The sequence below is a fragment of the Palaemon carinicauda genome, chromosome 20, assembly GCF_036898095.1.
Source record: "Palaemon carinicauda isolate YSFRI2023 chromosome 20, ASM3689809v2, whole genome shotgun sequence".
NCBI classification, from domain to species: Eukaryota; Metazoa; Arthropoda; class Malacostraca; order Decapoda; family Palaemonidae; genus Palaemon; species Palaemon carinicauda.
In genome coordinates, this window is record NC_090744.1 from 25,037,850 (window position 1) to 25,162,446 (window position 124,597).

Below are 124,597 nucleotides of genomic sequence, written 5' to 3' on the forward strand. Positions count from 1 at the left end.
CCACCCACCCACACACACACACACACACATAATCATCATCAGCATCAGCCGTTACTAGTCCACTGCAGAACAAAGGCCTCAGACATGTCGTTCCCCCACCCACCCATCCACACACACACACACACACACACATAATCATCATCAGCATCAGCCGTTACTAGTCCACTGCAGAACAAAGGCCTCAGACATGTCGTTCCCCCACCCACCCACACACACACACACACACACACACATAATCATCATCAGCATCAGCCGTTACTAGTCCACTGCAGAACAAAGGCCTCAGACATGTCGTTCCCCCACCCACCCATCCACACACACACACACACACACACATAATCATCATCAGCATCAGCCGTTACTAGTCCACTGCAGAACAAAGGCCTCAGACATGTCGTTCCCCCACCCACCCATCCACACACACACACACACACACACATAATCATCATCAGCATCAGCCGTTACTAGTCCACTGCAGAACAAAGGCCTCAGACATGTCGTTCCCCCACCCACCCATCCACACACACACACACACACACACATAATCATCATCAGCATCAGCCGTTACTAGTCCACTGCAGAACAAAGGCCTCAGACATGTCGTGCCCCCCACCCACCCACACACACACACACACACACACACACATAATCATCATCAGCATCAGCCGTTACTAGTCCACTGCAGAACAAAGGCCTCAGACATGTCGTTCCCCCACCCACCCATCCACACACACACACACACACACACATAATCATCATCAGCATCAGCCGTTACTAGTCCACTGCAGAACAAAGGCCTCAGACATGTCGTTCCCCCACCCACCCACACACACACACACACACACACACATAATCATCATCAGCATCAGCCGTTACTAGTCCACTGCAGAACAAAGGCCTCAGACATGTCGTTCCCCCACCCACCCATCCACACACACACACACACACACATAATCATCATCAGCATCAGCCGTTACTAGTCCACTGCAGAACAAAGGCCTCAGACATGTCGTTCCCCCACCCACCCACCCACACACACACACACACACACACATAATCATCATCAGCATCAGCCGTTACTAGTCCACTGCAGAACAAAGGCCTCATACATGTTCTTTCATCCCCCCCACACATTATATATATATATATATATATATATATATATATATATATATATATATATATATATATATATATATATATATATATATAGAGAGAGAGAGAGAGAGAGAGAGAGAGAGAGAGAGAGAGAGAGAGAGAGAGAGAGAGAGAGAGAGAGAGAGAGAACAATCTTTCTAAAGAAGATTTAGATATTTTCATAGGAGTTTTTATGATAACAAATCTAACGGTATTTTAGGGATAAATTTATTCATTGTATTATCTATAGGCCTATAGGAAATTTATCCTTATATTGAGTACAGCAAAAATATAATTTTCATGGAAATTGTAAAAGGCATACTACTCCTTTTTAGCCAAACTTTCCTTTTCAATGAAATAGATAATAATTTTGGTTAATGCGTTATTTTATCGAAGTGCAACATTATTTTTTTTCTTTTTTTTTTTTTTTTTTTTACCAACCCAACATACTCCCCGCAATTTGAGAAGGAATTGATTGCAGTATAATTTTGAAATTTTTCTTAATTGACCAGAACTCAAATGGCAATTTTCTTTTCAAATACTGTATATCTTTATTCGTTAATTTCTATTCATTAGGATTCAAATTATTAGGCTTTTTGTTGAGTTTTGTAGACACGAGTGTTTTGAACAAGACCTACAGATATGTCTGGGTTGAAATTATTGCATACGTTAGCTTTCGTATTTGTAATCACGAGAAAGGTCTACAGATCTATTATATAGACATCGATCACAAGCGAAAGCTTCACAATGCGAAGAAAAACAGATTTCTTGTGGTAGATTAGACATAATAATTTTAAATCACAATTTCCATATTTTACTAAAATAGCTTCAGTGGATACCGAATACACCAAGTAGGCCTATGGGATGCATACACATACACACCCAGATTGCCCAGACTTTGTTACCGGACAGGGGAAACAGTCCGGGCAATCTGCGTGCGCGTGTGTGCATTCCATAGGCCTACTTGGGGATCTTTGAGATGGATACGCGGGTATATTTGTCATATAATATTAACTAGTTTATGAATGTCCACCGTGGCTTGATTTTTTTTTCACCCTCTATAAAGTTGAAGCAGTCTAAGGGTAGGCCTATTTACCTACAATGTATGCACATTACTTTACTTTATCCTTTATAAGACAGTGCAGAACCATTCTTGAGATGGCCATGATCCACGTTGAAAACAATGAAATCTTAAAATCTAAAGAAAACTGAATAAAACAGCAGAGGCAGATGGCAACAGATAAACGGTGTATCATGAAGGAAGCAAAGGCAAAAAATTCGTCTTCCTTTATGGTGTGTTATGAAATATGGCTTAAACCTGTGTCCACGTTTCTTTTACTTAACAAATTATTGCTTTTTAGGTAATTGGGGGTTTAAAAAGCATTGGCGAATTGTGCCTTTTTACAAGAACTTAATTGTCAAGTGCTTGATGATATAATGAACTTTGAGATCTAAGCTACAATTCGGACATTGCTTATGAATATCTTATCTCCTTATAAATAATAAGGAGCAAGAGAGCGAATGAAGGATGCAAAGTGTTAGGGAAAGTGAAGGGAGTGGTAAATAATATGGGGTTAGAGATGAATGTAGAGTTCTGTATGAGCACGTGGTTGTACCAAATGTGATGTTATGAATCGGAGTTAAGGGGAATGAAAGTGACGGAAAGAAATTGAATGTGTTCGAGATGAAGTGACCAAGGAGTATGATCTGAGGTATCTCGATTGAATTGGGATAGGAACGAAGTAGTAAGGGTGATAACAAGTGTGAGAAATTAATTAGCAGCAACATTGGATATGAATGTGTTGATGGAGTTTGGCCATGCTGAAAAGATGGAATATGGTCGTCTGCTGAAGTTGATGAATGGAAGAGCTGATTGGAGAAGTGCAAGAGGAAGGCCTTAGGTTTATGTGAATGGATTGAGCGAAGAGAGCCAAAGCCCTAGGTAACAGGAGGATAGAAGTCAGAGAGATAAAAGAGTGTTAGGAATAGGAATGAAGGACGAGCGATTGTGACACAGTTCCGATAGGCCCTGGTTGCAGCATAGGGGAGTCAACATACTTTACTTTACTTACTTGTTTTGGGTTTAAATCCAACCCTCCACTGAAGTCGAGTGAACTACTTCTCGGGCGGGTTCATATTAATCATCTAACGAAACATTTTCATTATAACTTATACAATTCTTTGATTGTAGCATCTTCCAAATCATATGATCTTGTGAAAAGTAATGTCTTTAGTTTCTTCTTAAATTCAGTTGCTCCCTTTAGGTCCTTCATTTCAGTTGGCAGTTTATTATAATGTCTAGGCGCACAGTAGCTAAAAGCCCTTTCACCAAATTTACTATTTGTTCTTGGTTCAGATAGCCTATGTTTGTCACTCATACAAGCTTCATTGTTGTGGATACTACCTCTAAAGAGTTATTGAGTCCTTTGACTGGCCAGGCAGTGCTACATTCGATCCTTCTCTCTGGTTACGGCACATTTTCCCTTTATCTACACATACATAGAATATGGCCCATGCTTCACATATTCTCCTCTGCCCTCATACACATGACAACACTGAGCTTACCAAGCAATTCTTCTTTGCCCAAGGGGTTGACTACTGCACTAATTGTTCAGTGGCTAGTTTCCTCTTGGTTAAGGTAGAAGAGGCTCTGTAGCTATGGTAAGTAGCTCTTCCAGGAGAAGGACGCTCCAAAATCAAACCATTGTTCTCTAGCCTTGGGTAGTGCCATAGCCTCTGTACCAGGGTTTTCAACTACAACAAGTTTTTACAGTGTATATATGAAAGATTTATTTCAATGTTGTTAATGGTCTTAGCATACTTTATTTGAATTGTTAGTTACTTCTCTTATAGATTATTTATTTCATTATTTCTTTTCCTCACTTGGCTATTTTCCTGGTTGGACCCCTTGTGCTTATAGCTATGGCTTTAGCTTAGCAAATAATAATAGTAATAATAATAATAATAATAATAATAAGGGGGAGGGTGGGCATGGCACCCTAGCAGCACCAACCAAACTCGGCTGAGTCCCTTGTTAGGCAAAGAGGAACGATGAGGGAAAAAAAAACCCTATCTGTTTAATTTGGAATGATGTCGACTATCTCCAAAATTGAGGAAGTGCCATGGTAGATACACAAATGATATATAGATTATTGTTAAGCAAGTCAGTAAAAGTAGATAGGCAAACGATAACCATGTTTAGAACGATTCCTTCATTTGGAACATAATTAAACCAAAATGTAAACATGTTTATGGTAAAACAGCAAGATGGTTCTTTTATCACCTCCCTTTTTTATATCAGCGATAATACATATGGGAAAAAAAAGTATAGAATTAAATGTTTTTCCAAACTTGAATAGATTTGTTAATTCTAAATAATATACGGATTATTTTCAAGCAAGTCGGTAAAAGTAGATAGGCAAATGATAACCATGTTTAGAACGATTCCTTCATATGGAACAGAATTGAACCAAAACGTAAATATGTTTATGGTGAATAGGTGAGGATGGTTCTTTTATCACCTCTCTTTTTATATCACCAATGTTTCATATTGAAAAAGGAATACAAAATTGAATACTTCCTAAGCTTGACTAGATTTTTTAATGCTAATAATAAAAATTACAGCCTCATGCGTTATAGTAAATAAAACGCGCCTGTTTTAACTTCGTAGGATAAAATGCGCCTATGGCAATGTATTGCAAGTGGGAGTGACAAATGACAAGTGTCCTATAAAAGAATAGTTGACTAATGGAATTCTATGTAAACATTTGGTAGTTTAGGCCATTAGGCCTAGACTAGATATAATTTATATTGTGGGACAGAAAATGTTATTTTGATAACTTTTATTTATTACGGAACATTATAACAAGTAAGTCAAGGTAATTTCTGTTTCTTGTTTGCTGGTTTTACTTGATAGTAGTGCACTGTTAGTTTTCTTTTAAATTCACCCATATTTCTTCAAAGAATCTTATTTTAAACCCCATATTCTATACCAAGACTCTATTTTAAACCCCATATTCTATAATTGGTGATTACATTAGTTCTTGAAGAAATAACGAGTGGTATTACTCCCCCCCTCCCTAGTAATGCCAGTACCTCAAGTTAAGATTCGGCGTCAATGAAAAACCTGAAGACTTATCTCTTTGGAAAGTGTTATAATAGTGATCTGAAAACTATTAAGCCTGAATACAAATGCTAGCGAATAACTGAAAAGATACAGGGCAAAATATTAACTGGAAAGAAATTATTTTTACGCACCAAGGCCTGCCTGAACAGACTCTTAGTGTCTGATGGAGGGCGAGAAATAAACCCCTAAAAGTAATGACCTTCGATGTCAGCATGCCAAAGAACTACAATTAATCAATCAATCAAGTTATGACATATCCCTTTGATGGGATGTATGTATGTATGATGACGGCCATGGCTCCTAACTCCTGTATTTTCAGCCCTATTGCTAAGAATAGGGCAGTCTATGGGGTCCACGGGCGATAACCCATCCCCCAACTTTAAATAAGTAGTTTAGGATATGTCTTGTAGGTTATGTTAGGGGGAGAAGTTTAAAGGTCCTTCTTTGATTAAGTATATATGATGATGGCCAGGGCCCATAACTCCCTTATTTTCAACACTATCGCTAAGAATACGGCAGTCTTAGGGCTAACCCCCCCCCCCCCCTTAGGTAAGTAGGTAAGGACATGGCTTGCAGGTTAGGTTAGGTGGTGTTCTATACCTGCAGGAGGTACTGTCCGTCATTATACAAAGGCTCCCATTTTTCTATAGGCCGAGACTAAGAATAAAATGGATCTGTAATTTAGTTAAGATTCTGTTTAAACTTTGTTAGACTCCCACCCACCACTTTTATTACCAATGAATCTGTTTGTCATTTCCATTCTCCTTCCAATTGGGTCATCAGTGGCTTTTTCACTGTCATAAGTTTTATTTTCAATATTAATCTTACCCAATGATCATGTAGCTGTCAACTCCGTTGCCCGACAGAAATCTAAGGTCGGGATACGCCAGCGATCGCTATACAGGTGGGGGTGTACACAACAGCGCCATCTGTGAGCAGGTACTCAAGTACTTCTTGTCAACAAGAACTCAATTTTTCCTCTGTCGTGCCACCGGCAAGACCTACTTGGATACGCTGTTGATTCTGGAGTTGTTTTTCACGATTTTGGTGATGTATTCGCTCTAGATTTTAGCCTTCGCTATTCAGGAATCTTTATCATTAGCTTAGCAAGCTTTTTGATTTAATTTGGATTAATTGTTAACGAACTTTGCTAGATTTTGGAATTCCCCCTTGACTATTTCTACAATTCAAGATGTCTGACCAGTCTCAAGTCCCGAAGTACAGGCAGTGTAGTGTTAGGGCTTGTACTAGGCGTCTTCCGAAGGCCTCCATAGATCCTCACACCGTTTGTTCCAATTGTAGGGGTAAATCCTGTCAATTGGAAGATCGATGTGAGGAATGCGCTGGGCTTTCTGAATTCGATTTTAACGAATTCCTTAAAAATGCACGTAGGCTAGAGAAGGATAGGATCAGGAGGAGTTCTTCTCGCTCTTTTGATTTTTCCTCTCCCCATGCCCCTCAACCTATTCCTTCCCCTGTAGTGGTGACTCCCGACCCTGCTACTAGTGCTCAGCCCTCCATGGCGGATATGATGCGTGCCATTCAGGCTCTTGGTGACAGAGTGGAGTCATTGGCTAATGACCGTAATCAGCTTTTGGCAGATGTCAAAGAGCTGAAAGCGCAAAGTGCAGTGGGAAGTGTTGTGAGTGCAAGTGAAGTGAAAAGTGTCAGTGTCAGTGTAGCGCATGAGGGTACATCTGTTCGTGCCAGTCGTCCTCCCAGTCCGGGACCTCTTGCAAGCTCCCAAGCCCAGGGGAGAAGCAATGTCGAAGGACCAAAGGGTTCGACAGGCCTTGATCAGCGTACGGATGTACCCTCAGTGGTTGCGGACGTATCTGTCAGAGATCGTCCCATCCACAAACAGACGAATGAGCCCTATCATTCCTCGTCTGTGGAAGAAGTTTCGAGGAAGAAACGTTGGACCAAGGTCTCACGACCTCTCAAGCGTAAGGTCCCTTCCGAGCGAGTCCAACGGCCCAGGTGTAGCCACTGGGTCAGTTCGGACTCGCCGCAGTCTTCCGAAGACTGCACACCTCCCAAGAGAGGTAGAGTGGTTCCGCAGCAGGCAACTACTCCGTCTGTTGCCGCACCAACCACGGTAGATCCTAAGTGGTCCATGCTGCAGACTATGCAGTCTCAGCTTGCTTCCTTTATGCAGGAGTATCGTGCTGAGAAGGTTGACACGGCACCAGTTAACCTACAACCTGCCACGGTTGTGCGCTCAGCAGATACTGCGGCTGCCTGCTCCCACACTCCACCTGTGAGAGCTCCACCTCCGATGCGCAGTCCACCCTGCCAGACGCATGTTCATGCTGCACCCTCCGTTGACATGCGTGAGCTACCGCATCAGCAGTGGGAAGGTGCTGTAGAGCTGCCGTGTTTTGACACAATGCGGCATGCTCCGCATCCCATGCGGCATGCTCCGCAACCCACGGCAGTCCCTCCCACGCACCAGCACTCTGCTTTTGTTGTTGCCAGCTCGCAGACTGACCAGCAGCGGCATGATGTTGGATCCGCAGCAGCTACGCATGCACCCGTGCTGCCGGATTCAGCCGTTCAGCTTTCTGCTCCACCTTTGCCACTTCCTACTCAGCTTTCGGATGATGGAGTATCGGATGACGAAGCTGCACATTTGGACGAACCGCACTCCGACTTAGAAGGACCCAAGTCTACGCCTCCCTCCTTAGACTTTCGGAAAGTCCTTGCCTTGTTCAGGGACTTGTATCCGGAACAGTTTGTGTCTGCAACCCCTCGCTCTCCTCCCTCCGAGTTTGCTCTGGGCATGCAGTCAGCAGCTCCTGCCTTCACCAAACTTGTCCTCGCACGCTCATCCAAGAGAGCTTTGAGGGTTATGGGAGAGTGGTTGCAGTCCAAGAAGCAACTGGGAAAGACTGCTTTCATCTTTCCGCCTACCAAGCTTGCTTCCAAATCTAGCGTCTGGTATGCCACGGGAGAGGAACCCGGCTTGGGAGTTCCTGCCTCTGCCCAGGGCGACTTCTCAAGTCTGGTTGACTCTCCCCGCAGGCTGGCTATGAGACGATCTAAGATTTGCTGGTCCTTTTCTGACATGGATCATCTGTTGAAGGGAGTCTTTCGTGCTTTTGAGATCTTCAACTTCCTCGATTGGTGTTTGGGAGCGTTAAGCAGAAAGACTTCCCCTTCGGATAAGGACTCTGCCATGCTTATCATGTCTAGCATGGACAAAGCCATTCGGGATGGGTCTGGTGAGCTTGCGGCTTCGTACGTGTCGGGAGTGCTTAAGAAGAGAGAACATCTTTGCTCCTTCTTGTCGTCTGGGATCACTCCTTGCCAGAAGTCGGAGTTGTTGTTTGCTCCTCTCTCCAAGTGTCTCTTTCCGGAGGAGCTGATCAAGGGGATGGCTGCCTCGTTGATCCAGAAGGATACCCATGACCTGATGGCTTCTTCCGCACGTAAGGCTAAAGCTTTACCTTCCGTGCCTAGACCTTTCCGTTCTGCAGCAGTGGACACTCCAGCAACTAGGTTCATCCCGCCCTTTCGTGGCAGAACCTCCAGCAGAGGAGGTACCCGTGCCGACAGTCACCGTGGCAAATCGAAGAAGGGTTCCAAGTCCGCAAAAGGCAGAATCTGACTGCCTTCCTCTCCAGACAGCAGTGGGAGCCAGGCTCAAGAACTTCTGGCAAGCTTGGGAGAGCAGAGGTGCAGACGCTCAGTCTGTAAAGTTGCTAAGGGAGGGGTACAGAATTCCGTTCTGCCGCAGTCCCCCTCTAGCAACGTCTCCCATCAACCTCTCTCCCAACTACAAGGAGAAGGACAAGAGGCTAGCGTTGCAACAAGAGGTGTCGCTCTTGCTACAAAAGGGAGCGGTAGTCATAGTCCGGGACCATCAATCCCCGGGCTTCTACAACCGTCTCTTCCTGGTAGCGAAGAAGACAGGAGGTTGGAGACCGGTGCTGGACGTCAGTGCTCTCAATGCTTTTGTCACCAAGCAGACGTTCACGATGGAGACGACGAAGTCGGTCCTAGCAGCGGTCAGGAAGGAAGACTGGATGGTCTCGTTAGACCTGAAAGACGCGTACTTTCATGTCCCCATCCATCCAGACTCCCAACCTTTCCTAAGGTTTGTCTTTGGAAAGGTCGTGTACCAGTTCCAAGCCCTGTGCTTTGGCCTAAGCACGGCACCTCTTGTGTTTACCAAACTGATGAGGAATATTGCCAAATTCCTTCACTTGGCAGACATCAGAGCCTCCCTCTATTTGGACGACTGGCTTTTAAGAGCTCCGTCAAGTCGTCGCTGTCTGGAGAATCTCAGATGGACTATGGATCTGACCAAGGAATTGGGCCTCCTGGTCAATTTAGAGAAGTCCCAACTCGTCCCATCCCAAACCATTGTCTATCTAGGTATGGAGATTCAGAGTCGAGCTTTTCGGGCTTTTCCGTCGGCCCCAAGGATCAGTCAAGCCCTAGAATGCATCCAGAGCATGCTGAAAAGGAACCGATGTTCAGTCAGGCAGTGGATGAGTCTAACAGGGACACTTTCATCGCTGGCCCAGTTCATCGAGTTAGGGAGACTCCACCTCCGCCCCCTTCAGTATCATCTAGCTGCTCACTGGAGAAAGGACATGACGCTAGAGGCGGTCTCAGTGCCTATTTCCGAAGAGATGAGGTCTACACTGACGTGGTGGAAGAACAGCATTCTTCTCAAGGAAGGTCTACCATTGGCTGTTCAGACCCCCGACCACCGTCTCTTCTCGGACGCATCGGACACGGGCTGGGGTGCGACACTGGACGGACAGGAATGCTCGGGCACGTGGAATCAGGAGCAAAGGACACTTCACATCAACTGCAAGGAGCTTTTGGCAGTTCATCTGGCCTTGATAAACTTCAAGTCCCTCCAGCTAAGCAAGGTGGTGGAGGTGAACTCCGACAACACCACAGCCTTGGCGTACATCTCCAAGCAAGGAGGGACTCATTCGAGGAAGTTGTTCGAGATCGCAAGGGACCTCCTCATTTGGTCAAAAGATCGAACGATTTCGCTGGTAACGAGGTTCATTCAGGGTGACATGAATGTCATGGCAGATCGCCTCAGCCGGAAGGGTCAGGTCATCCCCACAGAGTGGACCCTTCACAAGAATGTTTGCAGCAGACTATGGGCCCTGTGGGGTCAGCCCACCATAGATCTATTCGCTACCTCGATGACCAAGAGGCTCCCGATGTATTGTTCTCCGATTCCAGACCCAGCAGCAGTTCACGTGGATGCCTTTCTGCTGGATTGGTCCCATCTAGACCTGTATGCGTTCCCTCCGTTCAAGATTGTCAACAGGGTACTTCAGAAGTTCGCCGCTCACGAAGGGACACGGTTGACGTTGGTTGCTCCCCTCTGGCCCGCGAGAGAATGGTTCACCGAGGTACTGCAATGGCTAGTGGACGTTCCCAGGACTCTTCCTCTAAGAGTGAACCTTCTGCGTCAGCCACACGTAAAGAAGGTACACCCAAGCCTCCACGCTCTTCGTCTGACTGCCTTCAGACTATCGAAAGACTCTCAAGAGCTAGAGGCTTTTCGAAGGAGGCAGCCAGAGCGATTGCCAGAGCAAGGAGGACATCCACTCTCAGAGTCTATCAGTCAAAATGGGAGGTCTTCCGAAGCTGGTGCAAGGCGAATGCAGTTTCCTCAACCAGTACCTCTGTAACGCAGATAGCTGACTTCCTGTTACATCTAAGGAATGTAAGATCCCTATCAGCTCCTACGATCAAGGGTTACAGAAGCATGTTGGCAGCGGTCTTCCGCCACAGAGGCTTGGATCTTTCCACCAACAAAGATCTACAGGACCTCCTTAGGTCTTTTGAGACCTTAAAGGAACGTCGGTTGTCCACACCAGGCTGGAACCTAGACGTGGTTTTAAGGTTCCTGATGTCAGCAAGATTCGAACCGCTTCAATCAGCCTCTTTTAAGGATCTCACATTAAAGACTCTTTTCCTCGTTTGCTTAGCAACAGCTAAAAGAGTCAGTGAGATCCACGCCTTCAGCAGGAACATAGGTTTTACATCTGAAACGGCTACGTGTTCCTTGCAGCTCGGTTTTTTGGCTAAAAACGAGCTTCCTTCTCGTCCTTGGCCCAAGTCGTTCGAGATCCCAAGCCTGTCCAACTTGGTGGGGAACGAACTAGAGAGAGTACTTTGCCCAGTAAGAGCTCTTAAGTACTATTTAAGACGTACAAAGCCATTACGAGGACAATCAGAAGCTTTATGGTGTTCTATCAAGAAACCTGCTTTACCGATGTCTAAGAACGCAGTTTCTTACTACATCAGGCTTTTGATTAGAGAGGCCCATTCTCATCTGAAGGAAGAAGACCTTGCTTTGCTGAAGGTAAGGACACATGAAGTTAGGGCTGTCGCTACTTCAGTGGCTTTCAAACAGAACCGTTCTCTGCAGAGTGTTATGGATGCAACATATTGGAGAAGCAAGTCAGTGTTCGCATCATTTTACCTCAAAGATGTCCAGTCTCTTTACGAGAACTGCTACACCCTGGGACCATTCGTAGCAGCGAGTGCAGTAGTAGGTGAGGGCTCAGCCACTACATTCCCATAATCCCATAACCTTTTTTAATCTATCTCTTGAAATGCTTTTTATTGTTGTTTTTGGGTTGTACGGAAGGCTAAGAAGCCTTCCGCATCCTGGTTGATTTGGCGGGTGGTCAAATTCTTTCTTGAGAAGCGCCTAGATTAGAGGTTGTGATGAGGTCCTTTAGTATGGGTTGCAGCCCTTCATACTTCAGCACCTAGGAGTCGCTCAGCATCCTAAGAGGATCGCTAGGCTCAGTAAGGAAGACGTACTTAAAAAAGGCAGAGTAATGGTTCAAGTCGACTTCCTTACCAGGTACTTATTTATTTTGTTTGTTATTTTGAATAACTGCTAAAATGAAATACGGGATACTTAGCTTCTAATGTTAACATGTATGCTGGTCTCCACCCACCACCCTGGGTGTGAATCAGCTACATGATCATCGGGTAAGATTAATATTGAAAAATGTTATTTTCCTTAGTAAAATAAATTTTTGAATATACTTACCCGATGATCATGAATTTAAGGACCCTCCCTTCCTCCCCATAGAGAACCAGTGGACCGAGGAGAAAATTGAGTTCTTGTTGACAAGAAGTACTTGAGTACCTGCTCACAGATGGCGCTGTTGTGTACACCCCCACCTGTATAGCGATCGCTGGCGTATCCCGACCTTAGATTTCTGTCGGGCAACGGAGTTGACAGCTACATGATCATCGGGTAAGTATATTCAAAAATTTATTTTACTAAGGAAAATAACATTTTTTGAGAAAACCATTCTTCCTAGTATCCCCGTTAATGAGGATGTTCTTATGGGGATTAGCCAAATTTATGGCCTTTTCCCCCGTGTGTGTTTGGGGTAGCTTGAGCGTCTTTGATGAGGTAATTGTTGGAAAGTCCAAACCTTTGTAGATCTAATCCTGAGTAAAACTAGGAGATACGATAACATCTGAAAAAACCCTATTTCCAAAAGGAATCCGGTCGGGAGACCAGAAGAGGGATATGGTTTACTTTTGGGTAAGGCAAGGACATGAATTCCTCGGGTGGGCCATAGTGGTCATAACCCCTCTCCCCAGGTAGCTATGGACTGGAGTCTCCTGTTAGGTTAGGTGGAAACCCTAGGTTAGCCGATATCTTTCTGATAGTAGTTTCCCTTTTGAAATAGTTTTTTCAGTCTTAACTTCTTGTAATTCAAACATCATTATTACTTGAAAAATATGAGTTTCTCTCTGACATTGTCTCCAGAATTGTCCAAATTACCTGTAGATATACTATAGTGTGTTTCATCCTAGCTGGTAACTGGATCCGAACTACTGTTTGAAAGCTCGTTGCTGATTGGCTGTTGGTTCAGGCTTTCTCCCCTCCCGCTGACCGACGACGAAGCAAAACATTGCATTAGTCTTTGGTACATGATGTTCATTTTTGCTTTATACTTCAATTAGTTTGCCTAATATTTACCTGGTTCTTTGGTCACATACAGATTAAAGGTAGATGATGAGTATTACGTTGAAAAAAATATCCATATCTTGAAAAATTATACAAAAAAATATGAGTTAAAGTGAAACGAGTGCTGAAAAAACTTTGTGCAACTTTTTTTCATATGCTGTTTTTTACCTACAGATGTTATGTAAACGTAAATAAAATTAGGTGGATTTTGTAGAAAAAATCCTCTTGAATGTCATGAACTTAAAAGAAATAATGCCTGGAAGTAATTAATGGTGAAATAAGTTAGCTATGAAGGAAAAAATAAAAACTTGTGATGAGCAACAGAATATTTTGATGACGATGGGTGATCTTGTGCGGGTAGGATGCATCGACAAAATTTCGCCAAAATTTGTAATGATATTACGGTACGAAGCCAAATATGTAATTGACAAGATCATAAAATATGTGAATAAAGTGCATGTTCTATATTCACCAAAGAATTTAGCAATAATTTTGAGGAGGTTATGGAGGCCGATAGAAGTTGTTTGAAACATCTAATGTTGCCCTATGCATTCTATGAGGAAAAAGGCTATGATTATAATTATTTTGACCATTGATGCCATTTGATTAGGAGATTTAAGGAATTATTTTTCATGCCTTAAATCTCTCTATCTATATACCAAGGCACTTCCCCCAATTTTGGGGGGTAGCCGACACCAACAATGAAACAAAACAAAAGGGGACCTCTACTCTCTATGTTCCTTCAGCCTAATCAGGGACCCAACCGAGTTCAGCTGGTACTGCTAGGGTGCCACAGCCCAACCTCCCACATTTCCACCACAGATGAAGCTTCATAATGCTGACTCCCCTACTGCTGCTACCTCCGCGGTCATCTAAGGCCCTGGAGGAAGCAGCAGGGCCTACTGGAACTGCGTCACAATCGCTCGCCATTCATTCCTATTTCTAGCACGCTCTCTTGCCTCTCTCACATCTATCCTCCTATCACCCAGAGCTTTCTTCACACCATCCATCCACCCAAACCTTGGCCTTCCTCTTGTACTTCTCCCATCAACTCTTGCATTCATCACCTTCTTTAGCAGACAACCATTTTCCATTCTCTCAACATGGCCAAACCACATCAACACATTCATATCCACTCTAGCCGCTAACTCATTTCTTACACCCGTTCTCTCCCTCACCACTTCGTTCCTAACCCTATCTACTCGAGATACACCAGCCATACTCCTCAGACACTTCATCTCAAACACATTCAATTTCTGTCTCTCCATCACTTTCATTCCCCACGACTCCGATCCATACATCACAGTTGGTACAATCACTTTCTCATATAGAACTCTCTTTACATTCATGCCCAACCCTCTATTTTTTACTACTCCCTTAACTGCCCCCAACACTTTGCAACCTTCATTCACTCTCTGACGTACATCTGCTTCCACTCCACCATTTGCTGCAACAATAGACCCCAAGTACTTAAACTGATCCACCTCCTCAAGTAACTCTCCATTCAACATGACATTCAACCTTGCACCACCTTCCCTTCTCGTACATCTCATAACCTTACTCTTACCCACATTAACTCTCAACTTCCTTCTCTCACACACCCTTCCAAATTCTGTCACTAGTCGGTCAAGCTTCTCTTCTGTGTCTGCTACCAGTACAGTATCATCCGCAAACAACAACTGATTTACCTCCCATTCATGGTCATTCTCGCCTACCAGTTTTAATCCTCGTCCAAGCACTCGAGCATTCACCTCTCTCACCACTCCATCAACATACAAGTTAAACAACCACGGCGACATCACACATCCCTGTCTCAGCCCCACTCTCACCGGAAACCAATCACTCACTTCATTTCCTATTCTAACACATGCTTTACTACCTTTGTATAAACTTTTCACTGCTTGCAACAACCTTCCACCAACTCCATATAACCTCATCACATCCCACATTGCTTCCCTATCAACTCTATCATATGCTTTCTCCAGATCCATAAACGCAACATACACCTCCTTACCTTTTGCTAAATATTTCTCGCATATCTGCCTAACTGTAAAAATCTGATTCATACAACCCCTACCTCTTCTAAAACCACCCTGTACTTCCAAGATTGCATTCTCTGTTTTATCCTTAATCCTATTAATCAGTACTCTACCATACACTTTTCCAACTACACTCAACAAACTAATACCTCTTGAATTACAACACTCATGCACATCTCCCTTACCCTTATATAGTGGTACAATACATGCACAAACCCAATCTACTGGTACCATTGACAACACAAAACACATATTAAACAATCTCACCAACCATTCAAGTACAGTCACACCCCCTTCCTTCAACATCTCAGCTTTCACACCGTCCATACCAGATGCTTTTCCTACTCTCGTTTCATCTAGTGCTCTCCTCACTTCCTCTATTGTTATCTCTCTCTCATTCTCACCTCCCATCACTGGCACCTCAACACCTGGAACAGCAATTATATCTGCCTCCCTATTATCCTCAACATTCAGCAAACTTTCAAAATATTCCGCCCACCTTTTCCTTGCCTCCTCTCCTTTTAACAACCTTCCATTTCCATCTTTCACTGTCTCTTCAATTCTTGCGCCAGCCTTCCTTACTCTCTTCACTTCTTTCCAAAACTTCTTCTTATTCTCTTCATATGACTGACCCAATCCCTGACCCCACCTCAGGTCAGCTGCCCTCTTTGCCTCACGTACCTTGCGCTTTACTTCCACCTTTTTCTCTCTATATTTTTCATACTTCTCTATACTATTACTCTGCAGCCATTCTTCAAAAGCCCTCTTTTTCTCTTCCACTTTCACCTTCACTCCTTCATTCCACCATTCACTGCCCTTCCTCATGCTGCCTCCAACAACCTTCTTGCCACATACATCACTTGCAATCCCAACAAAATTTTCTTTTACTAACTTCCATTCCTCCTCTAAATTACCAGTTTCTCTTACTCTCACCTCATCATATGCCATTTTCAACCTTTCCTGATATTTACTTTTTACCCCCGGTTTTATTAGCTCTTCAATCCTCACTACCTCCCTTTTACATCCACCTACTCTATTCCCCCACTCTTTTGCTACAACTAATTTTCCTTCCACCAAAAAATGATCAGACATACCGTTAGCCATACCCCTAAACACGTGCACGTCTTTCAATCTTCCAAACATTCTTTTAGTTACCAACACATAATCCATTAATGCCCTTTCTACTACTCTTCCATTTGCCACTCTTACCCACGTATACTTATTCTTATCTTTCTTTTTAAAGAAGCTAGCACCTATTACCATCTCTTGTTCAACACACATGTCTACCAGTCTCTCACCACTCTCATTTTCACCTGGTACGCCATACTTACCAATGACACCTTCTACCTCTCCAGCGCCCACTCTAGCATTTAAGTCACCCATAACAACTACATAATTCCTTCTACCCAGTCCTTCTACACACCTAGTTAAATCATTCCAGAACTCATTCCGATCTTCTTCACTTTTCTCACTACCTGGCCCATACGCACTGACAAACGCCCAACATTCCCTACCCAACCTAACCCTTACCCACATTAACCTAGATGATATCTCCTTCCATTCCACTACTTTACCTGTCATCCATTCACTCAGCAATAACGCCACACCCTCTCTCGCTCTTCCCCTTTCAATCCCAGACACTCTACCAGACATTTCACCAAACATCACTTCACCCTTTCCTTTCATCTTTGTCTCACACAAGGCCAATACATCCATCCTTCTACTTCTAAACATACTTCCAATCTCACATCTTTTACTCTCTATCGTACTACATCCACGCACATTTAAACACCCCAAAACTAGAGTGCGGGGAGCAGTCACTCTCCCCCCAGCTCCATCTCCTTGTCGATGTCTCGCCTTAAATAAATCACATTTATATCTTACTGGGCCATGCCAAAATTGATACAACATAGGTGTTAAGTGTTTACTGTTTCTTTGGTACCCCATTTTCATTTTTTCCCCTGATAACTCGACCGGGATTGGACATACTCTATAGGCTTTGCTTTATTTCTTGGTATGGACTATATCTTGTCATCTTTGAATAAGGATTTTTTATCAGGTTTGGACTGATTAAGCTACCTAGCAAGAAGAGAACACTCTAATTTGAACTCAGGTTTTGGCAATCAAGCTCCTGGTGAAGAAATAGCTACTAACATGGAGATAATATTCAGTTTTAAAAAAGTAATGAGGCGATACATGTTAGTATTTTGGCTCACAATGTTTGTATTCACCTTTACTTTGGTTGTTAACCACTTGTGCTGATGTTAAGATCTACAGTAGTTTTGTATACAAGGTTATTGAATAAACGTGTGTCGCTACCTAGAAATCCCAAACAGAAAAATATAATACTCAATTTGGGAGCATGGCTCTCCAAAACGTTTGACATCTTCAAAACCACGAAATAACACAGAGCTACGAAAAACACGTCCGAACGTTCACGGGTGCTAACAAGGAATGATGGGAGAAGGTTAGGTAGTGGTGGTGGTGGTGGGGGCAGTAGCTGTAGTGAACGACACATCGTAGTAACGGGGGATTTTGAGGAGGGAGAAGTCTAATTGGAAAGGGATCTCTGGTCGTGGTATCACTTGCCCCAGTTTTAATACCGACACCCTTTAGGGGTGAGCGAGCTGGATATATTCCTAGCATTCCATGCAACTTTTTTCTCTGGTATATTTAGCAGTAATTATACCTTTGAAATGGTGCTTTAAGGAGCATTTCACTGGGCGACACAGGTTTCTCGCCCAGAAATAGATTTTTCCTTCGTCAAAATCCCTTTGATTTTACTCTACAGTTAATATTCTAGTGCAGTAATATAGAGAGTCTGGTGATGTGATTAGACTGTATTTTATAATAAAGTTTTATAGTACAGTATAGATAAATGCATTGAAATTGTTTTATCACATACGATTCCTAAGATTACTCTTGTTAATTATTTTTCTAGCCTCCCAATAAAAATGGATGTTGGCGAAGCAGAATCCGAGGCAGTCACCCGTGCAACACTGCTGGTTGCAAATATGCTCCAGCGACCTGATCAGTTGCAGAAAGTTGATCAGTACAGAAGAAGAGTTCAGCGCAAGAAGGTAATGAATTGCTGTAATTTCAGATCTTGAAATATTTGTGACCTGTTTGCATAAATGCAGATAAATATTAATTCAAATCACATGAGGTAGTTATTTGAGCTCGTGTATTTATATTTATTTAGAACATAAGAAAATAAAGATAATCAAGAATATTATTAATTTCTTGTTGTGACTTAGCATCTTATAATTTTTTTAGATGAAAATGATTGACATTCCATATGTTATAGTATTTCAGAGTACTGTACTGTATATGCAGTACAATGCTCTGGCTGTAGATTGATTACAAGCAATACACATTGTGTGCTCTGGGACAGTAACAAAACTAATTGATATACTTTTATGAATAGTTTTCCATGAGAAGTTTAAAGTTTTATTTTGTAAAAATATGCTCGGTACATTAATTAATACAGAATAACCTTGTTACAGTGAACCCTCGCTACTTCGCGGTTCGGCCATCGCGGATTCACCACTTCGCGGATTTTTTTCATAACCCATATATATATACATATTGGTAATAACAAAATCAACATACTGTACTGAATAATCAATATAATCGATGCAAAAACTAACCTATACATAGATGTGTACAGTAAATGCGTTTGTTTCTTCATTATGATCAGAGAAACATAAACAAAACATTGGTTGCCATTTTTTATCGTGCTTTTTGGCGTGTTTAGGAAACGCATGATATAAAATCGCCTTTAATATTTGTGCCTGTTTTAGTTTAGGGTACTGTAGTACATGCATTAAGTGTTCTGTACATTAAAGGGTAGTTTGTTAACAGTACTACGTACAAGGGAAGGTTTTAAAAGTCTGAATATACATGTTAAATAAATAGGTAAATATGGTGTCACTACTTCGCGGATTTTCACCTATCGCGGCCGGGTCTGGAACCTGTCTACCGCGATAAACGAGGGTTCACTGTATACAGTATCAAAGTGGTTCTTGTAAGGATTTTTATTTGAAATTTTCTTGTAACTTTAATTGAGTAGCTGCAATAGTAATTGATCAAATGAACTGAATACAGTCTGCTATAATGTCAATAGGCATCAGTAGAAGCCATGCTCAAGACTGCCATGCAGAGTCAGCTCGACGGCGTCCGCACCGGTTTAAGTCAACTTCAGGCAGCGCTAGTAGATCTGAAGGAGATCAAATCAGGGTGAGTTAAGCACAACAATCTTCCATTGATGCTTTGTGTAGCTTTCTCTTTAATTTATTCCCAACGATAGTCCTGTAAGCACACTTTACCAAGAAGGATACTGTACCTGATTTGATCATATAGAAATTTGGCATTTTTCACTTTTCCTCTGCTTGGAGTAAATGAGAGCATCACTGTAAGAGAAAGCATGTATGTTCTTATACATTATATAGTTATACCTGTATCAGTGGCCTTGCAATATACAGTACAGATGCTATACATTAGTTTAATTTATAAATGTGTTTATGGCATCCCTTTCTTACATGCTGTGTTCAATACATTTCATGTGATCTATTTGAGATGTTATTGTTTCGTTATGTAACATCTTGAATGTTTACTCACAATAAGAAAATAATTCTTGAATATCCCCCTGGTGACAATTTATAAATCTGATGCCAGCGGCTTGGTTAAGCTGTACTATTGTATAATGTTTATAATGGGTTTGATTATTTGCTCCAAATGTCACTTAAACATTGATATAAAAAAAAACTAGAAAGGTTGTAATTATCAAAACTATTAATAGCAAGAAAGCTCAGGAATGTTTGCTCTTAATTTAAATATACATATGCTGACAGTTAAAATCTTTATTTTGTATACATAATTGATTTTATTTCTTTCACGGGGATATACTTTTGGGTGTACATGCTCTTGTAAGGTGTTAGATTCCCTCTGTATAGTACAGTATTCCTTATTCATTACAGTCCATACATTTTACTGTTGAGTGATTCAGTTAACTAAAAAGATCTATTTTGGATCAGGTAGTATCTGCAAAATTTCAGAAGGTAATTAATTACCTTGTTTGCTATTGGTGAAAACGTCTGAGACTGACTCATATTAAAAGACCCAGGTTTTTGTATCTAGGAAAAATACAAATTACTATAAAAAGTTGTTGTGTTTTACATAGATACGAACTAGCATTTTGGATATTTATTCTCTGGATTTAATTGTTTTTTTGGAATACACTACGCAAGTCTCCTGCCAAGGAAGGCCTACTGTACACAAGTCTTGGAAATACTATTATTATTAGTATTATTACTTACTTACTTACTTACTTACTAAGCTACAACCCTAGTTGGAAAAGCAGGATACTATAAGCCCAAAGGGCTCAGTGAGGAAAGGAAATAAGGAAATATACTACTGTACAAGAGAAGTTTAAGAACAATAACAAAAAAAATAAATCTTTTACACATAAATTATAAAAACCCAAAAATAACAAGAGGAAGAGAAATAAGATAGAATAATGTGCCCGAGTATACCTTAAAGCAAGAGAACTCTGCCCCAAGACAGTGGAAAACCATGGTACAGAGGCTATGGCACTACCCAAGACTAGAGCTCACCGGTTTGATTATGGAGCTTACAACAGCTAAAGAGTCTCTTCCACCCTTACCAAGAAGAAAATAGCCTCTGAACAGGGCAGTAGTTAACCTCTTGAACAAAGAAAAATAGTTCGGTAATCTCAGTGTTGTCAGGTGTACAAGGACAGAGGAGAGTGTGGAAAGAATAGGTGAGACTGTAAAGTAAATGCGTAGGCAAAGGAAAAATAAGCCGTAACCATAGAGTAAAAACTACGCAGTATTTACTTTTAAGAGAACTCAAACCCTAATAGTGTTTATTATTGTAACAGTAAACTTTGTGTACAATATTATAATTTAATAAGACTTAAAACTGTTGCAGATTGGAATTAAGTTTATTTAGAGTATTTCTTAGAATGAAAGGAAAGTTATTTTGAATGCCACTAATTTTTTATTCCTCTGCATCATTCAGCTTAACAGAGATGGAGACGAGCCTAGTGAGAGTCCCAGAATTAAGTGAGCAGCTGTATGAGTGCCGGGAGGAGTATGTTCGTCATTCCCAATATGCTGCTGCAATGGAAAATTTAAAGCATATTTTTACGGTTCCAGAGTCTGTTGATAAGACACATAAATGGATTGCAGAGGGAAAATTGTTATATGCTCATCAGGTACTGTAGGGGTATTTTGTTTGTTTTAGCCGTTTTCAATTTTGGGTTTTTGTAATATTTTTGTTAATAAGTAATGTAAGTTACTGTTATTGTGCCCAGAGAGTTTTAAACTATTTGTTTCTGTGCAAATTTTAAATATTTAACTTAGCCGGTGAATATATAATAGCTGCTGCTCAGCGGCTCGACAGAAAACACACTAAAAAACTCGCGAGCGATCGCTATGAAGGTTGCGGGTGTGCCCACCAGCGCCAACTATCGGCCAGATACCACTCCTGCATGTAAACAAACCCTTCAATTCTTCTCTGTCGACCTTGACGACAAGACGTATCAATACTCGCTGTATAACCTGGAGTTTTCTCAACATATTTGGTGAAGTACTTCATTTTGGATTGAGCTTTCGCAGTGCAGGTGTTTTTCCTCAACTTAAACTCTTGAACTCTTTATTGGACAGATTTAATTGTTGATGACTTGGATTGTTTTTTTGGACTTTCTTTGACTAATTCAAAATGGCTGACCCTTCACAAGTACCTAGATTTCGTAAGTGTAATGCTAGGGACTGTAATAGGCGTCTTCCAAAGACATCTCTCGACCCACATACTGTGTGTTCCAATTGTCGGGGTAAAACCTGTCAATTGGGAGATCGGTGTGAGGAATGCGTGGGCCTTTCGGAATTCGATTGGCTCGAATACGATAAGTATGCACGTAGGCTAGAGAGAGATAGGGTAAGGAGGAGTTCCTCTAGGTCAGTAGATTTTTCCTCTCCACATGCCCCTGAACCTAATCCTTCCCCTGTAGTGGTTGTACCTAACCCCCCTTCTGGCACTCAGGAACCATCTATGCAAGACATGTTACGTGCTATTCATGCCTTGGGGGAAAGAGTTGAAGCGTTAGCAACTGATCGTAATCAACTCATGGCTGACGTTAAAGAGCTTAAGTGTCAGAGTGCCACAGCGGAAAATAGTGGGAAAGTGATTAGTGCGCAAAGTGTTGTAAACAGTGTTGCGACCGAGGGTTCGTCTGTTCGTGCCTGTCGTTCACCTAGTCCGAGACCTCTTGCAAGCTCCCAAGCCCAGGGGAGAAGTAATGTCGTACGACTTATGGGTTCGAGAGGCCTTGATCAGCGAACAGACGTTCCCTCTATGGTGTCAGGCGTATCTCACCAAGATCGCCCCTACCATAAGACGAGAGAGCCCATTTTCTCCTCGTCTTCCGAAGGCTTTTCGCATAAGAAACCGTGGAGCAAGGTTTCTAGGCCCCTTAAGCGAAAGTCGGTCCCTTCAGGACAGGTCCAGCGTCCTGGATGTAGTCATTGGGACAGTTCTGACCCGTTGCAGTCATCGGATGACTGCTCGCCGCCTAAGCAGCAACGTTACACAGGCTCAGAAAGTCTTGGTGTAGGCAAGGTTGTGCCGTCTCAGACGTTAACCCCGTCGTTTACCGCACCCATTCCCGTGGACCCTAATTGGGTTATACTGCAGGACATGCAGACTAAGCTCGCCTCCCTTATGGAAGACTATTCTGCCGATAAGGTTCACGTTGAGCCTAGCCGTTTATCTCATCGAGATCCTGGCCTTCAGCCGCCCAAACGAACCTTTGTGCGTCCTGTTGACGTTGGCGTAGCTAAGTCACGTCAGTCACGATATGTAGAGCCTCACTCGATGCGGTCTCGTGTTGATTTTCAGCCGCATTTGGACGTTAGGCCACTTACTAATGCTCCTGTTGACGTTCAGGACGTTCGCCAACCATCGGAGTTGACTTGTTTTGACGCTGAGCGTCAACCACCGCAGTCTAGAGTTGTTTTGACTGCTCAGACTAGGCAGTCAAAACAGTCTCGAGTGGACGCTGAGCGTCCTCACGCACCTGTTGTTGTTGACAGTTCACAGACTGTTAAGCAGTTACATGACGTTGCGTCCTGGTCCGCTTCTAATGCACCAGTGCGTGTGGACGCTGCGTGTCAAGCATTGCCAACCCCTTTGCTTGTTTCTCAGCAGTTGTCAGATGAGGATCCTTCAGATGAGGACGTTGCTGACCCTCAGCATGATGATCATCCTTCGGATGTAGACGAACCCAGAACAGTTCCTCCATCAATGGACTTTAAGAAAGTCATGTTAATTTTTAAGGAGTTGTTTCCCGATCACTTCGTCGCTGTTGCTCCTCGTTCGCCGCCGTCTGAGTTTGTTCTAGGCGTACCTGCTAACATGCCAGCCTTTACAAAACTTGTGCTCTCTCGCTCTTCCAAGAGAGCTTTACGGCTTTTAGGCGACTGGTTGGAAACCAAGAGGAGTTTGGGGAAGACGGCCTTTGCCTTCCCTCCGTCTAAACTCTCGTCTAGATCGAGCGTCTGGTATGCCACGGGAGAAGTTCTCGGCTTGGGAGTCCCTGCCTCTGCCCAGGGCGACTTCTCAAGCCTTGTAGACTCTCCCCGCCGCCTAGCCATGAGACGCTCGAAGATTAGTTGGTCCTCCTCGGACCTTGACCATCTGCTGAAAGGCATTTACAGAGCCTTTGAAGTTTTCAACTTCCTTGACTGGTGTTTGGGAGCCTTAAGTAGGAAAATCTCATCGGCTGATAGAGATGTCTCCTTACTGATTATGTCCTGTATGGATAAAGCCATCCGCGATGGTTCCAATGAGCTCTCCTCCTCTTTTACGTCGGGAGTCCTAAAGAAGCGAGAGTCCCTTTGCTCTTTTCTGTCGGCAGGAGTTACTCCCTGTCAGAGATCTGAACTGCTCTTTGCTCCCTTATCAAAGTTTTTGTTCCCGCAACAATTGGTTAAGGACATAGCTTCTTCACTCGTGCAGAAGGACACCCATGACTTGGTTGCGTCCTCTGCTCGCAAAGGGACTCCTTCGACATCCTTTTCTGCAAGACCTAGGATAGACACTCCGGCGTCCAGATTTATTCCGCCCTTTCGTGGCAGAGCTCCCAGCAGGGGAAGTACTCGTACCGAGGGAAAGAGAGGAAAGAAGAGAGGAGCCAAGTCCTCACGTGGCAGAGTCTGACTGCCCGCAGCCTCAGACAGCAGTAGGAGCCAGACTGAAGAACTTCTGGCAAGCCTGGGAGAAGAGGGGCGCAGACCAACAATCTGTGAGGTTGCTCAGAGAGGGGTACAAAATTCCATTTGTACGCAAACCTCCTCTAGCGACTTTCCCCATCGACCTCTCTCCCAGGTACCGAGAGGAGTCAAAGAGACAAGCCCTGAACCTAGAAGTGTCTCTTTTGCTAGAGAAGGGAGCGGTGGTGAAAGTCTCGGACCTTCAATCACCGGGGTTTTACAACCGTCTCTTCCTAGTACCGAAGAAGACAGGAGGTTGGAGACCGGTGCTAGACGTCAGTGCACTCAACGTCTTTGTTACGAAGACAAAGTTCACCATGGAGACCACGAAATCAGTCTTAGCAGCGGTCAGAAAGGGAGACTGGATGGTCTCTCTCGACCTAAGAGACGCATACTTCCACATCCCCATACACCCAGATTCCCAACCTTTTCTGAGGTTTGTTTTCAACAATGTGGTATACCAGTTTCGGGCCCTGTGCTTTGGCCTAAGTCCTGCTCCTCTCGTGTTTACGAGGCTTATGAGGAATGTAGCAAAATTCCTCCATTTATCGGGAATCCGAGCCTCCCTGTACTTGGACGACTGGCTTCTCAGAGCCTCGTCCAGTCATCGCTGTCTGCAGGATCTTCATTGGACATTGGATCTGACCAAGGAATTGGGACTTTTGGTCAACCTAGAAAAGTCCCAGCTGATTCCATCCCAAACTATACTGTATTTAGGGATGGAGATTCGCAGTCCAGTTTTTCGGGCTTTTCCGTCTGCCCCCCGAATAGAGCAAGCCCTGCTCAAAGTCCAACTGATGTTGAAGAGAGAACGATGCTCAGTCAGGAATTGGATGAGTCTAGTAGGAACTCTATCATCCCTGGAGCAGTTTGTCTCGCTAGGAAGGCTACACCTTCGACCTCTCCAGTTCCATCTAGCTTTTCACTGGAAAAAGGACAAGACGTTAGAGACGGTCTCAATCCCGATCTCCGAACCAGTAAAGGCATGCCTGAATTGGTGGAACGACAATATCAGTCTGAGAGAGGGACTTTCCCTAGCAGTTCAGAACCCAAACCACGTACTATTCTCAGACGCGTCGGATTTGGGTTGGGGTGCGACCCTGGACGGTCGGGAATGCTCAGGTCTGTGGACCTCAAGTCAGAGGAGCATGCACATCAACGGCAAGGAGCTTTTGGCAGTCCACCTGGCCTTGATGAACTTCGAGAGTCTCCTTCGAAACAAAGTGGTAGAGATCAACTCCGACAATACCACAGCCTTGGCATACATTTCCAAGCAAGGAGGCACCCACTCCCTGACGCTGTACGAGATCGCAAGGGACCTGCTCATTTGGTCAAGAGATCGAGGCATCTCCCTGTTAACGAGGTTTATCCAGGGCGACTTGAACGTCTTAGCAGACTGCCTCAGTCGGAGGGGTCAGGTAATTCCTACGGAATGGACCCTCCACAAGGACGTGTGCAAGAGTCTTTGGGCGACTTGGGGTCAACCCACCATAGACCTCTTTGCAACCTCGATGACCAAGAGACTTCCAATCTATTGCTCTCCAGTCCCAGACCCAGCAGCAATACTCATAGACGCATTTCTTCTAGATTGGTCTCATCTGGACCTATATGCATTCCCACCATTCAAGATTGTCAACAAGGTACTGCAGAAGTTCGCCTCTCACGAAGGGACAAAGTTGACGTTAGTTGCTCCCCTCTGGCCCGCGAGAGAATGGTTCACCGAGGTACTTCGATGGCTGGTAGACTTTCCAAGAAGTCTTCCTCTAAGAGTAGATCTGTTACGTCAACCCCACGTAAAGAATGTACACCAAAGCCTCCCCGCTCTTCGTCTGACTGCCTTCAGACTATCGAAAGACTCTCTAGAGCTCGAGGCTTTTCGAAGGAGGCAGCCAGTGCGATTGCAAGAGCGAGGAGAGCTTCTACCATTAGAGTATACCAGTCGAAGTGGGAAGTCTTCCGAGACTGGTGCAAGTCAGCATCTGTATCCTCGTCCAGTACCTCTGTAGCCCAAATCGCTGATTTTCTCTTACACCTGAGAAAAGTTCGCTCCCTTTCAGCTACCACGATCAAGGGCTACAGGAGCATGTTGGCTTCGGTCTTCCGGCATAGAGGCTTAGATCTTTCCAACAATAAAGATCTACAAGATCTCCTTAAGTCTTTTGAAACCTCTAAGGAACGTCGTTTGGCTACTCCTGGATGGAACTTAGACGTGGTCCTAAGGTTCCTCATGTCAGACAGGTTTGAGCCATTACATTCAGCCTCCCTGAAGGATCTCACTCTTAAGACTCTTTTCCTGGTGTGCTTGGCCTCGGCTAAAAGAGTCAGTGAACTTCATGCCTTCAGTAAGAACATCGGCTTTTCTACAGAAAAAGCCACTTGTTCTCTTCAACTTGGTTTCCTGGCCAAAAATGAACTGCCTTCTCGTCCTTGGCCTAAATCTTTTGATATTCCTTGCTTATCAGAGATCGTAGGCAACGAACTGGAAAGAGTGTTATGTCCCGTTAGAGCTCTTAAGTTCTATTTAGCTCGTACTAAGCCATTACGAGGTAAATCTGAAGCGTTATGGTGTTCGGTTAAGAAACCATCCTTACCTATGTCAAAGAATGCTTTGTCATATTTTATCAGATTTTTAATACGAGAAGCTCATTCCCACTTGAATGAGGAAGACCAATCTTTGCTTAAGGTTAAGACGCACGAAATTAGAGCTATAGCAACCTCCGTGGCCTTCAAGCAAAATAGATCTCTGCAAAGTATCATGGACGCGACTTTTTGGAGAAGCACGTCAGTGTTCGCGTCATTTTACTTGAAAGATGTCCAGACTCTTTACGAGGACTGCTACACACTGGGTCCATTCGTTGCAGCGAGTGCAGTAGTGGGTGAGGGTTCTACCACTACACTTCCCTAATTCCAATATCCTTTTTAATCTGTCTCTTGAAATGTTTTTAATATTGTTTTTTATGGGTTGTACGGAAGGCTAAGAAGCCTTTCGCATCCTGGTTGATTTGGCGGGTGGTCAAAGTCATTTCTTGAGAGCGCCCAGATTAAGGGTTTGATGAGGTCCTGTTAGTATGGGTTGCAACCCTTCATACTTCAGCTCCTGGGAGTCTTTCAGCATCCTAAGAGGATCGCTGGGCTTCGTGAGGAAGACAGACTTACAAGGCAGAGTAATCGTCTAAGTCAACTTCCTTACCAGGTACCTATATATTTTGGTTTTGTTATATTGATAACTGTCAAAAACTCTTAGCATATACGCTGTAAACTTAATTAACTCTGGTCTCTACCCACCGCCTTGGGTGTGAATCAGCTATTATATATTCACCGGCTAAGTTAAATATTTAAAAATGATATTTTAATTATAAAATAAATTTTTGAATATACTTACCCGGTGAATATATAAATTAAAGGCCCTCCCTTCCTCCCCAATAGAGACGCAGCGGGACGAGAAGAATTGAAGGGTTTGTTTACATGCAGCAGTGGTATCTGGCCGATAGTTGGCGCTGGTGGGCACACCCGCAACCTTCATAGCGATCGCTCGCGAGTTTTTGAGTGTGTTTTCTGTCGAGCCGCTGAGCAGCAGCTATTATATATTCACCGGGTAAGTATATTCAAAAATTTATTTTATAATTAAAATATCATTTTTAACCTTCATCCTTTAGGGAGATATGATTCAGAATGCGCAGTAGATTTGTCATAGGAACTTAACTAGCTAGTAAGCAAAAGGTTGGTGAGTGAGGGGCTTCACTCACCTATCTATTAATCAAGCAATTTTTTTTTTTTTGTCACCTGCCATAGCAAACAGATATACTGTAATGCTTTGTACTTTTGATCCAATTATCTTGACTAATGTTGAAGCCATTTTGTTTTTTGGATCTTGCTTGAATATTTTTTATATGGGTGTTTTGTCTGTTTTCATATATTCATGTTGCTATTGTGTGTTTTTTTTTATAGTGGGCATATCTGTTTATAGGTTGCTCATGAGTGGTAAAAGTAAAGGACAGAACAATGTCATAATGAATGACTATATATACTTTGCCCAAGCCCAATCACCAACTAAGCCAGAAAAAAGATGGGCTAAGCATTGGTTGTGATGAGTTAGCAGGTAAACCTTTAGGCTTCCCCAACCCCATCATTCTTATCTCACAAGGATAGTGAGGTTGCTATCGATACTTCAAACTATCATGCTTGAGCTCTTTACCGATGGAGTGTAGATTATGGTCTTTGCAGTGAGACAAGTATTAGAGGAAGAAGTGGGCCAGGAAGCCTTCTCCAGCATCTTGGGGTTCCTCTGTTAATTTTGAAGAGTCTTTTCAGCCCTTTCCTTCCTAATGGGATCCCAGTTTACTGGCCCTCCTAGCTTAGGTCCCGAGAGAGATGAACCCTCGTCTCACTCTTCTTCATCCTCCTTATCTGCAGAGGTACCAGGTTTCTGTGGAGATGCTTGCCCTTCATTTATGGAGATCATTCAGCATCTCCTCTGAGTGAGAGGCTCTTTTTGCAGGAATTGGGCTAGTAAATTTCCTCCTTTTAAAAATAATAATCTTCTTGCAGGCTTTCATAGATGTCCGAGTATCCAAAGAGTTGTTCAATGGTACCATGAAAAGTGGGGTCAGGTAGTAGCAATTCTGTAGCAGGTCACAGACTTTTTTTGTATTCCTTCATTGAGAGAAGCTCCTAGATCAATACGTCAAAAGGCTATTGGTCGTTCTTGAGCCTAGTCTTCAGACTTAAGGTGTGCACTTCTCAGTTTTGGCAGTTGTCCATGGTTGTAAGAAGTTTGAAAAAATCCTACCCATCACAGTAACTCAAGCTCCTGGAATGGGATGTGACTGGTTCACAGTTTTTTGGTTTGAATATTGTTCAAGCCCTTGAGAGAGTCATTGGAATAGGATCTAACCCTAGGATACTTTTTCTGTTTGCCCTAGGAACAGGAATCTTTGTAGACTTATTCATCAGATATTCACCCTTAGGGCTGGGGTCCTGTCTCTTATGACTTTCTCATAATTTGTAGCAAAGATACATGGAGGTTTTCTTGATTAATTCCCTGCAAGAATTTATGTGCAGAGCTCAGCAGGAATCTGAGGAGGACTTGTCTTGTCACAGCAAGTTTTAACAACTTTTCTTTATTATTGGCAGTAACAAGAAGGTAGCATTTATTTCTGGCTTTGTGAGATGAGCCAGCAAATGTATGATTTCTTTGTCAAAGGAGAGGAGTGTGCACCTTATGGAAAAAACTCATAATCTTACAGTTACCTGGTAATTATTAGACATTTACTGCAAATCCTTGGATACTTACTCCATGGGACATATGCTGGCTGCCTATTAAGCTATGTAGTTATAACAGCTCTATCTCAGAAGAGAAAAGCTTGGTGTCTAAGGTATTAAATTAGCGTAAGCCTATTGGAAAAGAGGTAGAGCAATTGTTTCTACTATCTACTTTCTTCTTTCTTGCCCCTCTCTTGGTATTCAGCAGCCAGGGCATGTATAAGCTTGACCAAGCAAGTTTGCTGGTAAACTGTAATGAAGTGTCTTTTCTTACTGACTTGATCTGATAAGAAGCTACCATCCATTCCTTTATAAAACAGGGAAAGAGGGCGAGCAAATAACCTACTTTTCACAGTTGCCTTTGGAGAAAATTCACTCCCCCTTGGTATAATCTTCCTGTTCATAAAAAGATATGGTTGTTCTTAGCTGGCCTAGTACAAGTTGTATTGGCTCAGGCCTTAACAACTTCTCTTATGTGATGTTTGTTAGGAGTTTGCAGAAGTCCTCTTTCCTTGCACCTTCTCTGACCAGCAAAGTGATATTTCCATGGAGGGATGAAGATTCACCAGTTGGATCAAGCAGACTACCTCCCACCAACCTTCTTATGGTTGAAGGACAAGAGTGCCTTGGCTACACCAGATGGGGTTAGGACCGTCACTTGGCTGTCATTCACCAACATCATTGTTGAGTTTCGATGGCCCTTCCAGGACATGCACTTAATCATCTCCCATTTAAAGGACTTGGGTTTGTATGGCTAAGAAAATACAGATTATCTTAAAAGATGGATGCTGTAGTTATAACAATTATTTAAATTTTTTTCTACAATGATTCTTCATTTCTTAGGTAAATAACCTTGTAAAAAATCCTTCATATGTAGTCTGTGAACATTGATATTTGGTAGAAAAATTTATGAATACAGTATATGTATAAAGTTTTTTTGCCTCCATAATTTTGGATAGTCTTTTTATAGTTGGATATAAGGGCTTGTGCAAATAGGGCATATTAATGGATCCTTCATTGTGCATGAATAAATCGAAAATACTCCTTAGAACTGATGACCTATTGCAGTTTTATGAGTAAAAGTTTTTAAAGCAGATGTTAGAAATCAAATAGAAGTGGGAAATGATTTGATTTGCATTTAATTTTGTACTCTTAAATAAAATGCATAAAGCCATTCATAAAGAATTTAACTCTGGAAGGAAAATAAGATTGATTTTTTATGAATTGTGTGTCATTGTTTAGTACTTATCGCTCGGTCCTTTAATTTTAAGGGCTGTATCTTGAGGGAATAATTCTTTTCTCCTGATGAGACGTTAAGTCTATGAGTCAGGATTGTGAATTGGGGTTTAGCGGTCATCTGTTACTTATCATCTTATCTTTCAGTGTCTGATGGATCTTGAGAATAGCAGAGACGATCTGCTTTTTGAACTCCACAAATTGCCACATCAAAATCCTAATGACACAAGAATGCTAAAAGAATATTTTGCAGATGTACAGAATTTATCTGAAGATTTGGGTGAGGAAATTTACCATGTTTTGTTTGTTGAAGATTTATAGTTGAGGTTTGAAAGATAACCAATTAATACTATATATTGTATTGTAAATGACACCAAAAGTGTGTTAAGTAACCTTGAGCTTATGGACTTGGTTTTAAGATGCAGCCAATGCTAACTTCAAGGTTAGCCTACTCACCTTGATTTTTTCTATTCATTAAAACCTATCAGCCACAAAATGTCTTATCTACTGTAAAATGATTCTAAAGTAGTACCAGATAAATGTGAAACAAATTTCCTTGATGTATGTACCTTGCTCAGTAATTCACTTTACCCACAATCTGCTTTGAGAGACTATCAGCAGGAGCTCTGTTCTGCTCTCAATAATGTACTTTGTTTGCTTTGTAGTGCTCATAGCCACATTTCATTCTATATTATTTTACTTCTTTTCATCCTTTCTCTTTCTATGCAATAGTTTACCGTTATGAATTCACTGGAAATATAATTTTCAATATTAAACTTACCCGATAATCATGTAGCTGTCAACTCCGTTGCCCGACAGAATTCTATGGAGGGATACGCCAGCTATCACAATACTAGAAGGGGGTGTACTTACCAGCGCCACCTGTGGCCAGGTACTCAAGTACTTCTTGTTGACACCTCCTCAATTATTCCTCTGTCGTGCTTCCGGCAAGACGTTCTGGGATACGCTTATGATCTTCGAGTATTTTCACGGCTAATTGGTGAAGTATTCTCTCAGATTTCGGCTGTCGCTTTACTGGAAACCTTCTTATATTAGCTAGATAGCTTTTATATAGTCCTGATTAACGGTTAACGATCCTTTGCTTGATTTTGGAACCCCCTTTGGCTAACTCTTTGGATTCAAGATGTCTGACATTTCGCAAGCCCCCTCCCATAGACGATGTAGGTCTTGCAATAGGCGTATTCCGAAGGCCTCGGTAGATCCTCACACCGCTTGTTCTGACTGTAGGGACAGACCCTGTCAGTTAGAAAATCGATGTGAGGAATGCGCCGGACTTTCGGAACTGGAATTTGTCCGTCTTTTAAAATATTCAACTAAGTTAGAGAGAGGTAGAGTTAGGAGGAGTTCTTCTCACTCTTCACTTTTTTCCTCACCTCATGATCCCCTACCTTTTCCTACCCCTGTAGTGGCTACCCCCGAACCTACTGTTTGCCCTCCGCCTGATATGTCTGTTGTTTTGCGTGCCATTCAGGCCTTAGGCGATAAAGTAGAGTCAGTGGTAAGTGATCATAAGTCTCTGATGGCCGAAGTCAAGGAACTTAAGGTCAAGAGTGCAGTGGGTGGAATTAGTGCCAGTGCTGTGACGAGTGCTAGTGTCAGTGCAGTGCCAAGTGCTAGTGTCAGTGCCAGTGTGGTGCGTGAGGATACTTCTGTGCGAGCCAGTCGTCCTCCCAGTCCGGGACCTCTTGCAAGCTCCCAAGCCCAGGGGAGAAGCAATGTCGAAGGGCATAAGGGTTCGGCAGGCCTTGTTAGGCGCACAGAAGTATCCTCGGTGGTTGCGGGCGTGTCTTCCAAAGACCGTCACTCCCACCTGCAGACGATTGAGCCCGTCTTTTTCTCGTCCGCTGATCAACTGTCAGGGAAGAAACGTTGGTCTCAGGTCTCGAGACCACTTAAACGCAGAGTCCAGTCCGCGAGTGCTCAGCCAGGTTGCAGTCATTGGCTCAGCTCTGACTCGCCGCAGTCATCTGTCGACTGCACTCCGCCCAAGAGGAGTAAGGTTCTGCCACAACAGAGCTCGACTGTTAAGGCTTTACCTCAGCCTACTGTAGTTTCTGCCGACCCCAAGTGGACTCTACTACAGTCTATGCAAGCACAGCTTTCGGACTTGATGCGTGAGTGTCGGGCTGAGAGTGTTGCGCCTCCGCCTCCGCCTACACTCCCTCCGCCTGCGCTCGCTCCGCCTGCGCTCGCTCCGCCTGCGCTCGCTCCGCCTGATCGCAGTACCACCTGCCAGGCGTAGGATGTTGAGCCACGTTCTGAGTTTGCTGTTCCCAGTGGTATTCAGCCTCCGCCTTCTTTAAGGCAACCTTTACAATGGGATCAGGAGGATTATACCTCTCTTCCTCCGCCTCCACTTGCTGCTCCACCAGTGATGCAACTCTCGGTTGAGGTACAACAACCTCTCCCGTCCATGAGTCAGTCTCCTCAGCTCTCGCTGCAGCGAGCTCAACCCTCCACAAGGCAAGCACCACTACACCTTAGCCTTGCGCCTCAGGAGCCTCAGCTTGCGAGACATTTACCTTGTTCTGCGCAGCCTCTACCTCATCACGCTCCGCTCACACCACAGGAACAGGAACTTGCTACTCCGCTTCCGCCAACCGCTCAGCAAGCGCAACCCTTGGGTTCAACCACTCTTGCTAGGAGTCAGCCTCCTCCACCCATGCGCCTTCCTTCTGCTTCGTCTTTTATTCAGCCTTTGCAGTCTGAGCCTCAGGTTTTCCCTCAACAGTTACTTGAAGAGGAAACCACTAATATTGTTCCTACTCGTTCTGACTCTGCTGTTCAGCATTCTTGTCCGATCTCTTCGCTACACTCTGGTGATGAGGCGTCTGATGATGAGGCGGCACACCTGGATCCCTCGTCAGACGTGGATGAATCCAAGCCTTCTCCACAGTCTATTGACTTTCGTAAGGTCTTGGCTCTGCTTAGGGAGGTTTACCCAGACCACTTTGTCTCTGCTATTCCCCGCTCTCCGCCATCTGAGTTTTCGCTGGGCATACAACAAGCTAAGTCCACCTATACTAAGCTAGTCCTAGCAAGGTCCTCTAAGAGAGCGTTAAGGATCTTAGGGGAGTGGCTGCAGACTAAGCAACACCTTGGCAAAACTTCTTTCATGTTCCCTCCGACTAAGCTCACTTCGAAAGCGAGCGTTTGGTATGCCACAGGAGAAGCACCAGGCTTGGGAATACCTGCCTCTGCCCAGGCTGACTTCTCAAGTCTGGTTGACTCGCCTCGGAGAACTGCAATGAGGCGCTCTAAGGTTTGCTGGACCTTCTCAGACCTTGATCACTTACTGAAGGGAGTATTTAGAGCATTTGAGATGTTCAACTTTCTAGACTGGTGCCTGGGGGCCCTCAGCAAGAAGACCTCTCCTGCGGACAAGGATTCTGCCATGCTATTAATGTCCTGCATGGATAAGGCCATTAGGGATGGATCTGGTGAGCTTGTGTCGATGTTTGTATCAGGGGTTTTGAAGAAAAGGGAACAGCTGTGTACCTTCCTTTCCTCCAGCATTACACCTTGTCAAAGGTCACAACTCCTTTTTGCTCCGCTCTCGAAGTTCCTCTTCCCCGAAGAGCTGGTTAAGGACTTGTCTGCTGCCCTGATACAAAAGGACACACACGATCTTGTAGCCTCATCGGCTCGTAAGTCTAAGGTTGCTACCTCAGTCCCAAAGACTTATCGCTCCCCAGTGGCTGATACCCCTGCTACGAGGTTCATACCGCCCTTTCGTGGTAGAGCCCCCAGCCGAGGAAGCTCCCGTCCAGACTCTTACAGGAGCAAGTCTAGGAAAGGCTCCAAGACATCTAAAGGAAAAAACTGACTCTCCGCATCTCCAGACAGCAGTAGGAGCCAGACTCAAGATCTTCTGGCGAGCCTGGGAGAAGAGAGGTGCAGACGCCCAGTCTGTCAGTTGGCTGAGGGACGGTTACAGGATTCCATTCTGCCTCAAACCACCTCTGACCACATCTCCCATCAACCTCTCTCCCAACTACAAAGAAGAGGACAAGAGGCTAGCATTGCACCAGGAGGTGTCGCTACTTGTGCAGAAGAAGGCAGTGGTTATAGTCCGGGACCATCAATCCCCGGGCTTCTACAACCGTCTCTTTCTTGTGGCCAAGAAGACAGGAGGTTGGAGACCGGTGCTGGACGTCAGCGCGCTCAACGCGTATGTCACCAAGCAGACGTTCACGATGGAGACGACGAAGTCGGTCCTAGCAGCGGTCAGACAGGAGGACTGGATGGTCTCGTTGGACTTGAAAGATGCCTACTTTCACGTTCCTATTCATCCAGACTCCCAACCTTTCCTGAGATTCGTTTTTGGAAAGGTTGTCTACCAATTCCAAGCCCTGTGTTTTGGCCTAAGCACAGCTCCTATGGTGTTCACTCATCTGATGAGGAATATAGCAAAATTCCTACACTTATCGGACATCAGAGCCTCCCTCTACTTAGACGACTGGCTGTTGAGAGCCTCCACGAGTCGTCGCTGTCTGGAGAATCTCAACTGGACTTTGGACTTAATCAGACAACTGGGTCTGTTAGTCAACATAGAAAAGTCTCAGCTCATTCCCTCCCAATCCATTGTGTACCTGGGAATGGAGATTCGGAGTCAGGATTTTCGGGCTTTTCCATCGGCCCCCAGAATAAGCCAAGCCCTAGAGTGCATCATGAGCATGCTGAAGAGGAGCAGTTGCTCGGTGAGACAGTGGATGAGTCTCACAGGGACTCTTTCATCACTGGCCCTGTTCGTCGAGCTAGGGAGACTCCACCTCCGCCCTCTTCAATTCCATCTTGCAGCTCATTGGGACAAGGGTTCGACTCTCGAAGCAGTCTCTATCCCAATCACCCAAGAGATGAAGACCACTCTCCTGTGGTGGAAGAACAATCTCCTTCTCAGGGAGGGCCTATCGTTGGCTATTCAGACCCCCAATCTTCATCTCTTCTCAGATGCATCGGACTCGGGCTGGGGTGCGACCTTGAACGGACGGGAATGCTCGGGAACGTGGAACGTGGAACGAGGAACAGCGATTGCTCCACATCAACTGCAAGGAGCTACTAGCAGTTCATTTAGCCCTGCTGAACTTCAAGTCCCTCCTGCTAGGCAAAGTGGTGGAGGTGAACTCAGACAACACCACAGCCTTGGCTTACATCTCCAAGCAAGGAGGGACCCATTCGAGGAGCCTATTCGAGATCGCAAGGGACCTCCTCATTTGGTCAAGAGGTCTAAACCTCACTCTGGTCACGAGGTTCATTCAGGGCAATATGAACGTCTCAGCAGATCGCCTAAGCAGAAGGGATCAGGTCATTCCCACGGAATGGACCCTCCACAAGAGTGTGTGCAACAGACTTTGGACCTTGTGGGGTCAACCTACCATAGATCTGTTTGCCACCTCCATAACCAAGAGACTTCCGCTGTACTGTTCCCCTGTTCCAGACCCTGCAGCAGTTCATGTGGATGCTTTTCTACTGAACTGGTCCCATCTCGACCTTTACGCATTCCCACCGTTCAAGATAATAAACAAAGTTCTGCAGAAATTCATCTCGCACGAAGGGACACGGCTGACGCTGGTTGCTCCCCTTTGGCCTGCAAGAGAATGGTTCACAGAGGTACTTCAATGGCTAGTCGACATCCCCAGGACTCTACCTCTAAGAGTGGACCTTCTACGTCAACCTCACGTAGACAGGTTGCACCCAAACCTCCACGCTCTTCGGCTGACTGCCTTCAGACTGTCGAAAGATTCGCTAGAGCTAGAGGCTTTTCGAAGGAGGCAGCCAGTGCGATTGCCAGAGCAAGAAGGGTTTCCACTCGTAGAGTCTACCAATCTAAGTGGGAAGTCTTCCGAAGCTGGTGTAGAGCCAATTCAATATCCTCTACCAATACCTCTGTGACCCAAATAGCTGACTTCCTTCTACATCTTAGGAATGAGAGATCCCTTTCAGCCCCTACGATTAAAGGGTATAGGAGTATGTTGGCTTCAGTTCTCCGCCACAGAGGTTTGGACCTTTCTTCCAACAAGGACCTTCAAGACATTCTTAAGTCTTTTGAGACGTCTAAAGAGCGTCGTCTATCCACTCCAGGCTGGAACCTAGACGTAGTCTTAAGGTTCCTTATGTCATCTAGGTTCGAACCTCTCCAGTCAGCTTCCTTCAAGAACCTTACCCTCAAGACTCTTTTTCTCGTCTGCCTTGCAACAGCTAAGAGAGTCAGTGAGGTTCATGCCTTCAGCAAGAACATTGGTTTCACGACCGAATCTGCAACATGTTCTTTTCAGCTCGGATTCCTAGCAAAGAACGAACTTCCTTCACGTCCTTGGCCGAGATCGTTTGAAATACCTAGCCTCTCCAACATGGTAGGTAACGAACTAGAGAGAGTTCTTTGCCCTGTCAGAGCTCTCAAATATTATCTTAAGAGGTCTAAACCTATTCGAGGACAGTCAGAAGCCTTATGGTGTGCCATCAAGAAACCTTCGAGGCCCATGTCCAAGAACGGGCTTTCGTATTATATAAGGCTTCTGATTAGAGAAGCCCATTCTCACTTAAAGGAGGAAGACCTTGCATTGCTGAAGGTAAGGACCCACGAAGTAAGAGCCGTAGCTACTTCGATGGCCTTTAATAAAAACCGTTCTCTGCAGAGCATAATGGATGCAACCTATTGGAGGAGCAAGTCAGTGTTTGCATCATTTTATCTGAAAGATGTCCAGTCTCTTTACGAGAACTGCTACACCCTGGGACCATTCGTAGCAGCGAGTGCAGTAGTAGGTGAGGGCTCAGCCACTACATTCCCTTAATCCCATAACCTTTTTTAACCTTTCTCTTGAATGCTTTTATTGTTGTTTTTATGGTTGTTACGGTAGGCTAAGAAGCCTTCCGCATCCTTTTGATTTGGCGGGTGGTCTATTCATTCTTGAGAAGCGCCTGGGTTAGAGGTTTTGTAGAGGTCCTTTAGTAGGGGTTGCAACCCTATATACTTTAGCACCTTTGGGTTGATTCAGCCTCCAAGAGGAACGCTGCGCTCAGTAAGGAAGACGAACTTAAAAAAGAGGCAGAGTAACGGTTCAATTCGACTTCCTTACCAGGTACTTATTATTTCATTGTTATTTGAGATAACTGTTATATGAAATATGGGATACTTAGCTATCCTTTAATCTTGTACACTGGTTTTCACCCACCCCCCTGGGTGTGAATCAGCTACATGATTATCGGGTAAGTTTAATATTGAAAAATGTTATTTTTATTAGTAAAATAAATTTTTGAATATACTTACCCGATAATCATGATTTAATCGACCCTCCCTTCCTCCCCATAGAGAACCAGTGGACCGAGGAATAATTGAGGAGGTGTCAACAAGAAGTACTTGAGTACCTGGCCACAGGTGGCGCTGGTAAGTACACCCCCTTCTAGTATTGTGATAGCTGGCGTATCCCTCCATAGAATTCTGTCGGGCAACGGAGTTGACAGCTACATGATTATCGGGTAAGTATATTCAAAAATTTATTTTACTAATAAAAATAACATTTTCTTAAACTGTTCTTGATATGATTGTTGTTATGAAATAAGGTTTTTCTATTTATAGTAGTAGTACAGTACTATGTTTCATGTACTGTATAGTACATTATTTGGATTTTTTTCTTAGAGAATGCAATGGCTCTTGACCACTGAAGCTTTGAATTATAAAATTTCAGGGAAGCAGGTTTGGATAATCTTGCAAAGAACTCTTAACACTGTAAGAAAAGAACCAACGCAGATTGTAACGGCACTAAGGATTGTTGAACGGGAGGAACGTGCTGACCAGTTTGCCTTACAGGTATATCCTGATGATACCTTTAAAAGTACAAATATATCAATAGCAGATTTTCATGTACAGTAGGTACATTGCCCATAAGCATATTCTCATCAAAAGAATTAACTGAGAAGTATAATTCCCAAGAAAGGCTTAGCATTGTTGTGACTATTAATGTACAATTCACTTTCAGAGACAAAAAGGGTCTGGTTTCCTACCGCCTGGTCGTCCAAAAAAATGGCGTGAGAAGTCGTTCAACGTACTGGAAGATGCTGTTGCACAGCGCATTGAAGGCAACCAGTTTGAAGATAGAGAAGGAAGTAAGAATTGGCTTATCAAACATTTAGAGGTCAGTATATTCAATACTAACATTGTTTTGCTTTAATATATTTTTTGCATGTATATGGAGAAAACAACTATCAAACTGTTATAATTAACCTATTGTTATTAACCTTTTTACACCCAAAGGACGTACTGGTACGTTTCACAAAACCCACCTCTTTACCCCCATGGACGTACCGGTGCGTCCTTGCAAAAAAATGCTTTAAAAATTTTTTTTTTTCATATTTTTGATAATTTTTTGAAAAAATTCAGGCATTTTCCAAGAGAATGAGACCAACTTGATCTCTCTATGACAAAAATTAAGACTTGTTAGAGCAATTTTAAAAAAATATACAGCAAAATGTGCTGGGAAAAAAATAACCCCTTGGGGGTTAAGGGTTGGAAATTTACAAAGAGCCTGGGGGTAAAAGGGTTAAGCAATACTCATGCTATATTTAAAGCTTCATTGAACATTGTCATAAGAAGATGAAAGATTGTACTAGGTGTTGAAGATCTGCAAATGGTACTGAGCAATTATATTAAAGGTTCTGGTACAATTGGCTTTGGATTTCATTGAAGCCAGAGAGGCAGTACGAGTGATTTGGTGCCAAACAAGGCATTATAAATAAGCTCCAATAAATAGAAAAGAACTTTTCCTAAAGATATATATGTGAATATTCTTCTTTGTGAAGTAGTGACATCTTAAAATATTTTATAGAGCTATTACATTTCTCTGAAGTCCAGTTAATTTCCTGATTTGCTCGTTTTCCAGGTCATCCGGTTGCTTTTACTTGAAGACATGAAAGTCATTAGGTCTTTGTGCGTGCCTTGTTTTCCTCCTCATTATGATATCACAAACCGCTATGTGCAGATGTATCACAAAAGTTTAGCATCACATGTAAGTAAAGTACAGTGTAAGCTTAGACAATTGTATACTGTATACATTTTTCATAAGTGCTCCCATTACCTTACCTGTTTCTGACTTTACGTAAATAAGTCTTTCATTTGAATTAATACATGCATGATAGTACATACTGTGTAATTTAGATACAGTATTTTTAAATTTGATTAAGTTGTGTCTTTCAATTTTCAACTTGTGTGTTTGCCATGAAGGAAATATGAATAAAACCTAATTTTACAGTTTTGAATGGTATCTAACAGAGCACCTATATAATTACAGCTTATAGAATTGGTTGATGGTGGTCTAGAAGACAATGAATATGTTTCATTACTTTCCTGGGTTCTAAATGTTTACGGAGGAAAAGAATTGATGGGACATCCTACGCTCAATATAAATGTTGCTAAACTTGGACCATTGTTGGAGAACAAGGTCTTGGATGATCTCATTTCCAAATACCTTCAGGTAAGGATATTTTATATAAAGATTATCATTAATATTTTACCATAAAGTTCTTCTAAAGAATTCTGGAAATAACTATGTCTATTTGTTTAAATGGAAATTCTGTTCAACATATATGTTAGTAATTGATGGTATGGCTTTTTTAGACAAATTTTTTCAGGTTAGTAGTAATATATATTTTGTCAAGCTTTTGTATTCAAATTTTTATTTGATTATTTACATTTTAAGATGTTTGATTGATTTTGTAAAATTGATAGGTTGTATGTATGATTTATGATGGGTAGACCCAAGGGATTTATCATTCAACATTTTTAAATTCTTGGAGTTCTCATGAAGATATTAGTTTCATGGTTGTTTCAAAAAGGGATTTTGACGAAGGAAAAATCTATTTCTGGGCGAGAGACCCGTGTCGCCCAGTGAAATGCTCCTAAAGCACCATTTCTACGGGTCGGAGCCCAGAAATATCTGTGATTCCTATTTTTCTAATTACGATTTGCAAGATAGGTTTTCACAATTTCTGCAAAGTTTAGGAAATTCAAGAATATTTTCATTTTTCTAACATAGGGAGCAGTTCCTAACACTGTAGTGTAAAGAGTTATTTGCAGAAATGTAAAGATTAATGTACAAATGCTGAGAAAATGGGTAAATTTCTTTGAATACAAATGTTGAGAAAATGGGAACAGTGTTTAAATACTGTGGAGTAAATGAGAAACTTCCTTTAAATATGAATGTTGAGAAAGTGAGAAACTTGATTAAAAGTTTAAGAAAATTATAGTTATTCACCTGTAATATATGAAGCATGAAATAACAAAATAAAAAAGTGTGTTAAATATAATGTTGAAATTCTGTTATTTCACTTGCCCAAGTTTCCAACAAAGCCGATTTCTAGGAAACATTATCCCTAATATCACCGACACAGAAAATTAGGCATTCGGTATTTACGTTTACTCATTGGCCATTCAAAATTTACTAAGTTCTATGAAATGAGAACATAACATTGAAAACTTGTTGGTTGCTCGAAGAAGTTCTTTTTAATGTCAGGAGTTTATGAATGATTGGTAAACATGTCTGTGGTGTTTAATAGCAACCATTTAGTAATCCTAAACATTATGGTAAATGATATACTGTACTGTACGATATATAGATATAAGCAAATGAATACAATTGACGGTTTAGTTTGTTAAACTTCACTCGCTAGTAATAAAACGAGATATTAAAAGTCAAATCTGAACATTATACGCTGAATAAGGAGAGAAGAGGACTAGTTTCTTCCTCTCAATTTGACACAACCAACGGAACTCGTAGAGAAAACCCTCGTGTCAGAATATTATTGACAAGATCATTAGATACACTTAGCTACCCAACTAGAATAATAAAATCACTACACAAAATTCTGTGATCCAATTATTGAGCAAGAGAAGAAAAACTCCAAAATTATATTAGATTGCTTACATTCTTGGTAGCCATAGAACCTATGCAATGACTAGGCAATTGTAAGCCAAAATCTTTTATGTTGGAAACAGTAAGAACTATCAGGTAAAGATGGGAAACTTCCTTTTGCGCAAAACATTCCTGAAGAATCCCAGCACTAAGGTCATTAAAATGAAAAATTAAATACCAATATTTGTGTAAAGTTTTCTTCATCATTTATTTATTTGCTTTATGTTTATAATGATTAAGTATCAATGTAACTTAACCAACTTTTTATTGGCCCTAATATCATGATGAAAATTTTTTTGAAAGATTCAAGAGTCTTTTCCCATCTCATTTACATCTCTTTATTATAATTTCTGCAGAATGTCAATTCTAATTATGACTCTTGGATGACAAGAGCGCTTGAACTGGAGGAGAAAGAATGGTATAGATCCGAGCCTCCACAGCAAGACTCGGATTCTCACTATAAAACTGAACTGCCACAGCTTATACATGATATGGTTAAACAGAATCTGGATGTAGCAGCGACGATCAGGTGAGAAATACAGAGCTGCAAGTAATGCATCTGGTGTGACATAGGTCAGTTTAGATTTTGTGTTGAGATTTTAATGCTGGTTTTATCATGCTTATGTTTTGTTTATATTGTGAATTTTAATTTAATTCTATTTTGAATAAAGGCTCAGTGAACACGAGATACACAAGAATAAGATATTATTAGTCAATTTTTAGTTAGTTATGAAAATAGTAAGAGTTGCCTTAACAGACTATGGTTAAACTCATTTAAAGGGGGAGTTATGAAAATAGTAAGCGTTGCCTTTACAGACTATGGTTAAACTCATTTAAAATGGTTGTTATGGAAATAGTAAGAGTTGCCTTTACAGACTATGGTTAAACTCATTTAAAGGGGGGTGTTATGGTTTATAACTGGTGGTATTTATGATTTCTTTTTATTGAGAATTATATTAAGTTATTTTTCCTTATGCTTTCAGCAAATGTTTAGGTCATCTTGGTAGGCTTGTTGCATTTCTAAAACGATTTAAATAAATTTACTGTTCTTTTGTGTAATATTGAGACATTAATTCTGTTTGTGGGCAGGAATAGATCTTACTGTGTTAAGGGTTTTTATGTAATTAATCAGAGCTTGTAATGAAACCTATTTGATGAGAAAAGGAAATTATTTAGCTTTACATCTTAGTCTGAAAAATTATCGTGAAATAATTTTTTTCTCCGGCCTTTCTGTTTAGGATTACGTAGATGTATAATAAGTTCTTTCCATTCCCTCCCGTCCTTTACTCTGTCTTTTTTAACTCCTGTCCAGTCTTGGTCTTCATGTATCCCCTTTTAGGATAATTTCCTTGTCCTTCTCACAGGTTTTCATCCTGCCACATCCATATTCATTGCTTTTCAAAGCAAATTTTCTATCTCTCCTTATTTTGTATGGTAGGAAGCTAAAGAAAATAAAATGAATTTGTCAAGAACTGCAAAGAAAGTCAATATTGGTTTGAAAAAAATTTACATGAAGGCTGGGGACACTGAATGATTTTTTCCTTTGAGAGTTTAGTGTTATTGAAGAGTTTATTATTATTGTTAGTGTTAAAACATCATTACAGTTTAAGAAGTACAATACTAAATGGCTAAACTTTGAATTGTGGTTATATTTAATTAATTTTAAGCAATAAAGTATTATATGACTACATAATTTCCGAGCTGCAATGTTCTTATTTAAAAGTTTATGTAGTTCATCTCTTATTCAATGATAAAGAAATTACTAGTAGTAACAAAATAGATTATACAAATACCATTTACTGTATTTATAAAATTAAACGATAAGAAAATACTATACAATATTCAGAATCAGGTTTAATATATGAATTTCTTATCTTTGGGATATATCAGTAATAATGTAAACATTTATTTGCATTTTCTTTATTTAATAGTTCTGAAGTACAAGTTCAAGTCTTGATATCCAGCTTGGCTCAAGTTCGTATTTTTGCTACTAAGTATGGAGCAAGTGTTACTCGTTACAAGGAAACATATTACAGCGACAGATCGCAGGTTTGCTTTTATTTACTCATTTATTTGTATGTATAAGGATGCCAAATGCATGTTTGCTTTGCTTGTAGAATTTAAAATGAGTACACCCTTTTTACCACATGGTTAAAATTGACTAACCACATATGTTGTTGCACTCATGTCAAGTACTTTATTGAGACCACTCAGTAAGATTTCTGTTTTGAGAATTAGCTTGAAGAATGTTGAAGTTTGACAATGAAGTGAAATGAAAGCATGTGGAGCAATTACCAAGAAATTTTTTTCTAAGTGTAAGGGAAACTCAAAATCATCATCATGTTTCTTTGTCGTCAAGTTATCCATTTATGGGGATAGACATTAATGGGACACTGGATAGAACTTTCATTACTGTCTACTGTGTGTTGGATATCATTAAATGTCATATGCTTCAGCAGATTAAGGTTATCCACAGTTAGGTGGGACATTTTTTTTACCACAAATATTGCATTAAAGAAAATTATATCCCTGGAAAAAGCCTTTTTCCATAATTTATAGATGGCTTGGTTATGCTGTAGTAATCTTTACTAGCTAATGCTGTGGTGGCCAATTGGAAACGTCCTTACCTGGCAATCTACGGGACTATGGTTAGAGTCCCACTCAAGCTTGATAGTTTCTTGTAGTGTCTGCAACCTCACCATCCTTGTCAGTTAAGGATGGGGGTTTGGGGAGCCTATGGGTCTACCAGCCGAGTTATCAGTAGCCATTATCTGGCCCTGGTTCTAGCTTGGGTGGAGAGGGTGCTTGGGTAATGATCATATGATCAGTCTCTAGGGCATTGTCATTGTTCTTTGCCTCTGCCAATCATGAACTTCCTTTACAGTAGTAAACCAGTTTTAGTAGTTGGGGACGGAAAAGAAAGTAAGGTGTTGATGTTACCGCTGTTTTTATTTCAGCAAGTTCTTAATTCAATAGTATCTTTTTGTCTTACTTGAATCCCTTGACGCATCCCTTGGGAGATTTTAGAAATAGGGCTGTGGTCTTTCTGTACTGTAGTACATACATACATATACCAAAGGCACTTCCCCCAATTTTGGGGGGTAGTCGACATCAACAAATGAAACAAAACAAAAAAGGGGACCTCTACTCTCTACGTTCCTCCAGCCTAACCAGGGACTCAACCGAGTTCAGCTGGTACTGCTAGGGTGACACAGCCCAACCTCCCACATTATCCACCACAGATGAAGCTTCATAATGCTGAATCCCCTACTTCTGCTACCTCCGCGGTCATCTAAGGCACCGGAAGAAGCAGCAGTGCCTACTGGAACCGCGTCACAATCGCTCGCCATTCATTCCTATTTCTAGCACGCTCTCTTGCCTCTCTCACATCTATCCTCCTATCACCCAGAGCTTTCTTCACACCATCCATCCACCCAAACCTTGGCCTTCCTCTTGTACTTCTCCCATCAACTCTTGCATTCATCACCTTCTTTAGCAAACAGCCATTTTCCATTCTCTCAACATGGCCAAACCACCTCAACACATTCATATCCACTCTAGCCGCTAACTCATTTCTTACACCCGTTCTCACCCTCACCACTTCGTTCCTAACCCTATCTACTCGAGATACACCAGCCATACTCCTTAGACACTTCATCTCAAACACATTCAATATCTGTCTCTCCATCCCTTTCATTCCCCACAACTCCGATCCATACATCACAGTTGGTACAATCACTTTCTCATATAGAACTCTCTTTACATTCATGCCCAACCCTCTATTTTTTACTACTCCCTTAACTGCCCCCAACACTTTGCAACCTTCATTCACTCTCTGACGACATCTGCTTCCACTCCACCATTTGCTGCAACAACAGACCCCAAGTACTTAAACTGATCCACCTCCTCAAGTAACTCTCCATTCAACATGACATTCAACCTTGCACCACCTTCCCTTCTCGTACATCTCATAACCTTACTCTTACCCACATTAACTCTCAACTTCCTTCTCTCACACACCCTTCCAAATTCTGTCATTAGTCGGTCAAGCTTCTCTTCTGTGTCTGCTACCAGTACAGTATCATCTGCAAACAACAACTGATTTACCTCCCATTCATGGTCATTCTCGCCCACCAGTTTTAATCCTCGTCCAAGCACTCGAGCATTCACCTCTCTCAGCACTCCATCAACATACAAGTTGAACAACCACGGCGACATCACACATCCCTGTCTCAGCCCCATTCTCACCGGAAACCAATCACTCACTTCATTTCCTATTCTAACACATGCTTTACTACCTTTGTAGAAACTTTTCACTGCTTGCAACAACCTTCCACCAACTCCCTATAACCTCATCACATTCCACATTGCTTCCCTATCAACTCTATCATATGCTTTCTCCAGATCCATAAACGCAACATACACCTCCTTACCTTTTGCTAAATATTTCTCGCATATCTGCCTAACTGTAAAAATCTGATTCATACAACCCCTACCTCTTCTAAAACCACCCTGTACTTCCAAGATTGCATTCTCTGTTTTATCCTTAATCCTATTAATCATTACTCTACCATACACTTTTCCAACTACACTCAACAAACTAATACCTCTTGAATTACAACACTCATGCACATCTCCCTTACCCTTATATAGTGGTACAATACATGCACAAACCCAATCTACTGGTACCATTGACAACACAAAACACATATTAAACAATCTCACCAACCATTCAAGTACAGTCACACCCCCTTCCTTCAACATCTCGGCTTTCACACCATCCATACTAGATGCTTTTCCTACTCTCGTTTCATCTAGTGCTCTCCTCACTTCCTCTATTGTAATTTCTCTCTCATTCTCATCTCCCATCACTGGCACCTCAACACCTGGAACAGCAATTATATCTGCCTCCCTATTATCCTCAACATTCAGCAAACTTTCAAAATATTCCGCCCACCTTTTCCTTGCCTCCTCTCCTTTTAACAACCTTCCATTTCCATCTTTCACTGTCTCTTCAATTCTTGCGCCAGCCTTCCTTACTCTCTTCACTTCTTTCCAAAACTTCTTCCTATTCTCTTCATATGACTGACCCAATCCCTGACCCCACCTCAGGTCAGCTGCCCTCTTTGCCTCACGTACCTTGCGCTTTACTTCCACATTTTTCTTTCTATATTTTTCATACTTCTCTATACTATTACTCTGCAGCCATTCTTCAAAAGCCCTCTTTTTCTCTTCCACTTTTACCTTCACTCCTTCATTCCACCATTCACTGCCCTTCCTCATGCTGCCTCCAACAACCTTCTTGCCACATACATCACTTGCAATCCCAACAAAATTTTTTTTTACTAACTTCCACTCCTCCTCTAAATTACCAGTTTCTCTTACTCTCACCTCGTCATATGCCATTTTCAACCTTTCCTGATATTTACTTTTTACCCCCGGTTTTATTAGCTCTTCAACCCTCACTAGCTCCCTTTTACATCCACCTACTCTATTCCCCCACTCTTTTGCTACAACTAATTTTCCTTCCACCACAAAATGGTCAGACATACCGTTAGCCATACCCCTAAACACGTGCACGTCTTTCAATCTTCCAAACATTCTTTTAGTTATCAACACATAATCCATTAATGCCCTTTCTACTACTCTTCCAATTGCCACTCTTACCCATGTATACTTATTTTCATCTTTCTTTTTAAAAAAGCTAGCACTTATTACCATCTCTTGTTCAACACACATATCTACCAGTCTCTCACCACTCTCATTTTCACCTGGTACGCCATACTTCCCAATGATACCTTCTACCTCTCCAGCGCCCACTCTAGCATTTAAGTCACCCATGACAACTACATAATTCCTTCTACCCAGTCCTTCTACACACCTAGTTAATTCATTCCAGAACTCATTCCGCTCTTCTTCACTTTTCTCACTACCTGGCCCATACGCACTGACAAACGCCCAACATTCCCTACCCAACCTAACCCTTACCCACATTAACCTAGATGATATCTCCTTCCATTCCACTACTTTACCTGTCATCCATTCACTCAGCAATAGAGCCACACCCTCTCTCGCTCTTCCCCTTTCAATCCCAGACACTCTACCAGACATTTCACCAAACATCACTTCACCCTTTCCTTTCATCTTTGTCTCACACAAGGCCAATACATCCATCCTTCTACTTCTAAACATACTTCCAATCTCACATCTTTTACTCTCTATCGTACTACATCCACACACATTCAAACACCCCAAAACTAGAGTGCGGGGAGCAGTCACTCTCCCCCCAGCTCCATCTCTTTGTTGATGCCTCGTAGGATTTTTATACAGGAGAGGCGGTTCCCAGCCCCCTCGTCCCGTCTCTTTTAGTCGCCTCTTACGACACGCAGGGATAACGTTGGCGCTATTCTAATTGTTTTTATGCCCCCGCGGCCATGGGGTATAGTGCTGTAGTACTTAAGGAAATTGAATAAATTTTCAAAATAATCAATATTCAAAATTTTCCCTTGAGCCTATTCAGAAATTGCACTGCATATTCGTTGAGAGAAGACATTTCAAAACTACATCTGCTTATGTATTAAGAGAATTGGTATCATTTAACTTATAGAACTAATGTATTTGATGCCATATGCTGTATGCTTTTTGAAATATGAGTTTTACAAATAGAATCATGAATGAAAATACAGTATATTCAAAATTATGAGATTTAGGTTTGATATAAAAAAGACTGAACATACTTGTGTGTCTTTTACAGATTCAGTATTTCACAACATACATAATTGCTTTGGCTAACAGCTGCCAGGCAATTGTAGATGTTGTTGTTACTGTGAAGTCGCAGTTTTGGAAGCCTGGCGGATCCCAACAGAATGATGGCAAGATTGCTACAGAGTTTGACGCACTTCTGACGGTTTATCAGGTAAAGTGAATTCTCTGCAGTTCATAGGTAATAATATGGGAATACTTTTAATTCTAAAATCACATACGTTATAAAGTATTTTCCAAATGAAACAAAGGTATTATGTACCCTAATTACGAGTGCATTCATGTTTGGAAAATGATTTATTCATTAGTTCTGTTTATGCACTTAGCTTTTCAATAAGTCTTGTGCATTTTATGAGTAAATTTTGCTTTTTATACTTGTTGCATAAATACATTTCTAATGTATGAGATTTGTGAATTGTTGTTGAGTATATTCCATACTGTTTACTTCACTATGTAATACTTCTAATTAGTAAAAAAAACAATGTAAACTTATGGTAAAAAATATTAATTGAGGTAAGAAGTATTAATTGACTGTTAATTTTTGCAATATTACCATTAGAATCCTACAATTATGAGGTAATAACCATATTAAATAGTCCCATGTTTTTATAATACATTGTCATTTGAAGGCAGCATTTTGTTTATTCATCTAAATCCATTCTCATTTTTCTAACTTCATCCTTTCCATTAATTTGCCAAGGGATAAGAGTATGATTTGTTTAACTTTACTATGTACAGTACATTTGTTTATTTTTTTACAGTAATTAAGTTTTATTCTTTGACAATACAAGATATTTTGAATTCATTACTGTACGGATTTGCTTATTTAAGTAAATGGTCATCTATTACTATTTTTTCTTTGTAACATTTGATAGAGGATTGTAAAGGATAATTAATTCTTTCACAGATTTTTATTAACTGTTTGTGTACAGTACTTGTTTCTTTCTTTGGAGTTGTTGCAATCAAGAATAGATCATTCATTGATGTTGTTAAAGGGTCTCTTCCTGCTTTAATTTACAACCTCTTTCAGAGGTTACGAGACTTGATGTGCGACTATTTACTGGAAGAAGCCTTGGTTGACCTGCAGGAGCAGTTTTCAGCATTGCTGACTCCTCGTTGGCTGAATGATACCGAACCCATGGACACCATTTGCCTCACACTGTCTGACTACTTCACTGATTATTCCCATCTTCACCAGAAGTAAGTATGGTAATTATTATTATTATGCAGTGCTGCAGTTTAATGTGAGCACCAAGTCCTTATTTATAGATTCATAAGCCTTACTAGAAGGATTTTTTCATGAAAGAAAATTTGAGCAGAATGAAATTTAAAATGACAGGATTGATAAGTGACAAGAGATGTAAGGTAATTGATGAAAAAGAAATTATAGTACAGATAACATTGATGCTAAGGTTGTAGTCATGTGGAGTTGTAACATTTAAAAACATACTTGTGCTATAAGTTAAGTTAAAGCATTACTAGTTCTGCAGTTCAAACCTAGTAATTTTCTAGATAAGTTATATCCTATGCTGGAATAATCCAACATTCTGGCCTAACAATATCTACTCTACAATTATACAGTATTCTATTATTTAATAGTAATGCATAGAATCCCACAAAAATATGTATCTTTCAAGTTTGTACTAAAAAAAGTATACATTTTCATAAAGGAAAACACTGAGAATGCAAGCATGGATGTGCACTATGTCCATAAATGTTCACTTCCCCTATTCAGTAAGGGTATCTCAAGTATCAAGTATCTTTGACAATCTGTCTCATGGCAACAGTATTTCAAGTCAGTGTCACTCAGTCTTAAAATTTTCTTTTTCATTAATTCCATTATACCATGTTCCTGTTAATGTAATTTTCTGCTGGCAAGCTATGGTTTATATCAGTAGTGTATTAAATTGGGGTATATCTTCTGAGTAATAGCTCTTAAGATTGCCATTGATTTTTTAGGAACTTTGATCATGTAGTACAGCTATCACTGAATACTGTAGCTGTCCGATACACAACAGCCATTCTTCAGAAAAGGATCGGCCTCAAAACACAGGAAGATAGAAAGGTTGTTGCCGATCGGATCATTAGTGTAAGTGACATTTTTTTTTTGTACTATCTCTATGAACTAGTAACTTTGAATACAATAAATGTAAATGATAGTAGTTTAACCACACCAGTTTCTATTTTTTTACTGGCTCTATAAACTGATAACATGGAACTTAATAAATATAGATGTTAGCAGTTTAACCACAACATTTAGCCAACACACTTGACTTTTTTTCTTTTTTTTTCTTTTTCAAAGTACAGTAGTTATATTGCAACAAATAATACATATGTTTTCAGGGCTGATTCTCAAGTGTGAAAGCCATGTTTTACTGACCTGTTTTATGCAATAATTAGTTTTATTGTATCAAGGCTATGGCAAATTTATCTTTTTATAAACTTAGTTCTTTTGTTGCCCTTACATATGTGAAAGTTAGTACAATAACCCAATTTTAAACTTGTAAATATCCATAACTAGTCAAATGAATTTTTTAAAATGGTAATTAGGTACAGTAGTTAATGTTTTTAATTTGGTTTGCACTGTTGGGAGTAGAGTAGCAACTGTGCTCACTTCATGCTGCAAACATACTTTTTCAATATTAAACTTAGCCGGTGATTATATAAGCTGCAGCTCTGCTGCCCGACAGAAAAACTCTACGTTCAAAATACGCCAGCGATCGCTATGCAGGTAGGGGGTGTACATCAACAGCGCCATCTGTCGAGCAGGTACTCAGTACTCAATGTAAACACAGAACCAATTTTCTCTCTGTCGTGCCACCGGCAAGACCTACTAAATTCGCTATTGCTTACTGGATTGGTTTTCACATATTTTGGTGAAGTACACATTTCTAGTTTTGAGCTTTCGCTATGCAGGTGTTTTATCTTCATCTCAAAACTTGAACTCGTTTTGGATAGATTTAATTATGGTGACAAGGAGAGTATGGACTCTCTTTCACTTTTAAATGGCCGACCCTTCCCTTAGACGGAAGTGTGTTTAGGTTTTTAGTAATTTTGCTTAACACGTTATAGATCTATATATTTTATATCTCTCCGCCTTATTAGGCCTCTTCGATTAACTTTCCATTTATTATAAACATATAAAAATAAATTTTTATGTTTTGTTTATATGCGACCTTTCCTGATAGTAGGCGGTCCTTACTTGGAACCGAAGTTAATCAACGTTGAGCCCGTTATATCGTATTTAGCCTTTAAAGAATTTAAAACTTTTTAAAATTTAATGTTTTATGAAAGAATTTCTTTGATAGTCTTCGTACTGTTTTCAAAGATGAACTAACGTTTAGTTTTTTAGACTACGCAGTTGTTGACGTTCAGGACGTTCAACATGCGGTCTATCGTTACGATAGAGAGAGAGTGTATCACGGTTTCACTTTGCAGTAAGAGTAAATCGATTCTGACGTTTTGTTCATTCTTTCTTAGCTTAAATGTTTTAAATTCTAAATTAAAGGAACTTTTTATTTGGAAAACCTTTCAGTTTTTTCCTTTAGTCAAATAACATGTTTTTTTGACGATATATAATTGGGCTCTTCTCTTAGGTGCGAAATCAAGAGAGAAAGAGAGAGAGAGATAGAGACGGAGGGAGAGAGAGGAGAGAAAACGTTCCGTTCAAGCGGGTAACGTTTTTCTCGAGTTGCTCTCATCCCTAGTCTCTGTACGGGGAGGAAGGATAAAACGTTTTTAGTTTTTTATTCTCGTCCCCAGGCTATGTGCGGTGAGAGATTGAAAACGTAGTCATATGAACTAGTGTTTAGTCTCTTTCCCAGCCACTGATTTTTTTATCTTAAAATATGTTTTCTGTTTTTTGCTGGTATTAATGAGCTTACATTATACGACTGATTTCGCAATTACTACCTTTTAATGAAGGGTAGAATTGCGTGTTTCAGGTAGAAATCAGTAAAAGTTTCGATTTCAGTGAAATAAGTGCAAAACAGAAAATCGATAAAGTGATATGCGCAAAGTGTTACAGTGTTGCGTCCGAGGGTTCGTCTGTTCGTGCCTGTCGTTCACCTAGTCCGGGACCTCTTGCAAGCTCCCAAGCCCAGGGGAGAAGTAATGTCGAACGACTTATGGGTTCAAGAGGCCTTGATCAACGAACAGACGTTTTCCCTCTGTGGTTTCGGGCGTATCTACCCAAGATCGCCCCACCCACTCTCAAGACGAGAGAGCCCATTTTCCTCGTCTGCGGAAGAGGTTTCTCGTAAGAAACCATGGACCAAGGTCTCGCGGCTTATTAAGCGCAAGTCGGTCCTTTCCGCGCAAGTCCAACGGCCCAGTTGTAGCCACTGGGTCAGTTCGGACTCGCTGCAGTCTTCCGACGACTGCTCACCTCCTAAGAGAGGCAAAGCGGTACCGCATCAGGCAGTCACACCGTCTGTTGCCGCACCTGCTCCTGTAGACCCTAGTGGTCTTTGCTGCAGACCATGCAGTCTCAGTTAACGTCATTGATGCAGGACTTTCGTGCGGAGAAGGTTGACACTGCACCAACCTCTAGCCTACAACCAACCACGGTTGTGCGTCCTGTGGACGCTGAGGCGACCTTCTCCCGCACTCCAAGAGAGTCCCGCCACCCATGCGTTCCAGTGTACCCTGCCAGCCGCATGTTGACGTTCAGCGACGCACGGAATCTTCCGTTGACGTTCGCGAGGTACAACAACAGTCTAAGTTGTTTTGTTTTGACGCGGTGCGTCAACTTCCGCTTTCTAGAGTTGTTTTGACTGCTCAGTCTAGACAGTCAAAGCAGTCTCGAGTGGACACTGTACGTCCTCACACACCTGTTGTGGTTGACAGTTCAGTTGTTGACAGTTCACAGACTGTCAAGCAGTTACATGACGTTGCCTTCTGGTCTGCTACTTATGCACCAGTGAGAGACTCACTGAGGTAACCTAGCTTTTATCGGACAAGGTTCCTGTGGATGAGGAAGTTGCTGTTCTCCCTCCTACTGATATTCCCTTGAGGACTCTGTCAGATGGAGAGGAGCCTTATGCTGCTTAGCCTCCTATGGACTTTAATTAAATCATGATGATTTTTTTTAAGGATCTTCGTCCGGATCTTGTAACTGCTGCTCCTCGTTCGCCTAAACGTCAGAACTTACACTAGGCCTAGCTACTTCGAAGCCGTTGTTTTTAAGCTAGTGCTCTCTCGCTCTCCTAGAGAGCGTTAAGTTGCTAGGCGACTGGTTTTTGCACCAGGAGGAGTTTTTAGGGATACAGCCTTTGTTTTTCCCTTCTTTTAAACTGGCTTATAGAGCGAGAGTCTGATATGACACGAGAGAAGTTCTTGGCTTGGGAGTTCATGCCTCTGCCCAGATAGACTTCTCAATTCTGGTAGACTCGCCCTGGCGCCTAGCCAGGAGACGCTCCTAGTTGTTTACAGGTCAACTTCTCAGCTTTTGTCAAGCCTTTGAAGTTTTGCTGTACTATTATGTCACACATAACAAGGCTTTCAGGGATGGTAAACGGTTCCGCCTCAGTCGCTAACCCCGTCTGTTGCCACACCTGCTCCCGTAGACCCTAAATGGGCTTTGCTGCAAGCCATGCAGCCAAGCTTGCGTCCTTGATAGAGGACTTAAATGCAGAGAAGAACCTTCTGGCCAACAACCTTCCAACAGGTCGGTTGTGCGCCCTGTTGACGCTGAGGTAACCTACTCGCGTCTGCCAGTTGAGGTGGTTCCTCCTCCTGGCCAACAACCTTCCAACCGGTCGGTTGTGCGTACATCTCCAAGCAAGGAGGGACCTACTCTCTGACGTTGTACGAGATCGCAAGGGACCTCCTCACCTGGTCAAAAGGTCTAGACATATCACTAGTAACGAGGTTCATCCAAGGCAACTTGAATGTCATGGCAGATTGTCTCAGTCGGAAGGGACAAATAATTCCAACAGAATGGACCCTCCACAAGGAGGTATGCAAGAGACTTTGGGCCACCTGGGGCCAGCCAACCATAGATCTCTTCGCAACCTCGATGACCAAGAGGCTCCCAATATTTTGCTCACCAATCCTGGACCCAGCAGCAGTTCATATAGATGCCTTTCTACTAGATTGGTCACACCTAGATCTATATGCATTCCCTCCGTTCAAGATTGTCAACAAGGTACTGCAGAAGTTCGCCTCTCACGAAGGGACAAGGTTGACGCTAGTTGCTTCCCTCTGGCCCGCGAGAGAATGGTTCACCGAGGTACTTCGATGGCTAGTAGACGTTCCCAGAACACTTCCCCTAAGGGTGGACCTTCTACGTCAGCCACGCGTAAAGAAGGTACACCAAGGCCTCCACGCTCTTCGTCTGACTGCCTTCAGACTATCGAAAGACTCTCGAGAGCTAGAGACTTTTCGAAGGAGGCAGCCAGAGCGATTGCTAGAGCAAGGAGAACATCCACCCTTAGAGTCTACCAATCGAAGTGGGAAATCTTCCGAAACTGGTGCAAGTCAGTATCCGTATCCTCGACCAGTACCCCTGTAACTCAAATAGCTGACTTCCTCTTATATCTGAGGAAAGAACGATCTCTTTCAGCTCCCACTATCAAGGGTTACAGAAGCATGTTGGCATCAGTCTTCCGTCACAGAGGCTTAGATCTTTCCAACATAAAGATCTACAGGACCTCCTTAAGTCTTTTGAGACCACGAAGGAGCGTCGTTTGGTTACACCTGGTTGGAATTTAGACGTGGTACTAAGATTCCTTATGTCAGACAGGTTCGAAACGCTACAATCAGCCTCCCTGAAAGATCTCACCTTAAAGACTCTTTTCCTGGTATGCTTAGCCACAGCTAAAAGAGTCAGTGAGATTCATGCCTTCAGCAAGAACATCGGATTCTCATCCGAAACGGCTACATGTTCTACAACTTGGTTTTCTAGCCAAAAACGAGCTGCCTTCTCGGCCTTGGCCAATATCGTTCGATATTCCAAACTTATCGTATGGTTGGAAATGAACTAGAAAGAGTCTTATGTCCTGTAAGAGGTCTTAAGTTCTATTTAAAACGAACTAAACCTTTACGAGGCCCGTCTGAAGCTTTATGGTGTTCAGTTAAGAAACCATCTTTGCCTATGTCAAAGAATGCTTTATCCTATTTTATCAGACTGTTAATACGAGAAGCTCATTCCCATCTGAATGAGGAAGACCAAGCTTTGCTGAAGGTAAGGACACACGAAGTAGAGCTGTCGCAACTTCCGTGGCCTTTAAACAAAATAGATCTCTGCAAAGTATAATCGACGCAACCTATTGGAAAAGCAAGTCAGTGTTCGCGTCTTTTTATCTTAAGAATGTCCAGTCTCTTTACGAGAACTGCTACACTCTGGGACCATTCGTAGCAACGAGTGCAGTAGTGGGTGAGGGCTCAACCACTACAATTCCCTAATTCCATAACCTTTTTAATCTTTCTCTTGAAATGTTTTATTATTGTTTTTGGGTTGTCCAGAAGGCTAAGAAGCCTTTCGCATCCTACTTGATTTGGCGGGTGGTCAAAGTCATTTCTTGAGAAGCGCCTAGATTAGAGGTTTTGATGAGGTCCTGTTGTATGGGTTGCAACCCTTGATACTTCAGATCCTAGGGGTCGCTCAGCATCCTAAGAGGATCGCGAGGCTCCGTAAGGAAGACGTACTTAAAAAGGCAGAGTAATTGTTCAAGTCGACTTCCTTACCAGGTACTTATTTATTTTATGTTTGTTATTTTGAATAACTGCTAAAATGAAATACAAAATACTTAGCTCATAATAATGTAAACAAGTAATGCTGGTCTCTACCCACCCCCCTGGGTGTGAATCAGCTTATATAATCACCGGCTAAGTTTAATATTGAAAAATGTTATTTTTATTAATAAAATAAATTTTTGAATATACTTACCCGGTGATTATATATTAAAGGACCCTCCCTTCCTCCCCAATAGAGACCCAGTGGACCGAGGAGAAAATTGGTTCTGTGTTTACATTGAGTACTGAGTACCTGCTCGACAGATGGCGCTGTTGATGTACACCCCCTACCTGCATAGCGATCGCTGGCGTATTTTGAACATAGAGTTTTTCTGTCGGGCAGCAGAGCTGCAGCTTATATAATCACCGGGTAAGTATATTCAAAAATTTATTTTATTAATAAAAATAACATTTCTCATCTGCAGCACTTTTCATGTTACCTGTGGTTTCTCTTACTTACCTTGTTCGTTACCTGGAGCTTACTCGAGCTTTAGTGTACAGTACTGTATATCTTTCATATTAGGTCTTGAAAGGTTGTTAATGAAATTGATTGATTTAATTGAAATTCCTTGTAATTATATGGTGTGATTAGAGTTATAGCTATCAAGTAGACATCAAATGCTGGGAATGTTTAAAATATTTTATAACCTAAATATTTATGCTTTTAAATATTTTAAATGAAATATATTTTCTTAAATCTTGATAACACTAGTGGACAAATTTTGCCAAGTTTTTTTTTTTTTAATACTTAAGGTCAGTTTTATCTTAGCATAGGAGTATCATTAATACAAATATTTTCACTTTTTAACCCTTATCATTTTTGGGGTTAGACATGAAGTGAGTTGTCTATTGTCTTTTGTCCTCTACAGTACTCTTGTCTTCATGAACTCTCAGTCTGGGTTAAACCCTTAACTATCACTGCTTACAGGTCTTCCTCATGCTACTTTCATATTAAATGTTTCGGAAATAACTTGTCCTTACCCCTTCTCACCAAATGTCCAAACCAACTCTGAGTTTTGAGCCTTTATTTTTTTTACTTCAGCTTCTGGACATCATTTCACCAGTTTACAATTTGATCTTGCCATTGTACTACAGCCATGCATGCCAGTGGGATATTAGTGTGACATATAAAGGAAACTTTTATTAGAAAATTCTAAATGAATACAACTCAAACATTACAGGAACAAGGCAATTTGAAAAAAAATTAAAAGGAATTTAGTACCAATTCAGTGTATACATTTCAGGAGACTGCAAAACTTTCCAATGTATATGAGCAAGTGGCACCTGACCTAGTCAAGTTTGACTCGCCGTGCGAGGTTATGCGAGGATTGGCAGAAGTGATAAAAGTCTCTGATGTCGAATTCTTAGGTCTTGAGCTCCACAGGTTATTGCGCAGGTAAGATATTTATTCTTTTAGTTATCCGAGATGATTAAGCATTGCAGTCTGACATAGTTGTTCAATTATGTCCCATTTGAGATCTAACATTTTGGAAGAAATTTTTGTTTGTACAGCATTTTCATTTCAAGGTAAAATATTTTTTTCTACATAATGTTCCACTGTAGGAAAATGCTCTTCAGTGCACATGTCATATTGCACTGTAGGTATTACTAAATGATACTTACTGCATCCCTTTGCCATAACTATAACCACTTTTTAGCCTACTACTTCACTTCCATCCCTTTATCACCTTGCTGCAGAACCTATTCTAACTAAAAAGGCTATAATACCCAAATGTCGTAAATCAATAAAAAATTGTTTTTTCAGGAATTTCATATAATGACGGATAAAGTCTTCATTGCCTTAAAGAAACCATGTCAGAGAACAATCTCCATGGACAATTAGTTTCTTGGTTTTCAGCCAATTGAAATTGTTTCAAGTTTTTACACAAAATAGGCATTATTATCATTTAATTTAACCATAATTTTAACAATTGGCAGTGTCATAATTGACAGAGTAATGTAATATATGCAACACATTTTATTTTAATGAATTCCACCTGGAATTCATATGCTAATGCTAATTTGAGTGCAAATTGGTTGAAAAAGAATACTAGGTCAAGATGACTCGCTCTCTTTGCTAAGGGGTGAAGTGTCATTAGATACAATCTACACTGCAGCTCCAGACACAGGCCCTGCACCCGCAAAAGCTAATGATCTTGAGTCTAAATCAGCCCTTTTAAAGGTGTAGGTCCTTAGGCAGGTTAACGGCTTGGTGGAACCCATCAGAGTACGGAGGAATGGAAGAAAAAGAAATATCGAGACGCTTTTTGGTACCCCACATGGGTCAAAACCTGCCGTGCATTTTCTCTTTTCAGAATTGGACAGGATTGTAATTGACATCATAAGTACACGTGTCTGGCTGAAGAAACTCGCTTAGTGTGAGCTGTTTGTAATCTTAACCCCCAGCAGTGCTCTCTAGGCAGAGACTACTTTACATCCCAGAGTAATCCTGGCAGTCTACTCTCTTCTCAGCAACAGTCTACAAATACAGTAAAGAAGGGTACAGCAATGACCAATCTTCAGGGGACATCTTGGCTAGACTGATAGTCAGGAACGGTGGCCTCCTTCACTTCCTTTCAGGATCTATTCGAATGCGAGAAGAAGCAGTAGTTGACAGACCTAGTTATGTCTGGAGCAAGGATGGTCGCCCTCCTTGCTCACTAGTGGACCAATGTGGCCATTAAACGGAGAGATTCTGTAGCTAGACAAATTAGTTAACAGGAGGCTCGGGCTTTGAGAAAGTCCCCACTTATCCAATGACCAGCTCTTTTCCACCTGAAGAAGTGATAGGAATGATGAAAAAGTAGAAGTTCAGCCAGGCTCTCATTTTTTCCATGCCATCACGTTTAAGTCTGGAACAGCAGGACTACCTCCAAGGAATAAGGCTACAACTCCCTTGAAGTCAGCTCTTAAGAAGACCTTTATGGCTCAGAAAGCTAGAGTATCTACACAGTCATCTCTGTCTGTTAGAAGAGCCACAGATTTGGCACAGCCCTTTTGTCTTCATTTTGACCAGCCCAGAATAGGAAGGACAGAAGAGGAGTTAGAACCCTTTAATGAAGGCAATCCTGCCACTGCCATGAGCTGGCAATGCCTAGTAAGCCGGAGGGCAAGGCGGCAGTAAAACGTGCCCGAGGACTGGATAGTGGAGGTCCGAAGAAACTGCTACTGCCTCCCAATCAATGGCTCTCATCTTCCCCTCACTCAGACACTGACAATGAAGTTTTTGTCATACCATCGGAATTCACAGAAAGATCTAATTCTTCAGGCAGAAGTAATACAAAAGGTGATGGAAAAGGGCCACTAAGGTGGTCCTGGACGCATCTCTAATCTTCGACGAATCTAATAGACTTAGTGGAAAAGTCGACTGGAAGCTGGAGACTGGTAATTGATCTCTCCTTCTTGAATGAGACTGTGTTCAAGATGGAGACGTCTAGCACCGTGAGAATGCTATCAGGAAGAACAATTTTATACTCGTATTTTCAGATCTAGGTCCAACACTTGTCTAGAAAATTCCTCCACTTCATCTTGGGGGCGAAAGTTCTTTCAATTCAAAAGTTCTGTACTTTGGATTGTCGACTTCCCCCCCCCAATTATTCACTTTTTTTACACTTATCTGCTTGGGCGCATGCCAACGGGATTCGGCTACTGATGTACCCGGACAATTGGGAGATGCTCTCATCCTCTCAGAGGTAACTCTTTCAACATCAGGACAAACCTCTCTTAATTTGCCTCAATCTGGGGATCGTTATAAATCTGAAGTCCAGCCTCACACCTAAGCAGAGGCTGGAATATCTAGTGATGTTAGTGACACATCAAGGGGAATTCTTTCCATCTGATGATCAGGTCATGAGACTTGGAAGAATAGCAAGCCTTTTTTGAAGCCACCAACACATACCAGCACATCATTGACAGCAGTTACTGGGCCATCTGTCATCATTAGAGAAACTCGTCTCTCACGGCCGTGTACATCATCTGTCACTTCAGTGGTGTCTGAAGAGACAATGGTCACTAATCAGCATCGCACCCCATTAGCTAGTTCCTGTGGAAGAGGATGTGTGGTCCAATCTAGATTGGTGGCTAAGGGACAAGAATCTCTTGGAGTGTCCACCATTAGAGCTACTTAACTTTTTGAATGCGTCAAAAGAAGGTTTGGGCATCCATCTAAGGAACCAATTCATTGCAGGCCGCTGGTTAAGGGGGAAAGAGCCTGCACATCAACCTTCTGGAACTGAAAGCAGCTCTCTTGGCACTATACGAGTTATTCCAGCAGGACTTACTAGGCCACTTGGTACCTTTTATGAACAATAACACTGCTGTTGTGGCATAAGTTACCAACAAAGGAGGTACTTTTTCACAGCAACTCTGTGACTACGATACAGGGTCAAAAGTGGCCACTGAACAACGCAGTTAAGCTGTTGGCGAGATTCATTCCCAGCAAAAGAAATGAGATCGCCAACACTAAAGTCAACGAGGACAAGTGATCTGATTCGAGTACGGTACTCTAGTCCTTTAATCCTCAAATGGTGAGTAACTTCTTGACTTTGTGGGGTTCCCCAACGATCAACCATCATCAGACAATATTAGTAAACCCAAAAGTGACCTCCAGCAGAATGGTACCTTGGCCTTCTAATGCTTCTGACAGACATTACAAGTACGTCACCCATTTGGCCCAACTTGTTCTGTCAGCCTCGCAGGCACTTGCACCATAACTCAGTGATGTCCCTATTACTTTTTGGTTGGAGTATATCTAGTATCTCCTCCAAGTGAAAGGCTTTTCATGAGGCACAGCGCTGATGTATGGATACCTTATAAAGTCCTTCATGGCAGTCTACTATGCAAAATGGGCTATTTTTTGTGATTAGAGCAGTACAAGGAGTAACTTCTCTCTTTTCAGCCTCATGTAACTGATTGCAGGCTTCATTGTGTTTCTTCTTAGAGAGAAACTCCTCCCAGTATTAGCAGTGAAAGGCTTTTGCTCGGCCTTGGGTCAAGTCATCAGACTCAAGAGCTATAGCCCTGTCGTTGTCTTGGGGGTTAAGAATGCTCATGAAGAGCTTTGAGTAGAACTCAAGACCCTCTGCGTGGAATGTGACCAGTATTCTGAGGTCCCTGAAAAGGGTCCCCAACAAATCTTTAAGGCAGGTTTCTTACAAGGACCTAACTTTTAAGAGGGTTCTTCTTATTGGCCCTGGCTTGTATGAAGAGAGGGGGAGAGTTGCAAGGCTTATTGTATCTACTTATTTATTCTGAGGTGTGAAGAAAGGTGTTGCTTCCTTTGTCTCGGAGTTGGTGGCTATTCAGAATCTGGCCGTAACTGGTAAGAGAATTAAATATTTCTCCATCTCCTCACTTGGGGAATCAACAAACAATCTGGACGATTTACTTCCTTGCCCTGTGAGGGCAAGAGACGCTACCTGAAGTAGATAGAACCCTTCAGACCATGACTACAGAACCTCTTCATTGGTTCTAGCAGGATCAAAAAGATCCGCTCCTAAAACACTATCTCCTTCTAGCGTAGAAACAATTAACAAGGCACAAAACCAGGCAACAAGTGAGTCATAGGAAATGGCACAGGTTTGTGTCCCCAAGGTGAGAGGAGTAGGTGCCATGTGCCATTAGGAAGAACATGTCAGTGGGTCAAGCCATGAAGCCTCGAGTTTGGAAATGCCAGACGACTTTCACAGCCCACTAGTTCCAGGAATGCACCTACAAGTCACTCGATAAGTATTTTTTTTTAAGGACCTTTGGGAGCAGGTCAGGTGTTGTTGCGTGCCTAGCTCTCTCGCAGATCAAAAGCATCAATCATCTAAATAGAGGCTGTGATGTCTGTATAGGATGAAAGTAAAATATCTGGAAATTTCTTCTTTTTGACTTTTTCCTTTGAGTGCAGTGTTTGAACCATGTCAGTGAATTGGACCTTGATGCTGGTAAACTACGATAGAGAGTTACTATTCTATTTTAGGTTTAAGGTATTAGTGTTTTTCTTCATCTTCCTTTCAAGGGGGAGGATGGATTATAAGGTAAAGCCATCAGTTTATTTATTATTTTAGCCTTACGTCTATGACAGAAAGCTAGCCCTATCACTTGATTTTCTGGTCTTAAGAGGTGGATTGGAATTGCTTCTCCTAGGAACCAAGTGTATGGTATCCCGGGATTTTAAACAAGTCTGTTTGGTTACAGGGAATCCTCCCACCATTGCCTACACATACACAGAATAGTCTGGCCTATTCTTTACACATTCTCCTGTTTCCTCAAACACCTGACAACACCGAGATTACCAAATAATTCCTCTTTGCTCAAGGGGTTAAGTACTGCACTATAGTTCCACTGTCTTAGGGTAGAGTTCTCTTGCTTTAGGGTACAATAAGGCACACAATCCTATATTATTTCTCTTTAGTTTTGTATTTTACTTTTAGTTCATATATATATGAAAGACATTTTAATATTGTTACTGTTCTTAAAATATTTTTTTAATTGCTCATTGCTTTTTAGTTTATTTCCTTTCCTCAGGGGGCTAGTTTTCCTTGTTGAAGCCCTTGGGTTTATAGCATCCTGCTTCTCAAACTAGGGTTGTAGCTTAGTTACTACTACTAATAATAGTAATAATATACTCTGTAAGTCACGTTGGTGCCCCTGACACGAGACAATACAAATGAGGATCCATATCCTCTAGCAACAACTTGCTTAATCTACTACGCAAATGCATATAAATCTGTAGAAGACATCCATGATCAAATTAATACTGTACGAACACTTGAAAATAAAACAAAATCTGGACTCAATAGTATTACAACCAACCTACTAATTTGCATTTGACGAGTAGACTAAAATGGCGTAGCCATGCATCAACCATTGTGACGCATAGCAGCCATGTAGGCACAATAGTAACTAGGGAGGTTGTGGCTATCGAAGGGAGGGACAACAGGAAATTTTTTATTTTATAGGCGACGCCATTTAGGGAGCTTTTGGTAGGAAGTCTCATAAACCTCTGGCAGGATTTAAAGAATTATTCTTTTAATCATCAGTATAATATATAGGAAAATTCAAGCAAACCTTTTCTCCAAAATGTTTGGATAGCAGTGTATTTTTTTTTATTTATTGTCTTACAGGTACCCTGACATGACAAGTGACCACTTAACTGCATTGCTTTTGTTGAGAGGAGACTTGGGTCGACTGGAAGTACGGCAACGAGTGGCAGAAATCATGGAAGAGATGAGAACGCAACGAACGGGACCTGCTCCTAAAAGCATTTTTTCTCATATACATATATCTACTTCCTTGTTTACTTAGAAACTTTCTTTTTATCTACTTCGTCAGTAGTTTTACTTTAATTATACAGACTTTTCTAATATTGATATACAGTAATTGTCGAGTTATTTTACAAATCTATTAGTTAAATTATCATACTAGCATTTCAAAAAAAAAAATCATTTCATTATTATATTTAATTAAGCATGTTGCAGTAACTAAATGATTTTTGCTAATTTTTTCCTTCAGGCAGTGGATATCATACTAAAAGAAATTTACTTGTTTAACCAGCACATCCATTTGATATCAATGCACCTAAGTTTGTTTACAAAATACCAGAATATTGTATATAATCTTGTTCATTTCATGCAGCCAGGAAAGAAAGTATAAATGGTTAGGAAAGAATTATCAGTGGTCAAAAAATATATGTTCATATATTACAGGTGGCTTTACTTACCAGTTGATTGATTAACCACCAAATTGAAAATTTAAGTAGGTGATGCTTTCCACTCATAACGGAAAGTAGAGTACTGTACAGATTTTGTTTAGTTCCATGTTGATGTATAGGTTAAATATCAACCAAATAGTCTTATAAAGATATATGATACTCCTTAGATACTGTAATATGCATTATTAATGTTACACACAGGTTTAATTGGTTCTCCTGTTGGACAAGTCTATGAATACCAAAACAAATTGGAAAAATGAGCAACTGGTAAATAGTTGTTTTTATGGCTAAATATCCAATGCCTTAGTCGATGCATATTTCATAATATAGCTCTCCTACCATATTAGATAGTAGAGAATTAGATTGGCAAAGATCTATCAAACAGGGTACTTAAAAGAGACACATATTACATGAATATACTTTATTAAAAAAAATTCAACAATACCCAGCATCTTGATGAGGTCATAGTTTGGATGTAACCTGTAATGACAGAAAACATTATCAAAAAAATTAAATAAAACTATTATATTTTAACACCATCCTGGTGTCCTCATTAAACTATCATAGAGTCCACATTACTACATATCATTCTACCTGTACTGATTGCACAGTTCTGGGTTGAAAATCAATTTCATCCATATAATTTTATAAAATATTTTGTGTAGTTCTTTCAGGATAAAGCTTTGGAAGTAACTGCTTAACCATTCCTGAATCATGGCATCCACTGCACAAGACAGGAGATCCTGCACCAGTGAGCAATAAACTTCTCTCTTGTTCAGTGGGTGCAACCATGTCCACTTTCTGTTTCCCCCTATACTCTTCATCGATGTAGCCAATTTGAGAATGCTAATTTAGACTCGGGCAGTATAATCTGACCTCTATAGAACACACGTTAGACATCTCGTGTGTATAGTAGGGCCATATATATTTACCTTACCTATGCAGGTTTTAATAGAGCAAAGATATTTAAGAATGCATTATGTTATGTTCACATTATAATTCTATTACGCATTATGTTTATCTAACCAGAAGCCTTTCCATGTGTTTCAGCTGTCAACCACAAAATAAAATGTGTTTGATAAATGGCTATCATACCTATGTTCTGACCAAGTATGCAGAATGATCAACACAACAAACAACCAAGCCAGCCATCAAGTCCAGTGAATGACTGCAAGTTCATCAAACAATTTGGATGAAGAAAGAGTAGCGACTCTCCTTCAGATCCAAATTCATCAAACAATTTGGATGGAGAAAGAGTAGAGTAGTGACTATCCTTCGGATTCAAGTTCATCAAACAATTTGGATGGAGAAAGAGTAGCGACTCTCCTTCAGATCCAAGTTCATCAAACAATTTGGATGGAAAAAGAGTAGCGACTCTCCTTCAGATCCACTCAACAGCAGAGTACACTGCTCCACAAGCAATCAAGGTGAAGGTCAAGAGACCCACAATTTTATAAGCCAGGTCAGATGAGAACTCTATGGAAGGATTATGTCGCATTGACGAAGCTTACAAGTCCGGAAAAGGTTAACCAGCTGCTACAATACCGTGAAGATTGCTTGCACGTACCTAATCAGATTGACCATCACAAACCTTGCAAAAGCAGCAGAAAAAAAAGCGTTTGCAGAAATGAAATGACTTGACGGGAAAGAGAATAAAATGATGACTGACTTCACCTTACAAGACATGGCATAAGATTATGATGAACAAATAAATGCCTTTGAAGCCTATATCAAAAGGTTAAGCTAACGGGCATTATCTTTATGATAGCAATGACAGGTGTAAGTATAATGTAAACTACACCAACGAGGTCCTCTGTGATATGGTAGACAGCAAAATACAGCTTGATCTGTGTGGGACCTCAACTAAGAAATTACTTGGAAATGTTAAAATTTGTAGAAGAAGAAACTAAAGAAAAGTCAGGGCCACTCCATCAAAACATGATAGTGTGGACATAGATAAATTCACTGGATAACTGCATATTGTCGTGGGAAAGGTCAAGTTAAGGCTCAACCTTATGCAAGAAACTGCCCTGCATCCAATCAAATCTGTCTATGGTGTGCAACAAGTTACACATCATAGGAATGTGTTGTACTGGGCTCAGAAGTTCCAATGAAGCTACAACACTTAGTAGCAAAGTACTATAGCAGTAACCGGTCCTTCCAATGCAGCTGCTATAGATGAAGGCATTGCTTTTAGGGCCCTTCAGCAGACACAGGTCAGCTCATCCATGGAATGATGTTCCCCTATACTTTCAGCCTGGATAGCAAGTGGGCTATTTATCTGTCACTCACACTGGACCATCATTTGTATGACCAGATCTTAGACTTCTGGAAACAACAAGCAGCATGTGCCGTGGAAGCAGAGATGACCCGTGATTTCGGTTGCAGATTCCATTGCATACTATAGCCAGTCCAGTACTAGCTGATACAGACTGCCAATGCTGCCTTCCCAGCATGGTGATAATTGGTCACCTTGGCCTCAATAATGATGACCAAATCTCAGTCACAAAGAAGATGCCCACAGCTAATAACAAGTATGAAATATACTGGCTTGTAATAATTATCTTCTTCACTCCCTTAAACTGAAAGGGTAAAATGATGGAAACTAGACAAGTAGCCAATATGATGGATGTTTATTAAACTCTTCCTTAGTTATGAATCATGTGTAGCACTTACCATTATAACCAACTACTTGCCAATAGTGGGAAGAAACTAACAACTTCCCAAAAGTAGTGGAAGTCATGTCACTAGTTTTATCCCCATTCACAGAATAGTTCAGCAAATGGCTCTTTCCCTGCTACTGTCTTAAATAGACAGTCTCTACCTCCACAGTTTCCTGCCATAAGCAATAATGAAGTAGTATATACCTCACATGAACACCAACCACTCATGATGTGAGAATTATGGTTGATCCAGTTGCAGTCTTTTCCATGCCACAAAGCTTTCCCAGTCCTAATACACTAGTGCGATTAGTCCAAAATGGCCTTGACAAAGATGTAAAGCTTCGACATCATTGAAGTGGTAGTTGGTCCCGCCTTGTGTATATATGCTAAAAATAACTGTGAACCAACAAGCACAGTTGACTCGCAAGTCTTTTATCAAAAACCTATGAAAAAAGGGAGGTCCACCCCACACAGCCCATTCAATCAAGGTCGTTCATTGCATGCAAAAAAGAAATTAGTTCTTGATGCTGCACATTAATGACTGGCATTACACTATTTCTCATGCCTTTGTCCGATATCAAAACTGTTGCATCACAAAGTTTCATCAAGTCTGGCAATGGCTACACGATGAGACCAAATGAGCGCAGACTCCACATTATATAAGGATATACTAGGGGTACAGATGATACCTCATATGAATTGCCACCATTGAGAATTACTTCTTCAAAGTTGCAGAATGACTTGACATGTGGTGACAATGGCATCATATTTGACCCAAAGAATCTCTTCTTTTCTTCTTTGCACATGATACTGTAGTGGTTATAGGATCCGGAAATACACCAGGCATGTAAAATCCTGCGGTGCATACTACACGAGTTACCTTCACAGAGTTCCCTACACCAATAACACCACAGATGTACATGCTTACTTTGGTGTAACGAAGTCAGGTCAGTTATGCATTCAGTATGACCTGAGGTGCTGTTGACAACCCAAAGCAGAGGGTCTTGAACTGCAACGTCTGGGAACCCCATTTCACCCTTAAGTACTTCTTGCTGGAGGGGTGAACTGGAATCTGGAAGTATGCATCCTTGAGGTTTATGGACATCATGAAGTCCATAAAGTCCCCTTCCCTCAAGGACGCTAGGACCGACTTCGGGGTGTCCATCTTGAAGTCGGTCTTGTACACAAACTTGTTGAGGGCTGAGAGGTCTACGACCGGTCTCCATCCCCCTGTCGCTTTCTCCACCAGGAAAAGCCTGCTGTAGAACCCCGGACCCGGATCCTTGACTGGCTCTATCGCCCCTTTTGTCAGCATCGCTGAGACCTCCTCTTGCAGGGCTGTCCTTCTCATGGGGTCTTTGGGAGCCAACCACTGCCAGTTGATCTGGCATTAGGGGTGGGGGGTCTGCTAGGAAGGGTAACCTGTACCCTTCTTTCAGGACTGCTACGGTCCACGGGTCCGCCCCGTGGTCCTTCCATGCATGCCAAGAATGTCTGAGGCACCCCCCACCTGAGGCTTCAGCAGGAGTAGGGGGCCTCTCCCCCTATCTTCTTCTAGAGGCGCGGCCTGACCGCCCTCTTCTGGCCACTGCGTAAGAAGGCCTATCCGAAGATTGAGCCGGGGCTGTTCCCCTACTGGAGGGCTGCGGTGGCTGCAACCAGGCCGTAGTAGGGATGTCTCTCCTGGGCTGGCTAGGTGAAGCCCGAGGAGGGCGGGGAACGTTGGAGGTGGTTCTTCTGTGGGTGGGTCTTCTCGCCGGAGGGGGTCTGGAATCTCCCGTGTCCTTCAGTTTCCTAACCCTTTCTATTATTTCTTCTGCCGCCTTCAGGGGAAAAATTGAATCGTCCCACGGGGCAGGTTCCTCAGGGACCTCGCTTCCTGTGGGGGAGGCGCCTGGCGAGTTTATTGAGGACTGTGTGTCTCCTCCGCAGAACCCAGTTGGCGGCCTGTGCGAGGGACTGGTACGACAAGAACTTCAGGGCCTTACCTCCAGAGCTAATCAGGTCCTTCAGTAAGGCCTGGTTCTCTGGGATAGTGAGGTTGTAGGAGGACTGGATGCCTACTAGCGTGGAAGCCCACCAATCCAGCCAAGAAGACACGTTTACGAGGTCCTTAACTATCTCCTCCATCATGGTCGCTTCTGAGGGAGAGAAACAGACTGGTGCTGTAGAGGCCCTTCCTTCCGCTGCTCCTTGGCCTAAAACGGCAACCGCTGGCTCCACCGTGCAAGCACCTGCACGATGCCCCTCCAGAAGGTAGAATTTGCTCTGCAACTTCAGGCCCTGAAGCAGCTTGGAGGAACTCTGGGTCTTGGGGGCTTCGGCATGGTTGGCCACGATCTTATTCACATGGGCCTTACCTAGCCTAACGTCCCTGGCTAACGGGAGTGCTAGAGAGGGTCTCTGCTGAGACTAGATTGCCAGAATTCTTCGGAGGAGGGCTCGGGCTCGTCCAACCTATGATGCCTCCTGATGAGTCCTATTACCCTCCTGTAGGCTGACACCTCTGTTGCCGAACCCTCTACATTGTCGTCCAGCTCTTTCGTAGGGCCCCTCCGACGGAGGCCTCCGTACGGGGGGAAGGAGACAACTTGGCCCGCTCCGACTCCTGTGGCTCTGGACGTCGGGCGGGCATCGCCGTCGAGATGGGGGCCTCCGTCCTAGATCTATCCTTCTTCGCGGAGGTCCAGGCATCCGCAGGCCTACTTGATGAGGAGAGTCGCTTCTCACAATCCTGCCGATTCGAAGATAACTTGGGGGTCGGGACAAGGCTGCCAGACCAAAGGGGTGACTCTCTCCGCTGGGCGGATGGAGCCGGAACCTTCGCGGACTTATGCATGTCCGCTGGGACCTGAAGCGATGACTCCCTCCGTCGGTCATATCTGCCGCAGGATACGTACCTCTCCAGCAATCGAGTTCTAGGGTGCCAACTTGAGGAGCTCGGGACTGCTGACAGCTCGATGAGTTTACTGCATGGGATGACCACCCATTCTTCCCCTGGGGAGCCACTTCTCCTATATTTTCTTCTGGGGGATCTGGATCGTCTACCCACCTGGCGGGACCTGGAGCGGGAGCCAGAACGAGAGTGTCTCCTGCGGGACCTCTTGTGACGTCTCCTAAGTTTCCTCCGGGCCTCATCCTCCAAGGACCAAGAAAAGACTTCGGCTGAAGAGCTCGACGACTTGTAGGACCTCGCCGGTGGGCCCGACTCGCGTTGCGTTGTTGGGGGGTCAACTCGACGCTCGATGGAAGACGGGGGCTGCAAGAATATGTCCGGAAGTGTAGCTGAAGGCGCTGGAGGGGAGCGTGGGCGTCCTTCATTGGGGGACCAGGTTCCAAAGCCTTCTTCCATCCTCAACGGGGATCTGAAGGGCGTCTTCGGCGGTACCCACGCCAGGGAGTCCGACGGTGGCGAGTCCTCTCTCTCTCACAACGGCACCCTCAGCTGCAGAAGCACCCCCAAGAGGCGGGAGAAGAAGTAGGAACATTTTTACCACACATAGGGTCACCTGAGGAGACGGGCCCTGCTTGCACCAGGGTTTCGTCCCCCGCACACACTCCCGACCCTCCCTCAGGCCCCTCACTTGCCTGGGATGATGCCACAACCCCACTATCCTGCAACTCAGACTCCTGGGGAAGGGCCACAGGCCTCTTCCCTGCAACGGACTTACCTCGTCCCCTACTCTGGGTAGGGGAAGGTGGCAGGGAGGCTCGGTCTGACGACACGCCCGGCCAAGTAAGAGGAGAAGAGACATTCGGCTTCTTAGGCGACCTCTTCGGCGCGTTCTTTTTGGTGCTGTAACGCACCCACTGCACCTCGTTCCAGGACACGCACTCCGGACACGTGGCCGTAGGGGAACACACACTGCCCCTACGTGACGAACACAAGTAGTGCGGGTCTACTTCAGGTTTCGACAGGAAAGCACCACACGATTTACTGGCCATAGGCCCAGGACAACGACGGGGATGCTCCATGACACACTAGTAACGCACCGCGAGACACAGGAACGCAGAGGGAAAGAATAAGCTAAAGCACAAAGGTACCACGTGGGGACCGCGTGAGACACAAAGGGAAATCGGGGACTCAAAGGGTCGCACTGGGTTAGGAGAACGTCGAGATGATATCGCGACGCGACCAGAGAACTTACTGGAGGTCGAGACCTGAGCAAGCATGCTCTCTGACCTCGGGTTACCCTCGGGGCGCGTATCACTCCGCCTGAGGTTACCCCTCATAGAAAACGGGACTAGGGTAAACTACACAAAACTCAGGTCAGATGGGAGGAGCTCCCAAATACTCCTAAGAAAGTAGTTCGAGGTAAATACTCCGTGTTGGAACAAATATCATTTAATGCTGTTATGGCTTTTTAGCTCAACTGCATTCACACACCTCAAACCAAGGATAAATGTAACAGACAAACTTCTATAACCCCCTGAATAAACATAAATGTCAAGAGCAGTTTGAGGAAAGTGATACCAGCACTATGACCTGAGAATAGATGAGGAGAACAAGACTGTCGCCTGTTAAGGAGCCAGCTTTACATGGCTGGGAATTTCTACACAGACAGTGTATCGTAATTACCCATGGGGCGAGATGTAGAAATTTTTAACTTTAAATTTAGGGGTCAATGCTATTACTTCCAGAACAGCAATAAACTTTGAAAAGAATTACTTAAATAAACAATGATGTTTACTACCAAAACCATCATTGCATCGGATTTATGAACCTTTGCTTTCATAAAAATAGTTTTGTATAGATGAAAACCATCAACATTTCATTTAGAAATAAATTTTCAAAAACAGTATAACAAATACTAAACTATGCCTAAAATATGGAAATACAGTAATTGTTAGAACTTTTCCATGCTTTTAAAGTGTAATAAGATTGAAATATATATAAAGCTAATGCAATAAGTACAGTATAGTCTCATATACAGTATTCATAGGATTCTCATAATGATTAATTAAACTTTAGTTAATAACATACCCTCATGCAGTATAGAAGACTTAAGACATCTTACTTGGTACCTTTATCAAAATGGTCTTGGTTTCCAAATATTCTGCTAGACCTTCCTCACCTCTGTAAAAAGTAAATTAAATCTTACTAATCTTAAACATGGGCTAAATACAGCAATACATTTAATTTTTACGACATGCACAAGCTGCTAGATATGTTTGAATAAATAGATCTTGTAAAAATTAATTTCTTCAGTTATCTCCCTTCTCTTCATAAGGCATCATCATTGACACAGACATTGGATCAGTACCCTCAATTATTCTCAAACCATTTAATACATGTTAAAAACTTGAGATTTGACCCTGCTATAAACCAGAGTAGTTTAAAAGGAAACCAATCTCAATAATATTTTTATGAAAAAAATAAACTTACAGTTCTCGTCCATGTCCAGACTGCTTATAGCCTCCAAATGGAGTTTGGGGAAGGCACAGGTCATAACAATTAATCCTGCAATAGCAACAAAAGTTATCAATGGTCAAACTAGAAAAAAAAATATTTAAAAGATTTCATTCTTGATAAAGACTGAGAAACTGCAAAAGGAAAATCTACATTAATTCTGCAATAGCAACAAAAGTTATCAATGGACAAACTAGAAAAAAAAATATTTAAAAGATTTCATTCTTGATAAAGACTGAGAAACTGCAAAAGGAAAAACCTACATTAATCCTGCAATAGTAACAAAAGTTATCAATGGACAAACTAGAAAAAAAAATATTTAAAAGATTTCATTCTTGATAAAGACTGAGAAACTGCAAAAGGAAAAACCTACATTAATCCTGCAATAGCAACAAAATTTATCAATGGACAAACTAGAAAAAAAAAATATTGAAAAGATTTCAATGTTGATAAAGACAGAAACTGCAAAAGGAAAAACCTACATTAATCCTACAATAGCAACAAAAGTTATCAATGCTCAAACTAGAAAAAATATTTAAAAGATTTCATTCTTGATAAAGACTGAGAAACTGCATAAGGGAAAACCTACATAGAACATATAACAATTCTTTTAAAATGAAAATGAAGCTTGATACATGAATCCTTAAGAATCCCGACCATTCAGCATAGATCATTCAAGATTTTAATTTATATGGTAAGGTATATGCAAGTCGCTGTGAGAAAAAAAAAACCTGATTATAGCATTAGCTTAAGAGAAAAAAAATTATATTCTAAAGCTAAGGAGCTTTCCAATCTATTAGAAAAAGCACAAAACTAGTAAATAACTTCCAATAAAATTTATTTCGATCACATCTGATGTTTATATTGCTTTTTCTCCCAAAGCTCTGATTACCAAAAAAATGCCCAAAAAAGGGATTTTGACGAAGGAAAAATCTATTTCTGGGGAGAGACCTGTGGCGCCCGGTCGCCACAGGTCTCTCCCCAGAAATAGATTTTTCCTTCGTCAAAATCCCTTTTCTGGGTCGATCTGTGGCGCCGGGTGAAAATGTACCAGAGAATGCCTTCCAAGCCCAACAATAACTAATTTAATGAGGGGAGAGAAACAACACCATGTAAAGAAAATCATAAATAATTAAGGTAAACAAACATGATAACAGGGAAGCCTCCGAGTATCAGAGGAAACATGCTACAAAACTGACATGGCTAAGAATATCCCAACCCTATAACAACGGTAATCAATAATAGTTACAAACATAACCTAATATGTAATAAACTTAGGGCTAACGAACCACCAAGGAAGCGGCGTCGTGGTGCGAGTGGCGGGTAGGAGGGAGAAGAAAAGAGATGGATGAAAGGAAGAACAAAAGATCACTGGGGAGAGATACGGCTCCCAGCTGCAACTGTTGGGTATTTAAGAGCCTGTAAGTTCATTAGATAGTGGCGTTTGAAGACCATAGGAGATTCCCAACCCGTTAACTTTATAAGGTCATCAAAGTCCATCTTCTGGGGGAAATGATCCCGGATTGGCTTGTTAAACGAAGTATAGGATCTATAGCCTAATACCACGTATGGGAATGGTACCTCCTTGTTCTCTGATAAACAAGGGGCCAGACGATCGGGTAGCAGTCGTGGCTAAAAAGGCCCTGAGAGTGGTGACCGGACATAGAAAAGTATCTTGGAGAAGAGGAATAACTTTCCAAGGGGACCACCTATTTTGGGGGTTAACGGCCGAATCATATTGGCGAATTGTCGAGTCCCTTTTGTCTGATTCGATGAAGAAATCGTTTTCCGGTTCAATGTTCGAGTCTCTACGAGCTGCCAACTTCCTGTAGTCCACAAAGTTAGGGTTTTGGACATCCTTGAGTAATATGACACAGTGAGTTTGGAATACTCGGGTCAGTTTGAGGAACGGGATCCGGCTGGGACGGAGTTTCCACTCGAGGAGGAGAGGAAACCAACTGTTCTTGGGCAGTGAGGTGGTACTAAAGCCACTGCGCCCCGGAAGGAGCGCAGTCGGTGTTAAAGTTTTTAGAAGATTCACTGGGAGAGATAGGGAAATCTTCCTCTAATGGTTCCAATCCCGGGGTAATGCGTCCATGGCATGAGCCCGAGGGTCCAGGATTGGGGTCACATAACAAGGAAGTTTGTGATTGATCTGAGATGTGAATAGATCTACCTGGATGCCTGGAACGAACCTGAGTATCCACCGGAGTGAAATTCTGACTCCAGGGAACTCGTCCTGGATAGTGAGCCCGTTCTCACATCCTGGCCTCCCGCTAGGTGAGGTGCTGACAGGAACCAGTTCTTTTCTGTTGCCCAGGCGAAGAAAGTGACCAGGATCTGATTCAGGTTGGGTGACTTGGATCCTCCCCTGTTTCCGTAGTGTACCTCGTCTGTGCTGTCTGACACTACTCTGATGTGGGTCGACCTCGGAGGAGTCGCTCTCTTCAGGGTCAATAACACTGCCATGGCTTCGAGAACATTGATATGGGACTGTTTCATGGCTAGTGACCAAGAACCTGAAACATCTGATGTTCGGAGAAATCCCCCCATCCACTTAGAGACACGGCTGAATGGAATGTCACTTGTGGAGGTGGGAATTGTAGAGGAACCGCTTTGGAGAGGTTCTTCGGTTCGGACCATGGGCGTAGTCTCATTTTCCCGACAGAGGGGATCTTCGAGACCTTGTCTTCTTATAGGTACTGTAGCTCTCTTTCTCCAAAATCGATTGATGTCTTGAGTTTGGCTTTTATTAGGAGATCTGTTACTGAAGTGAATTGGGAAAGGCCGAGGATACTTTCTAGGCTCTTTGGACACCTGTTTGTGCTTGAGAAATTCTTGATCTTGGAACCTATTCCTCTTACTTTTGGAAGGGAGAGACAACGTGTGCTTCGAAAGGTCCCACTGAATGGCTAACCATTCTAAGTGGCCTGATGGTCGCAGGCGAGACTTATGGAGATTGACCCGAAATCACAGGTTGTCGAGCGACCGAAGTAATTCCTTCGTAGCTCTGTTGCCTTCTATGGCCGGCCGGGCCCAAATGAGCCAACCGGCCAGATAAGCAATGATCTGTATCTCTTGGTTCCTGAGTTGTTCTAACACTGCCTCTCCCAGTTTCGTTGTCCAACCTTAGAGAGGACACTCCGAGGAGATAGGGACCTCTAGATGGAGCATTCCTTCCCAACTTCGATACCCAAGGGTGGAGCCAAAAAGAAGGATTTTCACCCGGCGCCACAGATCGACCCAGAAATTTATCAATGATTTTAACTCCTTTCAAAAGATATATTCTCTTGGTATAGTATTGAAACAATTTAGCTGTAAACACTAAGTAGCATACTAAGAATTTCAAATTCAGTTTCTCCATAGTTGTTGTTTTGTCAAGGCTTGGGCCCCGTTTCAGGTTATGTTAAGAGTTTATAGCATTTCAAGTTTGTCTTCACAATATTTCTTTCAGGGATTTGATTCTCAAACTTTATATGAATGACCATATCAAATATATTTCTTCAGTGTGGCATTTAAACACTAAAAGGCTAGGTGTCTAGTTTCAGTTTCATCTGAATAGATGCTCAAACTACCTATCTGGAGCAAAATGACAAAGTTTTACCAATGTGTGCACTGCTAGCGGCCTGAACTTTAAATAAAATTTTAACATGGAAGTCATTTACCAGGATAAGTATTCAATACTATGGGCATATCCTCCAAAATAAAATGTAGCCTATGATTAGGGAATTATAAATATATTTTGTTCTTTTACCAAAGCTTGGGGCAAACAAAGAACATTCACTCGACATTACGATAAAGGAAACCACCTTGACCTAAGATTTAGCCAAATCAAACCACGTTCTACTTAGGTTGTGCAAAATGAAAACTTTAACCAAATTAAAAAGGGAACAACTTTATGCTATAAAAGGAACACTTCAACCAAAGATTTTAATATATACAAATTTATGATTATAAGGTAGGTAAAAAAAAATGTATCAAGAGACCAAAATAAAAGCCTAAAACTGTCATTTAACTACTACTTGGTCGGTAAGAAAGTAGTATGAGGCAAGTACTCCATGTTGGAACAACTGTCATTTAACTACTTACCACACTGAACCAGCACGTACTGCTTGTGCATATACGAGGGCCTTATTCAGATCTTTGGTGATAATGCCTGAAGCAAGCCCGTACTCTGTTTCATTTGAACGTTTAATCACTTCATCCAGCGTCTTGAATTTAAGAATTACTTGTACAGGTCCAAATATCTAAAAGAATAAACACTGTTACTGACACTGCAACAAATTTTTATAAATATATGTGTAAATCTATATTGCAACCTCCCTTGTACAGTATCATGGATTTCCAAGGACAAATAAGGTTCTTACTTTCCGTTTTCAATTCTTTGTTAGAAATAGTCATTTTTGGTCACATAAAAGCTTAAATCTATAGTTGAAAAAAATTAAAACAAACATACCACAAAATTCTGTTTCTACTTAATGGCTTTTTAGCTATCGCCTGGGATTTGAATCACAACACACATGATAACAGACTGTAATACAGTAAAAATATATAGTAAAAATATATTTCTGGGCTCCGACCTGTGCCGCCCAGTGAAATACTCCTAGAGCACTATTTCTAAGGAATATAACTGCTATATATTACCAGAGAAAAAAAGCATAGGAATGCCAGGTTGAACCCAGCTCGCTCACCTATATAAGGTGTCGGTATAAAATACTGGGGCGTGATAATTCACAACCAGAGGTCTCGCACTATTTAGATATCTCCTCTTCAAAATCCCCGCCACAGCGAGGTGCCGATCAACACTACTACCACTAACCCAACCCACGCCAGTGACGTCACTCCTTTATAGCACTTGTTGTTATTAAGTCCAACATGTTTTTTCTCGTGTTTACCCTTGGATTTATCATTATTTTATAGTCGATGGCCGATTCCCATGATACCCCATCGAAGTTAAGTACTTTATCCATGAGTTTTAGCAAGATTGGGCAGTGTAACCTCTGTTTTTATTAATTGAGAAGTGTTTATATATGAACGGCGTCCCCGTTCTTACCGTTCATGGTTCGGCTCTGCCCTTTCTCTCGTTAGTTCGTCCGTCATTAATATTTGTTCGAACTTTTAGGAGTTTTTTCCTTACATTTATATAGTACACCGTCTTTATGCTTTCATCTAGAATTAATTTTATGTTATCCTATGATATCAGTGTTAGCGTTTCATCAAGGAGTAGGTTATGTTGGTATGCCTGCATTCGTGCATGTTGGTGGATTGCGTCACCTTTGAGATTGTTTCGCTAGTTCTAGGAAGACGACCATCTCGCTTATTATTATTAAACCTTTTAGTTTTATTACGCTCCACCTAGTTTTACATTTGGTTCGAGTGGGACTCTCGCGTATTTTGTTGTTTTTACTGTTCGATCTACCGCTTCAGTAACTAGGTTGGTACCCCTGCTTTCCATCTGCTGATGGCGTCATGCTCCTCCCTTACCACTCGCCCGAGTCCCTCTCTCACCATTTTATTTCTGCATGCCTAACCTTACTTACGTGATTTCGCTTTTAATTCATTAATTATTTTTATGTATTTGTGCATTGATATTATATTTATTGCTTTACTCCGTTATGATCATATTTTTGGGATTTTCATGTCATGTTGAGGGGATCTCCAGTTGGTAGCCCTGTCTACCACTACGCACTGGTGATTCCCCGGTACCATACCCCCCCCCCCCCCCACAGGTTGGGGAGGCTATTCCATCCCCCCCTCCTCCAGTGTACACCCTTCCTCTCACTCGATGGTTGTTGGTTATGACATACGGGTCAAGTATGCTTGTTCCTCAGTCTTCCCTCAACGTTCCGACATATTGAGGACTGAGTGTACCCACGGGGTGTGACTTGGTCTCATTCATTCATACCGGGCGGTTTCGTCTCCTCCCCTCCCGTCGCCCCGATTGGCCATCGGTCGGGGGAGGGGGAGGGCCGGGACCACCGGGGACTATCACACGTGATTAGTCGGTATGACTGCACCTTGGTGTAACTTTTGCTTTTAGCTATGGTTGTAAGAATGAGCACTTATATTAGGAGTGTCCCCACCTACGGTACCTCCTGCTATTATCGTCCGCATAGGACTTATTAATATCCCATATCATTATATTATATTCTACATGAATCATTACCTTCGTCCCGGTACCTCCGGTTGGGTAGTGGGGGTTCCATTGGCTCCCCCCGCGCTCTCCCGTGGTACCCTCCCGTCATCAGACATCGGAGCCTCCAGGCTCTTAAATACAAGATCTGTTGACACTGACACAGTTTTGATTAATATCCTCCCTCCGGGAGCCCTATTCAATTACAGACATTAGTTTTAGATCATAACTGGAGTTTTCTATTTATGTATTTTAAGGATGTATCTTAGGTTACTTTAAGTTTACTTTAAGTTACTTTAAGTTTACTTTACCAACCCTGTTCCCCGGCCTCGGAGGCCCCGGAACTAGTTTTGATTATATTTATTCATCACTGTTTTTTGCATCCTTTTTCATCCCTTTTTATTTTATACCTCCCTGGTAATGACGGGATGGTATATTCCTCGCTATGACAATATTATTTCATTGATAATCTTAACTTATTACGGAATTGTTTCAACAATGTCTGTTAATTTTTATAATTTTTTCCCCGGTTACTATACCGGTTCGAAATTTTGTTCATAGCCTTTTGTCCCGATTTCATATCGGTCTATTTTAAGAATCCGGAACACCCGGATCTTTTTAGGTTATTAACCTATTATGGGATACTCGCGTATCTGTATTTTATTCTATACTTCCCAAGTAGCGACGGGATAGTGTATTTCAAGCTATGACAATATTATTTCATTGATAACCTTAACTTATTACGGGATTGTTTTAACAATGTCAGTTTATTTATAAGTTTTTCCCCGGTTACTAAACCGGTCCTAGAGTTGTTCATAGCCTTTTGTCCCGGTTTCATATCGGTCTACTTTAAGAACCCGGAACACCCGGATCCTTTTAGGTTACTAACCTATTATGGGACACTCTCGTATCTTTATTTTATTCTATACTGTACTTCCCAAGTAGCAACGGGATAGTATATTTCTCGCTATGACAATATTTTTTCATTGATAATCTTAACTTATTATGGAATTGTTTTAACAAAGTCAGTTAATTTATGATAAGTTTTTCCCCGGTTACTGTACCGATCTGAAATTTTGTTCATAGTCTTTTGTCCCTATTTCATATTGGTCTAATTCAAGAATTCGGAGCTTCCGGATCTCTTTAGGTTACTGACCTGCTATGGGATACTTATGTATCTTTATGTTATTCTATACTTCCCCAGTACCGACGGGATAGTATATTTCGCGCTATGACAATATTATTCCATTGATAATCTTCACCTTTTATGGAATTATTTTGACAATGTCAGTTAATTTATGAAAAGTTTTCTCCCCGGTTATTATACCGGTCCGAAATTTTGTTCATAGCCTTTTGTCCCGGTTTCATACCGGTCTATTTTAAGAATTCGGAACACCCGGATCTTTTTGGGTTACTACCCTACTATGGGACACTGTAGGTGCCCCTGTCGTTACTATCTATAATTATAACTTCGGATATATTATTTTGGGATTTTCATTTTATTTCCTTTGTGATTGATCGATTTAAACATTTATTCTCGATCTATTTATTTTACATTCCCAACGGAGTTACCTTGTTCATTAGTAACGATATACCCTCTTTCGGAGCTCGCAGTCTTCCATGACTTCTACCTTGGCGACTCTTTAGATCTGGGTTGGCGGGTTTGCCTGGAGTGTCAGGGCAAAGAGACCCTGTGTCTCTTCCTTTTAGGGTTTTCAAGGAAGCACGTGGCTGATGTCGGGCCACGTCCCGTTGTCCCTAAAGTTAAAGCTACCTGCCAGCCCTACCAAAGACTCACAGGTCTTCCAAATCACCAAACCAGTTAAGACTTCTCTTGGGTCGAGAGCGAAGCCCGGCCTGAAACCTACGACCCCGGAGGCTCCCTTCGATCCGGCAGCCCTTTCAAGATTGATGCATGGCCTCTCGTGGCATGGTTAGTTTCAACCTGACCTTTCATTAGAAGAGGCCAGCGACCGATCCCAGGGATGAGGTAGAAATTTATTTCTATTTGAACAAGATGTTGTGCTGATATTTATCCATATATATACATACATATATAATTTACGGACCTCTGTAGCTCACTGGCTCAAACCTCGTGTCACATACCGAGTCACCACGAATTATAGGATGGAAGATTCCTGGTGCCTATGTGAACTTGACAATTGAATGGAATTATTGCCCATTAGGGGGAAGAGAGAGCGCTAAACCAGATAGCCTCATACAGGGTCTCATTTGTTATGGGCTACCTCAACAGCACAATATATCATCCCGGATGCCTCTAAGCTCCCGGAATTCGTCGAAAGCAATCCGTGGAAGGGGGCCTTGCGCTCTCCCTTCAAAGATGGTATGTTAACCATCGAAGGGTTTGGCACCCGGACTGTAGAAGATTTTGAATTCTACCCGCCGGGTCTACAGTTCCCTCTCTCTGGTTTCGCAAGCCTTACCGAGGAGACACTCGTAAGGTTTGACAAGGTCCCCAAAGAAACCAAAATGTATCCAAAGGGGCAGGCTCAGTCCACCTGGGTCCGGCCCTTAAACGAGTGGGAGTGTGTTAACACTACGTTAACACCTCACAAGAGCCCGTACACGATGTTTCTAGTGGAGGAGTAAACCCCTACTCCGTGTGTCACTAAGATATCGGACCTTGCTCAGCAGGCAATAAACGAAGACAAGCCGTTACCGCAGCTGAAGGAAACGCATCCGACCTCCCTCCTGTCCCTGGGGGATCACGATTGCTGGACTAACGCCCCGGCGACCTTCACATCGGGTAAATTAAGCGCTGACTGTGCTCCCATTCAGTTCAGTGAGTGGCTACCCAGGCTTCCGGAATCCCTGATATGCCTCGAGCTCGAAGCCTGTATGCGCCTGAGTAGACCTATCAACTCGGCTACAATGGCAGAAAAGACCTCTTTAATGTATGAAGAAGAACCACCTTTTAAGGTCTTGACGAAGTCATTTCTTCAAACCTTACTGTCTGATTCCTACGACTTCTTTGCGGCCAGACGTCGTTGCTGTAGGCATGTCTTGTCTGAGGCCACTATCAGGCATGAGCCTAACAAGCTCATTAAAGCCCCAGTCTGGAGCTGCTAGGGTCAATCAGAGCCTCAAGGTTCGATGGGCTTAGTCCCCAAGCACAAGTTCGAACCGGCCAGCAACCAATCTCGAGGTAGAAAGAGTCTAAGATCTTTCCATTCCTTCCAAACCGGCGGTCCCAACAGGTGGTTCAAACCATCCCGGTGGCACAAGGGAGTCAACCTTTCACTTCGAAGGGTCAACCCCAACAGCAATACGTGCTGGTTCCTCAGTCCCAAGTAGCAACTACCACCTATGCTACTTCCCCAGCCCTTAGGCCCACCTTTGAAACTCAGGGTGCTTTCCAGGGTTACCAGCGCCCCAGAGGCGCTAGCTCGAGAGGAACTTTTCGCAACAGCTACTCTCGAGGCCGAGGAGGTAAATCCGCAGCAAATCATTGGGAGTTCTCAGGTAGGCGTAGGACTTTACATCTTCCGGAACCGTTGAACGTTCAACATTTGGCTGGACTTACTAAATATACAGGCCAGAAGTCTCCAACAGTATTTAAACGCCACTGCTTAAAACCTCTGGAAGCCTTATATTTGCTACAGTGGCAGCAGGGAATGTGATTCCTCCTGAACATAGTGAACCTTAATCAACTGTCTTGCTATCCTCTTACCTGTTATTTTGGATTTTATTTTACTTCCTCAGGTATTGTTCCAAGCTTTGGGACCATTTCTCTGGTACTATTTCACTGGGCGGCACAGGTCGGAGCCCAGAAAAGGGATTTTGACGAAGGAAAAATCTATTTCTGGGCGAGAGACCTGTGCCGCCCAGTGAACCCTCCCTTGACTTCCCTCCCAACATGGGCCCCAAACCTTGGGTGCTATGAGGAGTGACGTCACTGGCGTGGGTTGGGTTAGTGGTAGTAGTGTTGATCGGCACCTCGCTGTGGCGGGGATTTTGAAGAGGAGATATCTAAATAGTGCGAGACCTCTGGTTGTGAATTATCATGCCCCAGTATTTTATACCGACACCTTATATAGGTGAGCGAGCTGGGTTCAACCTGGCATTCCTATGCTTTTTTTCTCTGGTAATATATAGCAGTTATATTCCTTAGAAATAGTGCTCTAGGAGTATTTCACTGGGCGGCACAGGTCTCTCGCCCAGAAATAGATTTTTCCTTCGTCAAAATCCCTTTATTGTATTGTACAATACTACTTGAAAATAATGTTCCATAATGAATGGCAAACTTATAATTTAAACAGAAGTGTTTAAAGCAAAATATCATTCAATCCAGCTCAAAATATATATATAAATTTTATTCTAAATAAAAAAACCTTAGCAATCAGATTCTCACACCTCTAAGTAAACTTGCCTCTACAAATTTATGTACTGAAAAATTACTTACTAAAGTTTACAAATCAGATACAGTTCGATGAATAAAAATTTCAGAATCTTAAAGCATAATTTCTGCACTGAAATACATCAATTTTAAAAGTAATGTGTCCTTTTCCTAGCTATAAAAATCAGTCCTTTAAATAGGGAATATGCAGGAGTTGAAATGACTGATGAATTACTTGATGAGGTAATAGATGAAAGGTGGAATAGCTGGAGGAAATGTAGGGGAGGGTTTTGTGATCGTAGGATGCCAATAAAGCTAAAGAGCAAGGTCCCGTGCCAGGTTGTGAGACCTGCAATGTTGTATTTGTCCGAAACATGGGGAACTAAGAGGAGAGAGGAGAATATTATTGGAGTAACTGATATGAGGATGTTGAGGTGGCAATGTGGACTTACTAGAAAGGACTAGAAAGGATAAAGTTAAGAACAAACATGATAGAGGCACTCTCAAAATAGCACCAGGTTCAACAGAGGTGAGAGAAAGTAGACAGAGATGGTATGGACATATAAAAAGATGAGAGGAAGAACATCCGTCAAGTTAGATGATGGACATGGGACTACCACGTGGGAGAAGGTTAGGTAGACGAAAATTGCGATGGACTGACTGTGCAAAGAGAAATATAAGAGTTAAGGAAATGGAAGAATGTGTTTTAAGAACCATTACAGCAACCCCAAATGGGGACAAGCTTGTAGAGAAAGAAATAGTAGTAATTGATGAAAAGTGGTAAACACGGGTGAGAAGCTCTGCCTCTCCACCTGTTGGAAGAATGTCACTTTTGACCTTGCGTTCAGTACTGAGAAGGATGATCGAGGTGGGAAGTTTAATTTAAAAAGGTCTCTGGTTTGTATAGCTTTGGAAAATAAAAATTACTTGAATTTATTTGTTCCTATGTGTATACAAACTATTTGTCCTTTAAAATGGGGAGTCTCTCTGATTGATGGGTTGGAAGTCCCAAACTGGTTGGTTATTTTTCATCCATGGAAATGTCATCCTGCCTGGTCTCAAACGGAGATGACTCCTGCAACCTCCCCATCTGTCTGTCGTAGGGATGAGTAAACTTATATGGCCTGACCTGACCAAGATTGCTAAACAGTTAAATTAGGGATCCCTTCCCTAAAGGGGATATCAGTTCGAAATAATATACCTGGCGTATGATGACCAATGGGTTGACAAATTCCACCATCATCCCCCTCGTTAGGGAGGATGTGGGAGACAATTCTTTACATTCTAAAGAATGAAGCTCAGAACTGTAGCCTACCAACATCAAGTCAGATCCAGCTAGCACGCTTCTACCACTTCCTCCACAAGAGAGGAGGCAGAAAAATGGAGAAGAGCCACTCATTCTCACTTGCATTCCAAGCTTCCATCTATACGTTACCATAGACAAGATGCTTCCTGTCCTGCATAGGAGCTGGGCTGGCTACACAATTACTTGAGCAGTCACTACAGGACCAAGTATAAAGGCATCAAGGGACTTGTGGGTATCCAGTATTCTTGTATGCAAAAAGCTATGCATGTGGCTTATACCCCTGACTTTGTGATCTCTGGTCCTAGCTGGTACCTCGACCCTCTCAGGGGCTAAGGCACACGCTTTATGGATTGTCCCACGAAACCAGAAAAATAATGTTTCTTGACACCTCTTTCTTGTCCTCTTTAGATAACACTGCAGAGCCCTCACAAGCCACAAAAGCAACTCCTCTCGAAACTACCCAAAACTTCACATAGAGAGGGGATGGAAAAAGTCTAGAGACGAGTATCTTGCATCGACAGGTTTACGGTTTTAGCCCTGAAGCCAGGCACAAAACTAAAAGAGACCTCGTTCCACTCCCGTGTGGGTGACTGTAAAGAGAGACCTTGTAATTCACTTCCTCGCACCAATTGCAGAAGGGTAGTAGGACAGAATGCCTAATTCCTCAACACGGACAAAATGCCTAATTCCTCAACACGGACAAAATGCCTAACAGACATAATGCCTAATGAACAAAAAGCCTGATATACAAAATGCCTAATGGACAAAACGCCTTCCAGCCAAAATGATCTTACTTAGCCATTTTAAATAAATTATTCGAGATTAGTAAAGATCTTACAGTTAAAACCCATATAACTACCCAACAAGCTGTTGTTCATTTTATCTAGTATTTTTAAGTAAATTATTCGAGATTATATGGTTAAAACCCATATAACTACCCAATAAGCTGTTGTTCATTTTACTTTTCTTTTTGCACTTTGAAAGGCAGAAAAAACTTACACTTCTTTTCCTCAAACAAATTTCTTTATCAATCATTTCAATTTTTGTAAGAAACCCTTCAGTCCAAAATGGAAATCATCACTAGTAACAAAGGAGGAAAAAACTAATATTTGAAGGATATGAATCAGAAAATGTGCATATTTACACAACTAGATAGAATTTGGAAGTCTTGAAAAGTAAGAACAAGTGTTAAGTGATGACACTTTTAACTGTGTACCAATCGGAAAAAACTCTATACGTTGCATTGTGTTGTTTCTCAAAGTAAAACATTAACATTAGTATGATGTATTACATCTCGTAAAAATGAAAAAACTTATGATACAATATTAGAGTTCATCAAAGAGCAGAACCTTTTCCCAGAGTCAGCAACTCTTGATTATGAACAAGCAGCAATAAAAAGTTTAATGAATTTTTTTTCCAAATACTTCAATCAAGGGCTGTTTCATTCATTTCACTCAATGTGTTTGGTGCAAAATAAAAAATATTGTTCTCCAGCGCTGCTACAAGAATAATGACAATGCTTTCTTAATCAAACAAATGCAAGCCTTAGCTTTTTCTCCTCCAGATGATATGGCATATCTTTTTCCAAACTTTTTGACTTCAATCGACCAAGAAACTGACGAAATTCTGAGTAAATTCTTTGAATATTTTGTAATGAAATTGCTCGGAATAGTTCAGAGAGGTCGACGAAGACGCTCAACCTTTAATGTTCAAAAGTGGAATGTGTACCATAGAATAAAATCAAATATACCAAGAACTACGAACTCTCTAGAAGGATGGCACCATGCTTTTAATGAGAGTTTCAATTAGTCTCCCAACTCTCTCTAAGCTTGTAAAAAAATCAAAACTGAACAAGCAAGTATCGAGTTTATTGTCTCTTAGGTGCAAATGTTGAAAAAGTTAAGAAATATATTCGAGTAAATAAACGGATAAAAAAAAATCATGCAACTTACAATAAGGATGTAGGTTTCAAAGGGCTGTGGCACATAATCTTTGAATTTTCTTCAATTCCGGTAAATAACCTATTCATGATTAGATAAATTTATATTCATTCTGTTTCATGTTTTTAAAGAAAACTAAGATTATTTAGTCTGTATTATGTTTTTAAAGAGTAATTGTTTAATAAAAAACTCTTTTGTTACAAGATTTTTTTTTCTCTATCCTTGAGTTCCTTGGATATTTCATATCTTATAAACATGTTATCTATAAGTCCTCCTTAATACCAAATGTATCCTAAACAAACTCCAACAAAGAGTCATTGAATTTCATAGCAGTATGAAGTAAACTAAACCGCCTTGGCCGAGGTCAGTATTCTACAGAGTGATAAGCTGTCTAGTTCACTTTTTTTTATTAATTTTCAGATGTTTTGTCCATTAGGCATTTTGTATGTTAGGTATTTTGTCCATTAGGCATTATGTCTGTTAGGCATTTTGTCCGTGTTGAGGAATTAGGCATTTTGTCCTTAGGCATCCTGTCCTTAGGCATTATGTCAATAGGCATTCTGTCTGCTCAGGTTGCAGAAGATAGCCCACGTTCCCAGGTAAAGAGCAGCAGAGGACCGTCGCAGGTATCCAGACATCTCCTGTGCAGTGCTTTGCGAAAATTGTCTTCTCTGAGATGCTGGATAGTCTCCAACTGTAAAATTACAGCAACTTCATGGATTGGCAGTACTTCTGAAGTTGCAGATGACAGGGGAGTGTAGACTATTACGGCCCACGAGTCTGGAACAAGGGAACAAAACACGAGGAGCATCCAGTCTAACCGAGTGGTGAACAGGTTGATCACTTGAGAACCCCACTGGGCAAGAAGCTTGTCTACTGCCCAAGGATGCGAGAACTATTCCGACCCTACAACCGGCCCCTGGCAACAGTGTGTCTCTGCTAGCACATTCCTTTTGTCCAGAATGTATCTGGGGGACAAATCTATGGCGTGGATGCCACCCAGATGTACATCACAACAAACATCCAGCAATCACTTCCTCCAAGAAACTCATTGCAGCCAAAATAGAAATAGAATTGCTTCCGATTAGTGAAGGGGTGGGCTTCTCGCCCGTGCTCACCAGCTGTCGTCAATAACCTCTTATACAAAAGCTAGTCATTTCAGCTCCCACTGAGACTTACTGTATTACCTCCCTTTTAAAAGACTTAATGTTTATACCAGTGTAAGAACAAACTACACTACATTATTCGTACAACTTACCTCTTCCTTAGCAATGGTCATGTTATCTGTAACATTGGAGAAGACAGTTGGTTCAATGAAATAACCTTTAGTTCCTTTCCTGGATCCTCCACATGCCAAAGTGGCTCCTTCCGCTTTTCCTTTCTGAATGTATCCTAAAACTCTTTCCATCTGCAACTGGCTAACCTGTTCCACAAAGAAAAAAAAAATAGGAATACAGTAACCTAAACTACCACAATAACAGTAATCTAAAGGGAAAGTATCTAATGGCACTCTTACAAAGGAAAGGAAGCTTGCATAAATATTGAAGCTTTATTACTTTATGCTCCATAAATAATTAATTTTACTAGTTCTGAACACCAGTGTTGTATACAGGAAGCAGAGTATCTACAGCAAATTACAAATTTCAAATGGGGTCTTCTATCAAAGTAAGAGGGGATGTGACAAAGGGGAGTTCCCTGCCTTTCCTTACATTTAAAAAAAAAAAAAAAAAAAAAAAAAAAAAAAAAAAAAAAAAATTCACAAGCTCATGTAATTGCTTTATCATCACAAAAGTATGTTTTGACAAGTGTTGACTTTTCCAATCTTCCAAAATTATTAAAAACAGTATGCAAAATTAATTAGATATATACCTTTTATTACATATTTAACAAGATATATCTATTCTTAGGGAGTGCTTAAGAATTATCAATACTAAAAAGAGATTTACAAGCCAATGAGTAAAACTCAGCTGTTACAAAGCTGAACTACAATCTTTAATAAGACTCACATACATCATGCTGAAAATTGGAGTTGGTTAAATTAAAAATTCGACTGCTATGTGGAGAATAACAAAATGGAGATTAAAAACATTAAGAACATCTACAATCCATCAACATGGTTGCTAATGGCACAAAACACATATAACAACAACCCACTCTAACTACGCTCACAAACTCACATCAAAGCCTGAAGAAAAAAATTTCAAATTAAGCTAAAACTAACGAACATATGACAAGAACTAAATCTGGAATGAAAAGAACTGAATCTGGACTCGCAAGGCAAGAATAAAAGTACAACAAGATCACTGCCGATGAATATACAAGTGCTAAATTAGCATATCCAAGTCTAGCTCATTGCCATACCCATCACATATGGACAATAAAAGATGAGGGGAGCAAGGCTATTGAAGCAAGGGAAAACAGGAGCTTCAAGTAAGAAACCACGTAAACCTCATGTGTAACTGAAAGGTAGTTTAAAAGAGCATCCTGGATAAAATTTCTACCCATGTGAGTATGTGATGATTTTATAAATTTTATTAAGGATAGTTTTTTGTGCAAAATAGACCCCAGTTTTTTTTATACCAAAACTGCAACTGATTAGCAAAGCTCCTCATCTTTCTATTCCAAGATAAGGACCTCCTTCTTAGCAACATATACAAATTACTGTTTCAGGTCTATGGATACTATACAAGATTTACAGTCACAAAGTAAAAATGTACACTGCCAAGTAACCCTTATGAGAAGGGTATTTTTCATAGAGCAGGCCCCCTAGTCATTTCATAGAGAATTTATTTGCTTTAGATTCTTAATTTTCTTGTGTTATTTTTCTTTCATTCTATTGCAGTTCACTTTTTTATGATAGACCTTTGTGCTTGAAGCATTCTGCCCTTCTAATAATTTTTACTACTTAAAATATAAAAACTATAAATAATAATCACCGATTGTATTCCTTACTCATCACGGATCAGAAAGACTCAACACGGATCAGAAAGAGAGAGAGAGAGAGAGAGAGAGAGAGAGAGAGAGAGAGAGAGAGAGAGAGTGTGTGTGTGTGTGTGTGTGTGTGTGTGTGTGTGTGTGTGTGTCCCAGCATTCTTAGGCAGCAGAAACTCTGATCACTCATGCTGACAGCACAAATATCAACCTCACTGACAGGAAGGGTTCTATAGTTCCATAGTATAATTAATGGAAGATAACCTCACTGACAGTAATGGCAATAACACCATGCCCTACTGTTGCCCTAGCACAGTGCCCTGCATATAGCAATAGTTTCTTTGCTGTACAGTATAGGCGACTTAAAGCTCTAGATTTCATGCTATTTCTCTAGGTCTCTTCTTATTTAAGCTGACAAACGCATGTATCTTTACCTTACTAAACTTCATTTCAATTTTACATGAGAAAATTCTTACAGTGAGTTCTACGAAATAAAAAACATGATCTAGCAGTTTTGCTACAGTGCTTTATCATGAGCATAGCAAAACCACTTGACTGTAAATCATCAAGAAACTCTAAGTATTTTGGCAACATATAGTAAAAACTTTGCAAAGAAAGATTGGAAAGAAAGTAACAAAGCATCGTTAAATACAGTGATACCTCGGTAGTCGAACGACTCTATACTCGAACAATTCGGAGTTCGACCAAAATTTTCGAGAAATTTTTGCTGCGGTGCTCGACCAAAAATTCGGTACTCGACCAGCCGAACACGTGACGACCGCATGGGCTTTGTGATGATCGCGCCATCTCGGCCACTCTCGCTTGTTCGGGAAGCATCAGTTCTCTCGAGAGCGTCACTCAGACAACGCGCGATCAGCATTCGTTGTGATTTAGTGATTTTCAGTGCTTTTAATTGCTTTTTTAGCTTTCATAATGAGTCCCAAGAAAGTAATGAGTGTTAAGGGGAAGGAGAAGAGGAAAACAGTGCGAACAACGATCGAGTTGAAGAAGGAAATTATAGCGAAATATGAGAATGGTGTACGAGTGTCCGATTTAGCGGTAGAATACGGAATGGCGAAGTCGACCATTTCTACGTTTTTAAAGCATAAAGAAATGATTAAGAAGGCGAATGTTGCAACGGGAGTTACGGCGGTAACTAAGCAAAGGCCACAAGTGATTGAGGAGATGGAAAAGTTGCTTTTAATATTTATTAAAGAAAAACAGTTGGCCGGGGAAAGTGTTAGTGAAGCGTTCATTTGTGAAAAAGCGTTGCATATCTATGAAGAATTAGTGAAGAAAAGTCCGAGTACCAGTGAAAGTGATTCATTTACATTTAAAGCGAGCAGGGGTTGGTTTGAAAAGTTTCGTAATAGAACAGGTATTCATCGTGTTACTAGGCATGGGGAGGCAGCTAGTTCGGATCAAATTGCAGCCGATAAATACGTGGGGGAATTCGATCGGTACATAAATGAACAAAATTTGATCGCACAACAAGTCTTTAATTGTGATGAGACTGGGTTATTTTGGAAGAAAATGCCAGCCAATACGTACATTACCAAGGACGAGACGAAGATGCCAGGTCACAAGCCAATGAAAGATAGGCTAACATTGTTGCTGTGTGCAAATGCAAGTGGCGATTGCAAGATCAAACCCTTGTTAGTGTACCACTCGGACAACCCCCGGGTGTTCAAACGAAATAATATTTGTAAAAGTGCACTACCAGTTATGTGGCGCTCGAACACTAAATCTTGGGTCACAAGACAATTCTTTACTGAGTGGATAAACGAAGTGTTTGCCCCCCAGGTTAAGGCTTACCTCATTGAAAAGAGCTTGCCAATGAAATGTCTTCTGGTTATGGACAATGCTCCTGCACATCCTCCAGGTCTCGAGGATGACTTGAAAGAAGAATACAGCTTTATCAAAATCAAATTCTTGCCCCCCAATACTACTCCCATACTCCAGCCCATGGACCAACAGGTCATTTCAAACTTCAAAAAACTCTATACCAAGGCCCTTTTCAGAAAGTGTTTTGAAGTGACCAGTGACACGAAGTTGACCCTAAAGGAATTCTGGAAGGAACACTTCAGCATCCTCAACTCTGTTAACATGATTGACCAAGCTTGGCGAGGTGTGACCTATAGGACATTGAACTCTGCCTGGCGTAAGCTGTGGCCATCATGTGTCACAGAGAGGGAGTTTGAAGGTTTCCAACCAGAGGCGGGTCCAAGCACTGCTACCCCTGTAATTTCTGATGACACTGATGTCGTTGAGGAAATTGTTGTCATGGGCAGGAGTTTGGGGCTTGAGGTCGACAAGGATGATATTGATGAGCTTGTAGAAAGCCATTCTACCGAGTTGACTGTGGAGGAATTGTTGCACCTGCAACAACAACAGCAGCAGGATCTGATTGTGGAGCAGGAATCTTCAGAAGAGGATGAGGTAAGGGAGGATGTTCCAAGTTCTCTCATCAATGAAATTTGTTCCAAGTGGGCAGATGTGCAGGCTTTTGCTGAAAAATACCACCCAGAAATTGCAGTAGCAAACCGGGCAGTGCATATGTTTAATGATAGTGTCATGTATCATTTTCGAAGAATACTGCAGAGGAGGAAGAAACAATTAACAATAGACCAGTTTTTCACAAAAGAAAAGAAAGCTGCTACATCAAAGCCTGTTTCTCCTCCAAAGAAGAGACAAAGAAGAGAAGAAACCCCTGAAATAGATCTGCCCACCCTTTCATTGGAGAGAGAAACAACTCCTGAAGGAGAACTACCCCGCCACATCATGGAAGGGGACTCTCCTTCCAAGCAGTAACCTCCCCCTTCCATCCTCTCCACATCCATCCCTGTATGCCATCGAACCGCTGCTCAAAGGTATGTTCACTACAGTACAGAAAATGGTTTAAAATTGTTTTATTTTAGTACAGTAAATGGTTTAAAATTGTTTTATAGGATTTTCTGACCAATTTCATACACATTTAGATAATTATTGTTGTTTAGGTACACGTTTTATTAATATTTTGGGCCTGTTCGAGTGCTTGGGAACGGAATAGAATATATACCATTATTTCTTATGGGGAAAAAAAATTCGGTACTCGAACAAATCGGAGGTCGAACACGGATCTCGAACGGATTATGGTCGAGTACCGAGGTATCACTGTATTCAGGATCTTGTATTACCAAATCATTGCTATTCATGCGATGCAAATTGCAGAATGGGGTTATGCACTGTGAAATATGGAAGCCAGTCTTAATTTTTCAGGAGTTTACTTTATACATCACTAAATACACCACTTGCTGACATTTCAGGTATTCAGGCCTAAGAGCCACACCCTTGCTCACTAGGGAAATTTACACCTGCACCATTTGCAGCAATATTTGCCTATTTATTTCCTTATTTTCCAGGTCAACAATAATGCCACCAGATAACCAAAAGGACAACTATCATTCTGCAAAACAACACACCTGATGGGACTAAACTCATCAAAAATACCATGAGAAAATACTATGAAAGTCATTGAGAGAGAGAGAGAGAGAGAGAGAGAGAGAGAGAGAGAGAGAGAGAGAGAGAGAGAGAGAGAGAGAGAGAGAGAGAGAGAGAAAAAAAAACTTACATTAATGTTTTAAGTCTATAGCAGCTTACTTACAGTTGATAGTTAAGTCTGAGAAGCATTAAAATTAATTTTAACATGCTGGACTACCTATCCATTGCTACTTTTTATTCTAATATTGGAATGACTTTGATAATAAAAGCTTTGATTATTACTGCCCCTACAAAAGCAAAACTGCAACAAGTTAATATAATGAGGACAAAGTGGAAGATTCCCTAGCATTAGTTAGTTCTATCCATACTCTATTTTGCTTCAAATATCTATTTATATTTGATTCTCTACTAATCTGCCTCAAAGCATAAAGTTTCTACTTCATAACTGATAAATCATACTGTATGATAGATATGAATGTTCTCCATTAGCTAAACAATTTCAGCATTTTTAAAAGTCTACAATGTCTGTAATATTTCATTTCAGATATGTAATAAAATATTTAAGGAGATTTTTATTTCACATTTGCACAACCTTTGAAATACTGTACACAATTGCTTCAAAACTTGTGATTACAAGCATTAATTTCTTTGATGCTAAAATATAAAATAACATATCTCATTCCTTAGAACTAAGGATGGAAATGGAATTCTATCAACAAGACTACTTGGTTACATTTTTAGACTGCAAAAGGCAATGGAACACGAGCATTTGACATTAGCTTCTTACCTGTGGTCCCTGCAATATACCTTCTTGAAATGGATCACCTACAGGTCTACTCTGTGCCGCTTTGACAGCACCTTTAACAAATTCGTCATAAATGGATTCATGAACGAACGTACGAGACCCGGCACAACAATTCTGTCCGTGGTTGTTGAACATGGCTGAATGGCACAAATCAACAGCCTCATTCACTGTAATACATTTCTCAATTAATAAAAATTTTGTCTAAAAGTTCAAAAGACAAAATATGTACAATGGTAGACAAATTGGAGGAAAAAACAGAGAGAGAGAGAGAGAGAGAGAGAGAGAGAGAGAGAGAGAGAGAGAGAGAGAGAGAGAGAGAGAGATTTTCTTAGTTTCTAGAAAATTGGCACTATCTACATATAATCTAGCATGCCTATAAAGACAGGAAAAAGCTTTACTCGACATGATGAAAATAAATGACCAAATTATGCCTGTAGTTTATACCTAAATTGAATTTGTTTTAAAACTTCTGCACCAATAAAGCACTACTTATCAAGTGTGATCAAACATTTGATATAATAATCCACAATAAGAAAACAACTACTTACGGTCACCACAGTCTTCACAAACTACAATTGGACTTTTCCCACCAAGCTCCATTGTTACTCTCTTCAAATTGGATGCACTAGCAGCACCCATGACTTTCCTTCCAACTGCTGTAGAACCAGTAAAAGCAACCTAGGAAAAAATCATTTCATATATATAGTAACTTCTATGGATGCATTATTTAATCATGGGCAAGATCATTTCCTATTTCTAGAGGTGTTCCATAAGGTTTTGTTCTTCCAGAAACTATTTTCTTTTATTAACAAGGTCCTTCAGATTTCTACTGTACGGTATGTTTTTCACTCCAATTAGTACAGATTACAGATCCAACTTCATTCAATAATTTGGATGTCCAAGCTATTTCAAATCTTACCCTGCAGAGATGAACTCTAATTCATTATCAAACACTAGTAATACAAACTTTTTTTAAATGGACATCCATATTTTACAATCATAGAAAATTATATGAAATATTATGCAAGCATTGAACTTTCCTGTTCACAATTCATGTCACCTGCAAAAATGAAACACTCTTGAAAGATGCTAAATTTACAAGTAGCATTAGTATCTTTTAGTTAGCATTTATTAACGGATAAATTTGTTATGTGCATTGCTCAAGTGGACAGATGAATATTACAAAGAATGGTGCTTTGTCAAGTTAAGTTTTACATTAAGGCGACATATATTTTTCAAGTAACGGCGAAGAAGGAATTGTTATTTGTTTTGAATGCTTCTTGAAGCAAAGGCAGCTTCATGGATAGAATAATTACTTGGTGGATAAATTTAGGGCAATAGTGAGGCAGCAGCAAAATTCCGACAAGACCTATAGATATTTAAAGGTGGTTACCTACCTAAGCAATCATTCAAGAGTTAAAAAAAACAAGAAATTTATTTCAAAGCAAGGGATTTCTCAAAAACAAGAAATTTAGAATAACGGATACAAAGCATCGATTGAAACTATGGTACTCTTAAATAATTTTGTAATGCTCAAGGTTAAAAGGTCTTCATGACTGCTAGTGTACCATTCAGTGAACCCAAAAAGGGACTTAAAAAAAACACTAATATGGGTACACTTCATATTGTACTTTGCTCGTATACATTTACCGATTTACTGGTAAAGTACAGTAGTTAGAACACCAAAGACTATTTTTCTCATTACACAAGGAATCTAGATATACAATTCAGTTGTTGGGGAAAATGAAAGTTTAAAAGAATGGGTCTAATTAGACTTTTCCATAAAAAATAAATCTACATTAGTACACTGTACAGTATTTAACTTTCATAACCCAATAACTTTTCTCATAGTAATACATTCATAAAAATTACACAAAACTTTAAAATTGTTAAAGACTTATACTTCAAGACTCAAATGTATACTTATTGAATTTGTTAAGAAAAGAACAGCCGAATACTGTGAATTAGCTTGACAGCAAAATAAATGAGGTAAAGTAAACATATTAAAGTAAAGAGGGAAAGAACTTCGGCTGGAAATCTAAGAGAGATTGCAAGGAAATTTTGGCGTTAGCAAGTATAATACACATGGTATACTGGTGATAGTAAATAAAAGTGAAATCACTTAAAAATCATGCACGCAGTATCATGACTCACTTACCTTATCAATGTCCGGATGATGAGTTACCACTTGACCAGCACCTAGACCAAGACCAGGTACAACATTGACAACTCCAGGAGGGAATCCAGCCTGCAAAACAGATCGTCTTTAAAAATATATCGCCGAGAAAAGGTACATCTCTTATGCTACTACTTTACTTTCAAATCTCAAGTAAAGAAATAACAATTATTTAAAAGAATAAGAGGACTATAAAAGACTACATAACTCAAATTCTATTCACATTTTGCTTTCTCATATTTATTTCTCCAAGTTATGTTCCCTAACACATTTATTAGGTAACATGCACCAACAGCATAATTGAAGTTTTGTGTAGAACTGAACAAAAAAATAAAGATCTAGAACATTAGAAAAATTCATTATTAGCATTTTTGTTATTACCTCATATAAACTATCTATAGTATTATCAATTTCTGGCAACACTATGTTGAAGGAGGAAGACTTGAAAAGTAATAAAATTAAGTCAGATAAGAAATATGTTATTTTTATAATAAAATAAATTTTTGAATATACTTACCCGGTGATTATATAAGCTGCAACTCTGTTGCTCGACAGAAAACTCTACGTTAAAAATCCGCCAGCGATCGCAATGCAGGTAGGGGGTGTACTTCAACAGCGCCATCTGTCGTGCAGGTACTAAGTACTCAATGTAAACACAGAACTCAATTTTCTCCTCGGTCCACTGGGTCTCTATTGGGGAGGAAGGGAGGGTCCTTTAATATATAATCACCGGGTAAGTATATTCAAAAATTTATTTTATTATAAAAATAACATTTTTCAATATTAAACTTAGTCGGTGATTATATAAGCTGATTCACACCCAGGGGGGTGGGTAGAGACCAGCAATAATTGTTTACATTATTATGAGCAAAGGATTTTTTATTTCATTTTAGCAGTTATTCAAAATAACAAACATAAAATAAATAAGTACCTGGTAAGGAAGTCGACTTGAACAAAATCTCTGCCTTTTTAAGTACGTCTTCCTTACGGAGCCTCGCGATCCTCTTAGGATGCTGAGCGACCCCTAGGATCTGAAGTATCAAGGGTTGCAACCCATACAACAGGACCTCATCAAAACCTCTAATCTAGGCGCTTCTCAAGAAATGACTTTGACCACCCGCCAAATCAAGTAGGATGCGAAAGGCTTCTTAGCCTTCCGGACAACCCAAAAACAATAATAAAACATTTCAAGAGAAAGATTAAAAAGGTTATGGAATTAGGGAATTGTAGTGGTTGAGCCCTCACCCACTACTGCACTCGTTGCTACGAATGGTCCCAGAGTGTAGCAGTTCTCGTAAAGAGACTGGACATTCTTAAGATAAAAAGACGCGAACACTGACTTGCTTTTCCAATAGGTTGCGTCGATTATACTTTGCAGAGATCTATTTTGTTTAAAGGCCACGGAAGTTGCGACAGCTCTAACTTCGTGTGTCCTTACTTTCAGCAAAGCTTGGTCTTCCTCATTCAGATGGGAATGAGCTTCTCGTATTAACAGTCTGATAAAATAGGATAAAGCATTCTTTGACATAGGCAAAGATGGTTTCTTAACTGAACACCATAAAGCTTCAGACGGGCCTCGTAAAGGTTTTTAAATAGAACTTAAGAGCTCTTACAGGACATAAGACTCTTTCTAGTTCATTTCCAACCATACGATAAGTTTGGAATATCGAACGATATTGGCCAAGGCCGAGAAGGCAGCTCGTTTTTGGCTAGAAAACCAAGTTGTAGAACATGTAGCCGTTTCGGATGAGAATCCGATGTTCTTGCTGAAGGCATGAATCTCACTGACTCTTTTAGCTGTGGCTAAGCATACCAGGAAAAGTGTCTTTAAGGTGAGATCTTTCAGGGAGGCTGATTGTAGAGGTTCGAACCTGTCTGACATAAGGAATCTTAGTACCACGTCTAAATTCCAACCAGGTGTAACCAAATGACGCTCCTTCGTGGTCTCAAAAGACTTAAGGAGGTCCTGTAGATCTTTATTGTTGGAAAGATCTAAGCCTCTGTGACGGAAGACTGATGCCAACATGCTTCTGTAACCCTTGATAGTGGGAGCTGAAAGAGATCGTTCTTTCCTCAGGTATAAGAGGAAGTCAGCTATTTGAGTTACAGAGGTACTGGTCGAGGATACAGATACAGACGCTCCCCTACTTACGAACGAGTTACGTTCCGAACGATCGTTCGTAAGTTCAAACTGTTCGTAAGTTGCTTCAGTGCTATATTTTGTATTATAATTTATGTTTAAGGCATATACAGTACTGTATAAGTATATTGAAGGTTTATATAAGCATGTTTAAGTATGTTTAAGGCTTGTATAAGTAACCTGTATTGGTTTGTACTGAAAAAAACATTTAATATAATGGAGAATACGTACAGTACTGTACTACGTATGTTAGAGAGAGAGAGAGAGAGAGAGAGAGAGAGAGAGAGAGAGAGAGAGACACACACACAGTATGTACATGTACGTAATAAGATAAATAAAATGAAGTTTAACTTACTTTTGGAAGATGTACTCGATGCTTAAGGAGATGATGGAGGAGGAGGAGGCGGCAGTGGAGGATTTTATATCATGAGAGGGTCATCGTCATCGCTGGAATGGGCTTCAAAAGTTACTTCCTCCTCCGTAACTTCAATGTAGGAAGAAGTTGAGGGTCGAGGAGAAGAAGATGAGGGTTGATGAGTATCTTCGGCACTGCACCTTTCACATGTTCCATTATACGATCTTTCTGTTTATAAATGGTACCGACGGTCGAACGATTCAAGTTGTATGCCCGCGCAACGTTCACCATTTTCTCACCCGAATCAAGCTTCTTTATTATTGCCACTTTCGTTTCAAATGAAATGGCTTGCCTCTTCTTAGCACTACCACTCTCACTAGAAGCCTTTCGCTTTTCACCAACCATAATGAATAATGGATGCACGAGATATTTAATGATAAAAATGAAAAAAGTCCTTTGCGCACTGGAGATACGTTCACGCACTTACGCACTGCAATGAACTGGGCAGAGGAAGGTGGATGCTGGGTGAGCTCTCACAGCGCCAAGCGTCGGTATTAGCGGCGGAAAGAAGCACTACTCGGAAAAAGGAACGTAGTACAAAATCTAACTTACAGCATCTCTTTCCGAACATTTTTCGACACGCGCGCAGACATGTTCGTATGTACCGTTGTTCGTAACTCGAATGTTCGTAAGTAGGGGAGCGTCTGTACTGACTTGCACCAGTTTCGGAAGATTTCCCACTTCGATTGGTAGACTCTAAGGGTGGATGTTCTCCTTGCTCTAGCAATTGCTCTGGCTGCCTCCTTCGAAAAGCCTCTAGCTCTCGAGAGTCTTTCGATAGTCTGAAGGCAGTCAGACGAAGAGCGTGGAGGCCTTGGTGTACCTTCTTTACGCGTGGCTGACGTAGAAGGTCCACCCTTAGGGGAAGTGTTCTGGGAACGTCTACTAGTCATCGAAGTACCTCCGTGAACCATTCTCTCGCGGGCCAGAGGGAAGCAACTAGCGTCAACCTTGTCCCTTCGTGAGAGGCGAACTTCTGCAGTACCTTGTTGACAATCTTGAACGGAGGGAATGCATATAGATCTAGATGTGACCAATCTAGTAGAAAGGCATCTATATGAACTGCTGCTGGGTCCGGGATTGGTGAGCAAAATATTGGGAGCCTCTTGGTCATCGAGGTTGCGAAGAGATCTATGGTTGGCTGGCCCCAGGTGGCCCAAAGTCTCTTGCATACATCCTTGTGGAGGGTCCATTCTGTTGGAATTATTTGTCCCTTCCGACTGAGACAATCTGCCATGACATTCAAGTTGCCTTGGATGAACCTCGTTACTAGTGATATGTCTAGACCTTTTGACCAGGTGAGGAGGTCCCTTGCGATCTCGTACAACGTCAGAGAGTAGGTCCCTCCTTGCTTGGAGATGTACGCCAAAGCCGTGGTGTTGTCCGAGTTCACCTCCACCACTTTGCCTTGAAGGAGAGACCTGAAGCTTTTCCAGGTCAGACGTACTGCCAGTAGCTCCTTGCAGTTGAAATGCATTGTCCTTTGACTCGAGTTCCATAATCCCGAGCATTCCCGACCGTCTAATGTCGCACCCCAGCCTACGTCCGATGCATCTGAGAAGAGAACGTGGTTGGGAGTCTGAACAGTCAGGGGAAGACCCTCTCTAAGGTTGATATAGTCCTTTCACCAAGTCAGACAAGACTTTATCTTTCCGGAAACCGGGATCGAGACCGCTTCTAGCGTCTTGTCCTTTTTCCAGTGAAAAGCTAGATGGTATAGAAGAGGACGGAGGTGTAGTCTTCCTAGTGACACAAATTGATCCACGGATGACAGTGTCCCTACCAGACTCATCCACAGCCTGACTGAGCAGCGTTCCTTCTTCAGCATCTTCTGGATGGATAGCAGGGCTGGGGGCTGATCGTCTTGTTCAGCAACGTCCTCATCAGAGGGTTCCTCATCCGAAACTGATGAGGAAACGGCAACGGAGTGGGCAACGTCTGACTCGCTGAATCCGGTCGCACTGGTGGATGCGTGACGGAGCCGGACGCAAAATCATGGAACTGCTGCACAGTCTGTGAACTGTCAACAACCATGGGTGCGCGAGGAAGTACAGTGTCAACCCGAAACTGTCTAGACCGTCTGGGTTGTGCAGTCAACACCCTACCGGGTTGCTGAGGTTGACGCACTGTGTCACAACAAGTCACCTCTGCTGGTTGTTGAACGTCCTGAACGTCAACAACCACCTCCGAGCGTCGCTTAACGTCAACGTGCGACTGGCAACCCACACTGGGTCGCATCGGTGGAGGAACCACCTCAACTGGCAGACGCGAGTAGGTTACCTCAGCGTCAACAGGGCGCACAACCGACCGGTTGGAAGGTTGTTGGCCAGAAGGAGGAACCACCTCAACTGGCAGACGCGAGTAGGTTACCTCAGCGTCAACAGGGCGCACAACCGACCGGTTGGAAGGTTGTTGGCCAGAAGGAGGAACCACCTCAACTGGCAGACGCGAGTAGGTTACCTCAGCGTCAACAGGGCGCACAACCGACCGGTTGGAAGGTTGTTGGCCAGAAGGTTCTTCTCCGCATTTAAGTCCTCTATCAAGGACGCAAGCTTGGACTGCATGGCTTGCAGCAAAGCCCATTTAGGGTCTACGGGAGCAGGTGTGGCAACAGACGGGGTTAGCGACTGAGGCGGAACCGTTTACCATCCCTGAAAGCCTTGTTATGTGTGACATAATAGTACAGCAAAACTTCAAAGGCTTGACAAAAGCTGAGAAGTTGACCTGTAAACAACTTGGAGCGTCTCCTGGCTAGGCGCCAGGGCGAGTCTACCAGAATTGAGAAGTCTATCTGGGCAGAGGCATGAACTCCCAAGCCGAGAACTTCTCTCGTGTCATATCAGACTCTCGCTCTATAAGCCAGTTTAAAAGAAGGGAAATCAAAGGCTGTATCCCTAAAAACTCCTCCTGGTGCAAAAACCAGTCACCTAGCCAACGTAACGCTCTCTAGGAGAGCGAGAGAGCACTAGCTTAAAAACAACGGCTTCGAAGTAGCTAGGCCTAGTGTAAGTTCTGACGTTTAGGCGAACGAGGAGCAGCAGTTACAAGATCCGGACGAAGATCCTTAAAAAAAATCATGATGATTTAATTAAAGTCCATAGGAGGCTAAGCAGCTTAAGGCTCCTCTCCATCTGACAAGAGTCCTCAAGGGAATATCAGTAGGAGGGAGAACAGCAACTTCCTCATCTACAGGAACCTTGTCCGATAAAAGCTAGGTTACCTCAGTGAGTCTCTCACTGGAGCATTAGTAGCAGACCAGAAGGCAACGTCATGTAACTGCTTGACAGTCTATGAACTGTCAACAACTGAACTGTCAACCACAACAGGTGCGTGAGGACATACAGTGTCCACTCGAGACTGCTTTGACTGTCTAGACTGAGCAGTCAAAACAACTCTAGAATGCGGAGGTTGACGCACCGCGTCAAAACAAAACAACTTAGACTGTTGTTGTACCTCGCGAACGTCAACGGAAGGTTCCGTGCGTCGCTGAACGTCAACATGCGGCTGGCAGGGTACACTGGAACGCATGGGTGGCGGGACTCTCTCAGCTGGAGTGCGGCAGAAGGTCGCCTCAGCGTCCACAGGACGCACAACCGTGGTTGGTTGTAGGCTAGAGGTTGGTGTCAACCTTCTCCGCACGAAAGTCCTGCATCAATGACGTTAACTGAGACTGCATGGTCTGCAGCAAAGACCACTTAGGGTCTACAAGAGCAGGTGCGGCAACAGACGGTGTGACTGCCTGATGCGGTACCGCTTTGCCTCTCTTAGGAGGTGAGCAGTCGTCGGAAGACTGCAGCGAGTCCGAACTGACCCAGTGGCTACAACTGGGCCGTTGGACTTGCGCGGAAGGGACCGACTTGCGCTTAATAAGCCGCGAGACCTTGGTCCATGGTTTCTTACGAGAAACCTCTTCCGCAGACGAGAAATAAATGGGCTCTCTCGTCTTTGAGTGGGTGGGGCGATCTTGGGTAGATACGCCCGAAACCACGGAGGGAAAAACGTCTGTTCGTTGATCAAGGCCTCTCGAACCCATAAGTCGTTCGACATTACTTCTCCCCTGGGCTTGGGAGCTTGCAAGAGGTCCCGGACTAGGTGAACGACAGGCACGAACAGACGAACCCTCGGACGCAACACTGTAACACTTTGCGCATATCACTTTATCGATTTTCTGTTTTGCACTTATTTCACTGAAATCGAAACTTTTACTGATTTCTACCTGAAACACGCAATTCTACCCTTCATTAAAAGGTAGTAATTGCGAAATCAGTCGTATAATGCAGCTCATTAATACTAGCAAAAAACAGAAAACATATAAAGATAAAAAATTCAGTGGCTGGGAAAGAGACTAAACACTAGTTCAAATAAACTACGTTTACAATCTCTCACCGCACATAGCCTGGGGACAAGAATAAAACCCTAGAAACGTTTTACCTTCCTCCCCGTACAGAGACTGGGGACGAGAGTAACACGAGAACAACGTTACCCGCTTGAACGGAACGTTTTCTCTCCTCTCTCTCCCTCCGTCTCTATCTCTCTCTCTCTTTCTCTCTTGATTCGCACCTAAGAGAAGAGCCCAATTATATATCGTCAAAAAAAAACATGTTATTTGACTAAAGGAAAAAACTGAAAGGTTTTCCAAATAAAAAGTTCCTTTAATTTAGAATTTAAAACATTTAAGCTAAGAAAGAATGAACAAAACGTCAGAATCGATTTACTCTTACTGCAAAGTGAAACCGTGATACACTCTCTCTCTATCGTAACGATAGAGCGCATGTTGAACGTCCTGAACGTCAACAACTGCGTAGTCTAAAAAACTAAACATTAGTTCATCTATGAAAACAGTACGAAGACTATCAAAGAAATTCTTTCATAAAACATTAAATTTAAAAAGTTTTAAATTCTTTAAAGGCTAAATACGATATAACGGGCTCAACGTTGATTAACTTCGGTTCCAAGTTAGGACCGCCTACTATCAGGAAAGGTCGCATATAAACAAAACATAAAAATTTATTTTATATGTTTATAATAAATGGAAAGTTAATCGAAGAGGCCTAATAAAGGTGGAGAGATATAAAATATATAGATCTACAACGTGTTAAGCAAAATTACTAAAAACCTAAACACACTTCCGTCTAAGGGAAGGGTCGGCCATTTAAAAGTGAAAGAGAGTCCATACTCTCTTTGTCACCATAATCAAATTTATCCAAAACGAGTTCAAGTTTTGAGATGAAGATAAAACACCTGCATAGCGAAAGCTCAAAACTAGAATAGTGTACTTCACCAAATAGTTGTGAAAACAAATCCAGTTAGTAACAGCGAATTAGTAGGTCTTGCCGGTAGCCCGACAGAGAGAAAATTGAGTTCTGTGTTTACATTGAGTACTTAGTACCTGCACGACAGATGGCGCTGTTGAAGTACACCCCCTACCTGCATTGCGATCGCTGGCGGATTTTTAACGTAGAGTTTTCTGTCGAGCAACAGAGTTGCAGCTTATATAATCACCGGCTAAGTTTAATATTGAAAATTGCATAATACAACCTACTGTGCTATATTTTTTAAATTCCTTTGATACATATGAGCAAGAGATAAAAAGACTGCACTATGCATACTGACAAAATCCTTACCTCTTTTGCAAGGGCAGCGATGTACAAGGAGCTCAGAGGTGTAAGTTCTGCAGGCTTGAGGACGATGGTGCACCCAGCAGCCAATGCAGGGCCCCATTTCCATGCCAGCATCATGGCTGGATAATTCCAAGGAATAACTTGCCCAACAACTCCTACCGGTTCACGACGTGTCATGCACATGTAGGGTCCATCTGTCAGAAAAGAGGAGCTACAGCACACTGCGTTAAGCTTACTACCAGCTACAGTACACAGCATGCAGTATAATATTTCATACGTTCCCTTAATCTCTTTTCTTTGTCTTTCTCCAATTTTTCATCAATATTAAAATCAAATCTTTCAAGGCAGTCCTATAAAGAGTTCAAACTCCCACTCAGTAGTCTGATTAAAAAGTAGCTCAGTTTGTTTTAAGATCTAGCATGGATTGTTCTGTGACCTACTAACCACAAGGAACTGTCGCTCCATGAATCTTGTCACACCAGCCAGCATAGTAACGGATAGTCTTGATGCTGAAATCCAAGTCTCCTAAAGATTCTGTGAAAGGTTTACCATTGTCCAAGGTATCTAAACTTGCTAGATAGTTTGTATCTCGTTCAAGGAGGTCACAAAGCTGAAAAATTGCTATAATTAATCTCAACCCCTTTTTCTATTAAATATAAGAATAAACTTTTTTTCCTACAAAAATAGCAAGCAGTATAAGTAGATATTTTCTTAATAATGTGAATTGAAAATAAGAAAAAACTCTTTTGTTGTTTAAGGGTGTTAATAGTGTAACCAGGAAATTAATCTGACAAAACTATACAGCTTGCCACAAATCTAAATTGTGTGGAAGATAAAAAGAAATACATGAACACAATTCATTAAAACATCTAGATCACCTCAAATAACTTCTTCCATTTTACCTTGAACATGAGCGTTGCACGTTCAGAAGCATCCATGGTTCGCCACGGAGCATCGCTGCTGAAGGCTGCTCGAGCTGCTTTAACTGCCTTGTTGATATCAGCCTTTATAATTAATAAGGAAAACAAAGGCCTATTTAAAAAATCAATAAATATAAAACCCTCTAAAATATTACAAAAGCAACCAACAAGAAAACACATAAATTCACAAGTCAAAAATACTTCAATTTGTAGAAAATTAATGTCTCCCAAGTCCTTACTTCTTCTCCTTCAGAAATATGACATATGACTTCCTCTGTTGCTGGGTTAATAACTGGGAAGGTCTTCTTCCCAACTGCATCAACAAATTCATTGTTGATGAAAAGCTGGAACAAAGACAAAAATATTAAGAAAAAGTGTATAGTTTAATACACAAATCTACAAGAGAATCAATAAAGAGACATATTTTACAACCGGGGTCTTATATCTACCGTATGTATACTACAACCTTCTAAAGTTAATATGTTGTACAACTTTATTTTATTACAGATTCTCCTCTTAACATAGTTTATATTAAATGTCACAGTATCAAGTGAATTATACATAATTTCATGTTCTTCTTAAATCAGGTTATGGCATCCGAGTCGATAGATTAGCTTCGTGCTTTAACAATACAAGTGCAAAGAATCCAGAGGGGCAAAATCATTATATAAAAAACAGCTGATAAAAAGATGACCTCAAAAATTAATAGTCTCAGTCCAAATTAAATCAATTATTGCAAATCATTACAATATTTTATAGCCAACAAATAATTCAGGCAAAGATATAGAAAAATATCTTTTATCTGATATACAATCATAAATTTTTACTAAATCAGTGACACTTACAATAACTAACAATACTGTATTCACTTTCAGGCGCTCATCTAATGATGAAAATTATAGCTTGAAATACTGTACACCATTGCAATAACCAGCGTATAATAAAAACTTACATAATATTTATGAGAAATTATAACTAATTTCATAATACAGTATCATAATTAACCCTCTAGTGATCTCAGCCATGACAAAATCGTTATCAGGCCTATGAGCAATGGCGACATGTGTCAAACTACTTTTGCCGACATTTTTGCAGCGTAACCAATAAGGGAATAATGATAGAAACTGAAAATTGCATTAAAAAGGTGAATAAATTTTCTAAATCGCTACAGGTGCACCATCGAATCCTCAGAGTTCATTCATTCATTTGATAAAATTGCGACAAATGTTCTAAGTCCTTTATATTTTTCCTAGCTATATAAACCAGTCCTTCTAATTAGAAGTATAGTCCAGCATTGGCTGGAAAGGTCGTTGACTCACTGACAGTTTCATTTGAAATGAGGGCGAGAGGAATACACTCAACTACCCGCCTGATTGAGTCAAGTGTTTTTTTTTACCTCTGTTCTCAGGACTGAGATGGATGGTGGAGGGCTGAAAATCAAAAGAACTTAAGAGCTGGGAAAATACAAATCTCAGTACAGTACTTTGAAAATTTGTAATCTGTTCCTTTTTAAATTAAGAGTTTATATCATTAGTGGGACGCAGTCCTTACGATCCGGACTAGAATTATCTTTCTCCATGGAACATACCATTCTCCCTGGTCCTGTTCTAGAAACAAGGGAGATGACCAATAACCAACTCTAATCTGCTAGTCATATAGGGATGTAGTGATTGGAAGGGCCTCGACCAGTGCAAGAAACTTTGTATCAGATCACAGAAAAACCGTAATCTACCTAGAAAGAGGAGACTTGCATCAGAATTATTCAACCAGGGCTTATAGGTTTGGTAGACACTCTTCCATCCTCTATCTTCAGATGAGATGACAGTAGAATTGCTTTAAAATAGACTTGTTTGAATGGAGACTTAAGAATGTAGCTTACGTGCATCAGTTGTTCGGTTCAACACAAGAACTGCAACTTCAAAAGTTCAAGCTTGCAGCAAATGTTTTTATGTTGAACAGGCTGACATAAGTCTTTTTATCGTTTATATATGAAATATGTCTTGATTTTGTTACTCTTTTTAAAAAATTTCAATTAAATAGTTCATTATTTGTCATATTGTTTATTTATTTCCTTATTTCCTTTCCTCACTGGGTTATTTTTCGCTGTTGGAGCCCTTGTGCGTATAGGATCTTGCTTTTCCTACTACGATCGTAGCTTAGCGCCAAGAGAGGGAAAAAAGAAAAAGAAGTGCTATTAATACCACATTTCATTCTAGACTTCTGCCAGAATGCTACCCAAGACAAGAAGCTTTTCTGTCCTGACAGGGGCCTGGGAGAACTAGGCTATGCAACTTAGTGAGCACTTGCCAAACCCCTTCTCCTAATACACAAAGGCTAGGAAAAGAAAAAAAAATTTGGACAATGTCTCTATGTATTATATCAGGTTTAGGTTGTCTATCAGGATAGTCCTAGGCGAGCTTATAAAGCTTGAAGTCCCGCTCCTACCCCGTCAAGTAGAACACCACATCCTCGGTTGGATTAGGATGAACCCATTTCAAGTGGCTTCTTATATAATCATCTCAATGCCTCTTATGTTTGAGGGCACAGAGCTTCACATTATCATTGCTGATCATTCAGGATTTTTTTACATCCAAAGCCATAGATTTTAGAATTTGGACTACATAGCCTAGCACTGAGGCACACGAGCCATTCAAGAGCATCGGTGCAATTTGGAGAACCCCAGCAAGTACACTAAAATAAAATTTGAGAGGTTGGACCGCAAAATCTAAGAAAGTGGGAACGGAGGTAAGAGTATAATGATATACAGTAAAGCAAATGCAGCTAAGGGCTGAAAGAATGCTGTAAGGTCCTTAAATAATGCCTACAGTACACTAGGCGAGGTGCACTAATGGCATTACTAACCTACAGTAAATTTCACATGATACTGTAATTCCCCCTACACAGCTTCAGGGGTATGGCTGGTGGCTACTGAGGGTCAAAGGTAAGCCCAGGACCATGAAGGTTCTTCAGATCCACAAATAAAGTTCAACAAACTACAGTACATATAGTGAATTAGAAGACAGCAGGTGTGAAATTCAATTAGTTCATATTAGGGGACTAGCAAGAGTTTTTAGGTATACTGTACTATATCTCTTCTATAAGTGTGGGGGTGAAGAAATATAATGCAAACTTAAAAAAAAATATTCTAGTCTTTAATAATGGTATAGGTGCATCATTTTAACCCTCATTGTCAAGAAAGTTGACAACATATGCAAGTTGGATGTAACTTTGCCACTTATAAGATAAAATTATATTTTAATTATAAAATAAATTTTTGAATATACTTACCCGGTGAATATATAATAGCTGAGCCTCCGGCGGCTCGACAGAAAAACACAAAAACTCGCGAGCGATCGCTATGAAGGTTGCGGGTGTGCCCACTAGCGCCAACTATCGGCCAGATACCGCATATACATGTAAATAGCTCCAATTCTTCTCATCCCGCTGGGTCTCTATCGGGGAGGAAGGGGGTGCCTTTAATTTATATATTCACCGGGTAAGTATATTCAAAAATTTATTTTATAATTAAAATATCATTTTTAAATATTTAACTTAGCCGGTGAATATATAATAGCTGATTCACACCCATGGTGGTGGGTAGAGACCAGAGTTAATTAAGTTTACAGCGTATATGCTTAGAGTTTTTTACAGTTATATCATAACAAAACCCAAATATATATAGGTACCTGGTAAGGAAGTTGACTTAGACGATTACTCTGCCTTGTTAGTCTGTCTTCCTCACGAAGCCCAGCGATCCTCTTAGGATGCTGAAAGACTCCCAGGAGCTGAAGTATCAAGGGCTGCAACCCATACAACAGGACCTCATCAAACCCCTAATCTGGGCGCTCTCAAGAAATGACATTTGACCACCCGCCAAATCAAAAAAGGATGCGAAAGGCTTCTTAGCCTTCCGTACAACCCAATTAAAAAACATTTCAAGAGCAGATTAAAAGGATATTGGAATTAAGGGAATGTAGTGGTAGAACCCTTACCCACTACTGCACTCGCTGTAACGAATGGACCCAGTGTGTAGCAGTCCTCGTAAAGAGTCTGGACATCTTTTAAGTAAAATGACGCGAATACCGACTTGCTTCTCCAAACGGTCGCGTCCATAATACTTTGCAGAGATCTATTTTGCTTAAAGGCCACGGAAGTTGCTATAGCTCTTACTTCGTGCGTCTTAACCTTAAGCAAGCATCGGTCTTTTTCATTCAAGTGAGAATGAGCCTCTCGTATTAAAAATCTGATAAAATATGACAAAGCATTCTTTGACATAGGCAATGATGGTTTCTTAACTGAGCACCATAATGCCTCAGATCCACCTCGTAAGGACTTAGTACGAGCTAAGTAGAACTTAAGAGCTCTAACTGGACACAGCACTCTTTCAAGTTCGTTGCCTACAATCTCTGACAGGCAAGGTATATCAAAAGACTTAGGCCAAGGACGAGAAGGCAGTTCATTTTTGGCCAGGAAACCAAGTTGAAGTGAACATGTGGCTTTTTCTGTAGAAAAGCCGATGTTCTTACTGAAGGCATGAATTTCACTGACCCTTTTAGCCGAAGCCAAGCACACTAGGAAAAGCGTCTTGAGGGTGAGATCCTTCAGGGAGGCTGAATGTAATGGCTCAAACCTGTCTGACATGAGGAACCTTAGGACCACGTCTAAGTTCCATCCAGGAGTTGCCAAACGACGTTCCTTAGAGGTCTCGAAAGACTTAAGGAGATCTTGGAGATCTTTATTGTTGGAAAGATCTAAGCCTCTATGACGAAAGACCGAAGCCAACCTGCTCCTGTAGCCCTTAATCGTGGGAGCTGAGAGGGAGCGAACATTTCTCAGATGTAAAAGAAAATCTCTGATTTGGGCTACAGAGGAACTGGAAGAGGACACAGATGCTGACTTGCACCAGTCTCGAAAGACTTCCCACTTCGACTGGTATACTCTGATGGTAGAAGCTCTCCTAGCTCTCGCAATCGCACTGGCTGCCTCCTTCGAAAAGCCTCGAGCTCTTGAGAGTCTCTCGATAGTCTGAAGGCAGTCAGACGAAGCGCGGGGAGGCTTTGATGAATATTCTTTACGTGGGGCTGACGTAAGAGATCTACCCTTAGAGGAAGACTTCTTGGAATGTCTACCAGCCATTGAAGTACCTCGGTGAACCACTCTCTCGCGGGCCAGAGGGGAGCAACCAACGTCAGCCTTGTCCCTTCGTGAGAGGCGAACTTCTGCAGTACCTTGTTGACTATCTTGAATGGTGGGAATGCATATAAGTCCAGATGAGACCAATCCAGTAGAAACGCGTCTATGTGGATTGCTTCTGGATCTGGGACTGGTGAGCAATAGATTGGTAACCTTTTGGTCAACGAGGTGGCAAAGAGGTCTATGGTGGGTTGACCCCAAGTCGCCCAAAGACTCTTGCACACGTCCTTGTGGAGGGTCCATTCCGTGGGTATCACCTGACCCCTCCGACTGAGACAGTCTGCCAAGACGTTCAAGTCCCCCTGGATGAATCTCGTCAACAGGGAGATGCCTCGATTTCTTGACCATATGAGAAGGTCCCTTACGATCTCGTACAGCGTGAGGGAGTGTGTGCCTCCTTGCTTGGAGATGTACGCCAAAGCTGTGGTGTTGTCTGACTTGACCTCTACCACTTTGTTTCGAAGAAAGCTTTCGAATTTCATCAAGGCCAAGTGGACTGCTAATAGCTCCTTGCCGTTGATGTGCATGCTCTTCTGACTTGAGGTCCACAGACCCGAGCATTCCCGACCGTCCAGGGTCGCACCCCAACCCAAATCCGACGCGTCTGAGAACAACACGTGGTTTGGGTTCTTGACTGCTAGGGATAGTCCCTCTCTCAGACTGATATTGCTGTCCCACCATTTCAGGCATGCCTTTACTGGTTCGGAGACTGGGATTGCTACCGTCTCTAACGTCTTGTCCTTGTTCCAGTGAGAGGCTAGATGGAACTGGAGAGGCCGAAGGTGTAGTCTCCCCAGTCGTCCAAGTACAGGGAGGCTCGGATTCCCGATAGATGGAGGAATTTTGCCACATTCCTCATGAGCCTCGTAAACACGAGAGGAGCAGGACTGTGGCCAAAGCACAGGGCTCGAAACTGGTACCCCACATTCCTGTAAACAAACCTCAGAAACGGTTGGGAATCCGGGTGTATAGGAATGTGGAAGTATGCATCCTGAAGGTCGAGAGAGACCATCCAGTCGCCTTCCATTAATGCTGTCAAGACAGCCTGGTAGACTTCATCGTGAAGTTTGTCTTGACAATGAACACATTGAGCGCACTTGCCTCTTACGTACTCCTGCAGTGAACGTGGCTGCCAGATCATTGGAGCCATCCCTGATAGTCTTGTTCCTGCAGAGAACGTGGCTGTCAGATTACTGGAGCCATCCCTGATAGCCTTGTTTATGCATGACATAATTGTACAGCAAAACTTCAAACGCTCGAAAAAAACACCTAACAGGAGATGGTCTAGCTCTGAAGCCGACCATAAAATCTTGGAGCGTCTCATGGCCAGGCGCCAGGGAGAGTCTATGAGGTTTGAGAAGTCTATCTGGGCAGAGGCAGGAACTCCCAAGCCGAGAACTTCTCCTGTGTCATACCAGACTCTCGCTCTATAAGCCAGTTTAAAAGGAGGGAAAGCAAAGGCTGTCTCCCCCAAACTCCTCCTGGTGATCAACCAGTCGCCTAGCAAACGTAAAGCTCTCTTAGAAGAGCGAGAGAGCACTAGCTTAGAAAACAACGGCTTTGAAGTAGCTAGGCCTATTGTAAACTCTGACGTTTAGGCGAACGAGGAGCAGCAGTTACCAAAAAGATCCGGACAAAGATCCTTAAAAATCAGCATGATTTATTTAAAGTCCATAGAGGGCTGAGCAGCTTTAGGCTCCTCTCCGTCTGACAGAGTCCCCAAGGGAATATCAGTAGGAGGGGGATCAGCAACTTCCTCATCTGAAGGAACCTTGTCCGACAATTGCCGTGGTGGCAATGCTTGACAAGCAGAGTCCACACGCAAAGGAGCAACAGTAGCAGTCAAGGACGCTATGTCATGTAACTGCTTAAAGGACTGACCAGCACAACAACAGGTGCGGGAGGACGCTCGACGTCAACTCGAGACTGCCTTGACTGCCTAGACTGAGCAGTCAAAACAACTCTTGACTGCGGTGCTTGACGCTCAACGTCAAAACAAGTCAACTTCGCTGGTTGGCGAACGTCCTGAACGTCAACAAGAGCAAGCGGCAGCGGCTGAACGTCCACAAGCGGCTGAGAGTCAACACGGGACTGCATCGAGTGAGGCTCTACAAAACGTGATTGACGTGACTTTGTAACGTCAACGTCAACAGGACGAGCAAAGGCTCGTTTGGGCGGCTGACGGCCAGGATCTCGATCAGCTAAGCGGCGAGGATCATCGTGAACCTGCTCAGCAGAATAATCCTCCATAAGAGAGGCAAGCTTATTCTGCATGTCTTGCAGTACAACCCATTTAGGATCAACGGGAATGGGTGCGGTAAGAGACGAGGGTAACGTCTGTGACTGCAAAACCTTGCCTACAATAAGACTCTCGGAGCCTGTGTTACGCTTCTGTTTAGGCGTCGAGCAGTCTTCCGATGACTGCACAGGGTCAGAGCTGTCCCAATGGCTACAACCAGGACGCTGGACCTGTCCTGAAGGGACTGACTTTCGCTTTAAGGGTCTCGAAACCTTGCTCCACGGTTTCTTACGCGATAAGCCTTCGGATGACGAGGAGAAAACCGTCTCGCTCGTCTTATGGTAGGGGCGGTCTTGACGAGACACGCCTGAAACCATAGAGGGAACGTCTGTTTGTTGGTTAAAGCCTCTCGAACCCATAAGTCCTACGACATTACTTCTCCCTGGGGCATGGGAGCTTGCAAGAGGTCTCGGACTAGGCGAACAACAGGCACGAACAGACGAACCCTCTGTCGCAACACTGATAACACTTTGCGCAATTATCACTTTATCACTACGATTTTCTGTTTTGCACTTACTTCACTGAAATCGAATTTTTCAATAATTCACATTAGACATGAATAAAACTGATTTCTACCTGAAGCACGCAATTCTACCCTACATCAAAAGGTTATAATTGCGAAATAAGTCGTGTAATGTAAGCACATTAATACAAGCAAAAAACAGTAAACATATATATACAGTATATACGGAAATATATAAAGATAAAAGGATCAGTGACTGGGGAGGAGACTAAACACTAGTTCATTCAAAACTACGTTTTCAATCTCTCACCGTACAGTGCCTTGGGACGAGAATAAAAACTAAAAACGTTTTATCCTTTCTCCCCGTACCGAGACTTGGGACGAGAGTAAAAAACTGACTCGAGAACAACGTTACTCGCTTGGGACGAGAATAAAGATCGGAACGTTCTCTCTTCCTCTCTCTCTCTCCGTCTTTCTCTCTCTCTCTCTCTCTCTCTTGATTTCACACCGAAGAGAAAAGCCCACTCACCTTTCGTCAATAAACAGGTTATTTGACCAAAGGAAAAAACTGAAAGGACTAAGAAAATGAAAAATTAACAAGTTCCTTTAAATTAGTATTTAAAACATTTCAGTTTGAAAGAAGAATGAACAAAACGTCAGAATCGATTTACTCTTTCTGCAAAGTGAAACCGTGATTCTCTCTCTCTCTATCGTAACGATAGAGCGCAAACTGCGTAGCATAAAAAAACCAAACGTTAGTTCATCTTTGAAACAGCACGAAGACTATTCAAAGAAAATCTTTCATAAAATATCTACTAAAAAATATTCATTTAATAAGTTTTAAATCATTTGCTCTGTAAAAGTTATTTACGATTGAAAGGGCTCAACGTTGTTTAACTTTGTTTTCCAAGTTAGGACCGCCTACTCTCGGATTAGGGGAGTAATAGGTAAGGCCGCATATAAACAAATCATTAAATTTTATCTTGATGTTTATTATAAATGGAAAGCTAATCGAAGAGGCCTAATAAAGGCGGGTGATATATAAAATATATAGAGGAAAATCTATAATTAACAACAACAATTTATAACGTGATAAGATAATTGCTAAAAGCCTAAAACACACTTCCGTACTAAGGGAAGGGTCAGCCATTTTGAAAAGTCAAAAAAAGTCCAAAAAATAATCCAAAGTCATCAACAATTAAATCTATCCAAAAAAGAGTTCAAGATTTAAGTTGAAGATAAAACACCTGCACTGAGAAAGCTCAAACCAAAAGGAAGTACTTCACCAAGACTGTTGAAAAACTCCAGGTTAACAGCGAGTAATGGTACGTCTTGTCGATCAGACCGACAGAGAAGAATTGGAGCTATTTACATGTACAGTGGAACCTCTACACACGAACGTATCTACATCCGAATTTTCCAACATCCGAAGTAAAATTCGAGCAAATTTTTGACTCTACACCCGAATTTTATTTCGACACACGAAGTAAACATTACGCCATTGAGCGTCGAGTGCTCAGTTCTCTATTCTTGTGTGTATCGTGTGGTTGTCGTCTGTTTGGTCTGTTATTAACAGTGCTTATTTTCTTCCTTTTCTCACATTTCCTTTTTGATTTTACCTATAATCATGGTGCCTAAGAAGGTAAGTTTCAGTACAGGAAGAAGGCAATTCTTTCATTAGAATTGAAGCAAGAAATTATAGAAAAACATGAGAGCAGTGTGCATGTGAGTGATACTGTATGGCTAAACAATATGGCCGGAATAGGCCTATTATCTCGAGGATCATCAAGCTGAAGGTAGCCATTAAAGCAAATAAAAAACAAATCACCATTATTACAAGACATCTTAGCAATAACCTGGAAGAGATAGAACGCCTTTTGTTGAGAGGGATAAAGGACAAAGAGATTGTTGGCAACGATCATTTGTGAGAAGGGCCAGCGTGATGAACAGAAAGAAAGAAAAAAGTGAAGCAAAGAAAACCATGATAGCATTAACAAGCTCTTTTAAATAACACTTCTCTCTTTTTCTGTTTCTCTCTAAACACAGCATTAACATGTTCTTTAAATAAAATCTCTCTCTCTCTCTCTCTCTCTCTCTCTCTCTCTCTCTCTCTCCTTCTTCGCTGTTATAGTGTTAGATACGTCTATTATTTTTTTTCCGAGAGAGAGAGAGAGAGAGAGAGAGAGAGAGAGAGAGAGAGAGAGATTAAACAAAAATGTGTTTAGAGTACATATGATTTTTAACAGCGTCAACGAGTTGAAAAACAATTAAATGTAACCAAGAAAGTAATAACAGCTAATCTGAATTCCTTTATTAACTAAAACAGGAATTGCTACGCAGTAAGAGAGACGGTCGGGGAGGAGGTAGAGATGGTGACTGCGATAACATACCGTAACTCGTCACTGAAAGTGGTGAAAATAAAAAATCAAAAGAAAGAAAATGTAAAAAATATGAAATATAAAAATAAAAAAAAAAATAAATAAGCTAAGTTAGATTAAAATTTCCGTAGTGTAAGTTACGGTATGTTATCGCAGTCACCATCTCTACCTCCTCGCCGATCGTGTCTCCTCGTGCGTGTGTGTGTGTTTGCGCATACGCATACGAGTGTGTTTGTATCAATATTTGTTTTAGTTAATAAGGGAATTCAGATTCGCTGAAATTGTTCTTTTAGTTACATTTAACTGTCTTTCAACTTGTTAACGCTGTTAAAAATCATTTGTACACAACACATTTTTGTTTAATCTCTCTCTCTCTCTCTCTCTCTCTCTCTCTCTCTGCCTCACACTGAGGGACCTGGGGGAACCCAAACAAAAGATAAGGCAATAAGGTAAGGTAAGGCTCTCTCTCTCTCTCTCTCTCTCTCTCTCTCTCTCTCTCTCTCTCTCTCTCTCTCAGAAAAAATTAATAGACGTCTCTAACACTAACAGTGAAGAAGAACAGAGAGAGAGAGAGAGAGAGAGAGAGAGAGAGAGAGAGTATTTATTTAAAGGACATGTTAACACCATGTCTACCTTCTCGCCGATCGTCCGTCTCCAGCGTAGCAAATCCTACACCTGCGTTGGCCTGTCTCTAAGGTAAAGTGGCTATAAAACACATTTTTTATTTATTATTTCTTTATGATTATCTTTTTTACATGCTTCTTACATATTATGCAGTAATGTTATTGTTATGTGTAATTATGTGTAGCCATTTATTAAGAATTTATTATGGGTTTTTAGGCTGAGGAACGAATTAAATGAATTACCATGTATTCTTATGGGAAAATTCGTTTCTACATCCGACCATTTTCTACATCTGAAGTTGGTTCTGGAAAGGATTAAATTCGTATGTAGAGGTACCACTGTATATGCGGTATCTGGCCGATAGTTGGCGCTAGTGGGCACACCCGCAACCTTCATAGCGATCGCTCGCGAGTTTTTTTGTTTTTCTGTCGAGCCGCCGGAGGCTCAGCTATTATATATTCACCGGCTAAGTTAAATATTTAAAAAATGGTAGTGCAATAGTACAGTAACTCCCATTCTAGATATTGATAAAAATAAATTTCCTCTACTTTTGTACATGTGGTTTACAATACAATGAGTTTGAGGCATTTTTCACCGAGCTATTTGCTCACTGCCTTTATGGAAATAAAAACTGGCACACAGACAGTAACCCCGTCTACTTCATCAGCAAGAAAAAACTGTACTTTTAGGGCTTAAGTGAGGTAGCGATAAGTACGTATACAGCCCTGCGAGACTACTTCTTTCGACTTTGATACATTGAACACTTTCTTTAATGTTTCTCATCATGCTCATATTCTGGGTTTGTCTTTGAAGATTCATTCAATGAGAATCAATAGATTGCTAGGTACATTTTGTAGTTTCCTTTATTCTTTTTTCATAGCATAACCCTTTGGATATAAATAATTCTTCAGTGTTTTCATAAATTTCTACCAGTTCTTAACATCTTTTCAATTCTCAGGGCAAATCATTTAATAGTTTTGGTGATAAGAATCCAAGAAATTTATTAATACAAGAGTTTCATCTTCACTCCATTAAGCTGTATGTATACATATTCATATGTATAGCATACTCAAGCTTTCTTTATTCATTACCATAATGTATATATATAGACATTTCACTTTGTAATTTTGTTTTTAATAGGTTCAGCTCACTGAAAGATGGGAATGTCCCAATCCCACGATTTGATTTTATGTGAAAGCTCTAGAATATATTCTTTTAGACATACACCCAGGTCCTTTACATTCTATATGTATGGTGCTAATTTTTACTTGTTCAAATGTTTCTTGTTGATTTCTGACCTTATCAGGATTCTCTCTTTATTTCATCTTCATCTAAATTCAATATTACTCTGCTCATCCAACTACTGTACTGTACTTTATACGTCTTAAATTATGTTCCATGCATGGGTCATCTCTTCAATGTTATTCATATGGTAAAATTGGATAGCACCTAAGAAAGCTTACAATCAATTTCCTGTACGTATTTTCAAAATAAGTGAATATTCTATTAGGTATAAAGTATACTGTACAGTACCAAATAAAGTCATTCCTAGACATTTCTATGGAAAACTCTTCTTGCCCATCTTTATGGCTTTTTCTAAATTTTATTTTATTAGCACTTGGTAATATAGTTCAGTAGAAATTTGAGTATACAAGTATTGTTTTCAATGGAGAGACCATACAGAGCCCATGCAAGTCTCTTCCACATGGAACAAACCTCTGTAGAAAGGATTGGGTTACTCTAATTGAGCAAGAGCCAGAGTTGGAAGGACTGGAGATTCTTACAAGTTGGGTCTCTCTCTCTGCCGAGTGCCCACGTGGCCATCCAATCGAGACAATGGACAGCATACTAGGTGGGTATCAACAGATTTGGACTTTTACAAATGTAATCAGGCTGCTATGCATTGTCAACAATGTTGGTGCGATAAGATATGATAACGAGTGCCTAGTCATTTTAAATATCATATAACTCCTGCATTGCTGTTTCAATTAATGCACTAGTATGAACTAGGTGCTTTATATAAACACTTAAGCATTATCATTTTTTCCCCAAAGAGTTTATGGATTTTCTGGTAAAATATTGCACCCTTCAGGATGTACAATGAGCTACCAGCTGATGAAGATTCATATAATTTTCTTTCAAGAAATGAGGCTTATTTTAATAGACAGGATAAGAGAAACACTCTGCTATTCTTGAATGCAGGTAATCCTGATAAAAACTAATCAATAGACCTTGTTCTTTTATTTTCCACCGAGCATCAACATTTTCTGAAAAGTCAAAAGGTCAGAGTAACTCAAGGGGTCAAGCAGGCATCATATGGCCTCTGAAGTGACACCATGAAAATTTCAATCAATCAATGGTTGGATAAAGTAACAAAAACAATAGTAATAGTTTGCTACAAAAAAAACATTAAAAAGTAACTAACACATTAGCACTTACATATGGGGCCTTAACTACGGTAAGATATAATCAAAATCTAAAAATTTACTGTCATAAACTGTCTTAATCTAGACAGCTTATGTATCGCCATCACAACCTGGGCTACCAGTACATTTATAGCTAAGACTAGGGCTAAATTCAGGATATTGAAACAAACTATCTACATACATTAATAGAGTACGGCTAAAATAATAATCTTCATCATCTCCTCCTCCTACAGCTATTGAAGCAAAGGGCCTCAGTTAGATTTTGCCAGTCGTCTATCTTGAACTTTTAAATCAATACTTCTCCACAGTCCTCAGCCATGTAGGCCTGGGTCTTCCAACTCTTCTTGCGCCTCGTGGAGCCCAGTTGAAAGTTTGGTGAACTAATCTCTCTTGGGGAGTGCAAAGAGCATGCCCAATCCATCTCCATCTACCCCTCACCATGATCTCATCCACATATGGCACTTGGGTAATCGTTCTTATAGTTTCATTTCTAATCCTGTCTTGCCATTTAACTCCCAATATTCTTCTGAGAGCTTTGTTCTCAAATCTACAAAATCTGTTGGATATAGTTTCATTGTCATACAATGAGTCGTGTCCATATAGTAACACCCATCTCACTAAACTGCTATATAGCCTGATTTTTATATGTAATTCCAGGCAATTTGATATCCAAATTATACATACCTAACCTGGCCATTGTTTGATTTGCTTTTTTTCAATCTTTCACTAAATTCCAAAATAAACCTAACCCTTCTTTCAGTCAGTTATAATTTGCACTGGAGATACCCCCTTGGAGAACCAAGAAAGTGGGACCCAGACAAATTTTTGGTTCAAGGGAGGGGAAAACACAAAACAAGGAAAATAAAAGGATACAATGTGATTTCACCAAAGCCGCCTAACCTCTCTTAGTATGTCGAATCGTCCTTACTTAACCCATGAAGGACGACCCGTATATATAATGGATGCCTTAATTGATATCAACTTACGAGCGTCTATACTGTGGATGCATTTTTCTCTCTCATATGTATGGCTTTAGTTCCCCCTTCTATTGATGTAACCAATCAGTGATAGTTTACAAAGCAAAGTTGCCGAAATTTTAGGCTTTGAGGTTATGGAAGTGTGCTAAGCATGCGTCGTTGTCCTTGGGGGTAAGTGCCGTTTGGCTTATCAATCAAGATTTTGTTTTTTGTTGAAGAGATAAAAGATAAAATTTTTTATGCAAAATCAAAAATTAATGTTTTATAATGGCCGATATAATCTTAATGATTCTAAAACAAATGCCGATGATTTGGACAGCCATAGTGAGCTTGATTGTGATGATTATATTACTGATAGCAATCTTTATGATGCCAATCTTGACATTGAACCTGTTGCTTCATCCTGGGCATGTCTTCATCTGCTTGAAGGTATTGATTGTTGGAGTGATTTTATTTATACCCAAAGAAATGTTCCTAACAGTAATTCAAAGCATAATGAATACTTTTCTTTATGATGATATTATAGACATTCTCGTCCGTGAAACTAACATATATGCCGTCATATTTTTAACTAGTAAGTTAGAATGGGAGAGAGACCACCCACGAAGCAAATACAGATGATGGAAACCAGTCATTCATAATAGAATGAAAAAGTTTTAAGCCGTTTAACTTTTTTTAAAACTACGCTTGAAAAAAAAATTAGCGCTATTATAACAAACAGGAATAAGTTTTGTAATAATCCAGCTTCAAAATGATTTTGATATTTATGCAACTGTGATTTCCAACCAACTCGTCAACTTTTTAAGTGTTCATTGAAAATGCGATTACTGATGTCGAGTTCAATTAACAAGAGAAGATTAAGTAAACATTTCATTTATATGACAACAGAATGTTTCTGATGAAATTTTCAAGGCAGAAACTCGACTGGAAAAAGCAACAAACCATCATAGCACGGCAAAGCGAAATTGTATTGGTTGACAGAAAAAGTTAAGCTCAATTCTATTTAAAGTTAAAGTTGCGGGTTTTAGGTCTCCACTGAGACGATTTACATCGTTTTCCTCGGGCGACCATTAGCCAGCAGGGACTATCACTAGTCCCCTCTAACCTCCCCCCCAGGCGCCACCCTGAGAGTACGTACCCCCCAGTAGAAGGTCTCACGGTATTCGCGTCCCTGGCGGGAACCGAACTCGCGACCTCTGTAATAGAAATCCGCGACGCTACCAACCTTGCTATCCGGAGTAAATAAAAAAATATAACGGAGCCTTTGTATATCAGTGTCCAATTCCTCCCTGCAAGCATAAAAAATGGACAAATAACAAACTTTCCCCCCTTAACCTAACCTACAATCCATGTCCTTACCTGCTTACTTAACAAGGGGGTGGTGGGCAGGGGGGGACCTAATGGTCCCTTCGACCCGCCTTACACAGCCGTATTCTTAGTCGGCCATCATCATACATAAAGGTGGCAGCTATCATATATACACCCCAATATAACTGTAGATGATACCACCTTGGAACCTTCTACCCCACCATTACCTCTATCAGGATTTATGAGGGGGTGTGTCCGCCATTCTACAAAATACACCGCCGGAGCCTTTGTATATCAGCGGCCAGCTCCTCGTATGTTTCGATTAAAAATGGACATAAACTTACCTAAACTTTCCCCCCTAACCTAACCTACAAGCTGTGTCCTTACCTACATACCTAACGGGGGAGGGGCTAACCCCCTCCCTTGCGAACCCCCTTTACGCTGCCGTATTCTAGGTTAGCCATAATAATACATGCAGGTGGCAGCTATCATACATACACCCTTTTGTTTGTTCCATTTTGATAATATGCGAGGTGAAAACCAATATATATTAATGTCTTTCATGATATAAAAGTGATTTATATGTCTTTTTGAGGTAAATGTCTTTTGTTGATGATAATTAGGGCCTCTCTTAAAATTGATATCATCATGAAAAGACGATAATTGTTTCCCATAAAATAAATAGCATAAAGGCATTATTACTTATCTTATCCCTTAGGCAAGCAACAGGCTACTCTTCGTATATTACACCGCTTGTCAAATTATGAAGCAAGAAGAAAAAAATAGAAAAAAAAAGAGGGCGATGTTAAGCTTACCAGGTACAGAAACTCATGAAAATTTCAAGCAATTACTCCAGGAAACAGTAATTTGGTTACCAATAATTTTTAAGACAAATGCCACTTCAGGGTCATTTATGCCACATCAGTATAAACTATGTCTAACAAGTGTACTTTTTATTAACATTGAAATCTAATAAATAATAGCATGACAGCTCTCACGTATACATACCTTGGTATATTTGATTTCTGGGTTTCTAATTGCCATTGCTGAATAAATCCTTCGGTGATCCAAATTAATTCAGGAACGTCCTTGCGTTACTTAGCTGAGCCGGGTGACAGACTGAAGATTGAAGAAGATTGTTTACAAAGTCGACGCCGTGAGGGAGGGGGATGGAATAGATTAGAGGGTGGGGAGGGGGCATCGGGAGGGAATAGGGAGGGGAGGGGTGGATAATGCCAAGTAGTTTGAGATTCCCTGGCCCTTAGCAACAGTCCAGGATTTACGATGTGGGACAAAAGATTTATATAAAGAAATTTCAAATGCACAACTCTCCTTCCATTGAAAGCACGTGTTATTTGTAATATAATCATCTACCCATCCTGTCTCTGACTGACCACCTAATGTTTGTTCTCTTGGTCTTTCTTCTTGGTTATACATCTTACATTGCTCATTATATACATTTTTTTCCTTATGAGGCTTGTTTTTTAATAAAATTGTTTGGGTAGACTTGCATTGATTATTGAACTTTCAGCGTTCTTTCAAAAGATGAATGAAGAGGCTGTTATGCACGAAATATTATCTTATTACTACTCGTCTGGAGAAGTGATTAAAACCGGTAGTCTTTGGAGTATTTAATCGAGAAATACTTCTTAATTTGTGTAGTCAATGGCTTGAGAATTTTCACAGTCCTTTCTTTAATAAAATCGCATTTCCTTTTAAGAGGCTCAATATAATACTGCATTCTAGGAGTTTTATTCCTCCATTTTCCCTGCACTGTGCTTCTTTCTTTAACAGGATCCTTGGTCTTGCAACAGTCTGTTTTTGCAACTGAGTTTGAAGCTTGGATGGTGATGATGATAATAATACGGACATAATAGCCGTTACTTTACATATATAGGGTTAAGACAAGATTATTGTCATTACTGTCAATAATAGAATTCTAAGCGCTCCAGTTCCTTTACGTTACATACTGCAGAAAAGTACATTTCTCTGTAGGCCTATTATAGGATATGATGAACCTTTCTTTAATCAAGTATCATTTTCACTTTCATTACTGATGGTTTCATAAAGACCAGTTAGCTGATGTTTAGTAGCCTAAATTCATACCTTCAAATAATGTCTTTTTTTTATCATGTTTTCTGTAAAATTGGTATTTCATTTCACATGAGATGCGTTGGGGGAAAGGGTGAACATTAAATCCCAAATAGCACAAATACCACTTTTGTGGATATATAGCCAATGCATTGCTTAGACAAATAAAATATTTATCAAAAAGCTCTGTAAGCAAATACCATTACATGTATAGTAGGATAACTTTGTAAGCCCAAATTTTAAATTAACAATCAATAATTATTAGGCCTAGTTATCAGGCTTGCTGGACTAGTAATTAGGCCTATAAGCCTACTGTACTTGCGATGGAGTGCCCCACGATACGCAATTATTTCGTATAGGCTCTCATTTATTTAGAAGGGTCTATTAATTTTTAATTTCTTGAAATTTTTTATGGGAAAAGCCGGTGTTCTAAATTACGTAAAATTAGTAAGCTACAAGTGTTATCTAGAATATGAAAATGCTGTATATTTAACTTATGATTCTCAAGCTTCCGCCAAATTCGTCTTACAATTAGCTAACGTATGGACACCATTCTTTCTCATACTCTAATCGAAGAGAGAGAGAGAGAGAGAGAGAGAGAGAGAGAGAGAGAACTATGAGTAATTCGTCTGTACTTATTGTGTAGACCGTAGACGCATTCGTGGAGATGTGTTGTTGTAGATGAGAGAGAGAGAGAGAGAGAGAGAGAGAGAGAGAATGCGTAATTCGTCTGTACTTATTGTGTAGACCGTAGACGCATTCGTGGAGATGTGTTGTTGTAGATGAGAGAGAGAGAGAGAGAGAGAGAGAGAGAGAGAGAGAGAGAATGCGTAATTCGTCTGTACTTATTGTGTAGACCGTAGACGCATTCGTGGAGATGTGTTGTTGTAGATGAGAGAGAGAGAGAGAGAGAGAGAGAGAGAGAGAGAGAATGCGTAATTCGTCTGTACGTATTGTGTAGACCGTAGACGCATTCGTGATGTGTTGTAGATTAGAGAGAGAGAGAGAGAGAGAGAGAGAGAGAGAGAACTAAGCGTAATTCGTCTGTACGTATTGTGTAGACCGTAGACGCATTCGTGATGTGTTGTAGATGAGAGAGAGAGAGAGAGAGAGAGAGAGAGAGAGAGAGAGTTCCTCTGAAATGTATTCCACCGTTGATAAGAAACTAGAGGGTCTTGACAAGGTTATTCTATACTATCCAGATAGATGCGTGCATTAGATATCTCCCAACCTCTACAATCTCTTCGTAGGAGACAATAACTCAAGTAGATGGGGGGAGCAAACAAATTAAGCCGGTGATAACCGGTCTAGATCAGCTATTCTGAAGGTCAATGGGATAAGTTTATGTAATCTACCGTTACTGTATTTATAGATATGGTACATTATGTAGGACACTGGTTTACTTTAAGTGAAATATTATTTTCACCAATACCAGTATCACTTACAATTACTGCAGTTGCTATTATTAGCATAATTACTGTTATCATTATTACAAGATAAGCTAAAACCCTAGATGGAAAAGCAGGATGCTATAAGCCCAAGGGCTCCAACAGGGAAAAATAGTCCACTGAGGAAAGGAAATGAGGATATAAATAAACTACAAGAGAATTAATGAACAACTGAAATACAATATTTCAAGAACAGTAATAACATTAAAACAAGTCTCTTAAAAACTATAGGATAGAACAGTGTGCCCGAGTGTACCCTTCAGCAAGAGAACTCTACCCCAAACATTGAAAGACCATGGTACAGAGGCTATAGCACTGCCCAAGACTAGATAACAATAGTTTCATTTGGGAATGTCCTTATAAAAAGGGCTGCTTACCATAGCTGAAGAGTCTCTTCTACCTTTACCAAGAGGAAAGTAGCCACTGAACAATTGCACTGTAGTAGTTAACTCCTTCAGCAAAGATGAATTGTTTGGCAATTTCTGTGTTGTTAGCCGTATGAGGACAGAGGAGAATGTAGAAAGAGTAGGCCAGACTACACGGTGTATGGGTAGGCAAAGAAAAAAAGAGCCGTAACCAGAGAGAGAGGGATCCAATGTAGTACTGTGGCCAGTCAAAGGACCCTATAACTCTTTAACGGTAGTATTCCAAAGGGTGGCTGATGCCCTGGTCAACCTACTTCCTATAAAGAAAGTTCATATAAAACATGAAAATATTAGACTGAAGTAAAAATATCTCACAAATTCATGTTTTCATAAAATTCTACATTCAAACAACATTCAGAAGGTGACTGATTGGCTCAAAACCATATATTGGCGTTGCAAAAAAATAGGGTAATTGACCAGAGGAGGTGAAATTAAGGCAAAACCTTTGACAAGATTTGAAATCGTCTC

At 41.3% G+C, this 124,597-nt stretch overlaps 2 protein-coding genes across 3 annotated transcripts; one reads left to right on the forward strand and one right to left on the reverse strand.

Moving 5' to 3' along the window:
* The first annotated feature begins 4,827 nt into the window (after window positions 1-4,827).
* LOC137660217 (exocyst complex component 3-like) lies at window positions 4,828-64,192 on the forward strand. 2 transcript variants are annotated; one of them, XM_068394934.1, is made up of 16 exons: window positions 4,828-5,015; window positions 18,228-18,366; window positions 19,413-19,525; window positions 21,329-21,524; window positions 31,225-31,357; window positions 38,784-38,905; window positions 39,075-39,230; window positions 39,975-40,100; window positions 40,383-40,565; window positions 42,359-42,531; window positions 43,934-44,051; window positions 48,757-48,918; window positions 49,795-49,964; window positions 50,724-50,853; window positions 57,746-57,897; window positions 63,614-64,192. In XM_068394934.1, the coding sequence occupies exons 2-16, from the start codon at window positions 18,241-18,243 to the stop codon at window positions 63,792-63,794; spliced, it is 2,241 nt and encodes a 746-aa protein (XP_068251035.1). In that variant the 5' UTR covers window positions 4,828-5,015; window positions 18,228-18,240; the 3' UTR covers window positions 63,795-64,192. The 2 variants fall into 2 exon arrangements, with proteins under 2 accessions (XP_068251035.1, XP_068251034.1); XM_068394933.1 differs by having other exon boundaries at window positions 4,828-5,005.
* A 414-nt stretch (window positions 64,193-64,606) lies between these two features.
* Window positions 64,607-121,330, reverse strand: LOC137660219 (aldehyde dehydrogenase X, mitochondrial-like). Its single transcript, XM_068394935.1, has 13 exons — window positions 121,174-121,330; window positions 104,737-104,841; window positions 104,480-104,581; window positions 104,022-104,187; window positions 103,581-103,771; window positions 95,384-95,473; window positions 93,774-93,903; window positions 93,208-93,392; window positions 87,268-87,432; window positions 76,363-76,520; window positions 72,250-72,324; window positions 71,848-71,940; window positions 64,607-64,680 (listed from the first exon to the last, which is right to left on the reverse strand). The coding sequence occupies exons 1-12, from the start codon at window positions 121,207-121,209 to the stop codon at window positions 71,868-71,870; spliced, it is 1,476 nt and encodes a 491-aa protein (XP_068251036.1). The 5' UTR covers window positions 121,210-121,330; the 3' UTR covers window positions 64,607-64,680; window positions 71,848-71,867.
* Between the last annotated feature and the right edge of the window lie 3,267 nt (window positions 121,331-124,597).

Coding starts and splice junctions, on each gene's coding strand:
- LOC137660217 (XM_068394934.1), top strand. CDS start 18,241: ATGGATGTTGGCGAAGCAGAATCCGAGGCAGTCACCCGTGCAACACTG. Junction 21,525..31,224: donor AATTGTTATATGCTCATCAG/GTACTGTAGGGG, acceptor CTTATCTTTCAG/TGTCTGATGGATCTTGAGAA. Junction 31,358..38,783: donor GAATTTATCTGAAGATTTGG/GTGAGGAAATTT, acceptor ATAAAATTTCAG/GGAAGCAGGTTTGGATAATC.
- LOC137660219 (XM_068394935.1), bottom strand. CDS start 121,209: ATGGCAATTAGAAACCCAGAAATCAAATATACCAAG. Junction 104,582..104,736: donor ATATTTCTGAAGGAGAAGAA/GTAAGGACTTGG, acceptor TTAATTATAAAG/GCTGATATCAACAAGGCAGT. Junction 103,772..104,021: donor TGGAGCGACAGTTCCTTGTG/GTTAGTAGGTCA, acceptor CTTTTCTGACAG/ATGGACCCTACATGTGCATG.